We start from the raw sequence: 111,585 nt of genomic DNA on the forward strand, positions 1-111,585 counted from the left end.
CTTATTAGGTTAGATGAGTAGCTGCTATAAATCGATAAAGCCAGGGAGTATGCACTGTGCGTTTATGTGAATATAAGTATATAACTAATACATATATAATAAATTAATAGAAAGAATACGAGGGATCGTAGCCCCTCTAGATAGTGGTGAAGTGCGAACCCTCGTAGGGTCATCAGTTACATGACGGGAAGCGTGAGGTCGTGAATGCGTCATATCATTGGGTATTGGGAAGTAAGTATTTGAAGGAAAAGACAGTGTGCCAGGGGCGTCATTTGGGGGGGGGGCAAGAGTATGCATTTGCCCAACCCTAGATTTTAAAGTAGCCAAATGGCCCACGGTGGTCTAAGCGGGCCGGGTTTTCTAATGACTAACGATTGTTGAATTTTTCATTATGAATTTGATTTGACTTAGGTTAGGTTAGGTTTGTGTGTACTGTGTTTGACTAATAATTAATTTTTTAAGTACCTGGTGTCTTATAGAGCCCTGCATGGGCCCGGCTGGCCCGGCTTGTCCTCTGGTTGGCCCGGGCCGTGCTTGGTGTCACCGAAATCGGGTTCGGGCTGGGCCCGGCCCTTCACTTGTATATCTAAAAGAAATTAATCGGGCCGGGCCAGGCCTGACTGTATATCCAAATGAAACAAATCGGGCCGGGCCGGGTATCATTAGTAAAATTGTATTTTGGACGGGCTTGGACTTCAAAAGTTAGGCCTGTGCAGGGCTCTAGTGTCTTAGTGAAACAGTGCCACAGTTGTGGTATTTTAATGCATATTTCATTGGGAAACTATCATTAATATTATACAAATATTATTAATTATTTGGTTTTCAGAGTAAACTACATTGAAGATTATAATAATATGTTGATGTGAGTTAAGATTAGGTATTTATGTTTTAATAAGTAATATGTTAATAAAAGCGGCTACAGTCAGTGTTATATAAATTATAAAGTATACAAATAATATTTGAAATAAAAATTGGGCTAGGTAGCGAGCTCTTTTCTTTTATATATACTTAAAAGTGTTAAAGTTATAGGGCCAGTCATTATTGTGCCCTACCCTATCAAATATTGAAATGACGCCTCTGCTGTGTACCTATTATAAAATAGACCTGGTAGCTGTTGGGTAAATCGAAAATACATGCATCAATACAATAAATGTTACAATGAGTGTTGCTGACAGAAATATTAGTTTTTAGAAGTAGGTATCATACAGTGTAAACCTACACAGTACACAGTACACTACACGTAGGCAGAACGTTTACGTACAATGTACATTATGCGTAGTTTTTATTGAATCAGTTAAATACAAAACTATTCTCTTATGTAATTATGTACCATCGTAAGTTGTTAATACATAGGTAGGTACATAAGAGGATATGGTTTATCCACTTATCTTATCATCATAGAATGAATAATTAACATTTAAAATAAATCCTTTGCCTCAATTGCTATGAAGCATAGAATACCTAATACTAGAGTACTAGTACTCCATGCTAAAGGTTAAAAAAATCAAAACTGATATAATATTTAAATATGTGTGAAGTTAATTTTATTTAAACTGATTAAACGATAAGTACCTAAATATATGTATATTATAAATTATAGTATTATTTGCTAATCCTAATAAATAATGTTACATAATATAGTTTTAAGTACAAAATTAGATCATTATTATATTATCTAACGAATATTGTATACTTGTACATATAAAGTTATTAGATTAATATAATCCATATTTTAATATCACATATTTATAAAATCATTTAGGTAAACTATATGATCAAAAAAACATAATCATTTCTGGAAAAATACACAACGCAGGGTTTATTATGAATGTAATTAAAAAAGACTTAATCAACACAACAAATGGTAAGTACTGTTTAATTTCACCACCAGCTGAACCGAAAAATGAAATAAATAAAAGGTTTTACACATTTTGGATGGTAGCTGGAGGATTTCCCCGGAAATTTAACAAACTGTAAAAACTTGAACAAACTTATCTTAATTTATTATTTAAAAAAATTAAATATTTACATTGATACATTAGATAATTTTATTATGCAATACAATTTTGTAATTTTTAAATCAATGTAAACATTAAAAGAAGTTTAAATTAACAAAAAGTAGTATGAAATAGGTAGATAACTACATCATTTGAAATTTTTTAAACGAGCACACTGTATATTCAATTTATTATAGTAAGCATGTTTGGTGTGCACAGACTAAGATAAAATTTATCTTGGTCGGTAGTGCTGAGAGAAGAAGTTTTTTTTTTTAGTTTCACTTTAGATTGAAGAACTCTTAACTGAATGTACTAGATTAGAATGAAGGTTACCTACTTCATTTTTGCTTAAAAAGATAGTAGGTATGTGAGTTCCAAGAATATGGGTTACTGAGTGGTTTTATTGTAAAAACACCTATGATAAAAATTGTAGAAGAGATTCAAATCTGGTCTTGTGAGAAACCCGATTTTTGATTTTTAAATTATAAGACCTAAAAATAAATGTCAAAAAAAGTAAAGGAACTGGCATTATTCAACATGAAATATTTTACTTAGTTTTACAGATATTAAAAATTGGGCTTCTTACGTAACTAAATTATTACACCTCTAAGTCAAACTTCCCCAATCACTATTTCAACCTTCTCAAATTGTCAAATAATACATCTATTGTCTTTTTAACATACCCTTTAATATTACATTATTATTTATTATGCAATATATTTTTTCCTACATTAACCATACTTTATTTAATGTTTGTATGTCTACTTGAATGTTCTTAATTAATATTATCCCTCCTAAATATATAGAAGTGTAAAAATTTTATCCTTATAAGCTATTTAATTTTTATTTTTTATCTTTGTGATATTAACCATAAATAATATTAGTGAAAACACAATAAGTTTGAAAATATCATATTTAAAAAATAAATATTTATTGTTTATTGAAGTAATTACATTATCTAATTTGGTTATTTAACTATCTGACAGGGTACTACTACGGCTAGTATCACTACACCCAAATTTGTCATTCCATGCCACATAATGATTTAAATCTTCCGAAGATACACTGGGCATGACAATCTTTAAAGCGGATAGAAAATCTTGTAAATTAATTGGACGTACCTATAAATATATATACAAGTATTAAAGAGTTTTAAAATTTGATTTTGATAAATTTACTTGATCAGCTTCAATTTTATTAATCATATCAAAACTCATTGATCGGATCGGTCCAAGAGATGCTTCTTGGCACAGACTTTTCATATCTGCTCCAGAATAACCATTGCTGAGAGAGGCAATTTTTTCTAAGTCATCATCAGATAGAACATGGTTTTCTGAATTCACCAACTTTTTGATCATGTCTTTTCTAGCCTATAGCAAAATTAAGCATAATTCAAGTATTATGATTACATAAATATTTATATAAATTACTTGTGGGTCAGGCAATCTAATGTAAAGTTTTTTCACAAGTCTTCTTCTGGCAGCTTCATCTAATTCTTGAGGTCTATTTGTAGCACCAATTATTAATATTCTATCATCATCACTAGTACCAGCTCCATCCTATAGTATTTAAAACATTCAAGTTTAAAATTTTAAATAAGTTGTGCGAGATAAAAATGAAATGATGTACTTCTACATAATATGATTACATAAAAGAGTAAAATGTTGTTTAGTATTTTAACATATACAAATGAGTTATGGGAGTCTATTAATGTGGGCTGTGTCTGTAAATATAACAATGTATGTGGTTGTGTCATTTAACACTTGCAAATATACATCAAAACACAGACTTAGTTAAGATTTTTCACATTGATAAAAAATTTTAACAATTTTCCTTCAAACAACACTAAACATTCATATTTTAAATCAAATATTTTTATAACTATTTAAGCCTTTTAAATTTTTTTATAAATTTATGGTCTGGGTAAATATTTTTCTTTACACACATCACTAATAAAAAGTACTAAAAATGAAATAGATGTACATACTAGTTGAATAAGAAATTCAGTTTTAATTTTTCTAGAACTTTCGTGTTCTTGTTCACTTCTTTGACATAACAATGAATCAATTTCATCAATAAAAATGACTGCAGGCTGATGACATCTATTCATTATAAAAAAATAGTTTTCAATTATTTTTCTTCTAACATTAATTAAAATATATAATAATACCTTGCTACTGCAAATAGAGCTCTTACAGATTTCTCCCCTTCTCCAATCCATTTAGATGTAATTGTTGATGCGCTTATACTGAAAAATGTTGAGTTGGACTGAGAAGCGATGCATTTGCCTAAATTATACCCATCACAATTTTTTAAAAAATATTTCAGCAAATAATAAATACTAAATAATATTTACATTACCAATCAAAGTTTTTCCAGTGCCAGGTGGGCCAAAAAGTAATATACCTTTCGGTGGTCTTCGTATTCCCTTGAATATATCTGGTCTCAAAAGAGGCCAAATTACTGATTCCTTTTAAATCAAAGTTTATAATTAAACAAAATTAATTTAAATAAACAATAAGACACATGGTTTACTTGTATAGTATTCTTAGCAAATTGTAATCCAGATATGTCATCCCATGTTATTAGATTTTTACATTCAATTATTTCATTTCTAATCATTTCAACCATCTTGGGATCAATATTTTTTAAATATGGATTTTCATCAGTAGTTGATTCATTTCTTGCTTCATCTTTTTTATGGTGACTAAAGAAAAAAAGTTATTTGATAGAATATAGTTTAGTGACCAGTATACATATAATGCCCAGGAATTATCAATGATGGGGGGGGGGTGGTGTTATAACAAATAATACATTTAAATATTTAAATGAATTGTGGTATTAATACCAGACGCAAATAAGAGGATTTATGGAACAATGGGGGAAGATATAACCACTAACCCAGGGGGGACAGGGCACTGATAACATAACACTTTGGTGTATTTTATTTCATAAAATATTGTAGCAAAACTACTATATGCTGTACAGTATGTTTTTTTAAATAAGTATAAATATTGGTTATTTACTTTTGATTATCAATTGATGGATTGACAAATTTGCTAACCACACTACGGGATTTATTCACACCTAGAGATTTTTTAATAAATGTTTCTGAAGTATTAGAATTACCATTATTTTGTTTGTTAACTTGAATATGCTATAAATTAAAAAATGATACAAATTTAGCTATTATATACCAATAGTTAGGTACTTATAAATAGATTCTTATCTTTGAACTTGCCAATTCTGTTTTTGCAGTATGAAAGCCATTACGTTTAGATTGGTTACTAGAAGGTTCTTCACGTTTATTTTTTAAGTTAGGCCTTGGAGGTGAATCTTCATAATATTTACTAAAAATATAAATATATGTTTTAATATAATTTCAAAATAAATACTACACACCCTACATATAAATGTATATTAAACTCATAAAAATACCTTCTTTTTCTGTTATTAACAGGCTGAAAAGTAGTAGGTGGTGTTTTAATAAATGTTTTATGATTATTGATCTGAAATGTCTGAGTAGCTGAAAAAATATTTAATTTAATAATTACAAGATAATCTCAGTGTAAATAACTCAGTTACTAATATTGAAATAATTAATTTAATTCAACAATATGTAAGGGAAATAATATGGGATTATTACGTGTTTCATTTCTAAATGAATTGGTATGAATAATTTGTTCATCAGAAATATTTGCATTTTGAATATCATTGTTACTTTTCGGAAAATTCAAGTAAAATTCTTTGCCTGGTTCAATTTTACAGCTTTGAAGATCTGGACATCTAATAGATTTTTTAAAATCGTTAACAGATTCTGTAACATCAAACTTGGTCTTCATCTTCCAGTTTCTTACATCTACATAAAAGTAGTAGAAAAAATATTAAAAAGTTTGGAACAAAAGCATGTCTATTATCATATGTTTTTTGAAACTCAGATTTTTCAATGGTATAAAAACAAAAACAGTTATTGCGAAAATAATTAATTTTAACTACCTAAGTACATATAGTTATATATAATTATAATACAGAGTAAATAAAGTGAATTTATGGTAGTGTTTTTCTTGACCTATTTTAATTGATAAAATATATGAATTTACAACAATACATTTATTTGTAAGTTAAAATGATATACTGCACCAAATTTTAAATGTTTAATTTGGTAAATTATTTAAAAATTATAATAAAAATTAAAAAAAAATTAAAACTAACAAATATTATGTTCCTATATAGTATTTAAAGCTTATATAAGTACATACTGTTAGTTCCTAAAGTTAATTCATCAATAGCTGATATAAAATTATTGACACCTTTTTTATTGTCAATAAGATTTGAGTAAGATTTCAATTCAGATCTCATGTGGCTCCATATCCAATCAGTTTCTTTCCTTAAAAAACAAAATATATATACTACTAAAAATTACAAACTCACATATTTATATGTATATCATAGGTTTGAACATTGAACTTGGTATTAACTGAATTTGATATGGATATTTATCGACATAACTATTCAGTATACTTCATTAGTGTACATATAAAATTAGTATTCACATTTCCCACACCACTTACAAAGAGTTTGCCAAAGAATATGCCTGGTACAAGCATTTTCTCTTTGACTTGGCAGTTTTCGAATCATCGTTTAGGTCTTCGTCAAACTTACTACATAAATAAACATCTCTGAATTTATCTTCGATTTCGTTTACGTCGCCGGACATAACGTTTCGCAATAAATGTATTAGCAGGCCAGACAAAGAGGAAAAATAGTAAGTTGTAACAGCACGTCCAGTGAATGGAAATTTTAATCCTAATAAAAATCGAGGACAAACAGACAATGGGTATTAAAAATAATTTGTTTATTTTCGATTGTTAATTGTTATCATAGCCCATCAAGAGCTTGTAAATCATAATCACAGTTTAAAATTTTGCATAATATAATATTAATATCTTACTACACAAAGCACGACTATTGGACATACGGTAAACATATTATTATAGAATCCAAATCCGTGGTGAAAAATAAGAACTATAAGAACTGAGAAGTTGAAAATGCTCCCTCAATCTTATGGAGTATAGACTATATTACCATCTATTGAGTTCGTGTATGGGCTATCTTACATTCCCATACTTAATTTCTTTCAAGACATCGGACATATTGGCGGGAAATTCATATTATTGTTATTATTATTACTATTATCAAAAATGAATCGGCTGCCGCCTGATCCGTCGGGTTGGCAGCGACGGTCGGGCGGCCACAGCGGTGCCAATCGACCTACGAAATGCGTGGGGACATAATATTTCTATTTTCAATTTTCATTGTTCCACCAACGACACGGAGCGCGTCACTGCGACAGTGTTGTTATTATTGCAGTCGTCCGCGGTTGCCGACGACGTCCGACTGTCCGAGTGGTAATTTTTTACGTCTACACTACCGTCTACTGCGGCGTACTAGTGTACCACTACTTCTACTGCCGTCTATCGACGCCGACGTTATACAGCAACTACTACCACTACTTTGGTGTTGTGTAATCCTCGTGTGCGGCTGCTCGTGGGACTGTGGAAGTGTGCGCGTGTAGTGCAAGGAGGAAAACGATAATAATAATAAATATTTTTATATTAATAATAAAAAATAATCGCACGCATTAACGCCGTGCGCTTCGGACACAGCGGCTACCATCGAGGAGTTTACTTCTGTCAGGCGGACTAAGAGAAGGAGGAGGAGGAGGAGGACGACGACGACTACGACGACGGCGACGACGATTAGGACGAGGACGACGAACGCCGCGGCCACTGCAGCCCTACCGGAGGAGCATCTCTACTGGACGATTTACAACTGAGCACACTCGCCAAGATGGCTGACAACTGCTGCGTTTCGCAGAATGACAATTTCATTTGTGGTGTTGTTGAAGGTACGTTTCTCACGACATTTTTTCCATTCTTCACAACTTAGCAGTCGTCGTTACGTATTGTTGTTATTATTTAACACGGCGTTCGTCCGTGCGTGCGAGACCGGCCCCCCCGGTGTAGAGCGGTCGTCGTTATAATAATAATAATAATAATAGTAATAATTGGTATTACGTCGCGTCGTGTATTCGACTTTTACCACTGCTTGTGCGTGTGTGCGATGAGTGTGCAGTGTGTGGGTGTGCCTATAATATTACAGGATACCGAGACCGCAAACTCGAGCCATCGATACGACTTCGACTGCATTAATAATAACATACGAGTCGAGCGATCTGAACTCTGAAGACGCGATGACACCCCCTCGCCCCCTCCCCGCTTTTTTTTTTTTGATCGCCCGGTTCGTAGTTTCTTCTCGATGGCCTACGATATCGATTTCGGGGGGGACGTGCATTATAGGATAATATGCACCTATTACTGTAGTAATGCATAGTATAATTGACCTGACAAAAACGTCCGTGTTTTTGTTATTTTGGTCAGCGTTTAGCGCTTTCTGTATTCCGTTTTATTTTTTTTTACCATGTTTACGAGATCGTGAAAAAAAAAATCAATCAACCGATTAATGATTTCACAAATAGTCATTGTATCGTGATTGTTTATTGTTTTCTTGTTGGCTTTCCCATTAAATGTGTTTTTTTTTTTTAATGACTTATGCACATTTTAATAATGCATATATATATGTGTCTAACCTATAAAAATTGTAACCCAGTATGACTGCATAGGTACAAGTTTTATTAATTCATGCAACTGAGTAAACAGTTCACTCACACAAACCACACATTTTGATTATGTGTTCAAATGTACTACCTACTTATATTGTACTTACATTGATATGTACTGGACAAAATGCTTCAGACATTTTCATTGTACCTTTGGATGTTGACAATGATTAATCACTACAGTACTATACTCACCAAGTTATAGTTTTCATGTTTGAAATTATCATGATTTATATTTGTTTTAATTGTCGTTTAAATCATTGAATTATTTGTATTCTCATTTAAAACCTAGTGCTATTTTAACACTTGATTACTGCTAGTACGCGGACTAGTATTATTGGAACAAAACTACCTAATCGGATGACTATTTTTCAATTTTTTTTTGTTTTAGTTCCGTTTACATGGGTACTACTGTTTTCACGAGGCTTTACCTCATTTGTCGTTTTTACCCAACTCCATCAAACCACCCATTTAAACTTCGCGGGGTCAATCGTTCTCTCGCTCGAAAGTTCAAATAGAAAGAAAACATTGTTTGATTTGTTATATATAATTGTAAAACCACCTTTGGGGTAGGTCTCTGGGTAAAAATCTAATATTTAATAGAATTAACATAAATGTTAACTTATTACATTATTAACAACAGTTAAGTTATCACTTCAAAAGCAAGGATTTATTGTGAATTGCCCATGCTTATTATAGGTACTTTATTAAGATTTTTTCATTGTTTAACTGACAGGAGAGGAGGCTCTGTTGTTAACAATTAGACTCCTCTGCTGTCATCGTTTATTGGTAAAAATTATTTATTTATTTTATACTGATTGATTTTAAAATTATTTTTGGCTTGAGATATTTTCTATTACATTTGACTTCAGTTCAGTTTAAATACATTATTTACCATAACGTTATTGTAAGACTTATAAGTTATAAGTAAGTTAATTGGATTAATAATTATATATATATATATATACCTATTCTGAAACCAATAACTCCTACTTTATTCTGAATCCAAAATGAAATACATTTTTATTAGGTATCCTCACAAGAAAACTAGAAAAAAATAAGTACCTAGGTAGGGATCATGCAGATTTCCTATTTTAATTTTCTATACAAATCTGTAAGGTAAAATCTATTTTAAAATTTAAATTGATAAACCTAAGAAATTGTATTTTGTAGTTGTTTCTCATTAAGTATTTTTAAACACCATTCTGGCATTAGTACCTGCTGTCACGTATGGTAATCATTTATTTTGCTTTTAGTGCCAAAATATTAGTTTTTAAAATATTTGTTTATGTTGTGGATAATACAGAATTTTCCATCCACACAGATAATTTTTTATTACCTAAATCAAATTGAATATTTATAGGGTAACTGTTTTCACATTATTCCCCTATTATAGAATTTACATAATTACCTACAATAAGAATATCCTAGGACCTAGATGATTGTTTTCCTTTTTAATTTTGACATTTGTCAAGATTTAATTTTGCATATGATATAATATTAACTTAATTACCAAAGCCTAAGTGCTTACCTATTTAAAAACAAATAACATTTTAATTTTTATAATATTTGTTTTAGGATTTTATGGAAGACCATGGACTACAGAACAACGTAAAGACTTGTTTCAAAAGTGAGTAGTTTTCCAAGCTGTTTTGTTATAATTCGCTTTGCAAGCTAATTGTGTTTACCTTTATCTTATCTAGTATAAGTAGGTCTACCATAACTCCCCTTTTCATTAGAAATATATACATTTATAAAATTAAGTGATAATTTAGAGTAACATCTCTTCAAAACGCTTTTGAAAAACTATAAATTTTAATTTAAATCCTTATGGACAAACAAATCACTAAACTAGTGTCCTTTTAAATTGTTCCTTGGATTTATTGTGAATTTATTAAATTAGATACCTATTTATTTAAGTTGCCGGTAATTTGTATTTTTTAAGAAATTATATTTTCGTACAATCTTTTCGTAAGACTTTGATTTATAAGACAAAAATGGCTGTAGTTAACATGAATAGTTTAATGAATGGGAAAGACTCGCGGTGGCTGCAACTAGAAGTATGTCGTGAATTTCAACGCAATAAATGTTCACGTAGCGATACAGAGTGTAAATTTGCTCATCCAGCTGCTAACGTGGATGTCCAGAATGGCAAAGTAACTGCTTGTTATGATAGCATTAAAGGACGGTGTAATAGAACAAAACCTCCTTGCAAATATTTTCACCCTCCACAACATTTAAAAGATCAACTTTTAATAAATGGACGAAATCATTTGGCTCTTAAAAATGCCTTAGTACAACAAATGGGTTTAGTGGCTAATCAACCAATGGTTCCTGGACAAGTTTCTGCTCCCATGCCAAATCCAGCTTACTTGGCTCAGCTACCCAGTACTCAAATTGGAAACGCATTTAACCCTTATTTTAGCCATACCAATCCACTCATGAATCCTTTGTCACAATTTTTTGCTCCCAATCCCAACAACTTGACAATGGCAATGCAACAAACAGTTGTACAACAAAACTTACAACCACCAGAACGTTTAGATATGGACTTAAGTAAAATTTCCCCTTTCTATTATGAGAATTTGTCATTGCCTGGCTTAATGCCTTTTAAAAGGCCTTCAGGTGATAAAGCAGGGTTACCAATGTTTCAACCAAGTGCAGCAGCAGCAGCTTACCAACAACTATTTCAATTTGTTCCACAACAAGCTGACTATCCCCCTACATCATCTGCAGCAGCTTTATCTGTAATGCCTAAACCACAGCCACAAGCAGTAGCACAGCAACAACAACAGCAAACTCAACAGTCAATAGCCCCTCAAAAATCTCAGACTCCTGAATTACCTGCAACACAAACTCAATTACAATCACAACAACTTGCTGCATTTCATCAATTGCTTGCTATGTCTCCTCAACAACAACTACAACAACAACAAATACAACAACAACAATTACAACAACAACAATCGTTACAACAGCAACACCAATCCTTACAACAGCAACACCAGCAACAACAAGCTCAATTGGCTCAAGCTCAAAACCAAGCTCAAGCTCATTTAGTCCAATCACAGGCCCAAGTACAGAATCAATTACAGGATCCTAACCAACAGGCTCAAATGCAACAACATCAAGCATTTGCAGCAGTATTTAACCAATTGATTGCTATGCGACCACCACCTCCACCATTAGCTTTTCAAGCTCCGCAATTAGCGCCTAATCCAAATTTGATGTCATCACCATCTATGAAACAATTTATTGCAGCACAAATACAACATCACATACATAATACAAATTTAAACGGTAATTTAAATCCAGCTGCTATTAATGGTAATATTAATACTAAGGGTGACGAAGAGGTTCAACAACCTTTTAAGAAAATGAAAACCGCTTGACAATTTTGGACTTTTCATTATTAATGATTTTTTTAAATGATTCTATAGAATCATGAAATTTGCTTATTTAAGGCCAGATTATTGTACCAAGATAAATGTTCTAATTTTTATGGAACGACATTTTTTTCCCATTGCGCCTGTTAATTGGGTAAAATATTCTATTTTAAGTTTATTAATCTTTATTATTTTGAGTTATTTTAATATTAAGTTAAATAACTTATGCCATCATTAGACTATTTGTGTTTTTAACATTTATTATTAAATTATTATACTTATTTTTATTCTATTGCGCTTGAACTTTAATCTACTCGCTTATAACCAGTTATTGCAATATTTAACCTACCTATATTATCGTTTAATCATTACTATATTATTGTAATTCATAATTATATTTAAACTATTGTATCGTATAGTTCCTTATGTAAGTGCTTTCAAGCCACAATATTTTTTTTTAAATTAACAATTGCATTTTAATCCGTTAATAATTAGTTTAGTGATTTGAGTCCATTATTGTTTTTACATGCATTTGCATTTAGCAAATTAAATGTTTGTGTAATTAAGTGATTATGTTAAAATCGATTTTGTAAACTGTAAATCAAATATTATTTTTGAATATGTAGAACATTAATGTTCTAATTAATTTTTTTACAAATGTTATAAACAATAGATATTAACACTCTATTTTTAATTAAAATTACTAAAAGTATGTTTTTATGTCTTTTATAATCTGTTATAGATTTTTAACTATAATACTGTGTAATTTAAGAATTTTTGAATTGTGATAAAATAGGTATTGCCTTAATCAATGTTATACTTAGATTTAAATCATCTACCTCTTTTTTTTTTTTTTTTTCTAATAATGTCATTCCAAATTCCAATCCTAATGTAATCTATAGCAAGAATAATGTTTCTAATATATTTTTCATACTTATTGTGCATGTGCAATAAATAAAACACTGCTCTGCCAATATAATGCCCACCAAGCTTCCTTTTTTCATGGAAACCTTGTGTTTTTATATATATATATATTTATTAAATACATTTATTTATTTAAACATACTAACTAAACTGTAATATGAACACTGAAAATTTGGGATTGGAGTTAAGCTTGTGTGGAAATATATTAGTTTAAATAGTATTTACTGTTAAAAAAAGGCTATAAAGCTTTTACTAGCCATTATTTACCTTGGTTATTGGCTATTTTCAAATAAATAAAACATTTATCTAGGCCTATATGTATGTTGCAAATACTTATGGTAGAATTAAGGCTATTTTTCTATAGTAAAATGCTTAAAAAAAACATTGTGAATAAAGTAGCTTGTACTTAATAAAGGTGGCATACCTAAGCTAGTCTTATTTTTATTTTTTTATCATCGTGTGTACCTACCCTTGCACTGGCTTCAACTATCTGTTTTTAGCAAAACTCATACATGAACAAACATATAGCTTCTTTTATTGGTTGTCTCCATAACAAGGGTTGAAGTGTCAATGTTTTGCTACAAGCAGCCTACAACTACCATTATCATTTGCAATGCCTGTCATCTTCGTTTGTTTTAAGCGGACAACCTCTTGTTTGGATTGCTAGGTAGCAATATCTTCAGAAAAACAAAAAAAAAAAATTAAAAAATAAGAGGTCGTTTACTACTACTACTACCCAGCACTTGAGCTATGTTTTGTAAATTGTTTTTAAAATATTAGGCTTTTGAGTTCAAATGACTTGTTTTTATTTGTTTAGTGGTAAGTTGAAATATTGAAATAGTTAAATACATTTATTCTAATTTCATTATTTAGGCAGTGTTAAAATGCAATCATTTGTTTGTAGATATAGCACTGTAAAAAAACTATCGACAATCTCTTGTAAGTAAGCCTAATTTTTTTTAGGTAAATTTTAAATTTCAATTTATTTCAGTTTGCTTTATCATTAGATTTAGAAATTGTTATTATATTTTGTTTGCTATTTAAATGTTTAAAGTCTATTAAATTGTTTAATAATACTGGTTTATTTTTTTATCAAATAATTAAAATATAAAAACACTCAATTTACGTTTTAATTTTATCATTCAATAGGTAGTACTCTGGGTGTAATAAAAGTAAAAAAAAATAACAAGTCAATTAAAATCAGGAATAAAGTTTCACTATTTATAATAACAATTGTTTTTATGTTAATTTGTGAAAATAAGTAACATCAACTCATATTTTTGGCCATCCTTCTTTTTCAATTTTTTTTTTTTTGAACTCAAGGCATATTTAAATTATAAAGTAATAAAAATATGCAAATTCGCAGATACTATTGGTTTTGATTTAATAATTAGTAATAAGTTATCATTTAAATGAATAACTTTAAAATATTGGAAATACAAATAAATGTTTTTCAATTCGGAAAAAGTACATCTAGTGGTTGACACTTGTTGCTTTACTTCTTGCCACCTCCACTCTGTTCACGTAAACAACCCCCAATTTATTATGCAAAATCACCACGGGTTGGTTACTGGAATTTTTACACCAATTTTAAGGCCATAACGCGTAATTACCAATGCTTAATTAGTAGTCATTCATGCCAATCGGCCATGCATAATACTTACATTATAAACTTTAAACTAATATAACTTTATAATTACTTGTTTTTGCCCAACTATTGTTGCAATTTCTTACTCTACAAAAAATAGCATTTTAAAATTTAAAAAAAATTTCTCAAATTATGCTAAACATTTGACCAATTTCAATTTTTAAATAAATATTGATATCAATAAATATTATGCCCTAGAAATATACATATTTATTTTCATGGTCACTTACATTTTATATTTGACAGTTTGTATATTATAATTTACCTTTGAGGACATGCATATTTAAATTTAACAATTAGCAACCACTTAACCTGCTTCTTCTCAAATGTTTTTTTTTTAACCAAGTATGCATGTTTACGATAAATCACATTCTTCCAAAAGTATGTGGTAATTCAAATTTATATGAATGATGGTGGCGACCAAGAAAATAGCTTAATGTATAAATTCTACTCTTCTTAAAAATATATTTAATGGTTTTATAACCCTTGCTAGTTATACAAACTTGTTAGATGTAATATCTTATCCTTTTGCATGAATACATAAGAATTAATAAAAGGTGAAATGGATCTAGATTCATTTACTGTTGTTTATACTATAAACAATATGATTTATGAATCATTTACCAAGTATAAATTAATGAAATAACTTTTAATTTATTATTAGGTATTGTTTTAAAAAGCTACACTGATGGCTCTAGACACGTTTAAATGGAGTGTTCTTCACATTACAACCTAGTGATAGACAGCACAGACTGTGTTTTAAACTAGGTCAATTGTTGTGGAAAAAAATTGTTTGAATATTTTATTTAATATTATGTTTGACGACATTTTTATCAATTTGTGTCGTAATAATAAATTAATCTTTAAGTAGTTATGTAATCTATTAAATCAGAATATGAAAAAAGCAACAATACGTAATATGTACTTTTGTATGGTTTAGTAAGATTTTTTTATTCAATACTCTTTTCTATAAGATAACTGCAAGATCACATTTTATATTGAAACTAAGTGACTTAACATCAAACTAAAATTAGTTTTAATTAAAGTGAAATTTACAAATTGTGGTATTCAAAAGTAATGTGGTAAATTTTAAAAATAATATATTTATTAACCATTTGTGTCAACTTTAAATTGTAATCTTATTTAACAATATTAATATAGAATAATGATAATCGTATTTTTAGTATGACTGAAAATATAAATAAATATTAGAAGTATAAAAATAATCAATTTGTAATTGATTAAATGTATATGGGAACGGATAAATATATACTTGCATAAACAACAATTATTTAAACATTTTCATATACATGTGTGTGTTTTGTGTATTGTAACAGCTTGGTTTAAACCAAGTTCTGAAAAATGAATACTACTTTTTTGAACGCATGAAAACAATGTTGATTTAGTACAGGTAGTTAATTATATTTGGTACTAAGTATATTGAAACTACCCTTAATGAATTGTTGACCATCGCTGCTCTCACTCTTCATTAGAATAAAATATATATACAAACAATATGTTTGTGCTGTATTTTTACATTGAAAAGTATAATCAATGTAAGAACAAAAACAAAACAAATAATGACAGATTGTATGCAAAGAATGATTCACAAACTTATATTGTGTTACGGTAATCGATTTATGTATTCAGTAACTATAAATTGAAGTAAAAAATAATTATAATCATTCTTATTGTAGCTAACAAACTTGGTGAAAACTTGTGCATACAGTCTTAATTCAAATGGTTTATATTATTTTGTGTCTTATTAGCTGAGCATGTTATTCTGGAGTAAAAATGAAAAATTCACCCAAGTAATATATATGGCTTTGGCCCGTTTGTGCTACAAAAAATGTATATTATCAAACCCAGGCTGCTGTTACAATACTTGTGAATGGATTCAATTCTAACCTGTCACCTCTCACTCGCATCTGCCTCTGTTTCACCCCAGTCCCCAATCCCTATGCACCAATTTCAGCCTGAAACCCTGCGATGTTTTCAATACTATGTATACATAATACATGCTATGGTGATTGTTGTTTACCGGTAACTATGCTGTTTTCTGGTCGCTAATGGTGGATTAAAAATAAATTAAAATAAAATATATAATGCCTCGCATTTACGAAACGCTATATCTGTGCATTTTTTTTTTGCCGTAATTTTGTGACAATCGCAATTAAAAAGTGTTTCATAGTGAAAAAAATGTACAAGAGTGTCGCAGACGAACAGTCAACAGACAGCTATGTTATGATTTCACATCATTTTGATAGTAGACTCATGCTGTGCTTAGTTTATAATTTTGTTTTCTTTTTTATATATATATATATTTTTTTATACATTTAATCACCACCTAAATTAACAGTAGCAGAAAAATAATTGGTGCAGATACAAAAATAAACAAATTTTGGGTTGTATTCATTTTATTTAATACGCTTATTTTATATTGCTATGTTTATATGCTTACTCGTTTAAAATAATTAAATACATTCAAAGCTTAAATTTAAAAATTTATATTAATACTTATACATTATTTATGTAATTTTTCTATATCAAAATTATCTTTTAGGTTAAAAAAATGGGGAGTAGGGTGTTATGTGTATGCGCCCAAAGATGATTACAAACACAGGGCGTATTGGAGAGATTTGTATACAGTTGAAGAAGCCGAACAGTTAGGTGGCTTAATTAGTGCCGCTAGAGATTGTGGTGTTACTCTCTACTATGCCTTGTCTCCAGGTCTTGACATGACTTATAGTAGCCAAAAAGAAATAGCCACCCTCAAACGAAAATTGGATCAAGTCGCTCAATGTGGTTGCAAAGCTTTTGCTCTATTGTTTGACGACATAGAACCAGATATGTCACCAGCTGATAAGGAAGTGTTTCAATCGTTTGCACATGCTCAGGTAATTCAACAATATTTTTTAAGTAATTCTTTAATTGTAAATTCAAAATATTAAATTTTTAGGTGTCAATTACAAACGAAATATTTCAGCATCTGGGTCAACCTAAATTTTTAGTTTGTCCAACTCAATATTGTTCTGCACGTGCTGTACCAAATGTTCAAAATTCTGATTATTTAAATACGTTGGGCTCTAAGTTGGCACCTCAAATTGACATAATGTGGACCGGTTAGCTTCTGTAAATTGAATCAAAAGTTCAAAGTTAAAAAGTAATGTAATTCCTTTGACTTATTTGCTTATGTTGTTTCAGGACAAAAAGTTATATCACGTTCATTAACTACCGAATCTATTAGAGAAATTACTGAAGTACTGAGGCGACCTCCTGTTATATGGGACAATTTGCATGCTAATGACTATGACCAAAAGCGCGTCTTCTTGGGACCATATCAGGGACGTTCGCCCGACTTAATTTCACAACTAAGAGGAGTATTAACTAATCCAAACTGTGAATATGGTGCTAACTTTGTAGCTATTCATACATTGGCTCAATGGAGTAAATGCACTTCTGATCCTCCATCAATCACACATGACAGTAAGTACAAAATTATGTCAATACAAGTTCTTATTAATTTTAGGCAATTGATTAAAAAAACACTTAAATATATTTAATTTTACTAAATTATTCATAATATTGCATTGGATTTATAAAAGTTTGAAAATAAATAAAATTTCCATTTATTACTAAGTTTAATATAACCAAAGAATTGAGTATTACATAATTCTAATATTTATTGTAATAATTATCTTTGGTATAGTAATTTTTATGAGCTGTTAGTATAATATCTACAGTCATGGCATAATGATTGTGTTTAACTATTCATATACATTATTTAGTAAGTATTTAACATAAAATATGTTTTTCTTTCACTATAATAGGTATACACATTAAATTAATATTGTGTTTGATTTATAAAAGTTAAAGTAAAATTAGATTTTCATTTACTAAATAGTATAAATTGTAACCAAAGAATTGAGTATTTCATAATTCTTATTTTTATTGTAATAATTATCTTTGGTATAGTAATGTTGTGAGTTGTTAATAAAATTCTACAGTCATAAATTCATAACATAATGATTGTGATTAACTATCCATATACAATTTTCAAAAGTATTTAACATAAAATGTGTTTTCCTTCAATAAAAAACTGTTACTACATAGTTTCTAGTTGGTTGGTATTTAGTTATATTTACACTATTTAAAGATATAGAAAAAGGAAGGGATAAAAGCTTTAAGTTTAACACACTATATTATTTTTTGGCAACTAACTAAGAATTCTACTAAATGTTGTATTAATTCCAAATTGCATGGCTTATAGTATGATGTGTATACTATCTAAAAGTATTTTTTTAAACTTTTGAGTCTTATATTGAGTTGCATAGAAAACACATTTAATTTAATGGTTTGCTAAAATTTAATTGACCAACCATGTCGCTCTAATCCATTAGCTTACTATTGATTCATTTTATGATTGTTAATATAACTTAGTTTCAACATACTAGAAAAAATATGAAATACAATTAAGAATAGTATATAAAAAAAATATCAAGTTAAATTATATAATGACTGGGATGCTTATTTCAGGAAAATAAATTGAAATGTATTACACATTTGTACTCAAACATATTGTACTACATCATTAATTTTTTTAGATGAAAGTATGAAATTAGAGACTGAGAGTGATGAAGAAGGTATCATTGATCTTCCAGAAAATATTTACCATTCAAGAAGAGCATTACGTATAGCAATCAAAGAATGGATTCCAGAATTTCGCCGGCAAAAACAAGCTCATGGTCCTATTATCAAACCACAACCTACCATATCGATCATGTCTCCTGTGGCCATTCCCCTTGCATCATTTAATACATGTATGGCAACCTCAACTACTACCATTACAACATCTACATCTACTGCACCATTGTCATTGTCTACAACTAATAATGTTGAATCAATTTCATCAACCGCTGTAAATGGCAGCCCTACTAATGTCTTGCAAACTGCTGTAGCTGTTACCATGAATCCACCCTTAGTGATAATGAATTCTTTGGTGTCTGAAAGCAAAGTCATTAGCGAACCTATGGATTGTAACATGTCACCTGCACCATCACCTCAGAGCTCAGATACAGCCATGAATACTGATAATGGATCGGTATATATTATATATTTTGTTTAAAACTGCATAGTATTATTTTTTATTAACACATTTTTAATTGTTGTAGAGTGGTTCAATGCAAGTGGAAACACCTAGTCCTAGTGTGGATATGCTTGTTGATGTGATTCAAGATCCAAAACATTCATACGAAAGGTATGCTTATGAATTAGACTGAATTGTTTGATTTATATCACTATTTTGTTCATTATTTTGTTGATATTAGAGATCTAACGGAAGAAGATTTATTGCTAATGTGCGATTTATTTTATTTACCATTTGAACATGGTCCTCAAAGTGTTCAATATTTAACAGAATTTAATTGGCTCAAGAGCAATGCTTATTTGGTTTCCAATGAAAATCTCCGAAAATCTAAGAAAAAAGATTCAACAAACTCTAAACCAGAAGTAAGTATATTATTTATTGAATACAATAAAAATTGGATGGTTTTTTAGCAAAAATGATTAGGTTTAATAATAACAATAAAATAACTTATTTTTTAATGTTTTTAATATAATGACAATATCAACTTTTTAGTAGAAATTACCCTTTTTTCTATTTCTTCAGTTAAGTTTGACTTTGCAAACATGCTATAGAAGTATTAACGTTTGAAAAATTGCTAGTAAATATATTTGCAAAATGTAACTTAACCTATGACTGGATCTATTGAACACGTCTTATTGAATTTGAATCGAGTAATTAAAATAAAATCAAGTACTTGTCCACCTTAAGAGAACGCCACACTCTCATGTACTATATCTGTCTTACAAACGTGATAACATAGCAAAATTATGCTCAGCAAATCATGTTTAATTCCGTTAGTTAAAAATTAGAGTGAATTGACCTATTATGAAACTTAAAGGTAAGAACATTATATGTGTTCCTATGTTGGTTTTTACAATAGTTGAATATTTAAGTGAGTTATGATAATTTTTAATTTACGTTATATTGCATTTGCATAACTTGCTAAAAATATTGAACTATCGTAAAAAACTAACATAGCTTTCTTATGATTATACATGCTTTGACTGGAAGATATTGGAAAACCTTATTTCTCTAGTTTGAGAAGGTTAGGTTGCTCTAAGTAATCAAATATCAGGGTTTAAAATACCACTAAATTATTAATTTAATCACTTATGTTTTATGTTCTTCTCAGATCGAAGAATGGTATGAAAGAGCTAAGAGAATGGATGAATTAACTGAACAAGTGAATGAACTATTTCAAAGACTGACATTTAGTGCCAATAGAGAACTTGTTCATGACCTATATCCTTATGTTTGGGATGTTCGGTGTGTTATATCATTATTAAACTTCTATGTAAAATGGCTTTGTAAGTAATTTAATGTCTTGTAGTTTATAATATTTTGATGTATTTACATTTACTCAATTCTAGCTGAAGGCCATTTCCCACAATCAATCACAAATTATACTCTTGGGTCATATACATGTGAGTACATTTTAATACTTATTAGCTCAAAGTAGTTTATCTTTTTTTCTTTATTAGTAATTTGTTTTATCTTTAATAGAACTCAATATTGGTCAAATAAAACCAACAACTAGTGTTTTCACTGTAAGTTGTTATAGTTAAACCTTTATATTATTGTAAATATTCTTAACCAAGATTGCCTAAAAATGTTTAACTTTTAATTATATGATTGCTTATATTTTTTTCGTTTGCCTTTATTTTATTCTCCTTAAAAATAAATTTTATATTGTTGCTTGTTGAAATTTTAGATAATTTTAATTGTCCAATAGTTGTTGGCTTGTATTGAACCAGATTGGGCTTTCTATATTGTATTTGTCATATTTTTAGCAATCTATCTTAACGGGATGACTAAATCATAATAATTATAATTTTGATGAATAAATATTTTAAAATTTAATTTCTTTTATACAATTTATACTAATTGTTTTTCATTTTTCAATATAATTCTGTTTCACTAGTAATATTAATTAAAAACATTTTTAAATACTGACATTTTAGGGTTTTCAAAAGGATGGAAAGAAAGCTTTATGAGTGGTGATCAAGAACCTTGGGTTTTTAGAGGTGGTTTAGTTGCTGATTTACAAGTAAGTTAAACATTATTTGTTTGTTTATATTTTTGTATACAACTTAAGTAAATAATGTCCAACACTTTGTATTTAAATATTAAAATAATTGTGTAAATTTAAATACATCAATTGAATTGATCATAAAACAAAGGTGCTTTAAAAGTAGTGTAAAAGTAACTGAAACTTAACATAAATATTATACATACAAAATTTAATGTTTGATTGCCCACAACATTAATATTTAAAATAATGTAATATAAAGTGTAACTTCCTAATTTTCTAACTAACATATTAGTTGTATTTGTATTTTAGTATAATATTGTGCTTTGCTTAAAACATATTAGTCATAATCATCGTGCATTGGTTTGGATTACTATAACATTATTAACAACATTATAATGTTTTATTATTTAGTATTAATTGCATCAATTAATAACAAAATACTTTTATTATGTTCTTATTATATAATTTTTGTAATTTTTTTCATTGTTTAATTCTATATATTTTTATTTTTACAGCGGTTAATGCCAGTTGATGCTGGTTCTGATTTATTTATATATAAGCCTCCTGATACACCCACCAATAAAATGTACAATGTACGACCATATACTTTTGAAGATGAGTCTGCTGTATACAATATTTGCCGGTGTACTTGCTATACAACTGTTGATGACATTAGTATAAACAAATCTGATTTACCTGACTTAATACCTGACAGGTAATGTTTTATTTAGTTCAAAAAACTTATTTATATTAAAATAATTGAATTTTGTTTTTAGACTTGTTGGTTCGTATTTGACACTTAGTCCAGAACTTTGTTTTGTCGTAGAAGACAATGGCACTGTTATAGGTTATGCGTTAGCTGCTTTAAATGCAAAAGAATTTTATCAAAAATTACAAGTGTCGTGGTTTCCTGAAATGTGTTCTAAATATCCATTATTGAATAATTCCAGTGAGGAAATACCGTCAGCTTCGCAAGTGAGTTGCCATTAAAAATATTTGTTTACTTTATGTTAAGGTCTAATCTCTTAGGTGATTGAACTGAATTCTTGAATAATACAGGTGCTCAAGTATTTTATTGTAATTCATGTATTTTTAAAGCATAATATATTATTATTCACTATTTTACAATTGTTAAACATCAGTAATGTTCTTAGTAGAAAGTCTACTGTAAAAAGCTTTTAAAAAAATACTTATAATAAAATAATAGAATAAATACTTGGGAAACTAAAAATGTTAGATTAATTTAAATTGGATTTAAAAATAATGGATACAATTTTATTGTTGGACTCAACAAAAATTGAACCTTATGTATTGGACAAAATATGCTCTTGTAACCAGATTTTTACACTATAAACCAGTGATTCCCAACCATATTTATTCTACGCCCCCTTTGTAGATTTTCAAAAATCTCGCCCCCCCCCCCTATTAATTGAAAAAATTATAATTTTATGTTTCCTTATTACATTTTACAAATAAACTATATAATATTCGGAAAGACTACTTTTTTATTGATGATAGTAATTATAAAATATAAATCATTGTAAATAATATAGTATTATAGTGGAATTATAAATTGACGTGAGTAATTAAATAAATTAGTAAAAAATATAAATAATAGAATGTATATTAAAATTAACATTTAATGTGAAGGCTGACAACACTTTTCTTTGGACAATTTTTTAAAGTTCGGCTCGATGTTTGATAAAGAACTCCTCAAGTCAGATTTGACATCCAAGCTATTTCTATGTTTGGTTTTTATAATGGCCAAGCTGGAGAACCCAGATTCACATAAATAAGTTGATGAAAATTGTACAAGGACTTGTAAGGCTTCATTTGAAATTTCAGGATAAATGGGTTGGTATTTTACCCAAAACTCTTCCAAAGAGCTGCCACTGTTAAAATCAATTTTTGCGCGTGAACGATCTTCAGCTCAATTTTCTGTTCTTGAAATGTATCCATCAATGTGTCTATGTTAGCACTGAATGGACAACTTGTTAGCGTATAATAAACTAATCTAATAGTTTTTTCCCCTGGCTTTCTCTTATCCTACTGATTAATTTACGGACGATGTGGCTTGGTGCACTATAGCTAAACACGTGTAATCTTTATCGACTTTAACGACCCTATATTCTATAACCTATAACGATAACCAGTCTTTACTCTTTATTCATTTTTCATTTTTTCTCTTCATTTTAAATATAATAAAATTTGATAAATAAAAATGTTACTTTGTGATGACTGCTTGCGCCTCCCCAGCGATGTGTATATGTCCCCCAGGTTGGGAACCACTGCTATAAACCAACAATTGAAATAAATACTAATTAGTAATTATTCAATTTTATTCAAGCTTATATATATATATATATAATTCCAATATCAGATGTATTTTTACATATATATTTTATTTTTATTCAAAGCGTTTGAACTTCAAACCCCTTACTAACATTTTTAAAATTTAATGTATTTCTATTTTATATCTATTACAATATTTGTAAACTATTTTTTTTTTACAGGAAATCATAAATTGGTTTCATTCGTTCGATATAAATCAAGAATTACCAGATTCCAATGCTCTATCTCAACATCAATCAGTAATGACATATGCAACATTACCTGTAAATAATGATTCATCAGTATCCAAACGATTGATTATTTGTCTTCTAGCTGCATTAAGAGCTAATGGTATTAATATAATAATTTATAGTTGCTTTATTATTTATAAAAGTTATAAATTTGGTTTATTATATTGTAATACTTAATAATATGTTAATACATCTATAGGGTCATTCGGTGTACATGTACCCTTGAGAACAAAAGATCAACAAACATTGGAATTTTATACAAAAATGGGATTTATGGAAATTTCGCAGGGGTCTAATCTAAATCCTGGTTTTACATACTTAGGACGTGTTTTTTGAAATATTCTTCATTCTTACATTGGCTGCCAATAAATGTTAAATATATGAATGAAAATGCATACATGATGCCATTAAAGTAATAATTTTAATTTATTGATGTTAAATAAATTATTTTACTTGTTATTACTAATTTCAGTAAATGCTTGTATACAAAGTAGTCCAGTTTAGGTTACCCAAGTTATTTGAAGAAAATTTAAATTTTCAAGAGCTTTAATATATTTTTATTTTTTCAAATTCATTTGTAAGTGTTAACATTACATAATTGATAATTTTATAAATAGTCTGTCATTTTTTTCATTATTTAATATTTTAGTTATTTTAAGGTCTTATTACATTTTGTATGTTGTTTTGTATGAAAATAAAATAAATTTTTTTGTATGACTACAATTTAAAAATATTGTTTTGTCTATTTTTCTTGACTACATTTTAAGGATTAAATATTTATTTTATAGTAACATACTTAAATATGATACTTAATTCTTATCAAATATATAATATTTTTATTTATACTATTTTCAATTAATTTCTATTTTGCTTTTTATTCAAAACTTATTTTGTTGCAATCCTTAATATATTTGCTGATGTCATTCATTTTTATTTAGTCATTACTAATGACCTGTTTATTATGACAAGTACTGTGTGTCAACCTTTCCAATTTAAAATAAACATATACATATTCCTTTTCTTTGTTAAAAGAGTGATAGCTTATGTTAGTTAAAGCTTAATAAAAGTGCATCATTTTTATATCTATGGTCTAGTTGGAATTCTCTTGTTGTGTGTTTACTAGTGTAGTATTATACTGCTTAAAACTTGTACCAAAGAAGATTAGTATTGACTATTAAGTATGTCATCTCCAAGTGTTTATCAATCCTTCCGTAAAATTAATATAATATCTCGAATATTTGGTGTCATGCCATTGAAAATGGTACCAGGAGACCAGATAAGTGGTCCTATTTGTTTAATATCTACATTTGATTATGTATACTCAGTTGTTTTACTTATTGTATCTATTGCGCATGGGATATTGGCTCCGTTTTATGTGTTGCATACAATCATGCCATATGCGTATCAACACTCAATGTTTACAGTAGGATCAGATGTGCAACAACCCGTCAATGCAATGGAATCAATAATCGATGAAGAAGAAATCAGTGAAATGGCTACTGTCATGAAAATTCTTAATCCAATTATGATATCCTTGTCTAGTATTTGTAGCAGATTGGTCGCACTCACATTTCTCCACCGCAGGTTTAGTGAATTTATTACAGTTTTGCACAACACGGATAGACTGATGGATGTTACCATCAAGTCACACATTTCCACTGCAAGCAAGACATTCCTACAAACCATTGACAAGTATCTGTTATGATATTTTGCCCTGATTGGCGTACCAGTGAATATTTTTTATATATATACTGTGTCAGCCGTAAACAGCAAGGCTGGTATTGTATGGTGTATTATACTTGCATTCAATAATATGGCCTGTTTTAGCACAGACATGCAGTTTATCCGTTGTGCATGCATGTTGCACTATCGTTTTAGAGTCATTAACAACCAGCTCGAGACATTTGCATCCATATGGAATTTTAAACGTGGGTTAGTGTAACTACCTAAAAATATATTTTGATTTTTTAAATTTCATTAATATCGAATTATTTTTAAATTAATTTGTGTGTTGTAAAAAGGTAAAAAGGTACCTTGTAAAAAAGTAATAACCATTTAAAGTTTACAGTATACTAAATAAAATTATGAACTTTTGTCTATTGCCTTACGATTAATGTTAAATGAGAAGATACCTAACTTTATATTCATATTTTGAATCCTGGGAAATCTGATTAATCTATAACGTCTATATCTGATCATTTACTATATAATAATAGTAGGCAGTTGTAGGCTCGAAGTATAGAACAATAAAATGCTCGAAGTAGTTATGTGTCTATTCACGATTCACTAGGTGTGAACTGTATAATTATGCATCGTGATAATTAAGAACAGTTATAAACTTATAAATAAAACTTATTTTCAGTGCTTTGGTTGAAAGAAAATCTTGTCAATCGTTTTTGAGTGAACTATCATATGGCCACAACATATGTGATTCTATCGAAATGTATAGGTAAGTCGTAAGTACATTGTTCATATAGTGCATGCTTCATAGCCAATAGGTAGGTTTGATTACATTCGAGTTATTTGAAATAACTGTTGAACGGATTTCCAAAAAATCAGAAAAGGATCAAAACATTTTAGTCATGGTGATTGAAAAAATTAAGGGGGCATAGCCCCTATTGTCCACATTGAACATTATTTTCAGAGAAATTGCATGAAAAATTTAGTAAATATGTTTATTGGGATCTTCTACACTCAGTGGTTGAGAACCACTGCACCACTAAACGTCTACAGTACCCATATTATATTCTTTTCTATTAGGTAGTGTACCTATGACCTACCTACCCTTTAATTCTGATATTTGGAAATATCTGAAAATTGGTAAAATATCTATAACTTACCCACAGAAGACAATTATATGGTTGTTAATTGTTATTGTATCGAATTCTTTCATCGTTGATATATTTTTGGCTATTTAGTAACAATTAATTAAACGAGGTACACATAATATATGGGTGTACAATTATTTAAATATTAAATAGGTAAACAAAAATAAAAATATATATATAGGTACCGATAGTACTATGGTAATGTCTGAAACAAAAAGCACCTGAGTGGAATAGAGAAGAATAAGAAATAATTTTGTTTTAAACCTTTCAAAAATTATCAACGGAATTTTCGTGTAAATCCATGTCGTGGAAGAAGATGGAACTTAGTTTCTGCGTTATTACTTATATAGCTAGATATTAACTAGGTATATCATTTAACATGTTGTGTTCCTGATTATAAAGTAACAGTTAAAAACAATTGCTATAGCTATAGGTTTTTAGCTCCGCTAAATCGATTTCACATGTAGCTCAAAGTATAATTTACCTATTTTCTTGATTCTTACAGAAATTGATTGACTGACAAATAAAACATTTGTTTTTCTTAGATATTGTTATGGACAATTTTGCAACATGGTGTGCCAATTAAATTCTACATATCAATTGCATCTTTTGGGATGCATTTCAGCATGTTTTTTAAAAATATTGTTCAATCTGTATTTTTCTATGTTTGGATACGTCATTGGTACTAATGGTCAAAGAGAACAAGATGAACTAATAAGAGCTATCTTTTGGAATGTATTTTATGGAATGAGATTCTTGACCATCATTTATGTAGCTAATGCTACGTGCAAACAAGTAAGTCTGAGTACTTAGTCAGTAACATGTAAACAGTAACTATACTCAATACTTAGGTGTGCGACATATAACCGTGGTTAGTAGTAGGACCTGTGCTAGTTATTATTTTTAAATACAGGCGTTATTCAGTTTTTAATTTCTACATAATTTGATTATTCTTCAAAAAATACCACTCTCTGTCATTGGAGTTAATCTTTAATATGGTTAAAAACCATTTTTCCTTGTTTAACCGACAGCAGAGAAGGCTGTGTGTGAACAATTATACTATTCTTCTGTTGACTGCTGCCATCGTTTATTTATGCCCAAATTCTGCAAAAATAGCGTAATGCAAACTGCAGTATACATATTACACATGACATCCGACAATTGCATTTTACGAACATTACCTTACATAATAATGATTAACATTATAATTTATAAGAATGGTGCGCCGGTCTATTCCCGGCCCGTGTTTTCAAGGTTCTCGTTTTTCTAGACCCCGTTTGTCTGAGAAGGGCTCAGTCAGTCGGATATGACTAAAAACCTGAACCATAGAAGTTTTAATTAACACTTTTAACATAATTTAATATACTGACGAGTGACGAGGTTTAGTTAGAAAATATTTAGGGGGTCTTGGGGAGTATTTTTTGAGAGAGCGGGTCAGCATTCACCCTGTTATCCACCCATTTTTTTTTGTTTTCAAAATATCAACGAGGTCCAATTTTCTATCAAAAACTGCCCTCAGAGTAAGTTGAAGATCGAATCATTTTTTCTTCTATAAAACTTGTAGGTGTTTATACATAATTGTAAAATCAATATCTAATATTTATTACATTTATTATTTTAAACATATTGATTAAATTCGTCAATGCCTAAATTAAAGGATTAAAATGATATTAGAATAAAATACACATTTGACTGCAGAAAACTAGGTAATTAAGTAAATTAATAATTTTACTTCATGATTAAAATGCGATCATTTTTCAATGTCTATGACTAGTTTTGTTTAGATTTATTATGATTATTAATTAATAATTATAAAATATATTTTTATTTTTTAGTTATTTTTAATTATTTTAATACACGTAATACATTGATCATATTGGCATATATTATGACAAATTCCACCTATAGTATCCAGTAGTACCTGTCATATTATAAGGTAATCATTAAAATAGAGACTGCAAATCGATAACTATTCACTATATTATGTTCGTGTTAGGTATTATAGGTAGGCACTTATATAGAATTCGTAGTGATGTCGATCAAAATATTGGTATTGACGCGTCGTACAGTTGAACCGTCTTGTTTATTATAACGAGTTCATACCTAACAAAATAAGTAAAACACAAGTGATTATTCCATGTAATCGTTAAATATTTTTCTAAAAATGTTCTTATAGGTAAATAACTTAAATTATTTTAATGGTCGCAATGTGGGTAGGTAAGTATTGTAAGAACTTGTACGAATCAAATAGTATGCAGGGTTAAAATAGCTAGGTAGGTATGTCAAAGCGTGCAAACTATGTCACTGTGGTTGCAATGTTTTTTAATCTGTGTAACATAAAAAATATATTTCAATATAATTTTTCTGAAAAATGTCAAATTATATTTTCTATCGTGATAATCATTACGTGTGTGTTCAACTTGATCAGTGCACCGCTGGTCGTGCCGTGCGTGGTCGACGACTGGTCTGACGTGTTGTCGACATCATTGACAGTAGTGCAGTCTAGGGTAGTGGCCGTCGCTTCATTTCTATCCAGAGCAATCGTGTTGTACAACGTGTATTTTAATAAGTATCAAAAGTACAAGACGACGTTGGAGAGTTCTAACATCTACTCGCCAATGACCGCCGCCGCTTGGAGCCAGTATAAATTGTATTCACTCGTGACCGCATCGTTGTGTCTGATTTTCATGCTGCCAACGAACTTCGTAAAACTGTACAGCATGTACTACAAACACCTCGATGGGTCCCTATTGGTGGTGCATTTCTTCTTCTTTTACTTACAAAATTTCAGCATGTACTTGATCGAAAACGATTTCGCCAATCGGTGTTTCGTGGTGTACTTGACGTTCCGAAACATTAACGACGATTTGAACAGGATGAAAACCGAGCATATCGACCGCGACAGATTTCCGTTCTTCGGGAAAGATGAAGGTGACCCGTGGTCGAATGCTGCACCGTCGTCGACGTCGCGTGTCGTCGTTTACGATAAAGATTTTTACTGTCCAAGGGACAAGGCGCACCCTTTGACCAACATCGTGGAGATCTTGAAAATCAGACACTGGTTAACCCGCGAAGCCGTAGTCGACATAAACTATCTGTTCGGAAATCACTTAGGATTGTCGATACTCTCCTTGGGCGTTCTTGTATTGTTGGACGTATACACCGGCGTGTTCCACTCCTTTGCTAATAACCGCGTGGATAAGAAAATATTTCGATCGACGCTGTTATTCTTCAGGGTACTGCAGTACTCTTATAGGTTCTGTGTAATTACTATCCTTTCAAATGTAACGGCCAAAGAGGTAAATTAAAACTTGTCTGTAGTCTGTACGATGTACCTAAATTATAGTTCTGTAAGACTGTAAATATTCTGTAAATATTATAGCTGCGTGCTTGTGTCTCAGTTGATTAATAACGATTAATGAAGGTTGGGGTGCATTTGAGTTCAGAACTCATGATTACGATGAAAAAAAAATGATTAGACGCTTACTTAGGTCCAACGTTCAACATTTGTGATTTATGTCAAATGATGAAAAAAAAATCTGAACTTAAGAATATACAATTTAGTCGTTTAACCTAACCTATGTACCTACATTAATATCGAAACTCTAGGTTTAATTTGTTGATAGACAATCGCAACCTGTAGCTATACTGGCTGCCATTATTCATTAATGAATTGATTAATTATTTTGTTCTAGGCGGTGAATGCAAAAACATTAATAACTGATATAAACAATAGGTATTTGGATACTAGTACACAGGAAGAGGTGAGGATACATATAATAATATAACATAATTGTTTTTCATTGTTAATTTGTATTAATGAAAACCGATTAACTTACTATAGCTTCAACTTTTCTACACTCAAATATCTAGTCGTTGCATTGAGTTCACTGCTTGTGATTTATTCACTTTAAACACCCGTCTCATCACTTCAGTAAGTATAGGTACTTTTAATTTATGGTAAGAACGAAAAATGTCTTGTTTAAATGATTTGTTTGTTTTGTATAGGCTATAGCTGCTGGTGCCACTTATCTAGTTATTTTAGTGCAATTTCATTCTGGAAAAAATTAAATCTATTAACATTTTGCATACCTACTCAATGAAGTGTTTAAATTTACGCGTTTGATTTATGCGAACGATCACGATGTAATAAATAATATAGATTATAATTTTTAGACAATATATATTTAATACTAGGTATAACTTGGAATATTGTTTTATTAGAATCATCCTTTAAGTATTTGATTCTTCGGAAATGTCCAAATTTTTTTTAGAACTATTGCATCTATAGAAAAGGTGCAGGCTGCAATGTTACCGGGTACCGGTCAGTGGTTTAGAATATTTTAGTATGCTGTTTCATCTTTCATGATTAAACTGATTATAAACCAAGTAGGTACATTAATACATAACTAGTAACCTACACAATCTAACTAAAATGTGCTATTCAGTATATCATATACAACTGTGTTTTATATTTTAGTTACATGTTTTTTATAGGTACTTACGCATGCTAATTATTGACCACTTAGTAATACGGTAGGTATTTAATAAGTGGCAATGTTTCAAAATACTATACTATATTGGTGTATAATGGTGTATTATTAATTATTTAGTAGGTATAGACTATATAGGTATATAGAAAAACCTACCTATTATATAGGTACTATTGATTTTAAATAACATAATAATTAATATGTAGGTATAATAACTAATAAGGTGTATACCTGTTATATTAGGTATTATTAGTATTATTATATCATCGTTGATTTATGTATGACCTCATCCTGGATATACTAATTTCACTCGTTTTAAATGAAAATCCTTTTTTCACCTATTTAGACAAAATTATAGTATGGTAGTTACTAGTCAGTGGTTGGGCTCGGTTGGGGTGCTATTTCGTTTGTAATGCACTTATGTTACGGTTAGTTCCCAACAAAATAGCTCGCAGCTGCTACTTTTTTTAAATGTGTTTTTAAACTAGTATTAAGTTTCAGTGCTATAGTTAAAATTTAGAGAACTAATTTTTTGCTCTATTTGTTAATCATTTTTAGTTCTAACATGTTTAATTAAAAGGACAAAATACCAAATATTTTCGAGAATTCAAAAAGCCCGAAAAAGTGTTAACGAAAATAAAATATTTTATTGTCTCATACTCTTATAGTCTTATCTATAATCTGCGTATATGCTTATTATAAATTTATATTAAACATACTTGTACTTTGTAGGCAGTTTAACTACTAATAGTTTCCATGTGTTACTTGTAATTTGTATTATCTTGCATTGCATAAGCCAGTATCGTCGCCAGAATTCTTTTCGGTGGGGAGGGCTTTTTTTGAGTGGGGGCTAAAATATTTTATTGTTAGAGCCAGGGTATTACCGGATATAGTAAGTCTGATATTTAGGAGGGTTTTAAGCCCTGAAGCCCCCCCCCTAACTACAGCAATGCCGCAAGCAGTGGGCATTATAATATTTAACATAGGTACCTACCTATACTAACATAATTTTATACAATTTATTTAACCATGGAATAGATTATTTTAAATTTTTAAATATTTTAATTGTCATCAAATAGGTTTCAACAAGGTAGGTAGCAACAAATGATAATGTTAACGCATACAGTACATTTTAACTCACTATAGTCTATACTCTATAGCAGCTTTTCCCAAACTCTTGTCTGGGCTGGCCCGGTAATTTATATTTTTCACCTTCCTGACCCACCAACATATTTTACATTTATCATTATGTAATAAAACGCAAAATAAAACACATTTGAATCATCTCTCCCGTCTATTTGACTTCTTCTTCATACTTTACAGTTTAAATTATCAAACGAAAATGGTAAATAACAAATTTAATATGAGAATTTCATTAAATTCTGAGACCCGGTATTAAATTTTGATGGCCCGGTAGTGGGTCGCCACCCACTATTTGTTAAACGCTGCTCTATAGTATGTATAGTAAACTACAAACTGTGTAAATTGTATAAAGAGTGTAGAGCGACGATGTTAATCGCTACAAATAAATTATAACTGTTGTCACTACAATTAGGACACTAATCCTGACCACTGTATAAATGGGTAAATTATAATTATTGAAATTTATATAATACTAATATGTATCTATCATAGAGAACACCAAATACCAATAACAGTATATCACTCAATCACTGTATGTCTATATGTACATCAAACTTTTTTTTCTAAACCTTAAAATGAATTAGGCCCTTTCCTTTAACAAAAAAAATTTTAAAAAATACCTATTTAATAATAATTAAAAAAAATTAAAATATTTACTGATCAAAATTAAGTTGCCTTTTTACTGGCACGAGAATTTTGTGCACATCCTATATTTTCTTTAATATCTAAAAACATCCCATCGAAGATCGTTTCATGAAAACTGTCGTTCGTTTAAACATTTTAAACTTCCGTGTATACAGTTAACGCTACACATGTTATGTATGCCTGCAGTCATGATAAACTGCAGGGAAAAAAATTAAGGAAGCACCTATATTATTATTTATTACCATTGTTGTATATGTCTGTGGTCTGTTGTTTGTTGTTGAAAATGATAGACACCTATATTTAATGTTAAGGTCTTTTGCGTGGGCCAATATTAAATATTAATAATGAAAACATAAAATCTCAATCATACCTTTTTTTTTTTTAAATAGAGTATTTACAATCTGTAGTTTATACATACGATAAGTAAATATGATAACAAGAAAAGGTAGGTAACATGAATGGCGTGAGGAGGGAGGTCCACCAATGTGGATACCCACTAACTTGGGTTAATCATACCTATAACCAAGTTCTCGATGTAAACAAAATTGAGGCTAAAATCTTTGTACACACTCCTTAAGTCATATGATCCATCTATATGAAGATGTTATTGAAATTTAATAGAAAAGGACCTACTTTACAAATAGTGAGAAACTGTCAACACAGACTTGATTATTTGGATTTTTTTTGAATATAATTTTGGCTTGGCAATTATAATCTTACCGAGACTTACATGTTAGTTTCGATCATATAATATGACTTGTTTAAAATCAGTATAATTTCCAAGGCCGTAGCCAGTGGGGGTTTAGGGTTCAGACCCCCCCCGAATTTTTTTTTTTGAAATAATATTGAATAGTTTTAAATGCCTATTATATTTTATACGTGTCACTGTGATTACAACACATAAAAAAATAAAACGGTTTAACGGTATATTTAATATTTATATTGTGTTAGATAAGCGATAACTAATCTTAATGTACTTTTGTAAAACCTAATGTATAGCTCACACAATATCTACAGTATCTAATCTTAATTAAGATAACCCCCCCCCCCCCCCCGAAATATTTTTTCTGGCTACGGCCTTGATAATTTCATATGGTAAACTTAAACCATCAGTATCAATGATTGACATTTTGTACACATTTTGTTGGTCAAATTGTTCCTGTCATGCACTGTGACAATCAACTACAATATCTGTAACTATTTTTTCAGCCAAATAGCTCGGTTGAATTTACTTGTATTCACTCACTGAATTATTAGACAGAAACAATTGTATTGTACGAGAAAAATTCTATCAGCATTTTCTTTTAAGATAAACCATGATTTCAGTAATTGTAACTTATGTTCTTTTCATTGCAATTGTACATTTTAAAACATTCAATTTGATTACATCATAATCTTATCCTATTCCAAAATCTAAGTTCATGCCATAAAGTGTGACCTGTTATTCTCTGATTTTTTATTTGTATAATATTTCCAAATTAATAACTAAAAATAAAAACACTCGTCTTATAGGTACTATAGCGATTTACAATGCTTCACATAAGTTTGATTGGAAGTAACGAATTCTGAAACACGCTAAATTCTGTATACCTACCTACTCACGACTGTTGTATTTATGCTTGAAATTTAGATGGTTCAATCGATATTTTCTCTCTGCGCTGCTCAGTTGAGTGTTCTCACTGAATACCCATTGCACCCCGACCCCAACGTTTCACTTATCGTTCACTCCAATTTCTCAACATGCCAACTTACTATTCACTACGACATACAAGTTAAAATACATAAAGGAAACTAAAATAAATAAATAAAAGAGAAAATAAATATATAGATGGAATAATTATGCGTACTTATTACTTATACTTACGTACATTATACCCTCATTAGTACACGTTGTTCTATGTGTATTACATTTTTATTACCACTTCTTATAACGAGGAAGAAAAGTGTTTTTCTCAAGTACAACACTATAAAGCAGAATAAAAATTGTTTTTATAATATACTCCTCAATTTAATTGTCAGCATACCTGCTTGAAGTATTCGTAGTATGTGTGATGTGCAAACTAACAGTCGAGTGTTGGAACGGTGGGCAAAAACGAAAACACAATAATATATAACACATATAGCCTATAGGTACCTATATAGACATCGGGTTATGTGTCTTTATAATTAAATTTCTCGATGTTTACACTGCACGACTATTACAATACTGACCGCGACGTCATGGGGTAATCACTAATAATACATTATAATAGGTAAACAAAACCGTTTATAGTATGGATAATATATTATATAGGTCTTGGGGCTGCATGCAGTAGACTGTTCTGAGTATGTTTATAGCCGCAGTAAGTATTATATAGTATTATTATAATACTTAAATATTGGTTACAGGTATACACTGCATAATTGTATGCGCTATGTGGCTGATCCGGACGTTTTGGAGACTTTGCGGAGTGTTCAACATCGACCTGTCGTACAACAAGTTTCAAAACGCGTACTCCGTGCTGCTGATTGCCACGTGCGTGTACAATTTCGCGAACGCTTCGCAGGTCATATGCAAATTGGACCACTGGTGCTCCACGTTCTCGTCGACGCTGACGGCCGTGTATGACAGGGTGTTGTCGTCCGCCGTGTTCTTCTCCCGGATCTCGGTCGTGTACGAATGCGAGCCGAACATGTCCAGGTATCGGGCGACCATCAGAGCGTTCGAGGCATACTCGCCACCGTCGGCCACGGAGCTCCGGCGGCACAGGGCGTTTTCACTGGCCGTGGTCACCGCGTGCCTGGTCATCATCGTGCCAACCAACGCGATCTGCATGTACTACTTGTGCCGCTACGAGCCCAACTCGGACGCGTCACTGTTCGTCTACCAGCTGTTCATGTACGTCCAAAACCTGAGCATGTGCTGCATCGAGACGCAATTCGTCGTGCAGTGTTTCAAAGTCTACACCAAGTTTCGCGGCATCAACGACGATCTGAAGAGGCTGAAAGACGAAAATATCAACCGCTCCGAGTACCCGTTCATGTCTCCAGCGTGCTCGTCGTCGCCGTCGTCGGCTATCGTGTACGACAAAGACTTTTACCGTCCGCGGTTCATGAGCCACCCGACGGCCAACACGGTCGAGTTGCTCAGGATCAAACATTGGCTGATCCGCCAGTCGATTGACGCTCTCAATAACCTGTTCGGCGTGCACATGGGACTGTCGGTGTTCTATCTGTGGCTCATGGCCCTGTTCGATATTTATTACGAAATGTTCTACAGATCTCGGTCGGGACTGCTGGTCTACAGTTGGCTGCTGCAATACACGTTGAGGCTGTTGTTGATCATATTGATGGCGCACTTTACCACAAAACAGGTACTGAAAATATAATCCCTCTCTATCTTTCCCTATCTTTTCGATATAAAAGCGGTGTATCTGCATTAAGTTCTGACATATAGTATATATATGTCAGAACTTCGTGATACACTCTATATACATATATGCACAATGTACATAATAGTTTAACACTTGTAAGTTGTAATTTAATTTTACCTAATGGGTACCTATATAATATCTTAAATATTAATACCTTTATAATATTATGTACAGGCACTCGAATCGAAATCGCTTATCACGGATACCAGTAACGTAATTATGGATAGTAGTACCAAAGAAGAGGTAATAATTATTAATATGACTATATGCGTGCTATACTAAGCAATACACGTGGGTGCGATGTCCTCATAATAATAAAGAAGGAAATAAAAACGATTATTTATTCCCCATTTTTTGGGGCCTTGAAATCAAAATGAAAAATTTTGGTTTTAATTATTTCACATATTATTATATCAACATTATCAGTATTATGATTTTTGATTAGATTTCGAACATCATTTTTCTTTCTTTTCAATTTAAAATTCTGATTAATTCTGATTTCTAACCACGAGAACCGGGTCATAGTTCCCTTGGCTATGTAACATACCTATAAGAAAACCTAATAGGTACCAGGTACCTACATATGAACAACATATTATAGATCTATCCTCTATTGTTGAATTTTAAATTTAAATCATTTGTTTTTAACTTTAAATCGATTTGTGTATTATTATTTTGATATAAATTATTGAATTAAATTTTATTCGATTTCAATATAAACTTTGAATATCATAAAAAAAAATTAAATTTTCATATTACTTTTGATTTCTTTAGATGCTTTTTTAGCGATTTTTATCGATATTTAACATTGATTTCAAGCCCTGATTTTTTATTTTCTATTACCTACAAATACATACAGCTGAAGGGCACCCGCATACAATTAGCTCACTAAGTGAAAAATACTTTGTATTTGTATATTTGATTATATATTTTAAAAGTCCAAATTATTAAAAATATTTTCTTAGGAGGTATGCCCGCTCTGGACGTCCCTCAAACAGCTGGTGTTTCATAGTTTTGGTCCCGTCACATGTCATTATCTTATCTTTAAATTAATATTTTTGAATGATGATTTTGAAATACTATTAAAATATTTGTTCTACACTCACAGTTTATAATATTTTATGGTTTACGTGAATTTGAAATACAAGACAAAAACCAGAATCTATAAATGATTATTTTTGCATTTTTAAATAACTAAATAAATCATTATGTCTAAATTTTAGAATTAATTAAATAAAATATTTTATATAAATTAATTTATCATTTAAGTTTTCACTAAAAAAGTGTTTACAGTTAATAAATAAACTAATAAAATATTGTTATTGGAAACAGCTATCTTTTTTATCATATGGAAAACAATTGAAACAACGTGTACCTACTGCATTTTGAAATTTTCAATTTTGGTAATTGTTTGAATACTTTCTATTTGTACTTTAATTTTCTTACTATAAAGCTATAAAATAGTATCCATTTATTAATCACCAAAATATTTTTAAAATATTATTTAAAATAAAATTAGTGTAAATTTATTCAATATTTCACGAAACCTACTCAACTGTTGTAAACTTCTCGGTATTCAATCTAAATAAATTATACTAACTTTTATTTATTTTATTAACCCTTTCCGTCACCCTGTCCTCTATAGAGGACACTTGATTTCCATAAGCTTTATAGACAAATATGATATGGAACTGTGTTCAGTCATAGTGTACTCTCTAGAGGACAAGTATATATTTCTTATTTGCCCGGTTGCTTCGCCTATTATTATCTTCATTATCTGAATTTTTAGTATTAATCTGCGTTATTCCTGGACAAGTAAACATGCTATTATTATACATTTTTGTTTTGTCATTTATCCTAATCGTTATCGCTTTTTAGTATTGTTGATTATTTTTATAAATAATATATGTATTTCTGAATTCAATCTATGCGTTAGATATTAAAAATTTTTATTCGATCGAACGTTATCGTGCGTTATGTACGTGTACTCCGTAAAGGACATTGTGACGCTCCGGTAACTCCGATAACTGTTTTATATTTTTTTAAAGTTGTATAAATATAATAAATATGATTCGTCAAGATCGCCTTAAATTATTAGACGATGATATTTTAAATATACTTGAAAATGGAGATGACTCCGACATCGAGGAATTTGCTAACGACGATGATTTGGGAAATAATTATTGTCACGAGGATTTAAAATTACTTGAAGGTAATTTATATTTTATACTAAATTATGTTACTTTTTACTACATTCTGTAATATTTTATTTCATACAATTTTCAATTTTAATACTTATGGTTTCTTTTTATTGTCAGACTTTTTAACTAATAATGAAGATTTTGATGATATGGGTGAAAATATTGAAGTCGAAATCGACGAAAACGCAGTTGAAGAAAATATAGTAGATAATATTCAAAATGTTGTTCCTACTTCCTCCGTGTCATCTAGCGACTATTTCACCCAACAAGATTTGACTGACAAAAAAAATGTTACTTGGATTCGTGGTGAATACATAACTCTACCTTTTGATATTTTTGAACCACATCTAAATATAACTTTCGACTTGTCTTCTCCACTTCAATTGTTCAGTAATTATTTTTCAGACGAATTATTAGAAACCGCTGTTTTTAACACAAATTTATACGCTGTTCGTAATAATGTACCAAACTTTCCTCCTACTACAGTAGCAGAATTGAAAACGTTTATAGGCATAAATATTTTGATGGGAAATCTTGGTTTACCACGAGTGCGTATGTACTGGGAGCCAAAATTCGCCGTCCCATTAATTTCGGAAAATATGACTTCAAATAGATTTTTTAAATTGAGAAATAATTTACATTTTATAATCGATAAAGACCCGAATACTAATGATAGATTTTGGAAGGTGAGGCCTTTATATGAAGCTATACGAAAATATTGTACTAGTTTACAGCTAGAATCAACATTCAGTGTTGATGAACAAATGGTCCCTTTTAAGGGACAATTAAATGTAAAACAATATATTAAAAACAAACCAACCAAATGGGGCGTAAAATTATTTTGTTTATGTGGAATATCAGGAATGATTTATGATTTTATAATTTATCAAGGATCTACCACGGAAATTAGGCCAGAATATTCTCAATTTGGACAAAGTGCATCTTTAGTAATGCAGTTATCCGAAAGAATTAATGTGCCCAACTGTACATTATTTTTCGATAACTATTTCAGTACATTTTGGCTGTTTGAATGGTTGAAAAATCGAAATATTTATGCTGCCGGTACAATTAGAGTTGATAGGTTTATGAAACCCCCATTTACTACCGATAAAGAAATTAAAAAACACCACAGTAGAGGCTACATGGAAAATTTAATTTGTAATACGTCTGGAGTGGTGTTAACAAAATGGTATGATAATTCAAGTGTAGTTCTGGCTTCAAATTTTTGTGGTATAGGACAAGTTGACCAATGTCGACGTTATGACAAAAAAAATAAAAAATATGTAGACGTTCAAAGACCGGAAGTTGTAGCCCGTTATAATGAAGGAATGGGTGGAGTAGACAAATGTGATCACTTAATATCGTTGTACAGAATTTTTATAAGGTCAAAAAAGTGGACTTTACGCCTCATAACTCATGGAATTGATATAGCTGCAGTGAATTCATGGATTGAGTATAAAAAAGAAGCAAAATCTTTAGGACTTCACGAAAAAAAAATCCTAGATCTTATACACTTTAGACAGTACTTGGCTGAAGCGTTAATTTTATCAGGTAAACCTGTTACAAAAAAAAGAGGTCGTCCTGGTAATAGTTCGTCCACATCTATTTCACCTACATCAACACCAAAAACTAAACAGCAACGACCAATTAATGATGTGCGATTTGATGATATAGGACATACACCAGTATTCCTGGATAAGAAAGAGGCTGGAAGATGTAAGAATTTTGGTTGTAAATCTAAAACGTATGTAAGCTGTAAAAAATGTAGTGTCAACTTATGTATAGCACGTAAGCAAAATTGTTTTGAATCATTTCATTCTAAATAAAAAATAGTTTTAAATATAATTTTGACTTTAAACCATGTAATGTTTTAATTTTAAACTTTTATTTTAATTCCATAGATTATTATTTAATAATTTGATAAATGTTTCTTAATAAAGCATATCTAAATTCATAAGAATCCAAATGATGTAGTATTTTTTGTATTATTTAACATAGATACCTTTACGTCATCTTGTCCTGTTGAGAGGACACATTATATCTCAGGATCAGCCTGTCCAAACAATTTGGGACCAACTTTAAAAAACTTTTAAAATTAAGCTTAATTCAAATTAGTTGAAAAAAAAATTTTTTTTCTTTAAATATAAATATATGACGGAAAGGGTTAAGCATCAATCGAAGCAAAGATCTGAGGTTCTATTGCTGAATGATATAGTCTCCTCTTCATGTATTTCATTTCATGGTACTGAATCTTTTGTCATTTATGTTACTTATTGCTTAGATAATAATGTACCTAAATTAAAGAGATTGAAATATCGCTAATAATATTATACATTTTTAATAAAATTAAATATAAATTCGACATCCGTAGTCTATATGGTGGGAAAGTATGATTTTAAATTAAGATTCTGATCATTATTATTTTGTTGACCCCTTTTGAGTGCCCCTTCACCCACACCTTGGGACGCTTTTAAAAAGTTGGACAATTATTGAAAAAAAACTGAATTGTTGCAAAAAAAACTTCCCATTGGAAACATATATTATTATTAAAACTGTGCTTTTAGGATTTAAGGTATATTACACACACATTTTTGTATTTCAATTTTTTATATTTCAGTTACAATTGTTCATAAATCAAATATGTAGTTCTACAACAGAATTTAATGCGTACGATTTCTTCACGTTGAATACACAAGTCATAAAATCGGTAAGTTACTTGACCAAAAAACCAAAAAAATTTCTGGAATTCAAATTATAATTTTAAACCAAGTAACATCATTATATTGTTTTAAAAGTTATAAAACAAATTAATATACTAAATAAAGACTAAAATTGAATCCCACCAACATTTTAATATTACCTATACTAATAATTTAATAATTACTGCTTTATAGACAATTTAATTATTTGTTATGCAGGCTATTGCTGCTGGTGCTACATGTCTTGTTATTTTGGTACAATTTCACTCTGAGAGAAAATGAATTCACTTACAATAAATATATCTACATAATACAATGATATTTAAACACAAAATGCACGTGACAACAAAATATACGCAACAACTAATGACTATTATATTTAATCAATTTTGCAAAATCTTTTGTTTTCCATCCTACTTCTTTTGACTTATTTCCTTCTTCGAAGAGTGGTGAGATACCTTCTGCAGAAAGATAAGATCGTCGGCTTTTACATGAATAAAATCAAGAGGTAGGTACTTATGTTGAGTTATGTGTAATATAAAAGATTGTCGTTTACTTAATGTATTACGCATTTACGCGTCTACTTTTTTCAACATTTATTTGTTTACTAAAATAGATACGCTTACTTTTCCGGGAAGGACTTGATCGAATTACCAAAACTTCATTGTGCTTTTTACTCATAAGTTATTACCAAGTCTTTGAATGATGTAATTTTCTAATAAACGATTATTAATTTTTCTATCTACTCAATTGTCACACTTACCGTTAATTAATATAAGGATGTTGAAATTGTATGTATAATATTATATCCTATTACTTTTTTTTATGCTCTTAATATTATGAATTTTTTTTATTGTGACGTTAGATTTAGAATAATATTAGTACAAGTTAGTATTAGGTATAAACTTAAAAATAAGAACTACACTTCCTACAAGGCTCCAACACAAGCACTAGCTTGTACACTATGCAAATATATTTGATTAGGTACTAAACTTCTAACAATATAATTTTAAAATATATATATTATATTTTATATTGTGTCTGAAGATTTTAGAATAGTGTTACGACGTAGGTAGTCTGAATTGTCAGAAGAATGAGTTCCTTCAGCGGACCGCCTTACGGTATATATAATATATTACCGTCTCTTATTATAAGAGTGGTGGCTACTTGTTACTCATAGATGGATGTATTACTATGCTGAGCTGATATCAAATTGGTATTCGAGTGGGTTGCCCTTTGATGGCTCCGAACTTCGGAGTCCGAAGTCCGTCTTTTTCCATAATATACTTAGTACCTACCAATTCCACGATGCAGGTCACTAAAATATGGACACATTAAGATAATAATATTGAGTAGATACAAAATGTGAGATAAAAAAGGTGGGCAAGTGGATGTCGCTCTGCTGTACAGTAGGTTACAAGAGGGACACTGTATAATGGATGGAATTAAATTTGAATTCAATGATATAATATCATTGTATAAGAAAAACGATTCTGAGCGGAGGCGGTATGTCAGTCTAGGTATATGAACATAAATATTTTTAAAAAAAATTGACTTATATAATAAATTCCAAATTAATCATATCAGAACATTCAATATCCACTAGGCATTTGGTAGTTAAATGCGTTATACATCAACAACAAACCGTATTTTGTAGATTTTTTGGTTACAGTATGAACTATTTATGAGAATCTTTGTTTTAAATTTTCAATCCTTAGTTATAAAAACTGAACATTTTATAATTTTTAATTACAGTGATTAATAATTTTCGAGATTTTGATAAATTTTGTCAAAATTCGAATTTTAAATGCTTATTAAAAAAAATTGTGCCTATGTATTTTAAATATTTTACAATTGCTATTGTAAAAATATATCAGGAGCCTTGTATTAAATTTTCAAGCTTTTTCGCCCAATAAATAAAATTTTATTGGTATTTATAGAAAAAAAAACTAAGAAAATTGAAAATTGACAATGTCCGTAAACATCTCAAAAAGAGTCAAATTATTTTCAAAATTTTATCGTGTTTAGAAAATGCTAATATCAACATTCAGTGAAATTTTCAAGTGTCTACAGCCATTCGTTTTTTAATTACAACAAAAACAGAAAATCGTTACATGAGAAATCGAGTGAATATCAAATGTTGTAAAAATATGAATTTCAAACGCTCATAAAAATTTAATTTGACTTTCTAGTAGACATTTTTTTTTTTACAAAGGTAGACAAACTTATGAGGAATCTTGTATTACATTTTCAAACCTTAGATTTCAAAAGAAAAATTTTTACGAATTTTAAACTCAAAATAATTTGCTAATTTTCGTGATTTTTCCGTATTTTGTCAAGATTTGAACTTTAAATGCTTATAAATAAAAACTGTGACTAACGATTTTTAATTTTTTTCATATGCCTTTGAAACAATATACTAGGAGCCTTCTATTAAATTTTCAAGCTTTTTTAACCAACAAATAAAATTTTATTGATATTTATAGAAAAAAAAACTAAAAAAATTGAAAACTGACAATGTCCGTAAACCGTTCAAAAAAAGTCAAATTATTTTCAAAATTTTATCGTGTATAGAAAATGCAAATATAAACAACCAGTGAAAATTTCATGCATCTATGGTCATTTGCTTTAGAGTTACACCAAAAACCAAAATCAATTTTGACAAAAATCGATTTTGCGTAAAAATTCCCGTTTTTCCTTAATTTTTCTTTTGTTTTTCACGTCGCTTTTGAAAACTACTGGGAAATGTTTACTTTTGACCCCCCAAAGTACCAACTAGATTCACTTTCCTATCAGAAAAGTTGCTGTTGAAGAAAATCGAAGCAGTTTTACTGCCCTAAAAGGTGATGACAGACACAAAAATAAAAAAAAAAATAAAAAAAAAAACACACATCATTGTAAAATCAATACATTCATCGCTTCGCTCAGAATCTAAAAAATTTTAAAATAAAATCATTTAATTTTTCACAGTTAAGAACAGAGTTATTTTTAGATAGATTTTCATTTAGCGGAGTAGATTTCCGAAACTGGAGAACGGATTTTGTTGTTAGATTTACATTGGCTAGGAGAAGTGCAGTGAAGATTTTCAGAACTTAACGTATCTTCACTGCACTTCTCCTATCCTAGGTGAATCTAACAATCCCATACAACAAAATCCACTCTCCGGTTTCGGAGATTTACCTATCTCACCATATGAAAAGGAAAATGATTTTTTTTTGCTGGGTTCACAACGACGTTTTTCTGGATTCAAATTGTTATACCGCTTGGATGTAATATCGGATCTCTCATGTATTAAAGCTACCTTAATTAGGTACTTTCTTTCTCATTATTACTAAACTAAATTTTTACTATTTTCTACTGAACACAAACTCGCGAACTATGTATAGTATATTCTACTATATAGTCTATAATCTAATATCTCCTCAATAAATTAATTTGCAATTAATAATTTCCTTAAAGTACAATTTTGGTTTAATCATATTGTAATAAAATACATTTACATACAGTTAATAAATTTCTAAAAATTAAAAATCAAAGAAGTTTACATGCCCACAAGGTCGTAACCAGAAAAATATTGATGGGGGGCGTTTGAGTATAAATAGGTTATATTATATAATAAAATATGAAAATCAAGGCCATAGCCAGAAAAATATTTAAGGGGTGGGGGGGGGATTAAATTATAAATATGTTATATTATATAATAAAATATGAAAATATAAAAATATTATTTAATTTAAATAAAGATCAATTTAAATTGAATAATATTTTTATTTGCTTTTTGAAATACATTTGCCCGCGAGTATACCCATGTTTTTCAACAATTTTTTTTTTCATTTATTAAGGTACGTATTGTTAATTTTTGTATATTGCAAAATATTTAAGTTTACAAGCTCTCCGTAGGACACCTTTTAGGTGATACCTCAAACACTTTCGGAAATTATAGGGCTTAAGTTACTTAACCAATGAAACCACCAAACTTCAGAAATAAAACGAAATTAGCGGGAACGCCGGGAATACAAACTAATGCAGATTTGGTATAAATAATGATTAGGAGGGGGGAAATGTTAACATAATATTAATTTTACACGATATTAATGATATAATATATTAATATAGTCATATAGATATTATCATGAACTATAGAATAATTTTATCTTAGTTCGCGGTATTGTTCAAGGTGTATCAATCCACCTAGGTATTATTATTTATTAATATTATTATCGAAGACTGTTGAATACAAAAAATGACAGTAAATCTACATTCCTGTGTACATATTCTCTATGTAACCGAATTTTGTACATTTATACACGTAGACAAGTAGACAGGTTGTTGTTACTTGTTGAGTTTATGAGTTAATCTTCAGTTCATCAGTTTTCAATCTGCTGAGAATTAAATATTATATTTAACAATATTAATAAAATAATAACACAACTACACAAGTTTGTTTTATAACCACAGAATAAATTATAACTATATAACTATAATATTATCACACGCTCAGTTCTTAGTCAATAGCATTTTTAAGAACTCACTAGTTTGGCAGTTTGGCAACACTGCAATCGTTCAATAGATAAAATATGTTGAAAATGATAAAATGATATAATTTTCGTGCAATTTTTTTATACATTTTAAAAAGTAAATAATGGTTTATTTTTGTTTAAAGTTACCTAAATCGTACTAATGTGTAGTTTTTAATACTATCCTGCTACCAAAATTAATTTCATTGATGACGTGTTGTAGCAAAATTGTTTGTAAGTGTTTTTTCCGTTATTTAGTTTCTAGTATTTCAATTGGTTTTTTTTTGTTTCTACAGTTTTACAGAATTCAACTCTTAGATAATGGCAAGTGTCAGGGACAGCGACATATCGTTATGGTTGCACAACAAATTGGGCACGACCAGCGACACATGGATTAGTGGCTCGATATGTACACAATTGACGTCCGATGTGTTGCGTAATATAAAAGATTGCTTCCCCGATCTACAGACCCAAGTAAAACTCAAACTGTTACTATCATTTTTTCATATTCCAAGAAGAAATATTGCAGAAGTAATGATTAATTTACAGTGTAGTACCTATGTGATTATTTCTATACAATGGTTGTTTTAAATATAGTGGCGAACAGAACTCGAAGAGATCTTAGAAGTCGCTTGCGTAGATAGTGAACAGTGGGTATCTATGTTAGCCGAAATGATGAAAACATTCCCATCGACCGGTAGTCTCAATGTAACAGAATTTTTTCACAATGAAGACAATAACAGAATATTTAATGATTTAATAACAGATTTAAAAAAATTAGGTATGAATTTATCTTTAATTCTAATTTAAAACCAAGTTAAAATAATACATTTTATGTTTCTGTAGTACGAAAAAATATGGATTACACAATGTTGCCTTTAGAATGTCTTTATTTGAACAAAAATGCTCTAATTAATGTTGTAGGCCAACCGGTAAGTTATTATACAAACAAACTATTAATTCAATATTTCTTCATATTAATATTTAATCTATTAAATAGTATTATTATTAAGATAATTATCATTTGTCAGTGTTATTAATATGGTTACACAATTTATTATCTATTTCCAATGGGACACAAATGTCAATTAACACGTTTACTGCATATCATATTTGAGTATACTTGTCTTGGTGCGGAAAAAATTCATAAAAATTGAAAAATTAAAACATCAATGTAAGACTTACTTGTGTTTCTGAAATAATAATTATAAAAGACATTCACCAAAAATGAAAAATGTAATTGTAACGCTGACCAAATTGTTGAGCATTTAATAGCAAGGTAAAGACGTCAATTTGCGTCATTCTACAAATTTAAATGATGTGAAATGACACCATTTGGTGTCTTATACAGTGAACGTGTTAAGAGGCGACCAATGAATCATTTTATACTATTTAGTGAGATGCTAATAATCCAATAATTAATGTTCAAAAAACTATTATCTACACTGCTCACTAAATTGTTTACATATTATGGGTGGTAGATATGAAAAGTAAAGAATCGTGATTCAAATGCATACCGTTGTTGTATCAAACAAACAATGCTTAATCTATACATTTTAACTCTTTACAACTGTGTTTTTTTTTTTTTTATTTACTTTAAAAAATATATTTCTTCAATTACCATTAGTAAATCAAATTAAGTTTCTGGTTTAAGTTTTAAATCTTTTGATTGATTATGAATTGTATTGTTTTTTTTGTTTGTAGCCTACTGCAATAAAGCATTTTAACCTAAAAAGAAAACCTAAAGCGGCAGCTATTAAAGCTGAACTTTTACAAAAAGCTGCTGATGCGGCTAATCATATTAAGAAGCATGCAGCTCCAACTGTTCCAGTACGATCGAGAGGCATGCCTCGTAAAATGACTGATACAAGTAATTTTATATTAGTCAAAGATTTTTTACTATTATTCTTATTCTAAATATTTATTATGTTAACAGCTCCTTTAAAAGGCATACCAAGCCGCTCAATACCTAGTGGTGGATTCCGTTCTAATCCTGTAAATAGCACTATGGCTACTCCTGCAAGACCAGGAGTGCGTAAAGACTGTGGTATTAAAATATTAGAAATAACTGAGCAACCTATAGGTTATGCTCAAGCTAAGAAGCGCAAGAAGGCTGGTAAGTTAATTTTATCAATTTTTATTTTACTGAAGATACTTAATAATCTATGACTTCCTTCAGAAATGGAAGAAAACAAACGTCTTTTGGAAGCTAACAATGTATCAACTTCTGGAACAACTTGTCAGCCAATTACTAAAACTGAAGTTACATCCACAACACCAGACTATGCTGCTGGCTTAGCTCCTCTAAACCCACCAACTCCAGCACCATCTACACCTCAACATGTACCTAGTTATATAGCGCCCGCTACGCCTATACCAGCAGAACCTTTAAATGAGCCTGCAAGTATGTATAACCTTGATAACTGTAACAACCGCTTACCCCTTTTTTACAGTATTGGAATGTATTTTTCTCTTGTATGATGTTATAACCATGAATATGGAAATTTCTAGCACATAAAATCAACAAAATACTAATTTTTTTATTTGATTAATATTTTGACAGCCATGACTAATCTATCTAATACAACTATCTACATGGATCTTCAATAATATTTACCTTTATATTTCCCTATAATTTTTCTTTAGTTAAATCTTAAATTTTTAAATTTAGCCAATAGTATTTTTTTAAAATCTTTGTGAGTTTTTATAAATTAATACTTTTTAATTACATTTTTAGGTGTTTCAAGCGCTACTCAACCAGAAGCTGAATCTCCACCTGCTGCTCCTGCTGCTTCTAAAGTCATTCATGTAAGCAGCAAACATTTTTCCTTATTATTGTTGTATATATTTGCAATTCATTAGAAAAATTATAATCTTGTACATTATTAGATTTGGAGGGAAGCAAATAATTTGTTGATTTTAAAACTATAGATTTATTTTTTATATGATTTCAGCCACCAATGGTGCAAATGCAAGTGCGCTCACAAACTGCCCAAGTCGGAGTATCTACAACAACGATTTCAAATACTGCTGCCCCAACACAGCTTTCTCTAACGGTATGCCTAAATTTTTTGTTAAAAGTAAAATAATATTAATTCTATTTCAATCAAATTGTTATTATTTTTTATACAGAGGAGTCAAATGGAAGAAGCACAGGACATGTTTAGAAATGCTAATAAAGTAACTCGTCCTGAAAAAGCATTAATATTAGGATTCATGGCAGGGAGTAGAGGTAATAAAAATTAAATTAAAAAAAAAATATGTTTAACAAACTTTTACAATGAATTATTTGTTAATTTAGATAACCCGTGTCCTCAATTGGGAAGCTTAGTAACCGTTAAATTGAGCGAAGATCATGAGACTGTATTACAAAATGACCACACCTTAGTAAACATGCTAGTTGAAACACACTTCCAAATGAATTATAATACAGGAGAATGGAAAAGAATAAAGAAATATATCGAGTTGGACAGAACAAGTATGCCAGTAGCCAGTAGTCAACTTGCTGCATTAGCAGCTGCCGCCACTGCATTACAAAATCAATCTTGACCTCGCAATTTGTGTCGACCACTCCAAATTAACTTGGTTGTTTTTTAGCTTCTTATTGTTAATTAATTAAAAATATTACCAAATCTTTCCATCGTACAAAAAAGACATTTGTTTGTATCAAACAGTAAGTTTACATAATGTTTATTGAATGAGATGACATTTTTTTTTTTTTACATAACAATCCTAAAATCTACAAACGAATAAATACATTACAAGACTAATGAACGTTATAAATAAATATACCCTAATTTTTTAACCCTATTGTATAACTTTCCAACAGCATATCGCTCTTTGGTCGTCTGGAGCTTCTCCAAATATCTTGTTACCATCAGGTGTTACATAATTATTAATCTGGCAATCATGAAGTATTTTATAACCGAATACATTGGCTCCAAGTTGCTAAAAAAATAATATACATTATACACATAATAAATAAACAATTTTTAAATGTATTTTATCCAATTTAATAAATATATGTCCTTCCAATCTTACTTGTGTTAAGGGATTGGTGTTTGTTGTGAATATGCCTTCAAATCCATTGGTTTTACCCAACTGTAAAACCTCTTGTTCCATGAAAGTGATGACCTCGACATTAGTTGCTGCGTCTAGTGTATTGTCCGTGCCCATCATAAAACTATGTAATATGCTGCCTTTAGATTTGGGAAGATGATCTCTCCTGTTCAACAACAATAATATTACTAACTGAAAAATAATAAATTATAATTTAACCAATGAATACCTTATGGGGCCTTCGAGGGATTCGAGGAACTCAAAAATGACTGTCAAGCGGCCATTGAACTCTATGTCAGGTTCGTCTAGAGCATCGAAATTTAACGCCGCGCCAATTAATCGATCAGAATCTTTGGACTGCACTACAAAACTATACAAATACACATCGTTTCAGTTATCGTGTGATTAAAATACATACTTTCGATCTTAATTTATAAATAGGTATTACTCAAACTCATTTACCTCAAGTTCTTTTCCAACAGTGGCTCCCACAGCAACTCAAGAACTTCGGTGTATTCGCTGTAAGGCACCTTTGGCACAATCCAGTGTTCGAGATCTGCTTTTTCGTAGAAACTGTCTGCAATTATCCTGCGAAAGACGAGATACACATATTAAGTTGCCTATAGGTACTATCTTTACCAACCAACCGTAGACTTATCGATTCATATATGGCATAATTTGTATAAAAAATATTGTAATAACTAATAATTATAACACATTAAGTACGTCATAACATATCTAAATTCGTACTTGATCACGTCGTCTTTGTGTTTGGGTTCAAGCATTTGCCTGGTATATTTTTCAGAGAGCCATTCGTCGTCGTTACAACATGCTTTTCGTTTACTACTAAACCTCATTTTGTTAATGACTATACCAAAATTAGCCGCTGTTATAAAATCACTGACGGCTAAAAAAAAAAAAAACACCATTAATTATGTATGTGAATGTATTTCTTTTATCTGGACTACATTAGGTATATTCCTTGTATAGTTTTATCTTTGTCATTATATTATGCGGGCATGCTAGTTTTGCCTTACATAAATACATAATATCCATATTATTTTAATATTATTTATATAGTTTAATAATCGAGTTTCGATGATATTTAGGAAATACCATATAAACTACCACTCCATATTGATAACAGAAACTTTTAAAATGTCAGTAAAAATTATTTTCAATTAGATAAATATTATTTAAAATGTACCTATTATGATTAAATCAATAAACATAATTAACCGACTATGTGATGTGCTCACCTATGGAGTATCCTAGGTCAGCCAGTTTACTTATGGTGTAAATAGCGTTCAGAGAATTGCCGCCGAGAGCGAAAAAGTTTGCCGACGGCGAGATGTGTGACCGTAGCGAACTTCCCAGCACGCAGGACACAGTCTCGAACAGGTGTTTAGCGGTTTCCATTTGGCTTGCATCGATGCCAGTAAAGTCAATTTTCGATTCCTTGAAATTGTCCGACACTGCACATTCAAAACATTTTGCAAAATAATAAATACCCCATAGTATCACAATAATTATTTAATATACATATAGGTTTACAGGTCTACAGTGACGTATTTATGATATGTGTTTGTGAGTGTCTGCGGGGCACACAGACTTATGTCTCCTACGGCAGGATCTCCAAGTTCTCAAGTTAAAAAATATGTTTTTCATTTTTTTTGAAAAATTTAGGTGTGTACTTTTATCGTTTCCCTTTTGAAAGACTTACAAAACATAAGTACCTACCTACCCCGGCAAACGCCACTGCAGTATATCCGTAATAATTAAACCCACAGTCGCGTTACACTCTTACCCGATATTTCAGAGTATTGGCGCAATAGCGTCTGTCTGTCGATTTTTCCATTCACGAGATACGGCATCGATTCAAGTGAAATCACCTAAATCAATAACGTGTATAAGTACAACAAACAATAAAGTAAAAGAATTAAAAGTTCACGAGTGCATTTTAAATCTCTCGTGTCAACGAGATTTTCCACAGACGTACCTGTGGCAGAGCGTATTCCGGCAGTGCGTTTTTCAGCCGATCTTCTACGTCCGTGGCAGTCATTTTGCTATTACTGTCGAACACGACGAACGCCAACAAAGCCTATAGGACAGGTACATCAAGTAAATAATATTATTTCCTTCTCGTCGTCATTTTAGAACTTTAGATAGCCGTGAAGATCTCATTACATACTGTCGTACGTATACATTTATAATATTATGCTAAATTCATTTATGGTCAATAAATTACGAATATTACATATTTAATATTAATATTATATTATAAATAAAATAAATAGATACATGCATATGTATACCTAGTAAACTTGCTCCAAATCGAAGTCTTACTAGCTACACGACTCGAAGAACTTCAAATAGTTTTGTTATAATTTTGTAATTTCGTTCAGATTAATGGTTATAAAATAAAATACAATTTTTCATGACAACTGTATAGGACTACATAGCAAAAAAATTATTGAAAGTCCTTCGAAACTTTTTTGGCAACTGCAGAAGGCATGGTTAAAAAATACATGTGATTGTAATTTGTATTCAATGGTCTGGACGTTTTTATTTGTAGCAAAGAAAAACGCAAATACGCATTTGTATTCTTTAGGCGTCCTAGTATGAATTATTAACAAGTATAATATTATTAAAGTTATCACCTAATTTACTGTACATTATTATTTATTTGTGCATTGATTGTTTTCACCTATACTATTACATTACTTACACATTACTTAGGTGCACTTAAACTTGGATATGAAAATGTTATTAAATGTTTTATTCGTGGAATTCACTTTATTTTATTTTTTTAATCTTTTAGATGCATCTTGGTTTTTATTTAGTTCAAATTAAATCAGAATATTTAAAATTCCTGGATATGAATATACCTGTTCTGTTTCTCCAGGTTTGTAGCACAACACTGCCAATTTTTCGATTCCCATGTCGTGTAGCTTTTGAATGGCAGTTTCGACTTCAGTCAAATCGACTCGGTGTCCTCTGACTTTGATTTGTGAATCGGTTCTGCCTTCATACAACAGCACACCATTTACCACTTTCCCATAGTCTCCAGTCTGGTACAAACGGTCCATGCCCATGCCTAAGTCATGTGGATATAACGTTTTTCTGTTACGACGACTCGTTTGTGCAATAATAGGTAGGTAAATATAATACTATAATATTATATTCTCTATATTATAATAATATAATATGTGTATAGTTGACGTTTTGAGATTTGTTTGGTTATTTAGGATAGATATATTCTACTATTTTGAAAAGTACCTACACGTCATGGTGGTATTACCTTGGTTGTGAGGTAGACGGTTTTCGATGAACCGGTGCGGGTCACGGTTGTTGACATAACCGCTGGCTAAGTTTGCTCCAGCCACGTACAACTCACCCAAACAGCCGGGTTCCACTGTCTGGCCCTTATCGTTCAACAGATATAGAGCCGTATTGTCCACTGGGATGCCTGTAATACGACGACATAAATTATTGTAGATGAATAGAGTATGCTACTATAAATTATTTTAGTGGCTATAGTGAGATGTTGGTATATTTGTCAACAAAAATAACTATTTTTGAAATTTAATCATTAAACAGGGCCATGAACGCAAATGTTACACTTTTATGGTTACCAACAAGTTTGAATTTATTTTTCTGCTGTTGTTTCAAATGTTGTGATCGCCTATGTTTGTAGAGACTTATTGTTTATGAGAACAATTTGAGCTAATTATTATTTCAAAGTATTAAGAAGGTACTCATAAGTTAAGTATGTTAAGTCTATTTTTTTTTTTATTGAAACTAGCTATAATAATAAATTATAAGAAAATTACTATTATGTATAACTGTATAAGCTCATTTAATACTCGTGGGTTTAGTGAAATATTTAGCATGTATCACGAAGTTCTGACATATGGTCCATATGGTATATATGTCAGTACTTCATGATACATCCTATATATACAGTAGATAGGCAGATGTAGGAGGATAATTACGGTGAGATTTAAGCCACGTTATTTTTTGAGCACTTATATATAAATGCAATATTTGTATAGTGAGTAGTGACTTACCAATGGGAATTTTGTCACCGAAACACAGGTCTTTGAACGACTTGATGGCGTAGTACGACACGTCTGCCATGATTTCCGTGCTTCCATAAAAGTTGCACAGCGTGTGACCAGAAAATGTGTCCAGAAACTGTTTGGCTAATGACACTGGTAGAGGTTCTCCACTACAAACCCACAACTTCAAACTCGATAGAATTCCTTGTTCGTCGTTCTTAAACGAAAAGATGATGTATGAAATACAACTTATGAATGAACTTTATAGTATGTAATTATTAGTTTTTTTCAGCTTCCTACACAGACGGTTAATTTAATATTATTTAATTTATTTTTCATCGAAAAAATTATTTTAGATTGAACATAATTTTGGATTTTAATGCAGTTATACATTTAAAATATAACATCGATACACGCACTAATTATAAGATATTCGATTTGCTATTCGCATGAACTGTTTAAGTCTTGAAAGATAATAATATTTGGATTGAAAAAGTGATAATTTGCTAATTAAAATAAGTAAGTTACGAAGTTTTTGTAAAAAAAAATGAACAGAAGTACCTATATAGACGTATAGTGACTAGTGACAAGTCACAGAACATGTAAGATAAAAAATAGTTTGCATATCTATTAAAATTTTAGTTAAAATGAAATCTACCGCAGTTGAAGTATACTTACTTGATTTATCATAGAAGATTGATGTTCGTTGTTGTTGGAAATGCCCATGTATAACAATATGGCGCGTAATAGCGATGGGACCAATACTAGACGTTCGATCTAAACACCAAAATGTTTTTATGATTTAAATAAATTCGTAGGTATTAGGCGAATAGTTAATTAGATGTGTTTGAAAAAATATATGAATATTAATTAGTTCAAAAAATAAAATCTGTATTAGGTAAAAATTATAACCGAATTCTGTATAACATAGAACACACTATGGAAAATCATCCCTATTAAAAATTATTTTCCACACAAGAACATTGATCAAAATAATTAATTCCTAAAAATACATCGCTTGTGCAGCATTAATATCCAACATAAGAATAAAGTGAAAACGTTTATACCACGCATAAATGCAAATAGAGGAGATTGAGTGGCTAAGCCCTCCCCCCAAAAAAATTCAATAGCCCCCCATTCATTTTCTAAATTCTCCTTAAATGTATTCAATATTATTTTTGTAGAATCTTAAACGCTATTTGCGCCTAAATGATTCCACGTAATACGTAAATTATGCCAAGTTAAAATCTAAAAAGAATAGTATATTATACTTAATCCAAACCAAATATTTAAGTCCTTTATATTTTAATGGACCATGTGTCCCACGCCCATGTATTATTATTTAATGTACTGTGTTATTATTATTATAATTACACTATAAAATTACTTGCGATCGACATCCATCGAGGACGCACCCAAAACCAATTTTCGGAGGAAGTTCTGAATATCACGCAATAAGTGATAATTAAGTAGGCCGTAATTTTAAATAACCTACGTTAAATTTCTAAGTTAATGTAATGGTTGTGCTTGCAGATCCTATCTTTTATCCGTTATAGGTACGTCTTATTATAATTTTTGATTCATAATAATACCCGATATTAATATAGGTACTACGAATATGGTAACATCGATCGTGATTCGTAATAATTGTAACGTTCGGTAGTACTTGATTTATGATTCGTTTACATCTAACTCGATTTCCCATCGCCTACATTTACATTTTTTCATTGCTCGTATCGACCGCTATGATAAACACAATGTGCTTTATTTTACCTTGTTCTCATGAAGTATATTGATCAACCGTTCTGGATCTTTGGTGATGGCCTTGGGTATTACCATCAGGCATCTAGGTGTGTCATGCAACAACGGAGCCCAAATTTCTGCCACCGAATCCACGAATGTCAACGAAGTCTTGAATACGCATGTATGTTCGGTATCGCTGTACGGGAACCGGTTCCATTGCCAGTTCAATCTGTTGAAAATGACGCAATGCGGAAGTCTCACACCTGTAATATTATGCATTTCGTGTTAATTTTTTCCAGTTGTTTAAGCCATTCAATGTGTAAACATATGTATACGTATAAATAACGTATAAAACTAGTTGGGTTGGATTTTTAAACACGATAAGTGTATAGGTAATATATGCCGGACAATGCTCTTAAAAACTTTGAATTAATTCCCAACATAAATTACGATACCTACCAGATACCAGATACCTAACCTTTAGCTGAATACAATTTCCACATTGAATTAATTGTAATGTTGGTTTGTGAATGATACACACAATATATAGGTACAGAGTGATTCACCAATAATGCTCATTGTTCACCCACTTTTAGTCTAATAACTGAATTTTGGAATTTCTAGGTATGATACGTACGTTGTAGTGTTGTACTACCACAGAACACTCTGACTCCTCAAATGCCAAAAACAATCTAATGATTTCAAAACTCAGGATTCAAAAAATGCATTATTAAATTATATAAAGAGCAAAAACAATCTTCAAGAATCACTCTGTATAAATACGTTTAATCCACTTCATTCAAAAAGTAAATGTTTTGATATTTAATGTAAATTTAATGTCGATGAAACAAAATGGTATTTTTTTTATTTACGGTTACTGGAAATTACAGCATTTACAAGTATTCATAGAAAGCAATATTAGAAAATTAATTTAAATAAACTAAGTATTCAACATATATTTTTTATGATACTGTTTTTGTTACATTTATCTTAGAACAATAAGTGAATGGAGAATGGAAGACTAGAGTACTGGAAGAACATCGATTAAATTGTGAAAAATGATGCTTTTAAGCCAACGTTTTTTTATGAATGGGTATTGAAAAGTGAAAAATGGCCTACTTCGTAATGTTTAAAGGTAAAGATATAACTACTTCCTCCGGGATATACTCGAATTCTAATTTTTATTAATTTAGTATAATATTTAATTTTCTCATTTTATTGGAAAATGTTGACTTGAAATTATTTAAATTAATTCAATTATACATGAAAAGGTATAATAAATCAGCTTTTAACGACCAATAATCATTAATTAATAATTTTAATATTAATAAAAAATCATAATAATCTTGGGCGTGTACCGTTGATATTTCTTGTATAAAGTGTCTAAGTAATCATTATATTAAATGCACCTAATTAAATCCAGTTTGGTATAACATGTAAGGTACGTGCAATAAAAATATTAATAAACAATATACTTACCTATCTCATAAAAAATTATTTTTGTAGGAAATAAAAAAAGTAATAATTATTTTTCAACGAAAATATTGTCTTGTGTGGAAACCAGTTTGATTTATTGCTTTATATATCTAATATTAATATAATATTAGTATTCATAACAATTTACTGGGCAGTTAAACATGGATAAGAAAAAACAAAAGAAAAATTATATTATGCACACACTATTATAAAACTCAAAATAATGGTTAGAGTATCCTTGAAGTTCATAAATTCTACATGATGAAACAAAAAATAAATAATTTCAATAGCCTCAGAGAATGTTAGTGTAAAGTATTAAAGTGTAATATTAATAGTGTAATATTATACTATACAATACATTTCGTCAAACTGCGATTAGTTTGTTTATTAACATGTACTTAGTTTGCCTATTCAAGACGCCGTCTAATAAATTATGTTGACAAAATACTGTAATATAGTAGCGTTAGTTTCAGATTTATAAAATTTATAAAAATCAATGTACATTAATTTTAATTGCAAGTTAAAAAATCTATATTTATCATTGTAACCATTTAGTTAATATTCAACATTGTTTTAAGTATATTATAATTTTAATCAATACAAATTCAAATTTCTTTTTACAATATTTACGACCTTGATGAATGTAAATAAATAAATATATACTTGTATTTAACATAATTTAATATATTTAGTGTTTAATGGCATTATTATTCAAGAAAATAAAATTTTTAAGTTCGAAGTCATAATAATTGTATTAAATATACTAACCCATTCGAAATTGATAATTATTCACATCATAATAACTAACTATGTTATTATAAAAACGATTATACATTTTTCTTTAAAAATTGCATCATGCTAAAATTAATAAGCATAGACTTTATTAGTAATGTATTAATATGATTTGTAAGACACATAGTAAATGCGAGTAATGTTTTTGTTTTTTTTTGAAAATGTGGGTACACCTAATTTCCTTCGGGCATACGAGTAGTACTCAGACAACTGGTTTGCATTTTGTAAATATTATATTTAACATGTAAATGTATATATATATTATTCTTAATATTGTAGGCGTGTGGAACTGTTGGTATTTTTAATCTACCTATCGAAAAATTAAAAAATGAATAGTACTGAAAAGATTTTTTTTAAAAAATACCACTACACATTTTGTAAGTTGATGACCTCGAAGTGTCGAAATTTGTTCGGAAGGCGGCCCTTAACCTATTGGAAGTCTCATTACCTTTAGGCGTTCCGGTGCTGCCGCTCGTGTAAATTATTGTTGCTGGTCTTCTACCATCAACGTAGCCCACTAGTGTTTCATGGTCCTCTAGGTTGGATGCGGAAAGCGCAACAGACTGGCTCTTCAATTGTTTAAGGCTGTATACGATGTTCGACTTGTTGTCATAAACTTCGGCTATATAATTAAATTAGTTAATATACAAGTCAATAAACCTATCGAATATTAGTGAGATAATAATGTTAGAAATCCATGACCAAGGTAATGTCTTTAATAAACGCGTAATATATGAGTAAGTATACAAGATATAAATAAAAATTTAAACGAACATTTCCTGCAAACCGATATTCGATAAACAATAAAATACTGATGTAAATAAAACAGTAAACACCTAGAGGTATAAACAATAACACATGACGCACGGCGATTTAATTTATTCGAAGTGCAAGCATTGTGATAAGTGAAAATCAATAATAGTAATCGACTGACAAATATAATATTTTAAATTAAATTCTGTACCCGCCGAATGGTTCATTATACATGACGTGTGCGTGTAATGTCCATGCAAATAATCCATGTGTATTATTTGCGTATTAATTACCTTCGGGTGTGCAAGTGATCACCAAACACGGTTTGGCCTCGTCCATCACGTGTTGGATCCGGTGTTGCGGCGCCGACACGTCCAATGGCAAATACGCTGCTCCGGCTTTCCATGTGGCCAACAGAGTGGCAATTAGTCCGTCTCCGGGAGGAAGCTGAACGGCTACTACGAAGTCGCCGTCGTCGTTTTTGGGGCCAGCGCGTGCGATTATCCCTCTGGCCAATTGATTAGATATGGCATTTAGTTCCGTGAAGTTAAGCTGCACTGAAGGTTGTCCAAGTTCTGAAGACAAAATCCCATAAAGTTTACACTTAACACGCACGATAACGCGTTTTAGCTGCACATTTATTAAAATAATAAAAAACGAAAATGTATAGAATCACGATGTTTAACATGAGTATAATAATATGTGCAGTGGTCAAGTGTATGCATATAGGCTATAATCTCCTTAGCTCCCTCCCAGCCATTTTACGTCTGTGGACTGAAGTAATATAACTGTTTACGATTTGAACACAACCAGAAACCAGAATCGGCTTATCCATACCAGAACAATTTTCTAAATTTTGTTAAACGCGACACTCATGTATTATGCTTATATATTTGCTGGGGTGACTGTAAACTCTCTCTCGATTGTGTATGGTAAATTCCCCCAATTTTCAAAACTATTAGTTTACTAGAGTTTCTCTTGATGGTATTTATGGTAATCGCTGTCAACGTTATGTTTACCAGAAGAAAATATATAAACCCTCCAGAGTTATTTTAAAACTATACCACGAAAAATTATAAACTATCCACACACAAATAAAAAACACTTAGTTTTTTTTAATTCGTATATTCGTATAATTATAAAAATAATTATTACGATGTAGATTTAAATTATTATTATTAACTATAATTTAAATAATTTATATTTTTTTAATGAAATTCAAATTATAGATTCAGAAGTGTTTATACATGTCCCCTTTAGGTAATTAAGTTGACCCGCGTAAGAATTTAATATTTCTGAACAAGATAAGAGTTTACAATCACCCATTTGCTGCGTTCGTTTCCAAAAATCATAGGCCGGTTTAATCTCTTTCTGTACAAATTCTAGGATACTGAAGTCAGGACTCAGTTGTGACTTGTGAGCATAGGCAGCACTTGGCCTAATTGCCGGGAGCTAAAAATTAATCAAAATGTACTGACACATTTTAGGTGATAAGTTAGCCCTCTCAATATTGTTTCTGGTGGGGGTGGTGGCGACTTTTCCCTCGTGATCAACCCAAATTCTGTCTATGCTTGTGAGCTCTAATTTTCTGTATTAAATAGAAAATATTAAAATAAATGTCCATACCTCCGTGCATCACGGCCATGTGCTCTGGGTAAGCGCTTTCGTTCCGTTCAAACAATCTGTGCAGTTGGATGTCATTGCTTATCGGGACAGATGGTCCTTGGAGGGTCGAAGACGTTGCCGGGTAAACGCCCATGACTGCTTGTGCTGAAATAATCGGTAAGACAATCCGTTAGTAGTTTGTATAATTTAAGTTATATTATGTCAACAATATAAACCATACACGACGCACTTATTTTGTTTATTTATCAACGAGGTGCTTTTAGCTATAGTTAGTCGAACGGAAAGGTAATGGATTAAGTTAAGAATATATTGTACAATACCCTTCAAGACTGTACGGCGAGTACCTACGTTAAGCGTATGTTTATCCACGAAGAACGGTCGGAATTTAAATCTCGAGTTCAAAACAAACGAGTAAGTAATTTGACTGACCGACCACGCGGCCGATAGTCGAAGAAGAGGGGTCGTTTACATGGTCAGAGGATTACCTATTCAACTAACATACAGTGTATTTGTATTTGAATGCGTTTTTGTGTCATGGCTTTTTACCTCACACAGCTGATATATTTTTATAATTTTACATTCACTGAGTAAGTACTGACGTTATTCATCATATTTTTTTATTTGTTAATGACAATAACAATATAAATGTTTAAAAATATTATAATGTACTCGAAAAATGTACAGTTAATACGAAAACGTGTGTTTCGTAATGAATCGCAAATAATAATGTATCGACGGGAGAATATTACGGTGCAATATTGTAATATCGTATATTGTTACGTCCCGACGGGAGCTCAGACGCAAAAAAGTTGTCCGTGCCAATATAAGATAACATTTTTGTATTATACTCGCGTATGCATCGCACTGCAGACAAACGTCGTGGGTGCCATTCAAATTGCTCACAATATACAGGTACTGTATTAATGATCGTCTTCAGGCGTACAATAATAGAATCTTAGACAAAGCGATGTGCTTCGTCATGCAAAAATCCCATATCGAGATCGTTCAAATCAAAGGATCGTTAACATGACAGCGCACAAAGTTGAGACGACAGCGGTTCAATAATGTCGTACCTACGTCCTTCGCCAAAATATTGAACGCGTCTCGCGAGTATTAAATAAATATAATATTATTGTTACAATGGATGTAGAAGTCGATTGCCGTGCGTCTTGGACGGCTTGGTGTGTTCGCGTTAAAAATAATATAACATATATATATATAGCCATTAATCATAATAATATTTGTATCCGTACGGCGGCGGCGGCGAGTGAATCATCGTAGCGCGCATATACACTTCCGTGGGACTTGTGCGTATTATATTTACCGTCTACCGGCGAACGCACTATTAATTCACTCGGAGTATAGGCGTTATTGCGACGTGATGGATGCGATGTATATAGTATATGTGACTTCCGTGGGGACGAAAAGTATATGACGATTAAGTTTGCACGTACATAATTCATGTACGAAACGTGCAGCGGTGAACCCAAGGCTGTATTCAGAATTTTAGCACACACACACACACGAATTATGCCGTCCTTATTGGGTACGCAACTGCAAGAGATCCTTCGAAATTTCTCGAGACAAATTTTAATATTTTATCCTTACAATAAATAACACTAATCACATTCATTCAATAGTTAAAAACCTATTTTGGAAATAAATAGTTTGCCTCCCTCGGAACACGCCACCAATGCGAGTGTGTGCCGCCCGTTTATGCTCGCATACAAAGGACTTATCGTTAATGTCTTATTAGCATTTTAGGGACTGGCTTTTCGCATCGTTTTCCCCGCGGGTGAAAGCCTTTTTTTTTTACTCGAACGTCCTTACGTCTCTAATGGAAACTCTAAACTAGTGTGCGGTCGTGCGCGTGGCACACATTCAAAAATCGCCGAGCCGCGTAGCAGTTATTATGAAATAGGTAAATGACCTTGAACTGTGGAAACCGTCTCACGGCTTACTACACCACCAATACACACACACACACACACACACACACACACACATACATATTTATATACCATATGCATCAACGTATAACGACATTACACATAATATTATTCTCTTAAATTCCGAAAAAATCAACAAAAGTCAAAAATACATAAATACATGTATTAATTAATATGGTATGTGAGCGATGATGTGTAAACATTCGCAAGAAATCGAGAACGGTCCACCAAACGAGCACAAGGTCATTTTCCCTAGACCGTTATAGGTAGCTTAGACCTATAGGGGGTGGGTGCTAACTCGATGTCCATCGGTGTACGGCTGTTGTAATATGTGTCATGAGCACAAATATGACTAATTACTAGGGAACGGATTTTATTGTAATAAAAAAATCAAAATATGTACATAAATATGTACTTATTTTTATTGAAATATGTAAAAAAATAATCAAAATATGTAATAACCACTTTTTTTTTTTCCGTTTGAACCGACAGCAGAGGAGGATCTGTATGAACACTACTACTCCTCTCTGCAATGTAATAACCACTTAACAGAAAAAGTAAGTATAAAAATCTTATCTCTTATCTAATTAATAATTATTAAAACAATGTGAAACTACATAATCTCTAAGATTTAAAAACGTAAGATGGCGGCGATTTGGTCGTAAAATGTTTTTGTATTGACTGAATGAACGTTCCATATCAACTGACGTAATGATAGCATACCGATTTTTCACAACACTTACAGTATAGAACTTTCCCACCACTTTGAAATGTTTCATTCGGAAATTCTTTTAAATATGCGGCTACCTTATTATTGATTGAACTTACAACTTAAGGCATTCTAAACAATTTTATAAAAAAAACAACAAAATTTCGATGTAAATATGAAGAAAAAAACGATGCAAATAATTACGCCCGCCAGAACAGTAACTAGACATACACTGAAGACCGTAAAATTGAATAAACACGTTACTTACCCACTTGTCCACAGTGTATAATACGATAGCAGTGTATAAAGTACGTAAGTCCATTTAGAGAACGTAGATAATGTTCATCGTCATTGAAAATTACAAATATTATTATTTTAGGCTTTCATCGACAGCGTATAATATTTAGACCACAGGGTATCTGATTGCCATTAAGATAAGGCAAATAATCTTTGACGTCGTTTTAAATTGACGAAAAAAACCAAAAATACCTAAATATTTATGAAATATTCAGTTATTTACAAAATATGCGAATATATGTATTTTTACCCAAATATGTAAAAATATGTAAAATAAAATTGGGCTTATTTCAATAAGAATGATCAGAATCGTGCACATTTTTTATCAGATTAAAAATATCTCATTCCAATAAAAATATGTATTTACAATAAAATCCGTTCCCTGCTAATTACATATGAATTACACTGTCAGCATCGACAATAATAAGTGGTGAACAAAAAAAAATTCTATGTATACAAAACTACAACAACCCGTCGCCCGGTGGTTTGAACTAGGTATGTTATATAATATGTTATCTAAAGTTTATGGATTTGACGATTCATAAATAGGCTATACTCAGTAATACTACCAAAGCTATTATTTGTTAATAAGAAAAAAAATATTTTAAGTTTGTGAATTAAATAGTTTATACTTTCGGATTTTGAAGTCAAAAAATGTACTATATGACTTTTTCAACGGACTTTTCTTCCGAGATTCCTTACAAACTCACTCACTCGCAAGTCTACCAAATGAAAAATTTCACTCACACACATATACATACACAAATTTGTTATACAATTACCCCAATACATATTAATATATTATTTGTTTACATTCGCAATAAAAAAATACTTTGGAAGACAACCTAATAAATTATAATACATTTATGTCCAGATATTATCCTATACACACGAATGCAACAATAAGAAAATCGTCGTAAAAAAACCGTACAAATATATATTATTATATTATCAATAACAAATAGCAATAACAACTACGTATAGGGCGTGTGTGCGTGTTCGTACAATGTGATTACGGATCGAATGACTATAATATAATTATTTACCTGTAAAATAGTAGTATAGAAACATATATACCACACTTATTGTAGGTAACCACGATTCGTCGTCGTCGCCGTCGCCCAACTTTTTCTGTCACCAGCGTGGCGGCGTGTTGTATACGATTTGGAAATTTGCGCGAAACAATATAATAATAATAATAATAATTTAATCACAACCGTCATCTCAATGCCAACCACGTATAATATAATAAAGTCGTTGTAGCACGTTGACACCGCTCGCCGTCCCATTAGAAATAATATAATGTATAACTGCTAAGGCCGCGTCGCGTCGCGTGTGTGACCCAGTAGTAGTTTAGCTAGGTGCATGCATAGCTCCAGGTGTTTTAGAGGTTTACGATTTTTAAAAATTCGCCAAATTGCGCAAAACTGACGACCGCCCGCAATGGTGCAGTCGGTCCCTGGAGACCTGTGCGAATTCAGCGCCTAGACTATAATATATATTATGATCACGTCGGAGCACTATTTGATGTTTTCTCTGTCTGACGACCCACGCCCAACATAGACAATTCGTGTGTTCGGCGGAACCAACCTTGTGTGGTTGGTTTCAGTGTTGGAATGAATTGACCTATTATTATGAGACTTATTGTCGAGTACTTTCTTGCGTTGGCTTTTTTACGATCGTTTTAAATTCTGAACCGAGATATTATGAGTATTTTAAAACTGTAGCGTTTCACGAACCCCTCGTAATATTATGACTCTCGTACAAATTGAAACATACATTAATACGTCGAATTACGTACTCTTATTTACATTGTGTGCAATGTGCTATAACAACGATACGCGGTGGTTGAGTGCATCGAATGCACGCTTGTAATATTATTATACCTACTCACGCATGGTCCGCCGGAACAGTGACTTTCAATATATTATCGTAGAATTACCGACTCGCAGTAACGACGGTGAAAGCAATATCGTTATTATTATATTGTGTCGTGCACGCGACGTCACCGCATTATGAAAGACGAATTAAAAGACGATTTAAGATCATCAATCTTCGGTGGTCCGTTAGTCGTTTAAAAACTACCATCGTCAAATCACAGAATAGATTAAATTCAATCTGTTCTGTAGTGGTCAAAGTATAATAATAAAATATAAATGATGCTTTGATAACCGTTTGGGATTCTATGACAAACGCTATTCGTACGTCACGAACACAATGGCGTACCTATCATAGGATATAATATGATTTAAATACGCTCCCCGGGCCACGTGTACCTACCACCTACCTAAATGATATTATTAATATTATTCTATTGGCCCGTCGGCGGAAGACGAAGACGGTCAATCCCGATCGATAGCCTTCGGCGGGCCCAGCCACCGCATAAATCACCGGTCTCACAACAATATACCGATATTGATTTTAATTAAACAACGAAGACCACGGTGTCGGCGGCAGGTACTTTCCAAGTCCTTGTAACACGCGGAGTAGTGGACTCGTCAAACCACAAAAAAAAATTTATCGCTTACCAGATATACACGAGTATAGGTATACGTATATAGAAGATCGTATCCGTTCGTATATACGCGCCGACGGTCTGAAGCCAGCCACGAACTTAAAATAGGTATAAAATGTAAATCGAAAAACGCGGATCTAATGATATGACTTATCGAAGACGAGACGTTCCAAAAACACAAGTCGTTTTAATTTGATTAGACCGTTATTATCGTTAATTCGAATATAACGATGTTTTTGGTATATCGTTTTGAAACATTTTTTATAGAATCGATAGGTATAGTAGTACCCCTATGTATAAAGATATCGTGTGTGTAATATGATATATTATAATTATGTCGCTTAAAAGTTGTATTTTACGTATTATTTCTTTCCCAACGTTTTCAATAGAATGGTAGAATGTAAACACATAGCACAATCCACCAGGTATAGCTCGTGTATATACACACTCTGACTGTAGAGACCCAGTGCTATCGATATCAATGTGAATTGTCAAATTTACCAAGGTACCTATATTTATTGTTATATTATTAGATAGATTAATCAAAATATGTCTTTGTTAAAAAAAATTCTTTTTTTCTTATTTGTTCACCGTTGATTGTAAAACATGACTGCAGTAAGCACACAATATAAATAATAATTGTTTGCATTTATAGGGTTTTCCTCCTACCTATTGCATATTATATGTATATTTGATATTATAATTTACATAATATTACTATTAAGCTTTAAGTAAAATTGGTCATCGAAAAACTTGAATCACTCTATAAACACTTTCAAATTTTTCGATGACCAATTTTATTTAAAGCTTAATAGAAATATTATGTAAATTATTATGTCGAATATAATATAAGTAAAAATATAATATATAGTAAAAATACTATAAGTATTTAATATTTATAGAGTGATATTACGATCACGTACATGAGCTCATATATTTTGCTTATAATTCACAATATTATAATCAGTAATTAGTGTTAAAAACTTTATACTTGCGAAGTGAGTAGGAACGTAAATAGTCTACAATCCATCAAAACATTATGTATCTATATAATTCTTCTAAAAATATATTACATGTATACGAATCTGATAAATCAATTACATGCTATATGTGTAGCTAGACAGTCGTAAAAAACGTGCCGATTAACATATTATTACATTTAATAGCTAGTTGATATTATAATAACTGAAGTACTTTATTGTCGATTATAATTCACGATTCCATATCATAATATCACACGAGTATTATTACGATCGTGTTTCTTATTACTCGGTAATTAAAATAATAGTATTATTGTTTGTGTTAAAAAGTTAGTGTGTTATTGGGATAAATCATAAATTGTTTAATTTCAGATTGAAATGCATGATGATTTGTATGATTCATGGGTTGTGACATTACAACTTTTTGATAGCTGGCCATGATATTTGAAAATTAATTTACGGCACTATAGTAATCTATATTTGTTCATAATAATTTAATACTTTCATCCCTTAATATTGTCATAACAGTGTTAATTTTTGATTTTCAAACGGTAACGTATAATTTTTATTTAAAATTCTTTTTAATTATTAATTATTAAATATTAATTAATGGATCGCTAAAGGGAAAATGTATCTAAAAATAAATAAAAATCGCCACTTACGTGATAGAATACCACAATGTGCATTGTTTGTGTATTAAAGAATTTTCTAAAAGACTATCGTTCAAAATATTTAAAATGTATATCAGATGTTGGTATTTTAAAATTAAGTGTGAGTAAAAAGAAATAAATTGTGATAGGTAGTGTATAACATAAATCATAATAAATTCATAATATGATATTATATGGAAGAAGGGTGTAAATAAATAAGAATAGTTGAAAAATTCAGAGATAGGGGAAGTACAATATAAGAAGCAGTGAATATAGAGCACTTAGTAGAACGTAAGTATAATATACAACACGCGTCATATTATATGTGTTACAATGGAAATTTTTTTTTTTTTTTTGATAATATGATTTAAGTTTTTATAATAGATACAATGTGGATCGATCGGTGTAATGTCAACACTTACTGTTTTTCAAGCGAGCGCTGTTGTTGGTTTCGGGGAAACTGGTTTCACAATGCAATTATAACAATTATGTTGAAAAAATTCGTTGGTAGGTACTGGCAAAATCACAAAAAAAAAATATCGATTTATGTATTATGTACGTGCACGATGCACGTATATATATATATATATATGTATGTACAAAATATATGTATATTGTAAATGTACTTGTGTATTAAATTAAAACAACCCGGAACGATTTCAGCACCCGCGCCGACGTTAAATGTACCAATGGACGTACGATTGTTTTTCAATGACCTTTTTATACGATCCCCACTCGAGTGCTTTATGTATTTTTTTCACCCGGCGAGCTCTCCAGCTATCGCCGGAGATTCTCTCCATCTCTCCGCCGTGTCAACATCTCAACGTGTTATGTATCATTAACAATTATTATTATTATTATTATTATTATTGTATGGCCGCTATTGCGTCTGATGGTCCCCCGCCGTCGGGTGTTTTTGCGTCAAACACCCGCTTTATTTGCTCTTTCTTAGATGTGTATATATATATTATATATATTATACAATAAAACGCGCAATGATAATAATATGATCTTTTATTATACTTTTATTGTTCTTAATTATCATCATTAATGGTATAGGTATATACAAGGTCGACGGCACGCGATGGTATGAGAAATAAACGAGTTTCACTTGGTCACAGCGATTTTGTATTGTAGTTCGTCCACAAGCACACGGACGCCGCTGCTATTGCAGCATCGTAGGTCGTAGTGGTACTTATTAGTAACTTGGTCGACTTAATTTGTGCTGGGTGGTTAGCTGTAATTAATTAATATAGCACCACTAATACAGTATTATGTAATTATAGCCAGTGATGGTATTTAAAAGTATTTACTACCCATCATATGCCATGTACAATGGGGTGGTACTGCGATAGTTGCAGACATTTTTCACCCTCACATTATTGCAATCACTGACTCCCTTATCTGCAGGTAGAATATATTATATTGAACATATCGTAGATACATAATCTATATATTATACAATTTTATATTGCATTATTATTTATTACTTAATATACTAGTGTATGATGTACGTAATATGATCCATTTACTTCCAATATCTGTTGACCACAAAAGTTTTTAAAAAAAGGGTACAGAGTCTCAACCAGAGAAATAATTTTATGATTCTTTCATTGTTCTATTGCAGGTGTGTATTAATATATTATACTCGTCTGATAATATATTTGAACATTTCTAGGGTGGCCAGATATCAAATACGAAAATACGGGATTTAATTTTTTTATTATGAATTTACTTCTATTTTTAATGAAATGCCTAAATATTTAATGTCTTAATGATGACTAAATAATGTAATTTACAAAAATAATACAATTTTTTTATCACAGTTTTACAGTTTATTAATTAAAAACATTTTTTAGTATTCATTATCATTAACTAGTGTCTATTAATAAAATAAACTTTAAAGGCAAATATTTTTAGGATGGATGTATATTATAAAAGTGGCTTATTTTCCAACAGAAAATCATGAAACGCTGAGCGCTAACTGGCAAAATATTTTTTTTTCAACATTTATTTGGAAAATATACAATCTGGAAAGTTAGTTTACAATAGGCATATATGCGGTGTTTATGTGTTTTTACGTGAGTTTACATGAGTTTAAGGAACTACCCAACAGTAGTACTTATGGCGTGAGGGAACTGACAAAATATAAAAGTTATAAATATTTCATAAAGAGTGACATTATCATTTACTTAAATATAAATAATATACATGTATTGTATTATTATACAATTATGTTTTATCGTCAGTCTTTCAAGACGTCGTGGTCTATGCAGGTTATGAATTTGTGATCCATTACGACAAAGACCAAAAATGACTTTACATTCTTATAATCGAATTCGATATAGATGCAAAATCATAATAATGATATGGCTAAAACAATATTATTCTGCATATGTATAATTATAATATTATATTTATTGATATTTAATACAGGTAGGAATATATTTTTAATTTTTAGTTATTTTCTTTACATATTTTTATAAAACGGGACATTTTAGTGTACCGGAAGTCATGTCAGGACAATGGGACAGAATTTCGAAATACCGTACTTTCCCGCGTAACACAGGACGTCTGACCACCCTAAATATTACACACTTACGTGATTTACGACTACTATGATCGCGATGCGGTCGCGTGCCTCTCGGCGTCAAATTTACAAAATCCTAATTATAATTTATTAAGTTACATCTACTATGGCATTATTTAATCCTAGCATTCAATATTATAGTTGAACAATACAAAAAAAAATAGTAGTATATTAAAATCAACTTTTTATACATTGATTTAAGATTTTAATCTTAATAAGACAAGCAATAATTACCTACGTTGGAATAGTCTATTTATTAATAGTATACAGAAATTATAAGCATCTATTTCATCATTATTGATGCGAATAAAATTATAAGAACGAAATAATAATAAATACGAAATAAACATATTTTGACATCACAATTAATGACTAAGTCTCAGGTTTTAGAAAGAACGAGTTCTGAACAACCTTAATTATTATAAATCGTATTAACCCATCAAACAAATTGAATTCAAGGGTATTTTATAATAAGAATATTCCTCACTGCAGTTATCTTATTATTTTATTATTCACTTCACACTAAATACTTAAGATTTGAATTTAAAAAATTTAATGAAATAACACTAGTAGGTTGGTAGTTATATTGTTATGGGCGTTATAGTTAATTATGTTTTTGCCAATGTCATTACTAAATAATCTGTAAGATTTTTACTTGGATATCAAAATGAACATGTTATAAAATTTTTCTTGTTATTAACAATGTTATGTTATATTATAACTTAAAATTTAAAGACAAACAATATATTAATTTTAATAGTTGGGAAGATAACAACAAAAAAATTATTTTATTTAATACCAAGGATACGTACTCGATTAAATCTATAACGTTAATAAATCAAATAGCATACTCATGATGGTTTACAACACTTTTACATAATATTATTTACAATTTTATGTTTAATTATATAAATTTATAAACTATTAAATTTAAAAAGAAACTATAATAATTGTTAATTTAGAAATAAAATATTGCAGTAGACGTCTATAACTTCGACTAGGTACTAAAGATTGGATGTTCGTATATAATATATACTTTCGAATTGATATGATTTTGAAGCACCCCACTCATTAAACAAAGGACTAATGAATAATATATACATAGCAGCATACTTTCATTTATGTTTTTTTGATACCTAATCCTTGACCCTTAATAGAATAATGTAGGAAGTGTCAACAATTAGATGACAATAAATTCACGAGACACTAGAAGGGCAGCAAATAAGTGTTACAAAACAATTTCCTATATTTTAATATTCTTCTGAGGTACCCACCTCAGCTCTATATAATATTTACATGTACATTCTATGTACCTATACAATTATCTTCTGAGGTTATATGCATATATATTATCATTTATCTTTCTAATGAGACAAGACAATGGCCGTGTAATAAAAATATGGGTATTATCTACTTACTTCAATAAATTGATTAGTTAGGTAACTAAATTATGTTATTTATTGTATATATAACGTTTTAATATAATATATATATATAATGTATAAGTGGTTTATGTCCTATGGAAGAGGTGGCAAATCCATGGCACACGACAAAATGTTAAGTGCACATTAATAAGTAGTTATGTTATTTTTATTATTAAATCTCCCAATAAATACATTTAAATTATCATTTTGTTCATATTTATATGTGCATTTATAATATTTTTCATAATTTAATGGCGCGTAAGATAAAAAATCAAGTAATTTTTTCTCGTAAAAAAATTTGCGAACATTTTCCATCCCTGTTCTATAGTGAATATTAGAAGTACCTACAGGCCACTGGTTTACCATATAGCACACAAAATAAAACATGTTGGCTCACAGTAATAAATGTACTATAATTTTCTTTACCTCTGACCTCTATAATATACTTTATAGTCATATATAGGTAAATACATAATATATTTCGTGTAGTGTAGATCCGTTAATGATTCAGTTTTTATTGTTTTAAGTTATTGGTGAATCGATGAAACGTGTAAAAAATAATAATGAATTCATAAAATGCTGATATTAACCTTCAAAGTTCAAAAATAGGAAATAAATTGAGTATAGTTATAATATTAAAAATAATAAAAAAAAGCAAATATTATTATTTAAAAATAATAATTGTATTAATATTTTAAATAGCGCCACACCCAGTGGCGTGACGATAGGGTTTTTAAGGAGCGGCCGCTGCAACTAAATGTTTGGGAGTTCTGTACTTTATAGTTATACAAATTTAAGAATGTGGTAATGAAGTTCAACCGATTAATTTTTTTTTTATTATTTAAAATCTTCATATAAAAGTATAATAATAATTTTGATTACAATATGTAATAATATAAGGACAACAGTCATAGAATCCTGAAAGTATTCAGTAATGCTGAACTAACCGTAATTTGTGATAGAAATCCAGAAAATCTAACTACCGGTCAAATTGTAGTACCAACACCTACAAATAGTTAGTATACCTGTATAGTATATCTATGGGCTATAACTTCTACATACATGTGTTATATAATTTGCAAAGAAAAAATAACTCCCATTGTACATGTGTACAATTATAATTTTCTAACTACGTATTTGTCATCATATTTTTCCTTACCTGTAGTACTTACATAGTCTGGAAGTCTTTATTTAATACTAATTATTACTTATGTACAATGTACCATTTGGTTATATAATATTTATGTACTAATATTTCCAATATAACCTCTGTTTCAAATAAACTATCGTGCAAACTATCATTTCCTAAACTTGAATTTATTACTAAAACAACGTCTACTTATCTTGTCTCGTGTAAAAGACATTGAACTTAACATAGAACACTCGAGCTATTAATCAATCAAAAGAGATTACGCAATTCCTAACCTAACCTAACCTAACCTAGGTATACCTACTGTGTGTAGCGTTTACATTAAATGTGCTTAACAACTTCGTACTTACATGAAATTCATTATAATAATTAACAATAATTTATTATAATAAGTGATAATAATAAGTGATATTAATAATTACATGTTTTAGTATAAATATATTATAATACATCAATATCTATACAGTTTTTATAAGTAACTTAATTTTTTTTAATAGTACTGATGCGACTTTTAATACTTTAAAGTTTTTAAATGTGCTGGAATGGTCAAAATCGAAAAAAAAAAAAAAAGAACAACCCCATAACTAACTTGTATTTGTACATAGGTTTTTAGCATAGTAGTGTATAATGTTATACAAATAGTAAACAAAATTTAAAAATGTGATGTGAATATGAACTATAATAATATTTTGAACGGAATTTCGTTGCATTGCAAAACATATTATAAAATTGATGAATTCAATGTATCTATGCAATTTAGTCGCTCACTTGTACACAGTTTTTTTAAAATGATTATAATTAAGTTACTTGAATGTTTCAATCAACATTTTAGGTGTAATTAATTGGAATTAAGATGACCTCAAACGGCAATAAAGCTTAGTAAAAAAAAAAAAGATATAGCTCGTCGAACAATACTATAAATTATTCTTCATTTATGTTCGACTTAAATAAAATACTCGAGACTATTATGCATTGTTTGGTTATTCACTGTTTTTGTCCACTGTCCCTTCGACATACACTACATTAATTGCGTTAATAATAAATTAACGGCCATGAGAAATTTGTCATTATTTATTCAACTATAAGCAACATGTAATACAATATAGGTATATAGTACATGCGCACGTACGCCTATGGGTGTACTCATAAATTTACTATTCAATGATTGAATAATTTGTCTGAATAATGATGAATAATGATTGGTAATCATATAGGTATTAATTTATGCGTTGCGTGTGTGATTGTTAGTTAATAATTTAATTAATTGTTTATATTATTACATCCGCAGAATTGTAGGAGTGCGCACTACTTAATTATTTGCAGCTTATAAGTTTTGTCGTTTTGATACAAATATTCTAAAAATATTAAAATATACCTATATGGTACCTATGTGACGATGTATCATAAATAACGATGAATTATTATGATTTATGATATCTGCACTATGTATCATACACGATATACCTAACCTATATATACAGCTGATTGGACTTTCTTGACATGATAATTGCCTTTGATTATTAATTAATTAAATTGCTAATTAGATATATTTCGCTGATCCAAAGATGTACAGTAGAGTACAGATGAAAATTATTATATGGTTACCGACAATGTAGACTGCAGTAATTTATTCGGCCGACGGCAACTTAACTCTCGACGCATGCACTCTCAATTCCACCACGTCTTCTTCGTCATATAGTTCTTTGAAAAAAGCTGCTGATTCAGGAACTATTTACAAAACAGACATAATTATATATTTTATAAAAACTCAACTTGAAGCCATATAGGTAAGTACTTTATAAGTATAAAACGATTGATAAAACATTTTTTTTTTTTTTTATTTAAGTGGTATAAAGTTAAAGGAAATTAAAAAAATATATATTACGAATAGATCATTAGTATTTAATTGTTCACCACAACCATTTATAAAAAAAAAATCGATATTAAATGATTACAAACTACAATAAAAGTTGGGCTTGGGCAAAAAAATCAAAATCCACGACGTAATTTAATTTTCTGATTTGTAAATAAATATCACAAATAGTTGACTAAAAATAAATAAATAATACACAACACGTAAAAATGTAGAGTTGTTGAGATATGGGTTATTCATTTATGCCATAAATACCAATTAATAGCATATCAAGCTTATAAATATTAAAAAACACGTAGGTAATAAATGGCTATAATACAGCTTTGTTTATTACATCTGGACTTAAAAATCAGTACTCCTTAAATATATATATAATAATGCGATTTGACACTTATACAATGTTATATCAATACTAATGTTATGTAATATTTTAGAGGAACTATGTATTAGAGTCCTTGTCTTTTATTTATTATTTCAACGATAGCGATCGTTGCATATTGGTTTTTAATTCCCCAATCTCATTAGTACGATGCAGTTTTGCAGTTTGTCTGAAATATATATCACTTAGGTAATATGTGGTATTATGACCTTCAACAGTTTAAAATTTTAAATCCATAATCACCAACATTTGAATACGAACCAAAATGTTTAATGATCATTTGTCAAGGTAATCGGTAGTTTATTAAAAAAAAAAAGAAATTTAAAATATAACACTATAATAATACATAATTTTTTCAATTGATTTATTTTCTAAAAAATACTGTTTGAATAAATTGAGTATATATTTAAGCATAATATATACTTGAATAACAGTTTAGTTAATTAGTACCTTGTGTTGAATAGAGTATATAAATTATAGTATTATTCACAATAGATGTAAACATAACAAGATGAATTAATTTAATTTAGTTTGGTACATCGAATAATGTATTTATGGCCAATATGACTATAGAATTCTTCACAAAAATTATCATAAAATTATATTTACAAAGCTATGAAATAAGCTCCAAGTGTGTAAAAAAAATGAGACGAACAATTTGCGCTAAAGAAATAAAAAACTAATATAATTTTATCAATATTAACAATATAAACAATCATCTAAATCGTAAGTTTATCAATAAAAATGATTTAAAAAAAAAAAACGGGAAATGGGCGACGCGTTGCTGTACAGAAGGTTACAAGTGGGTCACTGACCATTGTAATGGATGGTATTAAATTTGAATTCAATGATATAATATTATATAAGCAATATATTAAAAAACAATTCTGAGCGGAGACGGTTTGGCAGTCTAGGGTATTTTATATTATGTTTACATTGTTTTGTTATTATAGTAATACTGTAGTCGGTAAGTTGAAAAAATATTGTTTGCATATTATCGTATTTGTATAAAATAATATACTTTATATACTTTAGAAGTTTCAGGTACCCGCAAATAATATTTTTAAATAACAACAAAACAACTACACTCGTTGTACTTACTTGATTATTTTGTATGTAATTTCGTTCAAATTGAACACAAAAAAACTTTAAGAAAACGGTGTTCATATTTTTTTCAGATTTTTTGTTTACAGAGCATTGTTTTAAAATTTCAATCTATTGAAAATTGAAAATTGTATACATTTTTATAACTAAAAATTTTGTCAAAATTTAAACTTTAAATGCCTATAAAAAAATTCTAGTCCATGTATTTTTAATATTTTTGACCCAACAAATAAAATGTTATTGACCTATAAGTTATAACACTCTTAAAATTTATAATTTGGCTTTCCAGTAGACCTTTTTTTTGATGAAGGTAGACAAATTACGAGGAGCCTTATATTACATTTTCAACCAAAAGTTTTTCACCAACATTAATTGAAAAAAAACTAATAATAATCGAAAATTTCATATGCCTATAAATAGCTCAACATGAGTCAAAATATTTTGAACATATTTTTATGGTGTTACCTAACCTAACCTATCCTACGATCATCAATTGTTTTATAGCTACACAAAAAACCAAAATCGATTTTGCGTACAAATTCCCGTTTTACTTAATTTTAATTTTTTTGTTTTTCACGACGCTTTTGAAAATAACTGGGAATTACCTCCAGAATGCAACAACTAGATTCACTTTAATATTGGAAAAGATACTGAAGTTGAAAATTGAAGCATTATTTTGTCTACTTATCGTGTACACAGACACAAAAAATAAACACATCATTGTAATATAAATACATTCATCGCTCCGCTCAGAATCTTAAATCATATAAGAAGTTTAGACGCTTGTGTGGCAAGTTGCAAGTATTTATATGTGCATTTGCATTTTCATAATTATTTACTCAGAAAGTATTAAGTAAGTACTATAAATCACCGATAATCAATGGTAAGTTAAATTAGGAAAAATATTGACTTATATTATTCTTATAATCTGAAAATAAATTTTCCAATTAAGATAATATTATGTAAATTTGGCGCTTTTAAGCGATACCTACTATTGTTTATTATTATTTCGTTTTCATTTTTTTTTTTTGGCACTCATGTAATAATGATACCAATTTACAATTTGATATCGACAAAAGTATCGTTAACCTTAGTAAATAAACTCGTTACGAACTAGTATAACAAGTACGACCATATAAGTTGAATTTGAGCATAGAAAAAGCTAATGACATTCATACCTAACCATGTCTTACATTACCTAGTTCATAGTTGGTGAACAATTAATATAATATAGGTGCATCATTCTACATTCATATTTTTGAACAAATATTTATTCCATGTACCCAAAGTCATGAAGGTGCCTATAGGCTATACTGGTAGGCATGCACAAGAAAATAAGGCCATAAGGGTGGTCCACTCGACTTATGAAGCATGACTCGTATATTTACTGTTTATTTTTTTCAATTTAATTTTAGGTCGTAGGTAAATATTTCCAAGATAGTGAAGCTCTCGAAATATGAGATGGGTATTATTAGATTTTACGTATTACGAAGCATTACATATTAATGACTACAGTAAAAATAAATAAAAACAACACAAACAACTACAACAAGCACATTGTTGTCTACTGCCCAAACTTTGACGAAGCCAGAAATGAATTTAACACATTGGAAACTTTATACGTAGCATTGGTCCATTTTAAAACTATCTCAACACAATGTCCTATCTTAATAAAATTGAAATGTATAGTGTTATTATTATGTTAGCATATTGTAATATTTATGTAAGCTAAAATTTATGTAACTAGTTGCATGCTTAAAATAAAATAAAAATATTATTCCACTATAGGACAAATACTAAAATAATTATTTACTTACTAGAAAACCACTTTTATAATCTACATGTAATAGTATAGGTACTTTTTCCATTGTTAATGAAGGAATTCACAGATAAAGCACGCAGAATAATCAGACATTTTAGGAGAATAATTAGTTTCACCACAATTATAGATTATGTAATAATAAGAAATGACCTCTGAGCACCTTTTTATTTATTATTCTTATTACTTAAGAAGTGCATCAAGGTTACAAGGACAGTTGACGGAAATTTGAATACCAATATCAAATCAAATAATAAAAGAAAATTATGTAATATATATTTTATTTTAAAAAACGAAGTAAGGAAAATCACGAGTAGGTAAGTGAAATAATACTTCCTTGTTTGTATGCAGTGTGGACTATACATTACAAGTCTAAAATGAAATATTACCAATAAACGTATTAAATATGAATATAAATATATTATATTGCTTAATAATATTGAATATTATATTGAAATTGTTGACACAGCTAAAAAGTGTAAAATTATAAATGTTAAAAACTTATAATATATAGTGATTAATAATTGTGTATTCAGTATTGTGTTTTTGGTGGATAGAATAAAATATGTAGATGAATGTGGGTCATATAGGACGAAATTAGATAGTAAAACGAAAAATAACGATTTTAATTGAATATCATGTTGTAATTCAATAAATATTAATCGTAGGGACCTTAAAACTATTGCCATAACTTTTAATTTTAATAAATTAATATTTTCTATAAACAATGCAATTTTCAATACATTTGTAAGTTAATAACTAACCACGAACCTATGTGCACACAATAAATTACACCACTCTATGGTGAGTGATATTAACATATATAATTAATAAGTAAATAACAATAATGATATAAATATACAATAACAATAATAATAACAACAAATTATAATGAATTAAAAAATATACATAGAAAATAAATAGAGGCTGACACCGTCTCCGCTTAAAATCGTTTTTAATATGCAATGATTTATAATTGTAAAATAAAATTGAATACACTCATTAGTCATTAGTCATACAAAACTACAGTGCTATAATTATTAATGACGGCTGCAGACGAGTGACGAAGTTCAATTAAACCCTACTATACATCAGAGTGGCATCCCTGTCTCTTAAAATAATTGTTTTTGATCGTTTAAATCCGAGCCTTTTTAGTAAACGATTGTACGGTGATCGAAAAAATCATGATATAATATAGTAATAAGAGCGACTCCCACGGATTCGATTGAATTAAATATTAAATTGTAAATTTATTTTGTATAATTTTCTATTTTTTTAATTTTTTTTTTTAATTTGTACTCTTTTTGTAATTTTAAATTTTTTTTCAAAAGTTTATTTTATTACGAAATAATGCAACATTTGTACCGAACGTTATTCATTGCATATAAACTAACATCAGTCCTTCACTGTAGTGGATCATTTTGAGCAGTGCAGTTCTGACTGAACAGTTCCCACATTTGATAAATGAGCGTATTCTCTTTTTAATTTACGACCGACGGGTTAATTAAAAAAAAAAAATACTAATTAACTAGTGATTATACATAAACACGTCCGTTTCAGATTTATGAACATTTATAACAGTAAACCAGTTCACAATTTAAATAAACGAACGAAACGATGACTCAAAATGTGTCCTTACAGTTAAAAAATATTTCGAGTGTATATCCTGGTATTTTAGACATCACTATGGCATAGGAAGGTACATACAACTTATGCTTATACACTGCCTCGAGCAGAAAGTTTCATTGGGAAGTACAGTAATATAATAAGTGAACGTTTTAAAAATAATACAATTATACTTATACAACACATTGGGGGACCTTGGTCAATTTATAAAAAAAATTTTAACAATACGTTGAACTGCTTGAAGTTTTTTTTAGTCTCTATAATATGCAACTATTATACATAATTATATCACCCCAAGTCATACATATAAATGTTTAGTTATAATTTTATAAGCCTCGTGCAAGACAAGTTTATCCATATAGACGTTTTCCCGAACTGTTATATAAGAATCGAGACAGATTAAATTTTACCTTTATAGAATTGCGTCAATTATACGAGTATTATATAATATTAAATACATTTTAGATTCTGATCGGAGCGATTTTATTGATTTGACAATTAGGTATTTTTTTTTGGTGTTCATGTACACGATAAGTTATCTAAATAATTCTTTTATTTTCAAAATGAATCTAGGTGGTGCATTCGGGAGGTCAAAATAAAAAATTCTCATTAGTTTTCAAAAGCACCCAATAACAAAAAAAAAAATTAAGGAAAAACGAAAATTGTTATGCAAAATTTTTTTGACAAAATCAATTTTGGATTTTGGTATAACTCTTAAAAATATGACTGTAGGGAGTAGGCACATGCAATTTTTCGCTGAATGTTAATATAAGCATTTTTTATGCATCATACAGTTTTCGAAATATTTTGACTCATGATCAACTAATTATAGTCATATGAAATTTTTGATTTTATTAATTTTTTAAAATTAATGTCGGTATAAAAATTTTTGTCCGGTCAGAAAACTTTAAAATGTATTACAATTTTCTTCGTAATTTGTTGTTAATGGAAAATTTAAAAAAAAGTTAAATCGTATAAAATGATTTTATATCATCGAATTCAAACTAAACACGATCCATTACAGTGATCCTGCACTTGTAACCTACTGTCAAGCAACGCGACATCTACTTACCCTCTATTTTTTTAATTTTAAATATTCTATAAAGATCATATACATTTTTCTGATTTTGCTTATCCAGTTCATATTTAATGAGAAATTATAAACATTATGGTATTATTACATTATACAGTATTACAATGCAGTTGGCGAAATTGGTGTTGCCCGTGATTCCTGGGAGGTTATAATAACAGTAGTACAGCAGTACAGCAGCTAATGGTGGTAGTTAGTTCAGTAGTCGTCGGTGCTCAGGGTACACTACTGGTAATCGGAGAAAAGAAGTCCGGGGAAAACAAGTACACTGTAAAAAAATCCGGTTTTATTTTAAGGCGGACCATAAAAATACATTGTATTCAATATTGTATGCGTATTACGTAGGTAAACGTCCATTTCTTAGACTTTTACGCCCCAAAAATATTTGTAGAAAATATAATTATAATCTCTTGTACGGATGATAACTACTGTCTCTACGATATTTTCATTCACTGCAGTTTTGTATTATGCGGTGCCTTTTTTTCTCGGTATGTCTTACCGCCTTCCGTATTATAGTTGAAAGACGAAAGTCAAATGTTTGCTTTCTCGTATTCAGTGTCAGCCTGGCACAACAAACGCCCATAGATCAGTTTTTTAAAGGGCACCATAATAAAATACAACGGTCCCTAAGAAATTCACACGAAATTTTGTCGAAACAATTTTTCTTTTCCCTAGATCCCCAATTCCCAGGATGGCCTCGAAAAATCTAGTGACGAAGACCAATATCATCTATGATGATCAAATAAATGATTCAAATAATAATTAACAGCAGTGTATACTGTATATAATACTGTAATGTATAGTTCTATTCATAGCGTCGTAGACAATAAAAAAAACTACATTTTTACAACTAACTTGTAACGTGTAAGCTACTGTGTAGTATGTTTCATATTTCGTTTTCAAGAAGCAACAACTTTTTTCAATCTTTTTATACAGCGAATAATTAAAAATTTACCAGTACGGTCTCGTATAGTTATTGTATTCGAAATTTCAATCATAAACCTTGGGTGTAATTAATAATTAATTAATTCAAAATGATTGTACAGAACAAAAAAATGAGGATATCTAATATCTAAATAATTTATTGTCGATTTATGCTTAGGTGTTTAAAAATTTGAAATATTTCAATTTCACCACCGCAGCCTGCAGGTGTATTGTCACAAACAACTAGACGTGACATCATACACCAACAACAACAGTAAACTTGCATTTTTCTTTAATATAATAAAGATATCAAATGTATAACCTTGGGGGCTTAGGTTAGGTTATAGGTACAAAAAAAACGTGAGATCCGAGATCAAAAGATATTACGTAATATATTTTATTTCCGAACCATATTTCAGTGGCGCGCCCAACATATTATATCGTTTAAGGGGGTGCAATAAAACAAATGGTGAGTAATTGAGATACAATAAAATAATATATGTATATATTTTTCTAATAACGAATAAAATGTGCCTCTACACGTGTCGTATCATTAATGTTTTTATAATATAAACTAGGTATGTAGATTAATGTCTTATAATAGAGTACAGTACACTTATATATTAGTTGGTTTATTTGTTTTGTTTTTATAATCAGGTACAGCTGGTAGGTGTATTAGAAATATTTAAAGAGATATACTCAAGTGCTATACCTATTTATTGTGATACCTAGTATGCCAGTATTACAACTTCTAATCAGCAGAATATACATTTAAATTAAATTGTGAACAAAAATATTAATTTTAAAATTATAATGTACCGAATTGCGAAATAAGATATCGCCGTGATATCTAAATATCTAACCATCGACTACCATGGCCATTGGTTTTTAGATTACAAGCATATGTGTCCTAATTAAAACAAATTTTAATTATTAAGTTATTAAAAATATGTGCAGTTAAGTCTGAAATAACTTTGAGTGGGGTCAGGGTTGGATATTATTTTTATATGAATAGTATTAATGATCGCAGCGGTTGAAGGATTTGGACAGGATGTAAGAAATCTATTGCCTTTCCACTTCTCCTTGTATTGCAGCACTGTAGTGGTTTCAGAATTTAGTTTAAAGATGTTTGACTGTAATATGGGTTACACCTATCTCTTACGACGCAGATGATTATTCCCTTTGATGAATGATTGCCACGTCCACGTGTCCAATTTGGAGCTTATATTATATAATTTGTGACATAGACATAATATAGGTAGGTTACTACTTAACCCTTAAAACTTATAATCGCTTTCCAATTCGATACGATTTCTATCCGCTCCGTGATCTTATTTACGTGATGTATTATTACTAAATACTAACCTAGCCTATATTATAATTTATAATAAAAAATATTTCATCAACGCACGTAAAGACGGAGGGTGGAGTTGACTCGCCAACCCCAACGTCCTGCTATATGCCATGGAATTTGAATTCATTCGATGTATATACCCGGTAAAGGTATATTATTTTTATTATTATTATTATTTAATTTATGAGGAACAAAAAAGGGCATTATACTTTTAAATTCTAGACATAACATTTCAGCTGTCAAGATAACGGAAAGGAAGGGAAATTTATTTGAAAGGTCATACGATTTATTTTTTAATATAGTATCAGGTATACCATATAATATCTAACCAGAAGAAGAAGTGAATTTGGTCTAGACCAGCTTATAGAAATGAGTTACAATGTTCAATACTGCCTATATACGAGTAATGAGTATATAGGGGCGGAAAATGACAAGTCGGTCGATTCATAATATACATACTTACTCTGGTAATATGCTTACTCCTATATGGTCATACGTCTGCACATACACGTTTAGGTTTATATATAGATACCTACCAGATATAACCTCGCACATACCGAGCATGGCCAGCGTGTAAACTGTAACAGTAGCCATATATATATATGTGTGTGTGTGTGTGTAGGCGCGATGAACGAGTAGGTCCAATCGAATCGTACTGAATTCAAACAATGTCAGACGTATAAATTATACCGGGACGAGTGCCGTATCTAGGGTTCACGTAGGTATACGGTATACCGCGGACCTACCGCGGTATCCGTAGCGGTGGGAGAACGTCGTCGACTGCACAAAAAGGTTAAGGTCTGGAAGAGGTCAGGCACCTCGGGCGCGTTTTTTTATCGTTTAATGTTATAGGTAGTATTTCCAATATTTTCCACGCCGACAATATATATAATGTGTATACACCCGACAATTATGTATAAACGCTAGAAACGACGAAGAAAATCGAATAAACCCCACAATTGAATGGCTCTTAAGCAGTTTACGTTTAACGCGTAATAATATTATATTCTCACTACTACTATATAGCCACGCCATTAGTGCAGAGCCTTGGCGATAATTTTATTTATCGATTGTTTGGTTTTGACGCTTCCTGATTCTGACTATCATTATTATTATTATTATTATTATTATTATTATTATTATTATTATTGACTACATTGTTATTATATATTACCGACTCCGTAATTTCGATATTAATTCTAAGACATCTAAAATATATGAAAACAGATTGTTTGTGATAAATCGACCTCTAAGTGACTATACTATAGTAATGAGTACTTAAAAAAAGTTTACTATAGTAATAAATTGATATGCAAATCGTGCGGTTCCGAAAATCCTTGTTTTTACGATCCGCGGTAGAGGTATACGAGTTTATATCTAATATAATAGTAGTTGTGCCCGATCGATGTGTATGGATTTTAAGTTGGGCTAGGTTAATTTAACGGTCATCAAGGGCAATGAGAGTTATTATTATTGTAAACAAACGCGTCCTGCGAAATGTTACAATTTTCGTAAAATGATAACGACGAAATAGTTTGATGAAATATTCATAGAGTCTAGTATATTTATTTAAAAAAATTGTATTACATATAAGTACGGTGTTTTACATTAAACTCGTTTTTACGTAGTTTGAATTTAAAAAAAAATGCGTGTACAAAAAATATATTGATTATTATATATTAAAAAAAAACACTTTACATAAGAAATAAAAAACGAATTTATTCGGTTTTCGAGTGATTCGAATATTATATGCGATAGGACTATGAATACCTACGACGATAATCATATCCATCATTTTAAATTCAATTGGAGCGTATATCATTAAATAGTAAATGCATATACCATATTATATAATATAACTAAGTAAGGATATATTATAATATATTTTACTCATAGTATCTACATTTTTGATGAAAATAATTATAGGTTCCACGCCTCCCTATACCGATCAGACAATTATTCATAATATAGGTACATATTATTATACGCCGCATTTACGTAGGTATACCCTCGCACGTGTCTTATGTCTTTTTCGTCGATTAATAATTATATTGTTAGGATTTATTTTAATTATTTCGCTGTACAACTTTTACACTACTAATAACCTTTGTTCTTCATTGATTTTTAGGTGTAGGTTAGTGTAGGTTTGTGCATATAATAATATGTGTATGGCCACATGGGCGTGTATAGATCATTATCGGGCAGACCGATTATATAATATAGATCTCAAACTTTAATTTTAGTATTTTACTGACTTTTAAGATTATCCAGCACGACGGAATATAACTCATAAGTCGAATGTCGAATAAAAAAGTTCACATAACCAAAAAATTGGCATTTTCAGCTCCAAATAAGTAGCCTCGACTTAAGTATAATCCTATTTAAAGGTTTACCTATATACCGATATCAATGATGGGCGTAATGTGATTCCAAAATACTCGGTTATCCGTAAAAAAACCATACACATTATTTATTATAATAGTACCTATGCCTGAACTATGATTTTAAAATTGAGGTGTATGAAATTGAAATGTGATTATCGTTTATTTCCAAGGTCTTCTTTTTGTTTATTTCATATGGCATGGGTACTGCCTTAATCTCTATTATGTTAGAATTAAAATTCAACAGTACAATTATGACTAAATAGTAAATATACAGTTTGTTGGTTCTCTTTGATCTAGTTCAGGTATTAGGTAACATATACGATTTACACAGTCACTAAATAGTACACTAAATAGTAGTAAATGTGTACCTACATAATACCTACATACGATTATACCTACTATACGTTGATATACTTTATTAGGTACACGTGTACCTATTATGTATAATTGCAGGCTACTCTACATATAATTACAAGTTTTGTTAATTTTCTCACTATATTAGAAATAAAGTAGATTTGATATTTGTGCAGTGCATGTTATATTACATAGAGAAAATTAAGTGCATTGAATAGGCCATTTGTGAGTGATGTCTGTAAGTGAAAGTAAACCATAAGTCACTGTACAGTTGTGAATCCCTGCTCCTTCCTAATTAATTATATTTTTGACACATAATAAAAAAATTATAAGATTATATTGGACTTATGTATAAATTGAAAATGTCTTAATTTTTAGATGTGAAATCTAGTTTTGTGCTTTGTATATTCGTGTGATAATGTACAATGTACATTAAATAAATAAATACATTTAATACAATTTTTAACAATACATTATGTCATGGGCCAAGCCGAAATGCTTCATACTTATTCAACGTTATTTAAAAATATATAATTTTGTATATTTCTATTCTATGAATAGTAGGTAATTACTAAATAGTTCAATTTAAATATTTTACTACAGGTAGGTACTACGGGATTGGTAATATGATAAATTACTATTCATTCGATATCATGAATCATTTAGATCAGCCGTGAGCCCGCGAATCGTGATGGCTAAATAAAATTCATAAACACAGAGAATCACCTTTTTAAATATTAAATCGTAGGCTAGAAAAAAAAGTAAAATTGAGAATAATATATTATGTGCTTGTAATATTATTATACAGTGTGTACAACGATAGAGGTAACTAAAATATTTTGAACATATGACCTTAAATTTTGATAATTTTATGAAGTATTTAAAACTATTTTTTTTTAATTAATTTACTTACCTTTGCTTTCGCCAATTTTTTTGGATTTTATCCGTTCTATTTATGAGTGTGAATTTTATTGCATTTTTTATGATATCACATGAAAATTTGTAAACATTGTAGGTAGATAAAGTTAAAAATTTGATAAATACACGCATGATTCACAACTTTAACTCACTCTCAATCAGTCAATTTTTAAGATTGAAAAATTTTTATGAGTCAGTTGTTTTAAAAATAGTATCGTTTGGATTATTAGAGCTCATAAAAAGGAGGTTCATTTAATAGAAAAATTGGTTTGCGGCGCATGCACAAAAAAAAATTAAAATTTATCGTTATTAAGTATTTTATACGGTAAAAACACGAATCAGATGCAAGGTCACGTGTTCAAAATATTTCGTGTTAGCAAGACAAATTTTACTCACTCAATATGGATAATATATATAGTCGTATGAAAATGTATACTTAAAGCTTAAGACGCTTAAGTTGTATTTCATTCATGTATTAAAAAGAGCTTTGCTTTTTAAGTTTATGCGCCTTTTATTATTTTCAAGCAAAACATAAAATGGTTAAATTATAGTAATTTACCTATTATGCTATTAGTATTGCATAAAATATATAATATGTACGTGCAGTCAATTCATACTATGTCGAACGGCGATATCTCAAATTTTTCTCGAACCCCATTGAAATCCCCATAAAATAGTCATCATAACAAAAAAACTTAATATCTCGAACATTTTTCTGTTCCCCTTGCGTATTAACATAACGAGGATTTACTGTTTATAGGATTCCAAATTTTCTAATATATTATTTATCCTAACTCCTAAGTATTGTGTGGCTATTATACTAACCATATACTATATAATTATTATCACTATATTAATGACAAATTATTATAGATAAACTTACAGATATGCCTTACTTTTGATGAGAGTTACCCGTTTCATTATTACTATTTATCAGTATTTATTAAAACTGACATGTAGAAAAAAAATGTAATCAAAAAAAATATTTAGTAATTTATTTGATCTAATCATCTCTGAAGACTGAATTCTATAAATATTATATTCTTAAATAATATTAAAATGTATACTTAGCTTATTTTTTTTTTTAGAAATTATGTATGGATGGTATACATCTACCATTATTAACAAAATTACAAAATATATCAAAATTGTATATTGTTAGTTACTAACTAGAAAAATTACATTTATAAATCGATTTTCGATGGCATAGGTAATTATAAATATAATAAATTAATAATTATATATATTATCAATCTGCAATCTTGAAGCTCCGAGTAAGTACTATACCAGTGGTATAACAAAAATATGTACTAGGAAATCTGTATCATGACTTTCCAACAAACCGAGGTCAATTTGCTTTCAAAATTCCTCCCGGCTACATAATATAAACTGATCGAAATAAACGAGCAAGTTTTTTAAAAAAAAAGATCCCACTTAAACTTGTCAGCAATTTCAAATTAAGACAAGATGTCTCCTACTGTTTAACGTTTTCGTCCTTGCATGAATGTTTGATATTTTTCTTCTGTAGGTGCTCACTTTATACTGAGTATATTATATTATTGTTCCAAGGATTCCAGGAAATAATAATTTAAATCGTGTACAGGTAAATAAGTACAATAACGTACACATTTGGTTAAACGGTAGTCTAAAAATATATTTCTAGTAAATTTAATGCAGAATTTACTCACGTAAAGTCACTATTTACCATAGATATATAGTATTAGTAATAACTGCAGAGACCGGAATTTTATGCATTTTCATATTCATACTGAGTGTATGCAACAGTGCAGCACGACTCTACGAGGGTTTGAAATGTGGGCGTTTCAAATCCAACCGATTTCATTGACCAAATTTTATTTAGCATATTTGAAGGGTTAAGGCATACTTCGTTATTATAAAGCATGTAATTTGCATATTTTATACACTCTTAATAATTAAGTGAACCGTTTCTTCTTTTCTATTAACAAAAAGGACGATAGTTTTTAAATCAATCGACAATTCATTTGAAATTTTCATCAAAAAATTGTTGATCATCAAAAATATAATTTTTAATTTAGGAAAAATATTAATTTTTGCTGCGCCATCAAAGACAAGTAATAATTCATATCTGTTAGATTTTTGATGGAACATCAAAAGGCATCAGGTTGGGCCTGGTTTACTTCATACTTGCCCAGTTTTATAATATTATATCAATGTTTATTAATTTGGTAGGTACATATTTTTTAATACACAAATAATACTGTATATTATTTTGAAAGTTTTTGTGCACATTGTTGCATATTTTGTCATTTTTACCATGCATTTTTAGTGATATATTATAGCATTTTTATACATTTTATACATTTTTTTATTTACCATCATTTTAGTGCATATATTATATAAATATATAATCCCGGTCTCTAACTATATTGCTAGATTTTACCGATGTCAAATAAAAATCAATCGTTGTTTTGCCATATGGGGTAGGTATTGCAGATTCAGAATAATAAACCAAGTTATGAAGTACCCAGACATTTATTATTCATATATTATAGTAGATTAAAAATGTTAATATTTATATAAATAATATTAAGCTACGGTAGTTGTTGACGTTAGCTGTGTACACTACTAATACTCACTTATATTTAAAATAATAAATAATAAACATAATATTCATATTTATATCCGTTATTCATTATTCATATTATAATGTATAATTAATATCGACGCATAATAAAGAATATAGATAGGTAATATTTACCTATAGGCTATATTATAACAGATATTATAGTATCTTAACGTGATCGAGTACTTATAATTGAACTGACTCTGCTCAATCGTCTGCTGGTTACAGAACCCGTTCTTCTGGGTTTCTTTGCCTTCTCCTCTCTCTTCCTTCTCTTGCTGGACGATTCATCATTGCCTTGTTTGAACTTGAAAACATTGTACAGTATGCGCATAGATACTATCATGAATATAAGGAAACCAAAGCCTATGCACAACATCACGATAATCCCTTGGTAAGGAGATTTCGTTTTTTGATTTTTTTCCCCGCTGGGTAAGAACTGCCAAATCGGCGACCAGTCGTCTTCCTTTGCAGCTGTCGCTTCTTCTACCGGCGGAACTGTAGCTACAGTTTTGGTTTGTTTGGTCTTATACGATTGGCAAAAGGCCGAACGGTCCGATCTGTTTGAACGTATCGAGGACGGCAAGAATACATTTTTCACGAAGCTCATTCTATCGCCATTCGTTATTGTAGAGATCTGCATCAATTATTATTTCCAATTTATATTAGGTATAAATAAAATAGTTAATTATAACGATATTAATGGTACTCTTATACTACCAAATCGAATTGCCTTGCAACCGTGTTCCACATATATACGCTGACGTGGTGTGGTATTTCCATTTGAAATCTAACTCTTTTTGGACCTTCTGGTCCGTTCATTATTGTCGATTGTGTCCTCAGGAGTGATGCCCATTCCATAGGTGGCATGGATTGAAGATTACGGCAAATTCCCGGAGAGTCTAAATTATACTTACATTTTTGGTCCATTGACATTTTCAGTGCATTTGCGAATAAATGCACTGCATATGTTATTGGGATAACGGTGGAATCCAACTCTTCTTCAAGTGAATCCTACAATTTTACATTATCTAATTAACTCCAAGTAGATCAGTTTGACATCGTCGTTCATACCAAACACATTGGATTATTATTACAACTTCTTTTATATGTTCTGGTTTGCTCGTGATAACTAATTAACAGGGAATCGTTGAAATACTGTTTGATATCGTTTTTCACTATAAATTCCCTGTAAATAATTCATAGTTAATAATTAAATATTATATATTGTTGAACCTACATTACATACTTAAAAAAATGACAGAGAGCGGGTAATATAATATAATTATAATATAATATAATATAATATAATATAAATTACAATAACATAACAATATATAAATCATTATACAGTGTATTATTTATACAAATACTCAAGTAAATAAAACAAGGGCACTTACGTGGCTTCTTGCATAACAATCATTTTCAAAGAATCAGACCTTGGAAAATCCCATAGCTTTAATCCAACAGAAATTATATATATGACTATTGGAGATCTTTGAGAGTTAGCACTGTTTGATAGAATCTTCAACATGGGCTTTAGAGCTTCTGGTTTTTCGACGATTATAAGTATCCCGTCAATTGATGATTGGACTTGACCTAAATATTCATATGACACATTTAGTGCACTTATACCCATAGTATACCCCTTGTTACGCATTTAAAATAAAATTATTATGGATCAGTAAAAAAACCATATTATCAATATGTACAACCTACACAAGTGATTTTTAACCTCAAATCGCGCCCGAATTAGGGTCGCGGAAATTTGTGTAGTGGGTGTCGGTACATAATTCACAAGTTATTTCAGCATGATCTTTGTAAATATTCAAAAAGATATATAGAGGTAGAAAATCGTTCTGAATATTTTAAATTATCATTTAATTTGTAGGTATGTGTAATTTCTATGTTTTAATATTTTGTACTATAATTTATTTAGTGTTCATAAAACATGCGAAGTATGGTAATTTTTTTTAAGGATCACTAAACGTCAGGGTCGGGAGCCACTGGATCAACAAGTATGAAAATAAATAATAAAAAATTGTATTATAAGTTTCATATTTTTAAGATGTTAAAAATTAAGTATAACAATTATAATTTAGTTAAATCTACCTGTAACGCGTAGGTAATTTAAACATTTATAAAACTCATGTGAAAAAATGTTTATTAATAATAAGTTTATAATAATTTTAACTCAAACTACCCATTAGTTAAACCTAAAAAAATTTGAATCCCTCACAATTTTTGACATTTTTATTAAAGCTATAGATTTTACAAAATTGCCTATTGTAATGAACATAATATTTATTATTTAAAAATTTCCCCGTCTTAGAAAATTAAAATTACCAATACCATTAATTTTGTAAAATAGTTGCTTTAAAAATAAACCCTTCCCCTCATTTAATTAGGTTAGTTTTCCAAATACACCAGTTAGTTATTAATAGGTTAGAAAATATGTTAGAATTGATGATTACATTATTATGTTTATGAGTTCACGCGTTCTTATATACGTTTGTAAAATTATGAAATCTATTAAAAACTATTATCATATTAAAAAAATCATACTTTCAATAATTTCTTTGTAAACTGCAGTATACCCATTTTCAGATTTTGGTAACATGATTGGTTTTCCAACTGGACAGACATGACCGTCCGACAAATCCACAAGTGTATCTAATAAATTGGTAGTCTGAACTGAATCTTCTACTACTGGTACATAATTTTCCCATCCTAAATTACCCAACATTGTAAGAATGGCCTGATAAAAACAAAACGATTAAACCAATATTGATATTTATAATATATTCTAAAAACGCTATGATATTTTTTTCACTTTTGCTCTAATTCCGGTTTGCTCTGTTCCAATAAAGAAAACATTTGCGGGTCTTTCTTTCAGATCAATTTTGTACGGCAAAACGTGTGTTTTGTTAAGTAAAAATGTTATTTTATGTACGTTGATAAATGATTCTAAATCGTCCGGTCCTACATATCCTAGATTATTAAACCATATATTATTTTTCTGGTCATTATATTATAGTGGTGTCATTTCGGTATTTGGTAGAGTACAGGGGAAGACATTGACGGGTCATTGGGCCGGTTATTGAACCATATAGCCATAAAGGTAGTCAATTTAATCATATTGTATATAAAACCACATGTTCACATGACAGCGAACGCAATATAGGTCCACCCTATCCAAATGACACCACTGCCCTAAAATAAAAATAAAATATGTTAATGCCAAACCTAAAAACAACGGAGATTTAATGCAAGTTTGCTCGGCAGAAACCAGTCCCTTCATTGTGGCTTTTACGGCTCTATTCGAATTAGAACAAGTGTCTAAAATCTGTAAGCCTGACAATTCGGATATTTACAAAAACATATTAATAATACATAATATTATAGGCATATAATTATTGTACTTACTGATTTTCAAATCTCCATATTGACTGAGATCTGCATTTACTTTGCTGAGTCCGTATTCCAGAGCAGCCAACTGCTGTATACCTCTAATTTGTGTTTCGGAACAATCTTCGCCGGAATGCAGTGGTAAAAGCGCACTTAGTACCGCATAATCTTTTATGTTTGGTTGATTGGTACATACCGGCAACGCGAGCACTCTATTTAATAAAAAAACAAACCACCAAATCTGAAATAAAAAAAATAATAAACACTTGTTATTAGTTGAAATGTTTATTTAAAGATTTAAATCTTTATTGTACACATACAATCATTGTTTCTTATTATATCTTCAAGTTTTTGTTTGTTTTAATATTATTAGAAAACAAACGATTTTTCCACTACAACAACATTTCTAGTAAAATTGTCTACATACTACGTGACTCCCGTATGAAAAGGAAGAAAGGAGTGTATTTCGGGGGGGATTTACAACGATGTTCTACATTGCAAATTGGATTGTACACTTGTAATCGTATTAGTATTTGGCTTCCCAGTGCCCTTCATCGAATTAATAGATCAATATAAATATTTATAATAATGGTTACAATTTAAATTTGAAAAGTAAGTTTATTTTTTTATAGACAGGTAGGTGTACTATAATTCGGTTGGCGTTATCATACACGATACACATTTTCGTAGTCCGAACACATTAATGTAATTACTAATTAAAATAATTATTAATCATTAATAATATTAATATTTCAAATTTTCATACAATACGATTTAAAATATTTAATATTCATTACATAATAATGTATACAATGGTCATTTTTCGGGTAAAGAAAACAATTGAGTATCCTAGCAGTTTCGTAGTGACGTTTTGATTGTACCAAATTATTGTTGCTGAGCTCCACATTTTATCACTTGGGTTCCAATTCGTTGGTTTTCTTTTCCCTAGTCGATCTAGCTATCTAACTGAACACGATTGTATGGCCATTGGCTTGTCTCATATGTATAGCACCAACACTTATTTGTATTAAAATATATTACACAAGAATTAATTTTTTAGTTTTTACCTACAAAAATACTTTCCAATTTTTATTTTTACATATTTATTAAATAGGTATGAAACGATTTTAGAACTTGTGATAATTATAACTGCAGTACTTACCAAAATTTTTTTTTAACCCGATTTAAACAATTAATACTTACCAATAGATCATAATACGGGTAGAATATTATATTCACTTTGATATTTAATTTTTCCATGACTAAAAATGTTATTTTTTTGATTTATTAGCTCCTCTATTTCCGCATTACTTCCTCCAATGGACTTCCAATGTGATTATAAAATAAATCAAAAATTTGAATTAAAATACGATTTTGGAAAATTCTAAATTTTAAAATTATTGATTTTGGAATATTACATGTAACATGACAACTGGTGTTACCTGTAATAGTGTAGTAAACTGCTGCAACACGATTGCGCACTTTTCCCTTTTTTGGGCCGTCGAAAATTACAACATGATTTCGCATCGATCCCATTTTACCTGATAAAATTACAAAACAATTGCACACCAAATGATAATTGTACGATGTGTATAACATGCATAATTTGCAGTTTCTTATAGAAGGTGTGCACATTTTGTGTAATATATTTTATAATTTATATAGCTGTTATTATGTTCCTGCAAATTAAATTCAATTAATTAAAATGTATACACACACAATATAATATACATACAAATTTAAAATACATATTTTACAATTGAATATTATATTTTATAATGTATACATTCACTCAAGAACTAATAATTAATTTAACATTTTCCTTCCCAATTACAGGCTTAAAGTTGATTTTAAAATTTGATCATTGTTGGTTTGGATAAAAATGTTTAGTGAATTCATGAATTTATTGTTGCTCTAAATGAAAAATAATTCACTTTAATCGGTTAATCCATTCACTCTATCTAGTATAAGGTTGGATAATGAAACAGGTATTATTGTAAAGAGAAATAAGATTAATGTGGAGTGTGTCTACATTGAAAATATAATAAATGGGTAAATATATATATAACATGGTTTACTCTAGATAAACTAAATTGTCCGTTGTGCTTTCGTGGACTCATGGTTAACTCAATTTGATAATGAAAATATACCTTTAAACATGAACCTTGTACTCTATAGTCTATATCATTCAAAAGTAATAAATCATAGATCTTTTAAAATATTTTTAAAACCTCTAAACAATGATCTTAACAATTTAGAATTTATGTCTGGATAATACCCTAAAATGTTCAGCTTTTTCCATTCAATGATCGCTATATTTAAGAAGATGGATTTGGTTAAATACATGCAAGATAATAATATAGCTAATGAGTTGCTGGCGACGAAGATAAAAACAATTTATTAAAAACAAACGTTCTGTAGCGCTGCGTAGCTACAGATATGCGTTTTTATATATAATAATAAATACTTCACCTTACTCGTACAAGGTACAACCAGTGCCGCAACTACCGGGGGTGCAGGGGGTGCATTGCACCCCCAGCAGAGAATTTAGAGGGCCCCGAAGGGGCCCTCTTTAAATAATTGAAAAAGACTTAAAATTATTACATAGTAAATTAGAAAATAATATAGATAATAATATGTGTCTAATGTCTATACTCTATAAATAAAATATATATTATGTTCTGTTGCAACAATCATGTTACCAGTTAAAGCAGAATCAGTAATAGTTTATTTTTAATAAACCAGGAATATATCAATTAGTTAAAATTATTATAGTACCTATTCTAGAAATTTAAAAATTTTTTTTTTTATTTTGCATATGATTAGTTGGTGAATTGGATTTAAAGTTGGAGTTTCCAACAGATAGAGGACATTTTCAAAATATCACAATCAGTTCTAATTTGAAAAAACAAATTCTATCATATGGTCCTTGCAAACCGTCAATAAACTTTCCTTCGGACATAATTTTTAGTGATGAAAATGAAACTATGAAATCTAGCAGACACTTTTTTATCATTAGTTGATACTGCTTTATTTCAACTCGAAGATCGTTTTAAAGGACTTAAAGTAGTATCAAATACTTTTAATTTTTTATTGCCACCAAATATAATAAAATTAAATGAAGCAGAAATAGTAAAATCATGCTATGATTTTATTCAGTTTTACAAAACTGACGTAACTTCCGATTTAACTAGTCAAGTTCTATCTTTAAAGGAATTTATAAAAAACACTGATATGAAAACAATTAAAGAATTATGTTTATATTTAATAGAAAACGACCTATCATCTTTGTATAGTGAAGTTGTTACATCTTGTATTATATTTTTAAGTTTACCAGTGACTGTAGCATCGGCCGAACGGTCATTTTCTAAACTTAAACTGATTAAAAACTATTTAAGAAACTCGATATCTCAAGACCAACTAACAAACATAAGTATATTAAATATAGAAAGAGCTCGCACTGAAGAACTTGATGTAGAAAAATTAATTATTGACTTTGCCAATCAAAAAAGCAGAAAAAAAAATTTTTTAAAGTAATTTTAATATTATAAATAATATGTTATTATTTTTGTAATGTAAATGTTTTATCTAATGTAAATTTGTATTTTTTTAGTTAAAAATAAATTTAAATTGTGGTGGATACTTAACGTTTACATATATAAATATATTTTTCATGAAAAAATGTTGTAAAATATTGGTAAGTAAGGGGCCCTATTATTTGGTATTGCACCTCGGCCCTATTAACCTTAGTTGCGGCACTGGGTACAACCGTTCTGTGTAAGGTCGGATTTCCCAATTTATACATGGTAATATGGTATAATCAAACGTCTATTCGATTTCCGAGTAGCTTTGATCATAAATTCATAAACCAATGGGAATTATAGCTACCTAAATTTATTGTTTTCAAAATTTAACCTAGTATATTTTTTAAAGAAATTTTTTACGATTAATAAACTCGTTAAACAACTAAATATTTAAATTTTTCAGGAATAAAAATTTTAATAATACACACGAGTAATTATAATCAAATTAAAGTACCTATCTAATGTATTAAGTATTATATTTTATATTTCAATGTTTTTCCAATGTTAAGATATTATTCCAATTGATAAAATAACAAAAGAAATATTACGACCTCTTAATTGGCATCCTTATATAGTATGCCTACTGAATAAGGAAGTTAATAGACCCAAACGGATAGCAGGTTCTATTGTATATGATTTGTAAGTAATTTAGATGTATTTATTTTTATTTTTCAGAGATATTATATAGAAAACCAACCGTAAATCAACGATGCTTTATTTTGAAATAGTGTTTTGTAATGCTGGTAATGAGATATCCAGCCAAATAATGTATTCCAAACAATAATTCCAGACACAATATTTATTTTTAAAATTAATGCAAATGGTATAAAGTTGATTAATCTAAGCTTAGGTTAAACAAATATGAACAGCTAGGAAGGTACTTTAAATTCTTAAGAATTAAGTCAAAAAACGGGTTTCAATAAACAGCCAGAAAGGTAACAACGATGCAGTTTCGGAGACATCGAAGGGAGAGCCCAATCGGGCCTGCAACAGTACGCCGCCGATCGCAAAGGCATAAAGACGTCAAACTGCACGTCGCTCTCATTGTATTGGAGCGAAAAAGTTCAAAGTGCACGACACTGCAGAAATGTGTTGCTCAACAGTTGACGGTGGCCACGAGAACCACTGAAAGAAGTCAATGGCTTGGGAAACATAGCGGTGTGAACTCGAAACGGACGGAGAACAGCGGACTCGAGGACATAAACTGTAGCAGTGGCTAAGAATGGCGTAGAACTCCAGAAGGCAGAGGAGATGCTCCTCTGCAGCAAGTGTGCAACTGCACCAGGTGTGCATCACGTGACGAGCGTTCGACATCCGATAACGGACGAAGAGTAGGACAGTGACCAGCCAAAGACCAAAACGTGTTCGGTCCAACTTTCTGAGATGGACTGACACTTCGGGTGTGGCGTGACCTCTTTTCTATGGGAGACGTGTTCGGACGGAGGCAATAGCAATGGCAGCTTCAGTCTGCACTCTGCAATGCCCAGTCGATAACTGAAAATATTAAAAAACTGGAAATAACTCATCCCCGTGTTATCCAATAGCTACTACAAAATTCATAAGACACATCACCTGCTATATTCAATTAGAGAGTCACGTTTATATTTCAATTTTTTTTTTCGTTAATTTTTGGCTGATGCCCAAATTATAATTTGTCCAATTATTTAAAAAAATATGTCTGTTTGTACTTTTATTTCAAGAATTGGTACTTGTAACAGATTAAATATGTAGTTGGAAACCAGGGGAAAAAAAAAAAAATTTAGTGCAATTAAAAACAATCCGGAAAAACAATCAAATAACTTGGGAAAAAACTGGAATTTCACTACGCAAAACCAAATTATTCACAAAATCAATTTTTTTTTTTGTTGTAACTCCAAAATGAATCTCCAATTGTAGACTTAATTTTCATCGAATAATTAATATAGTACATGAAATATAGTTCAAAATATTTCTGCTTTTTGTGTGCTACTTATTGGTATTTTAAATTTTCGATATTTTAAAAGTGGTTTTCAATTTTTGTTATAAGTTGGGTGATTAATAATTATTTATTATAAAATGAGTCATTGCATTTAAAAACAAATATTTTTTACTCTAATGAGTCGTCGTTTGGTAAATCATTATTACTCACTCAATATCCACCAAATTGTGTATCATAAAATATACCTACTCCACTGGTGCCCGAGAATCTGAAAAAATAAGCACTTGCATTGAAAACTGAGCTCAATTTATTACACAATATGATCTTTATTATTTACTTTTAAATTTTTTACTCCTTCAATATTAGGTAAGTACACCTTTAACATGAGATGGAATACTAAATGTCTAAATACTAAATATTACCTAAATATTGCAGTAATGTTCTATTATAACATATATTCAGGCCCGACGAGAAGGAGTTGCAGTCGGGCCTGTAGTCCTAGGGCCCGAGTCTCAAAGGAGGACCGGGTCAAGTCCACTAGGTCTAGTTTTTAATATGAGTCAGTGTTGGGCTATATTTATGAGCCATTCGATATGATTCGTGCTAATAACCTACCTAAATAATTATTGAGTATGTTGTACAATGTACAGTAATAACAAGTCTGCGATAAAGTGAACTGAAACACTACAATTTTAGCACAGATTAGATAACATTTATTAAATCTATTTTTTAAATTTAATTCGTGTCATTAATGTAAAACTTAAATAATTAAAATCTTCGAGGAATAGCCGCACAGACTATATGGATTTAGTTATGTTTCTGGGGCCCAGGGGCCTTGCATGTATTACACAGATTTCTGTATAGTACCTACAATATTATACAAAAAATATAGACATCTGCGATAATCATCGTCAGAATAACAATTTTTTTACTATAAATTGTTATTTATTATTATAGTAGTAGACTCGACGTAGCAGCCACTTAAATTGTGCTGGCGAGTTTCGGCGGTTTTAATTCAATGACTTGTTGAACGAGAATAGTGTGCTCTTCTATAAAAATGAAACACTGTATTGTTATCACAAATTTGTTTTTATCTTCTTTTAATTTTGATAGTAATATAACAATGGGTTTTATCTATCCTGTGGTTTTAGACGTTTTGGTATCTGAATTATTCTAAATTAAGTTGTTTACATGTTTACGTTGATCTGTAATTTTTATTTGAACAGTGTTAAAGGTACTTTGAGAAAATTTTATTTCGAGTCAGCTTGGTCAAATACATACAACCAAACGAGATTATACAATTACGATAACTATAGAAATGTGCACACAAATGCCATTGCCATAAGACATTGTGCGATTTGTTATAAAAACTATTGAAGTAGGAAATCGTTTTCATAAAAAAAAACATGGGTCGAAGAAGTGGAAAAGCATCAAAATTGAAACGCCATTCGTCTCTGTAATATTTCATGTTATACTTTTTCAAAATAAACTTAAACTTATAAATAATTTTTAAATTTCAGTGATGACTTAACTGGTAGACCATATAGATTGCCAATTGACCGAAATCAAATTCGTCGAGTTGACCAAATTGATAATCCTCAAAATGGACATGAATATCTTTACATGGCTAGGTATAAAATGTGTTATCTATTTGATTATTTTATACAGTTTTTTCTTCAAGACATTTTGGTTAAGTATATTAATTTGTTTATAGAAAAATGGAAGATAAATTGCCTCCAGTTATGACTGCCACTAATGTTGAACTTCAGGAATTTATAAACAAATTTGAAAACAATGCTCCTACATATGTAATAGTTAGTATTGAGATATATTTTGTCATTTAACTACTTGATTAATACTAACAACTTGAACAAATAAGTAAACAATTCAAAATAAACATTACTTTAGAACTTAATTATAATATTTTTATATTCAATCAAACATATTGATCAGTAATATGTAAATTTATATTTTTCAACGATGCAGAAAAAATAAACAATACCTTGCTTTGTGTCAAACTTTTAACTCGCCAGGTGGTTCTACCACTGCCCAAAAGCACAGACTCATGACGTTATTTCCCCTACATTAACAGATGTTTACACAATTACTACAGCACTTGATATTTTCCATATTAACAACAGATTTTAGCTATTTACCACTGGCACAACAAAATCTTAGGCCAAGATTCTCAAAAAATTGCATTCCCTGCCACAATGCACAGTATACATAATTATCTAATTATTGGTCTAATTGAATTTTCAAAGTTACCTAAATATTAAGTATGCATATTCATTTTCCAGATGAAACTGCTCCATGTATTAACTGGATCCAATCCCCACTTGATTCTTCGACCAAAATATTCCACTTACAATACACACTAAAAAAAGCTTGACCAAATATTTAAAAATTTAACCTTATTGTATTTATTGATTAAAGTATAGAAAAAAGCCACTATATATTTATATGAAAGACTTATTATTTTAATATTCTGATGCTTCATAAACATCAAACTGATAATTTTATCTTATTAATTTACTTAGAACTAATTTTGTAATTTGTTATTGAGTAATAATTTATTATCTTAAGAAATCATTATTAAAATCAAAATAACTATGATAATTTTTTTTCAGCCTCAACTTGAATTGCCTTGTATAAAAAATAAGAAATTACTGCCGACTAAAGCCGAAATAATGTCATACATTGAACAGTATGATAATGCCAGAATTAAAATTCAGGATACCCGGAAATGTATTACTCATCCTGAAAATATATTGGTATGTTATGTGTCTATATTATATTTAATATAAATTAAAAATTACAGTGTATATTTATTTGTGAATAATAAAAACGAATTCAATAATTTTCAGCCAATATCTAATTCACCAACTGCTTGGTTTACATTTTTATTTGGAAGACAAATTAATGCTTCTACTCCTGTGAATCCTGTTCATAATATTGACAAAAGTGTTTATTTTTTTCAGGTAATTAAAAAAAAAATATTCTTTAACAATAAATAAATATTATACACTTGTTATCAATATCAAAAGCTAGTAAAATATTTGAACACTATAAATTCCATTTTGTTTAGAGCCACTGTGCTGCTGTTATATCTAACTTTGTTCAATGGATTATGAAAAAAATAATAAACACTAGTGATGTAACTTCTTGGACATTTTCTGTATATGCTAGTATGGATAGTGATCCGAGTGAAACTCTGTTATCAGACATGCGTATACTTACCCAGTGTTTTATTAATGCCCGGGCAGAAATTGTAAGTGGAATGTCATCTATACTAAAGTCATATTTAGTAATTTTGTATTTTATATTTTAAAGGAAGACCATTTGGATGTTTCTGCTTTACGTTACAGCTGCTTAATTAACTTGGTCTCAGAAAAATTCAAACAACATGATCTCGGTGATATTGTTAACTATAAAAATCATTATTCTGGTAGTAGTACGGTAAAAAAACAAATATGAAGACTAAATACTATTAAATGTGTTTAATTCTTTACATTTTATACTTAATGCCCTAAGTTCTAAGATCATAGAACTTAAATATTTATTTTAACAAATGTTTATTATATAAACTTATGATTTAAAATTAATCTTTATTTGTGTAAGTTAGTTAAATGATATCAAAATATTATTAAATAATAAATATTGAGTATTGCAAGGAGGAACTTGTGAGCCATAAAATTCATTATTTTTGTTATGTACGAGTAACAATATACCAATATCATGAAACTACTATTTTATATAACTACTATGTTCATTGTAACTATCCAAGGATCTACCACAAATAGTTATTTGATGATCATATGAGTATTTTATATTACTCTATATTTATCTATTCATGTTTGTCTTCAAAAATATTTGCTTTCCTAATTAATTAATTTTTAGTTATGATTTTGAAAAATTATTTCTATGTAAGAAAGCCTCATTTAATATAATGTATAATGTTTTTTTGTTTTATATAAACTCAAAATATGATAATTGAATTTATTATTTTTGTTATTTTTAAATATCGAAGATAACCAAATTATAAAACTATAATATTTATATTTAATGCTTAAAATGCTAAATTAGTCATTTCCATTAAGTATTGAAACAGTTATGAAAGCCTTGAGGTTCATGCAGGAGACAGTAGATACTCATCTCCTGAGAACAAACACAGTAAAACACAATGTATAATACTTAATTAAAAAATGTTAAGTAAATAATTCAAATTTGGCATCATCAAAAGTGTTACTCTTAAAATATATAATGAAACAATTAAATAACATTTTATGGAAACTTGAAAATGTTTCAACATTTAAAAGTCATGAGTAGGGATGATAAGTTGTACACTTGTGCCGCTGAGAGAGTGCTACTGGGCTGCGACCAAAACTCACCCGATCGCAGGTATTAGAGTGGGAAAAATTTAGTTACAAAAATGCAGAGCTCTGTCATTTGAAGTAGCGCTCTTTTAGTGGCACGAGTATAGAAATTGCATATTTCTGTCCATATCTTTTATTGATAGCTTGATGAGCTAAAAATCTGTCCCATAACCTAATGAATTCATATAATATGTGATTTTTTATTACTTATTTTTGCATATTTTGGTAATTTTTTTTAGAATACCACATTAATGATTTTTTTTCCTTAATTTTTAAGCAATATATTTATTTAAAAACTATCAAGTTTCCATGCTATTTTTATTTACCTTATTTTATTCAGAGAAAAAAAGAAAAATGTAAGTGAAATGTTATCATACTGTTTCAGATATTATTTAAATCAGTAGTAAAATTGTCATTAAAAATATCCAAATGCCACTGTTATCTGTTTCCCATTAACAAAAATAAGATGCGTCTCATGTGGTCATTATCATTATCATAATTATTTTTTTTATAACATGGGTCAAGGCCCACTAACATACACCACAATTTAAGTAATAAGTAGGTACTTCAATATATAAATACTGCGGGTCACTTAATAAATCATTTTTACCTTTAGGTTTGTATATACCTACATATTATTTTAAGTATGTGTTACATAGTTGTATAAAATAAGATTACAATTGGATTAAATTGTCAAGTCCATGTTCCCCCAAAGAATGCAATAGCTAACAAGGTTATTTATTGTGAGCTGAAAAGACCTGAGTGATTTGAGGTATGTTGTTTAGTAATGTAATATTTGCTTTTAAATGTTTGAGTTAAATTTATACCTGTCTACTAATTTTATGTGCATTAGTTAAAAATAACATCTAAAATCTATTATAAAACTAACTAGTCACTATAGGTGTCAGGTGGTAATACCTAGAAAGGGGATGACCATTAATTTTTCCTTCTACTTGTTTAATAAAATCATTGGACTATAGTGATCTGAAAAAAACTCTGTTTAGAATAAAACTGATGCTTATGTCTCAAAGTCAAGTGACCAGCCTACTGTAATTTTTACAACTGGGCTGAGTAATTATTGATAACCTAAGTACTTCACTGAAACATCTACAACGGTTCAACTTCTAGGTTGATTCCCATCCTTATTTCTCATTTAATAATTTATAACATATTTAAAATTTATGTTGAACCGTTATCTTACCAATTCTACTACTGATCACCATAGAACTTTAAAAAAATTCATTAGTTCCTCTGCTAGGCGAAACTAAAGATGGACGAAGGTGTGGTCAACCCGTTTACAATATACAAGTAATTGAATATATTCAACTATTGAGCAGTGGGTTAGGTTGTTATTATTGACTTGTAAAATCACTTTACCTGAACAATATTATTTTAATTTTATGAATAGCAAAAACATTTTAAACACATATCATACGGTCACATGGAATATGAAGACAATGTAATAAAGCCTTGGAGGATTAAGATGTCTGAACAGGGTTGCCACCCGTACTATTTTTTAAAGTATTGTACTTTTTTTTTCACTTCTGTACTTTGGACTTTGTAGTCTTAATAAAGTACGCTAAAATACTTTATTTCCTATAATATTTACTTGAGGAAAATAGTTCATCAATTATTCTTAACACGGAATATAGATATTGTGGGGGCGCAAATAAATTGTATAATATTATTGTTTTAGAAGTAATAGTATTCAATATTACAATTAATATTAATCAATTTTATTATTATTCTTAGTATTTTTGTATTATTTTAGTATTATAAGGGCCAGCTTATCTCCATAAAATAATTGATTATTTAAATAGTGAAAGTGTTATTGCTTTTTCTATTCAAACTGATGCTAGCAACAAAAAAAATGTAAAGCTTTTTCCTCTCAGTGTCCAATATTTCAGTATTGAAAATGGCATTGAAAATAAATAAATTGATTTTTATGAAAATCCACATGAAACGGCAGATGAAATGTCTTCATATATAAAAAAATCTTTTGAAAACCTCAAATTATCTTTGCATAAAGTCTCTGCATTAAGTGCTGATAATACTAATTGTAATTTTGGAAAAAATCATTCGTTATATACTAACTTAAAAAAAGAAATTCCTAATTTAATAAAAGCAAACTGTCATGCACATATTATTCACAACTCTGTAAGATATGCAATGAATTTTATATCATTTGATATAGAAAATGTAATTTTAAAAATATATGCTCATTTTTCTCAATCTTCTGTAAGACGTGAAACATTAAAAGATTTTTTTACATTTTTGAACTGTGAATGGTCTGAACTAAAGAAACATGTAGTGACTAGATGGTTATCTTTACTGCCTGCCATAGAAATGATTCTAAAAAATTGGGAACCAATTAAATCCTATTTCTTATCCTTGGAAAAATGCCCGCCTTTAATATTAAAAATACTTTTTAGTGATGATCAAGTGACAATAAAAACTGACATAGAAATATACTTTTTCTTTTTAAGTCATATTTTGCCCTTATTCAATGAATACATTAATAAATTACAAGGGAATAACATATCAGTTATGGTAGTTTATGATGCGATGAATTCATTGAAAAAATCTTTAGAAATACGAATAAAAGATACAATTTTTGGCTTTCACACAAACCAACTTATTGAAATGTCAACAAACAAAGATATTCTTATTAATGATTTTTTAAACTTTTTGAACAATGCAATTAATTACTTGAATAAATGGTTTGATTTCTCAGATTTAAATTGGTTAAGACAAGTAAAATGTGTTAACCTTTCAAGTGAACTTAAATATTCTGAATTGTTATATTTGATTAGTGAGCTTAAATTAGAAAATAAACTTTTTTTGAATATCAGAATATGAATGAACTGTATGACGAATGCAATAGAATAAATGAAATGTTACCATTATTAAAAGAAACTAATTCAAATTCATGTAATAAATGGCAAAGTTTATTTAAAATTGCAAATCTTGAAAATAATAACTTTCATCTTAAAAATATTTACAAAGTTGTTAGTTTTATATATAGTATTCCTGCAACATCAAGTTACTGAGAGAGAGTATTTTCTATGATGAACTTAAAATATAGAGATGAAAGAAATAAGTGTAGGCTTGAACTTATCAAATATGAATTAATTATCACTTTTAATGTTAAAGAAATATGCACTGAAATTTATGATACTTTTTTAAAAGATGAAAAATTACTAAAAGCTGCTAAAAGTAATAAAAAGTATACATTTAAAAATATTGTTAATAAAAATAATTTATAATATATTTATAGAAATAATGTAATAATAAAATATTGTTATAAGTTTGTTAAAAAGCTTAGTTCTTAATACTATGTTTTAATTCTATGATGTTTGTATGATATTAATAAATTCACATTTTTTTATTGTTTAAATAATTATTTTTTTTTTTGTTCTGTACTTTACTCATTAATGGTTTTGTTCAGTATTTTCACAATTTATTTTGTGTGCAAAAAAATTTCCATAAGTCATGATGTACTTTATTTTAAAAACAAAAAGGTGGCAACCCTGTGTCTGAATGAGAATAACCACGGAATAGATGAAATTTAAATAAGCATAATTAAGCATAATTAATATTCCTATAAAATTTAATTCATGTAATACACTAATACCTAAATTGATATGACAATCCTCTTGGTTACAGAATAGGTACGCCACTGTTTCAATGTTTTGACAATTGACCATAAAATGGCTGAATAGCATAATATTCAGTGTAGTGAAACTGAGAGCAATAATTTGGAGGCTTGGGGCCTTAATGTAATACTCATAAAAGTAAATTACCTAAACTAAGAAAAACATTTTTGAAGACTTAATTTTTTCAAATTAAATTGGTTTCAATCTTAAATAGTATTATATAGGAATAGGATATTTTATTAATTTTGTAAGTTCCTATATGAAACATGTTTATATCAATACTATGAAATACAAATACCTAATCGTTGTACTAAAACTACAAATTCAATGTTATACTATATTATTGCAATTGTAAATTGTAATATGATAATTCAAAAAACACAATTTACATTTTTTTCTAACCGTGAGAACCCCACAACCTCTCCTCCCCCACTTGGGAAAGAGCCTGGGTATGTCTATAATTATTGTTATGTATACGTTGTATAGTAAGTATGTTAGTAAATAATAGGCACTATGACTAACAGATAATATAAAATTATATTATCCGTGACACTAAAGAATAATTATCTTTTTTTATTTTTTAAAGACACTAGACCAATCTTAGATCATCTAAGACTTAGGGGGGCTATACTCCGATATTTTGTTGGGGCCCCTAAATTAAGGTCCCAGAGCGTAGGGTTGGTAAACAAGGGTTTGGTAATTGATGTTACTATAAAATGTCATTTTTTCTAAAAATAGCCTCTAAGTGACTTGTAATAATAAATCAACAACAATTGTACTTATACGTTCTAATGTTCTATACGTCAGTTTAATGTTTTGAAATTAATGAAATGAACTAAGGTTTTACCTGCGGACTAAAATATATTTGTTATTTTGGGGACCCACTTAATTTTTGTTTTTTTTTTTTTTAGGGGGGGGGCTATTTTTACTTTTTGCACTTACGACACCGGTAATGTTGTGGTACAAAAGTAATACCTATTATTATTCGATACTATGACCTATAATCGCAAATCCACTCAGTCGCGGATTTAGTGATTACATTATCAGAAGGTGATAATCAATATCCCATTTTTTTTTTACCTAAATGCTATTTCCAAATTCAAAATCCGGTGTTCGGCACATTTTTTGTTGTTTTTATAATATTTGTACATTACTCATCCGAAATTAAGAGATCTCCGCTCTACTTGACTATCGCATGTTTTCTTAGAGTTTAACTAATCCGATCAAGAGTTAGGTACTATTCTAGCACACTGCTTTCGAAAAAGTAACGTGTAAGTAGTTTTATAAAGTGAGTAATATTTAAACCATGTAAATGGCTGAACGACTAGAACTCAGAAATTTGGTGGTCGAGTCGGATACGCCATCAACAAGTTCGCCGATAACGCCAAATGTGACGTCGTCCCCTAGAACACAAATAAAAATTCTCGGTTTACTGTTGGCTGCTATATCATCCTTATTCTTCTCTCTAAGTACATTGATAGTTAAATTGCTCAACAATATGGACCCATTGGAATTGGCCGCCATTCGTTTTGTTGGAATATTGATTCCATCATTACCCATACTGATCTACAATAAACAGAATCCATTTCCAAAAGGTCAACGACTCATGCTACTACTTCGTGCGTTTGCAGGGGCCACTTCATTGTCTCTCGTATTCTACGCCGTCAGACACATGCCCTTAGCTGATGCTTCAGTAATTGTATTCAGCGTGCCTGTTATAGTCGCAATATTTGCCAGAATATTTCTCAAGGAACCATGTGGACTGTTCCATTACTTCACATTATTCTTAACTATGATTGGAGTCTTATTGATCACAAGACCTCCTTTCTTATTTGGGAAGTCGACTGCAGAATACAATTTTTTAGGTCCATTAGCTGCTTTGTTATCTACATTTTTTGGAGCTATTGTTTATATACTACTTAGAGCTTTAAAGAACTTACATTTCAGCGTTATCATGGTGACGTTTGCCACTTACTCTATAATACAAACGACTAGCATGGCTTGGGCTACAGGGAACTTGTGTTGGCCAAAATGTGGTACTGAGAGAATTTTAGTAGTTGCTTTGGGCTTATTCAGTTTTTCTGGACAAATGTTATTAACCATTGCAGCCCAACTCGAAGAAGCTGGATTGGTTGCTATTGCAAGGACTGTTGATGTGGTGTTTGCTTTTGCGTGGCAGATAATATTTTTTAATGAGGTACCTAATATTTTCAGTATTATTGGTGCAGTGTTGGTGACTTCATCTGTTGTACTGATTGGCCTAAGAAAGTGGATGATGACTATGCCTTCTACATCTAGCTTCAGGAAAAAATTTGGATTTCTATTTTTATGACAGCCAGATATATATCACTTATTATTAAACTATTGATCTGCCTAACACCAGTATTACTTAAAATAATTAAATCACTTTGTTTATTAAATGTATATTGTGAAATATTAAAATTTTGTGAAAGTAAAAAAGTACAATTTAACTAGCTCAATATTAGTTTACACGCTTATTATATTTTAGTTGTGAATCTGTACGTATACCATTTTAAGACTTGTATTTTAGAAACAGCAATTTGTGATCGTTAATTATTTCATAAGTTATTATTTTAATAATAGATTAAAATTGTTTTCTGACAATTATTTAAAATTATTAACATTTTTATAAAAGTATGCCAAATTAATTTTTTTTTAATTTGATTATATTTATAGCAAACTTTAAATTATTATTACCGAACAAATTGTATTTGTATAGGTTTAACAATGATCTGTCTTCTGTGTTTTAGTCTTTTTTCTAAAATTACTTTCTTTAAACTGAAATGTTCTAGTCAATAACATGTAATCTATTGAGTAAATTTTACATGGTATACACATGAGGTTAAAAATTGTATTTTTTTTTTTTTTTTTTTTTAATTTAAATGGCAATAGTTTGAATTCAATTTCAAGATTATATACATATAATAATGTNTTTTTTTAATTGATCCTGAGCCCGGCAACTGTGGCCATTAGCTATTAGTAGGTACTGTAGATTTTTGTATTGATGGTTTGTAGGTTTTTGGAACGGTAGGGGGAACACGTGTGTGTTTGTTTTGGCAGAATTTCGAATGGGGCACCCGTAGGTTTCTGCCATGCCCCGGGTGTATTTTTATTGTCATTATAATTGTATGATTAAAATATTCTTTGAATTACATTTTAAAGTTGTTTATAATATTTTTAAATTATGTGTGCTACACGTCTACACCCTTTGAGAATTAATGTAAATTTAAATTTAAAAACTATTTATAAATTAGTAGGTATTGTAACAAAAATAATAAATTAATAAATTATTTTTAATTCTAATGGCAATAGTTTGAATTCAATTTCAAGATTATATACATATAATAATGTATAATAATATTAATTTTAATTAGTTAAAATTATGTTGTATTTTGTTGTTTTTAATTGTTACAAAAAAAAGTTTGTATTCAGATTTTAAAATTCTATTCAATATAACAGTATAAGTTTTGAGAAAGACTGGTACAACAATATTATACTATAATATTTATCATAAAAAGATTGTTTTTATTCTGAAGGATTCATGAAAACTTGTTAAAAAAAACACCTAACTCTAAAAAATGCCATATTTAAACTAAAATATTGTAATTAGTTTTGCTAAAGGTTGTTTATGCGAATGATTTTAATTATTTCTCTGTGTTACTAATTATTTAAGACAATAAGATTTTTAGACATTTAGTTGTTATAATTTTTGAAAGTGACTAAATATTGTTTCAATGAAATCAATAAGTGCAGCCATCGGTGGTTTAGCTCTCCCAACTTAAAAAACTCAACAAACCCCTTAATACAGTACATAAGTTATGTAATACTACCTACTTAGTAAATTTGTCTTGACTAATGAATAATCAGAGTTCACGGTACTACTAAAGGTGGGACATTAAAAAAGACATCATGTCATCAAGAAAGCTCAGAACTAAGTAAATAATTGAAAAAAATGTATCACACCGGGCCAGTTGGCAAAGTGTGATGTAAGGTCTTAATAAAATGAAACTAAAAAAACAAAATTTCAAAATTTTTTTTGATATTATACAGCAAAAGAAGAAGACGGTGACGAGTAACTAGTAACTATACATAACTACCATGTCCAATGCCCTGGTTGAGGTTCCTGATAGTTCCTGTAGCTTTTCAAGTATGGTGTATTGGTCTGGTAACGAATATGATTATTTATTTATGCTATATTGAAATACGAATATCTATTGAAGTATACCTAATGGCTAATATATTATAGATTCTTATTCAAGAACTCATATGTACGTGAATACGAGTAATACGTCATTACAATATTATAATAAACATACCCAATTCACGATTCACATAGAACCACACGCCATATGAACTCATTTACTTATATTTCGATATAAATTATACGGCAAGTAATGTCCAGTAGACAGTAGTCATCATAATATTCATAGACATAGCTTGATGAATTTATATGGTGAGGGGGCTATAGCCACCTCAACACCCCCCGTCCCCCTGATTCTACGGTAAAATTAATGGTAGGTTTATAACATGTATTCAATCAATACATTAAATTTACACAATGCACAGACTTTAGTAGCCAATACTTAGGTTGTTGCACGGGAGCATGTCGCATTAACCTAGGTATAGCTGAATTGGTGCAAGAGGAGCATGTTTTTTGCTCCTGCAGGCGTCAACTTTTGAAGAGAAGCAAAATGCAAACTAAGCACTTATTCAAAAAAAAAATCAGACAATACGAAAGTTACTAACAAATTATTTGTTTTTCTTAATAGCTTAATAAATTAGTCATTTTTAAAAAAAACAAAAATAATTTATAAATTGAAATCCCGAGTCATGACTAAATTTATTATCTTTATTAATATTAACTTTTAATTTATATTTAATCATTTAGAAGCAGAATTCGAAGAAAAATGAATATCTACAATTTAAAATAATTGATATGATGTATATTGGTAAATTGTTTCATTTGCTTCGTTGTTCGTAACGATCGTTATTAAAAACTAAAAGTATGTTAAAAACACCCATTAGCATAGGCGCAAATAAGGTGAGGCTTGGAGGGCAAACTCCCCTTAATGGGAATCATGCCCCCGGTTTCATTATCGTATTTAT

The 111,585-nt window shown here is 29.7% G+C and overlaps 11 protein-coding genes and 1 long non-coding RNA gene across 20 annotated transcripts; 8 read left to right on the forward strand and 4 right to left on the reverse strand.

Annotated features, from left to right (window-relative positions):
- Positions 1–2,896: 2,896 nt before the first annotated feature.
- Positions 2,897–7,236, reverse strand: LOC111034992 (fidgetin-like protein 1). 4 transcript variants are annotated; one of them, XM_022316459.1, is made up of 14 exons: positions 6,976–7,236; positions 6,569–6,803; positions 6,257–6,384; positions 5,644–5,856; positions 5,436–5,523; positions 5,239–5,347; positions 5,024–5,154; positions 4,533–4,704; positions 4,359–4,467; positions 4,168–4,285; positions 3,985–4,099; positions 3,428–3,556; positions 3,176–3,367; positions 2,897–3,118 (listed from the first exon to the last, which is right to left on the reverse strand). In XM_022316459.1, the coding sequence occupies exons 2-14, from the start codon at positions 6,712–6,714 to the stop codon at positions 2,969–2,971; spliced, it is 1,800 nt and encodes a 599-aa protein (XP_022172151.1). In that variant the 5' UTR covers positions 6,715–6,803; positions 6,976–7,236; the 3' UTR covers positions 2,897–2,968. The 4 variants fall into 4 exon arrangements, with proteins under 4 accessions (XP_022172151.1, XP_022172150.1, XP_022172155.1 ...); XM_022316458.1 differs by having other exon boundaries at positions 6,949–7,236; XM_022316463.1 differs by lacking the exon at positions 6,976–7,236 and having other exon boundaries at positions 6,660–6,920.
- Positions 7,237–7,337: 101 nt separating this feature from the next.
- Positions 7,338–24,764, forward strand: LOC111034991 (protein O-GlcNAcase). Its single transcript, XM_022316457.1, has 15 exons — positions 7,338–7,905; positions 10,255–10,306; positions 17,198–17,531; positions 17,594–17,756; positions 17,839–18,120; positions 19,239–19,735; positions 19,806–19,891; positions 19,962–20,142; positions 20,892–21,066; positions 21,130–21,183; positions 21,721–21,806; positions 22,307–22,506; positions 22,568–22,766; positions 24,305–24,473; positions 24,573–24,764. Exons 1-15 carry the CDS (start codon positions 7,848–7,850, stop codon positions 24,707–24,709), a joined length of 2,673 nt encoding a protein of 890 aa, XP_022172149.1. The 5' UTR covers positions 7,338–7,847; the 3' UTR covers positions 24,710–24,764.
- Positions 24,765–26,166: 1,402 nt separating this feature from the next.
- On the forward strand, positions 26,167–31,383 carry LOC111034994 (gustatory receptor for sugar taste 43a-like). 2 transcript variants are annotated; one of them, XM_022316466.1, is made up of 6 exons: positions 26,167–26,305; positions 26,736–26,822; positions 27,747–27,996; positions 30,897–30,965; positions 31,046–31,135; positions 31,210–31,383. In XM_022316466.1, exons 1-6 carry the CDS (start codon positions 26,187–26,189, stop codon positions 31,270–31,272), a joined length of 678 nt encoding a protein of 225 aa, XP_022172158.1. In that variant the 5' UTR covers positions 26,167–26,186; the 3' UTR covers positions 31,273–31,383. The 2 variants fall into 2 exon arrangements, with proteins under 2 accessions (XP_022172158.1, XP_022172157.1); XM_022316465.1 differs by lacking the exons at positions 26,167–26,305; positions 26,736–26,822; positions 27,747–27,996 and adding an exon at positions 28,004–30,500.
- A 71-nt stretch (positions 31,384–31,454) lies between these two features.
- Positions 31,455–42,171, forward strand: LOC111034995. Its single transcript, XM_022316467.1, has 5 exons — positions 31,455–31,590; positions 35,871–36,835; positions 37,070–37,138; positions 41,714–41,803; positions 42,015–42,171. The coding sequence occupies exons 2-5, from the start codon at positions 35,897–35,899 to the stop codon at positions 42,075–42,077; spliced, it is 1,161 nt and encodes a 386-aa protein (XP_022172159.1). The 5' UTR covers positions 31,455–31,590; positions 35,871–35,896; the 3' UTR covers positions 42,078–42,171.
- On the forward strand, positions 38,374–41,647 carry LOC111034993 (piggyBac transposable element-derived protein 3-like). The gene is made up of 2 exons (XM_022316464.1): positions 38,374–39,107; positions 39,214–41,647. The coding sequence occupies exons 1-2, from the start codon at positions 38,963–38,965 to the stop codon at positions 40,920–40,922; spliced, it is 1,854 nt and encodes a 617-aa protein (XP_022172156.1). The 5' UTR covers positions 38,374–38,962; the 3' UTR covers positions 40,923–41,647.
- Positions 42,172–46,393: 4,222 nt separating the features above from the next.
- Positions 46,394–50,073, forward strand: LOC111034989 (negative elongation factor A). Its single transcript, XM_022316456.1, has 11 exons — positions 46,394–46,546; positions 46,609–46,843; positions 46,910–47,093; positions 47,159–47,244; positions 48,017–48,182; positions 48,249–48,428; positions 48,492–48,716; positions 49,050–49,120; positions 49,267–49,368; positions 49,445–49,544; positions 49,614–50,073. Exons 2-11 carry the CDS (start codon positions 46,634–46,636, stop codon positions 49,859–49,861), a joined length of 1,572 nt encoding a protein of 523 aa, XP_022172148.1. The 5' UTR covers positions 46,394–46,546; positions 46,609–46,633; the 3' UTR covers positions 49,862–50,073.
- LOC111034988 (bacitracin synthase 3) lies at positions 49,986–68,621 on the reverse strand. Of its 4 annotated transcripts, none has more exons than XM_022316453.1 (17): positions 68,345–68,621; positions 60,823–60,966; positions 59,490–59,771; positions 58,892–59,065; positions 56,206–56,438; positions 55,111–55,209; positions 54,442–54,649; positions 53,673–53,840; positions 53,260–53,468; positions 52,371–52,472; positions 52,179–52,263; positions 51,631–51,846; positions 51,122–51,278; positions 50,834–50,959; positions 50,601–50,741; positions 50,354–50,537; positions 49,986–50,260 (listed from the first exon to the last, which is right to left on the reverse strand). In XM_022316453.1, the coding sequence occupies exons 2-17, from the start codon at positions 60,953–60,955 to the stop codon at positions 50,120–50,122; spliced, it is 2,658 nt and encodes an 885-aa protein (XP_022172145.1). In that variant the 5' UTR covers positions 60,956–60,966; positions 68,345–68,621; the 3' UTR covers positions 49,986–50,119. The 4 variants fall into 4 exon arrangements, with proteins under 4 accessions (XP_022172145.1, XP_022172144.1, XP_022172146.1 ...); XM_022316452.1 differs by lacking the exon at positions 68,345–68,621 and adding an exon at positions 64,824–64,927; XM_022316454.1 differs by lacking the exon at positions 68,345–68,621 and adding an exon at positions 61,052–61,164.
- Positions 68,622–89,406: 20,785 nt separating this feature from the next.
- Positions 89,407–93,394, reverse strand: LOC111034998. The gene is made up of 9 exons (XM_022316470.1): positions 93,245–93,394; positions 92,943–93,165; positions 92,763–92,870; positions 92,350–92,507; positions 92,082–92,274; positions 90,917–91,115; positions 90,591–90,705; positions 90,237–90,530; positions 89,407–90,153 (listed from the first exon to the last, which is right to left on the reverse strand). The coding sequence occupies exons 1-9, from the start codon at positions 93,248–93,250 to the stop codon at positions 89,686–89,688; spliced, it is 1,764 nt and encodes a 587-aa protein (XP_022172162.1). The 5' UTR covers positions 93,251–93,394; the 3' UTR covers positions 89,407–89,685.
- A 3,898-nt stretch (positions 93,395–97,292) lies between these two features.
- Positions 97,293–101,013, reverse strand: LOC111035001. Of its 2 annotated transcripts, XR_002604602.1 has the most exons (5): positions 100,695–101,013; positions 100,583–100,631; positions 100,429–100,506; positions 98,637–98,694; positions 97,293–98,002 (listed from the first exon to the last, which is right to left on the reverse strand). It is a non-coding gene; the product is annotated as an uncharacterized LOC111035001 (long non-coding RNA). The 2 variants fall into 2 exon arrangements; XR_002604601.1 differs by having other exon boundaries at positions 97,293–98,694.
- Positions 99,526–102,145, forward strand: LOC111035000. The gene is made up of 7 exons (XM_022316471.1): positions 99,526–99,882; positions 99,947–100,057; positions 100,141–100,240; positions 101,057–101,200; positions 101,294–101,407; positions 101,515–101,697; positions 101,760–102,145. The coding sequence occupies exons 1-7, from the start codon at positions 99,833–99,835 to the stop codon at positions 101,901–101,903; spliced, it is 846 nt and encodes a 281-aa protein (XP_022172163.1). The 5' UTR covers positions 99,526–99,832; the 3' UTR covers positions 101,904–102,145.
- Positions 102,146–103,614: 1,469 nt separating this feature from the next.
- On the forward strand, positions 103,615–106,023 carry LOC111035004. The gene is made up of 2 exons (XM_022316476.1): positions 103,615–104,110; positions 104,211–106,023. The coding sequence occupies exon 2, from the start codon at positions 104,777–104,779 to the stop codon at positions 105,659–105,661; it is 885 nt and encodes a 294-aa protein (XP_022172168.1). The 5' UTR covers positions 103,615–104,110; positions 104,211–104,776; the 3' UTR covers positions 105,662–106,023.
- Positions 106,024–107,476: 1,453 nt separating this feature from the next.
- On the forward strand, positions 107,477–109,354 carry LOC111035003 (solute carrier family 35 member G1). The gene has a single exon (XM_022316475.1). It carries the CDS (start codon positions 107,771–107,773, stop codon positions 108,788–108,790), a length of 1,020 nt encoding a protein of 339 aa, XP_022172167.1. The 5' UTR covers positions 107,477–107,770; the 3' UTR covers positions 108,791–109,354.
- The last annotated feature ends 2,231 nt before the right edge of the window (positions 109,355–111,585 follow it).

The sequence above is a fragment of the Myzus persicae genome, unplaced genomic scaffold, assembly GCF_001856785.1.
Source record: "Myzus persicae strain clone G006 unplaced genomic scaffold, MPER_G0061.0, whole genome shotgun sequence".
NCBI classification, from domain to species: Eukaryota; Metazoa; Arthropoda; class Insecta; order Hemiptera; family Aphididae; genus Myzus; species Myzus persicae.

Bases quoted from the DNA above. Each gene is read 5' to 3' on its own strand.
- LOC111034992 (XM_022316458.1), bottom strand. From the start codon at position 6,973: ATGTCCAATAGTCGTGCTTTGTGTA. The intron at 5,524-5,643 runs GTAATAATCCCA...ATATTTTTTCAG, and splicing joins TTCATTTAGAAATGAAACAC to CTACTCAGACATTTCAGATC. The intron at 3,368-3,427 runs GTAATTTATATA...ATTTTGCTATAG, and splicing joins TTAGATTGCCTGACCCACAA to GCTAGAAAAGACATGATCAA.
- LOC111034991 (XM_022316457.1), top strand. From the start codon at position 7,848: ATGGCTGACAACTGCTGCGTTTCGCAGAATGACAATTTCATTTGTGGT. The intron at 18,121-19,238 runs GTAAGTACAAAA...TAATTTTTTTAG, and splicing joins TCCATCAATCACACATGACA to ATGAAAGTATGAAATTAGAG. The intron at 22,767-24,304 runs GTGAGTTGCCAT...TTTTTTTTACAG, and splicing joins AAATACCGTCAGCTTCGCAA to GAAATCATAAATTGGTTTCA.
- LOC111034994 (XM_022316465.1), top strand. From the start codon at position 29,481: ATGTCAAAGCGTGCAAACTATGTCACTGTGGTTGCAATGTTTTTTAAT. The intron at 30,501-30,896 runs GTAAATTAAAAC...ATTTTGTTCTAG, and splicing joins CAAATGTAACGGCCAAAGAG to GCGGTGAATGCAAAAACATT. The intron at 30,966-31,045 runs GTGAGGATACAT...AACTTACTATAG, and splicing joins ATACTAGTACACAGGAAGAG to CTTCAACTTTTCTACACTCA.
- LOC111034995 (XM_022316467.1), top strand. From the start codon at position 35,897: ATGTGGCTGATCCGGACGTTTTGGAGACTTTGCGGAGTGTTCAACATC. The intron at 36,836-37,069 runs GTACTGAAAATA...TATTATGTACAG, and splicing joins CGCACTTTACCACAAAACAG to GCACTCGAATCGAAATCGCT. The intron at 41,804-42,014 runs GTAAGTTACTTG...TTTGTTATGCAG, and splicing joins ATACACAAGTCATAAAATCG to GCTATTGCTGCTGGTGCTAC.
- LOC111034993 (XM_022316464.1), top strand. From the start codon at position 38,963: ATGATTCGTCAAGATCGCCTTAAATTATTAGACGATGATATTTTAAAT. The intron at 39,108-39,213 runs GTAATTTATATT...TTTTATTGTCAG, and splicing joins GGATTTAAAATTACTTGAAG to ACTTTTTAACTAATAATGAA.
- LOC111034989 (XM_022316456.1), top strand. From the start codon at position 46,634: ATGGCAAGTGTCAGGGACAGCGACATATCGTTATGGTTGCACAACAAA. The intron at 47,245-48,016 runs GTAAGTTATTAT...TTTTGTTTGTAG, and splicing joins TTAATGTTGTAGGCCAACCG to CCTACTGCAATAAAGCATTT. The intron at 48,183-48,248 runs GTAATTTTATAT...TTATGTTAACAG, and splicing joins TCGTAAAATGACTGATACAA to CTCCTTTAAAAGGCATACCA.
- LOC111034988 (XM_022316452.1), bottom strand. From the start codon at position 64,848: ATGTTTCTATACTACTATTTTACAG. The intron at 51,279-51,630 runs GTGAGCACATCA...TTTTTTTTTTAG, and splicing joins TGACCTAGGATACTCCATAG to CCGTCAGTGATTTTATAACA. The intron at 50,960-51,121 runs GTACGAATTTAG...CGTCTTTCGCAG, and splicing joins CACAAAGACGACGTGATCAA to GATAATTGCAGACAGTTTCT.
- LOC111034998 (XM_022316470.1), bottom strand. The intron at 92,508-92,762 runs GTTTGGCATTAA...TTAATAATCTAG, and splicing joins TAAATCTCCGTTGTTTTTAG to GATATGTAGGACCGGACGAT. The intron at 91,116-92,081 runs GTATGATTTTTT...ATGAATATTTAG, and splicing joins TTACAAAGAAATTATTGAAA to GTCAAGTCCAATCATCAATT.
- LOC111035000 (XM_022316471.1), top strand. From the start codon at position 99,833: ATGGGTCGAAGAAGTGGAAAAGCATCAAAATTGAAACGCCATTCGTCT. The intron at 100,241-101,056 runs GTTAGTATTGAG...ATTTTTTTTCAG, and splicing joins ATGCTCCTACATATGTAATA to CCTCAACTTGAATTGCCTTG. The intron at 101,698-101,759 runs GTAAGTGGAATG...TATATTTTAAAG, and splicing joins TTAATGCCCGGGCAGAAATT to GAAGACCATTTGGATGTTTC.
- LOC111035004 (XM_022316476.1), top strand. From the start codon at position 104,777: ATGTCTTCATATATAAAAAAATCTTTTGAAAACCTCAAATTATCTTTG.
- LOC111035003 (XM_022316475.1), top strand. From the start codon at position 107,771: ATGGCTGAACGACTAGAACTCAGAAATTTGGTGGTCGAGTCGGATACG.